Here is a 144,179-nt window from a genome sequence, read left to right as displayed (position 1 = left end):
CTTACTAAATATAATATATAATGCTTAAATATGTGCCCTAAAATAACAAATAAGCACCCTGTGTCTGTTTTTCTGAATATTCAGTTATTTTAGTACGATAGAATATCAGCCATATTGCTTGGAAGCATTAAGGCAGTTTCTACTGTACTTGCGTCTTGATATTCAATAATGGTCAGTACGACCATTTCCTAGAAAATTCTCAGACAAGATGAGAGTAAAAACAATCACATAATTAAGTGAGAAGATGGGTAAATTAAGTTTAAAGTCACTGACTCAAAACAGTGACTCAAAAAAAGAAAAAATCATTTTATCGGTGCATTGGAGTCTAAAATCGTTGAAGTATTTGATAATAACACCCGTATCATTTTTGACTTTACAATTAAAAACAATAAAATAAAAATACTGGTTTAGACCAAAGAGTTGCTGTTGCACTTGATAATTATGCGCTTCTGCAGCAAGGTGTACTGTAACGCTATCAAAATAATGAGGTGTCAGGATGTTTTTTGAAGCAATACTGTACTGATTTTAACTGCCACCAGCAGAAATGGATGTAATGTGGACTGTGTTAGATATGAGGTATGTCACAAAGGTTCCAGGACTAGTCTCGAAAAAGATATATTTCAAAATACAAACTACAAGTTTTCCCCTTCAAAGTAATCCCCCTAAAGCTGAATGCACTTCCACAGTATCCTCTGCCACACTTTCATGAACTTTTGGAAGCTCCGTCATCAAGGTCACCTTGACAATGTCTCCATTATACAGTATCTTCAAAACGGCTCCCCGTGATGACCCCCTTGAACTCAGGAAAAGAGGTAAAAAAATAAATAAATAAAAAATGTACAAAAAAAACATACAGAGCAAGGAGGTTACTCCAGCGTGACGATATTCTTCTCGGGCAGGAAGTGTCAGATGCTCTGGTAATTGTGAGCAGGGAAGCTGTCAGGATGTAGCAGCCGCAGGTTGTCCTGCCACAGCTCTCTCCTCTTCCCGCGCAATGAACAAAGTAAACTTGTAGTTTGGGTTTGAAATATATCTTTTGTCACACTAGTCCTGGGACTTCTCTGAAACACTTCATATGAAATACATCAACTCATATGAATACTATATAATATAAATGGTCATTTTGAATTGTTAAAAACTGAATACACTGTAAAAATGTGTTTTCTATTTTGTAAGAAAAAAATAAATGTAAAGAACCACTCTTTAAAGTGTTGAAATGTAGACCATCCCAGCCGTAATGCTTCAAACAACATGGAGGTGCCGAGTACAAGGTGACTACTCTTCTCTCACCATCAGCACCATACAGAATGTCATTAGATTTACTTTTAATATTAAAAGAAAATGCATAATGGAGCTTTAAAGTGGCTCTTGAAAGCGATTAAGTCATTCCATTAGAGGAGATTGTGACTCATCCTACAAGAGCTGAGTAAAAATATCTGCACTGTCATGGATAAGGCCATATGATTGGGACTGCCTCTGACAATTTGAAATCCAATTTAGCGGGCGGGCCAAATTGGCTGTTGTTCAAATACACAAATCAAGATGCAGCTAAATTCACTCTAAGATGTGAAGTGTTTGTGTATAAACATTTTTTTTTTTTTGCTAATGCTTGCTTTGTCCAAATTACTGCAGTATGTGCATATTTGCATGTAGGCAGATGAGCTCTGTAACCCACTATCTGTGAAATCCCAAGATTTATTCTGTGTGTTCATACGTTTGTGTGCATGTGGGCTTATACTGTTTGGTCTCACTAAGCCTGTCCGTGTTTTTGAGAATTCCTGGTAGGACATGGTGGTAACAGCACTCAAAAGAGCTTGTCAGAGTTCCAAACCAAACGGGACAACTTAAACAAGTGTATTTCAGGCAGAGTGAGAAAATGAAAAGCCAGGATGTTCAAGGCGAGTGTGAATAAGATATTTTACTTGAGGAGTCATGTGTGAATTTCTGATAAGAAAATTAGGAAGAAAGGAAAACAAATGAAGGGGAGGTCAAGATATCAGGCCAAAGGAGTAAGCTTCAAACATAACAATGACAAATGCAATTCCAACTTCTCATGCATGTGTCCAGTGCCACTAAAAACGAATGCCTAATTAAACCAGATGATTGAAAATATGAATGCTGGTTGGTTGTGTAGTGCACTATGTAGTGGAAAAAGGCAGCCACACCTCAAATGGGGAAAATATTTTGTTCAGGCACAAATGTAAATCTCCACGCTGTTGTGACTCCTCGTAGGACTTGGAATAGCATGTTCTCACAAAAAGTAATAAACTAAAAAGAAGTAATGAATTCAGTAGCACAGTAATGCATTTGTATTTATTTCTGTTTTATTGTGCCACATAATAAAGTGCTGAAGCTTCCGTTTTATTGCCGATTTAATTCTTGTGGAATTGCTGAATGTTGCTTAATGGGTCGTTGTTGTCTTGAGAACGTGACTTTCACCATTGTGACTCATTATGAAGCTCAGTTGTGACTTTTAAGGAACAATTAATAATGCAAAAATTATCAAAATCAGACCATGTATCCTTCTAAAATCACTGGAAAATACACTTCTAGAAAATGATGTCACCACTTTTTCCCAGGATGTCAACGGACAGTCCTTTGGATGGGGGTTTGAAGTTTATTCCAAGCCCCCCAAAAAAACAAAAAACATCACATGCTCCTATGTAGCTAGTCATCAAAGTGACATCTCACTTGGTCCAAGTGAGCAGAGCAAAGCTCGAGAGGAGAAAAAAGTCACTTTTGCCTTTTCCACTTTTTTTTACTTCTGTTGATGGTGCACATGAGGCAACAACAGTACTTTTCCCCAAAGAGGTTTCAGTCTGACACAGCCAGAACTTTTTGTTGTTATATATAGTGTGGCAGCGCTTCATTATACCTTGAACAAACTACATGTCAATTTATTTTGGCAGTGGTATTTAAAATTGTCAGTCACTGCATCATATTATACAGCAAACACAATCAGCAAATTGAGCTGTTGACATCTTCTGTTTTATATTTCATACAGAGCAGTGTTTTAATATTAACTATTAACTTTCATTAACTATTAATGACCCTGGTGGTGGTAAGGAAGATAAAGAAGACAAAAGCAGAGCAGAGAAACATGTAGTAGAAGCTAAGAAAGGAAGAGTGTAGGAGGAGCTTCCAGAAGATTGGACCACTAAAGCCAAGGTGAACAGAGAGACAGGCAGGAGAGTACTCGGTGTATCTTCTGGTCGGAAATGGGAGAAGGAGACTTGGTGTTGGAACCTTGAACTACAGGAAGGCATACAAGAAAAGAGGTTAGCGAAGAAGAAATGGGACACTGGGAGGACTGAGGAGAGGAGACAAGAATACAAGGAGATGCGACATCGGGCAAAGGTGGATGTGGCAAAGTACAAACAAGAGGCATATGACAACATGTATGCCAGGTCGGATGGTAAAGAAGGAGCGAAAGGTCTATCCAGGTTAGCTAGACAGAGAGAGAAATGAGAAGGATGTGCAGCAGGTAGAGGTATGAAAGCGTCTAGGAGCGGTGGCTGAAGAGAGAAATCGAGAGGGTGAGAAGATGCCTGAGGAATGGAGGAAAAGTGTAATAGAGCCTATTTGTAAGAACAAGGGCGATGTGCAAAGTTGTGGGAACTATTGATGACTAATGTGAATGAGCCACACAATGAAGTTATGGGAAAGAATAGTGGAGGCTAGACTCAGGAAAGAAGTGAGAATTTGTGAGTGTGCCACTTGTCAAGTGCCTAGTGGGTGTGCTGATTGAGCCCTATATGAATCCTGCCTGGCAAGTGGCAGCATATTTTGATGTCAGAGCAAAAAAGGTTTCCATCCAGCCAGCCATCTTTTCCTGTTCGAGGTTGTGGAGAGCTGGAGCGTGTCCCTGGGGACTTCACCCTGGACTAGTTGCCAATCAATCTCAAGTCCTCCTATAGAGAGACAGACCACCATTCACACTTCCACCATGAACCCGCACTGCCCGCACAGAAGTCAGGAGGTGAACCACAATACATCAGCGACCAAATGTTTTCAGTCTACAGCAAAACTAACTGAATGACCCTCTCTGTTCGAATACTTCTAGAAGGAAGTGTACATGTACAGTATATTATGTGTAAATGCAGAAGTGTCCTCCAACTGGCACTTCTTTTCATTTTCAATGCTTACCCTTTTGTTCCAGGGAGGTTTTAATAAGCTATGTCTCCTCTGATCCACATGAAGAGACAATTTCTTATTTTCACCTGACAGACTGGAGCCTCCCTAGGAGAATATGACGCATGCAGGAGCACTAACTATCCCAACAGTCCCTATCACATTCCCACAGGTGCCTCAGGCCGCCAGCTGAAGTTGTCACAACGCTGTGACAAGGTCGTGACCCCTTCAACAGTTTCCAAACTGTCAACTCCTCCAGTTGCGTTGTAATGCAAAGTGACTTAATGAGCCTTAAGAGACTGTGCTGAAGAGGTCATAGTTTCTTGGTTAGTTTTGGTCCACGCAAATAATAATAATAAATAAAACATTAATGAACTTGAATACACTAACAGCAACTGTAATAACTATTTTAAATTTCTTAATTACAATCTGGCAGACAAAAGCATGCACACGCAGTATGGTTTTGATGAACCTCTGGAAAGTAGCAGAATTTGCAGGACTTTTTTTATGCATTGTACAAATTTGAAGCAGTCTTGTATTTCTCCTCTCCTGCATATTTTTTCTTCTACACACCATACAGCCCACACCCGCAGGCTGGCAAGGAAAGATGTCAGAGCTGCTCAGGGGCACCTCAACAGTAGCCAGGGTGCAGACCCACCTCTCTCAAACAACTAGTTGCAACTTCTTTCTAGGACAACCACCGCATGTGAATATATGATATGTTGAAATTCCTGTGGAACCTTTAACGTTGGAAATCATACAACAAGAAATGTGTAAGAAAAGAAGAGAAAAATACACATAATTCACACGAAATATATATATCAGTATATCACCCAAAAACCTCATCAAATCTCCCAAGACCTTAGTTCTGTGAAACACAAAGGATTAACCCTGGGCATATGGTTTTTCTTTGACTTGCTGTAAATAGCAATAAGACTTCAGCTGCATTGTAGATTAATACTGTGAGACCTTCTCAAAAGTGTGTACTTATCATCTGGCTTCTGTGTGAAGAGAATGTTGGTATGTATGTCAAACTTTGAACAAAGAGATATATTGAGCCAATTTCGCATACTGTATTTGTTAGCTGAAAACAAAAATGTATTTTTAAGAAGAAGGAAAAAAATCCTGGGCATGCAGCAGTTTTATATAATTACACTGGATGTTGCATTAAAATGGAATCAGGAAAAATACAAAGTAGGAATTTGTTCAATGTCCCTCTGGCTAAAATAGATGTGAATAAAATAAAAGTCTGTAATTTCACGTTTTAAATATAAAAGAGAGCGACAGGGAAATTATGCTCCAGCCTGCCTTAGTGAATGTAAATACTTACTAAATTGATTGTTTCGGGCACAGGCGATATCGGCATGTAACGTTCCCATTGGCTTGTCTCGGCTTTTGGTCAAAATTCCCATTAGAGCCCGAGACAACCACTCATGCTTCCATTAAAACTATTCCAAGGAAGTAGATAACAGAAAAGGAAATAATATGAACTCTTGACACTTCCATTTCTGTGTAAGCTTATTGGCTCTCCATAGTTGGAATTCATGAAATGGTGGCAATAAAAAAAAAAGAAAATGTTTTTTGTTTGTTTGTCTTTCTTTAAGTCAGTAAGCATTCTGAGGAGTGAGGTTTCTCTAACATATACTTGCACAGCCAAACTAGCATCCGTTTCCACAGAGTTTGTGTAGTATTTTATATTAAACGGCACCCAACTACATCATAACTTTTTACACAACTGCACATAACACATCACTCGAAGTACAAAACACCGATGAATGTGACTACTGCATTTTTATTGTTGTTTTACGTACATTACCTATGGCGCAGTATTCCTCCTAGTGCATTATTTTTGCTAAGAATTATGCCAATTTTATTATTTATCGCAGCTGTTACTGGGCCCTCATTTAACTATTTTTATTCCAAGCTTGGACGTGTTTGTATTGGAATGACAAATAAACACATTTAATACTTGAAAGAGAAATCTGTTCAAGTCTTGCTCATCACAAAACGCATTGTATTACTTGTGTCTTGACAATTTTAAACAATAGTAATTTCACCTCAGTCCTCAATACTAAAATTAATAATAAAACAGATTTGATGATTTGTTCATAAGAGAAACCGAGGTAAAAACAATCATATGTTCTGGCATTCTTTTTGACAATTCAAGAAACTTCCTGTAGTTCTTTTAAAGGGAGAGTTTGCAATTTTAAAACCGCTAGCAAGATTTGAATGTGGCCTCACTGTAATAATCCCCCCACCTCCGAGTCAGATGTGCATAAGTATGATTCTCATATATGGCCATTAATAATGGCATGTGATTATGAAGGTGCATAGTCGTGATAAATCGTCACAGAGAACGCTTTTCACCTTCAAGAAAATATTAGTGCTAGCAGCGCTAAGCTAGCGTTAGCACTGTAAACAAGGTGACGTTAGCCAAGGCTGCCACATTGGTAGAATTACTTATTCGTAATAGTGTAAATATAACACGAAATGTCATTGGTTTGAAGTTTTATTTTTTGAAAGGTACAATGAATTACAAATAAAAAAGGTGATAAACTTACTTGTTTAGCAGAAATGATGCTTATCCTGCATCACTTCTGAATCCTCTCCGCTGTCTGAGGTCTCTTGCTCTGCTTCTTTTTGCTTGCTTTTAGCAAACTTGGGATGGGACATTTTTTTGTTTTCCAGAGGTAGATATTCCAACAGAGGTTAATTTTTTTTTTTTTTTATCCTGAAGCCCAAGCTAACAGATCACCGGGAGGGTGCCGAAGTGCGACTGTGAGCGCGCAGAAAATGATTGACACCTTGTTGGTGAAGCCTTCTGTCTCTAATTGGTTGTTCTTCCTCAAGCGGGTGTTTTAAAAAAAAAAAAATCAAATTAGAGGAACAAGATGGGGCCAGACAGGGATGATTTTTATTTTTATTTTTTTGACAAATCATTTTACTAATGTACGACTGTCAGGTTTATACTGACAGTTTTAACAAATATGACAGTGATTTTTTTTCCTGAAAACTGCAAACTCCCCTTTAAATTCTCTTTTTTAAAACATCTCCTGTTGAGGCTGCTTCTTCTAATGACGGTGAGATGTCAGCGTTGCTCAGCTCAAAATGACATTCCTAGAATCGAAAGAGTCATCACCTGCCTGTTTGGTTCTTGTGCTGACTGACTGACTACATTTCTGTCAGGCTGCACAGCAGTCATTCTATCAGCCTTTCAGCTATCTTATCTGCTCACTTAACTGCTTCACCTTGCGGGGTTGTGGGGGGGAGAGGGTTTGTCTGGCAGTGGGAGCTGACCGTTTTGTCTTTCGGGTTCTTCGGCTGGTGGCTTGCTAACGGACACTGATGTTACAGAATCAAAGCACGAACGCTGAGGCGGGATGATATACGAGCAGCTGTTAGTGCTGCCTTCTGCCTTCTAGGGCTGTTCATCAAAGATAGACTTTTTTATTTCCACACTTTAGACGCACATACTTCCACGTTTTTCCTTTTATGAGAGCTTTATGGTGTAATCATTAATGTTCAAGTAAGGGACCGCAAGAAAATGTGGCTTTCCCCCTCCACTCTTTGTTATAGCGTATGACATTTTGATCAAGAAGTGACATTTTTTGGTTAGCCTTTTAGCAATGGCTTAATAGCTTTTTTGAGGCGGAATGACACTCTGTATAGCAGTACTGGAGGGCGGGGACCAATCGTGCACAGATAAACTGATGACATTTGAGTTCCTTCCACAAATATTAGTCGGACAAAAAAATGCTGCTGAAAGGTGGGATTCAAGAGAAACACTGTTGCGAATCCAACCGCTAATTTCACATTCCATAGAATAGAAACAACTCCTCAATCCAAGTTTCAAGGTGATAACTTCACTGTTTCCACCGAGCAATACAGTTCAGTTCACTGCACAACCTTTTAACGAACACTGATCTGTACCACACCACTTTTTGCAACACTTTCATGAGGTACTAAACGCAAAGGTAGAGTACCAAAAGGGTGAAACTACACACAGGGGTCCATTTCCATCAAAAGGCTATCGTAAAGGGTGAAGAATATTTTGCTACTTTCAACCAATGAGCCTTTCTTTACAAATGTGTGTAAACTGTATCATTCCCTGATTGGTTCTATACTGAATCAGTGAAAGGCAAAGTTGCCAGTTTTCAGCAGCTACTGTTGCGTAAAAGTTAATTTCGAACACACTGGTAACACATTAGTATACTGTGTTTACTTACTGTGAGCATGCCTCAAAACATTCACTGGGAGACATCAAAACCATGTCCTACTTTAGTGACCAGAAAACACACACAGAGAGAAATGTGTGACATAAATCTACATAATATATTTGTGCTGACATACATTATGACATGCCTGACCACAAGCATATGATTAAAAGGACGGACACGCAAATTAAACCAAACCCAGCTGACTAACACACACACACACACACATTTCCATCCATCCACCCATCCATTTTATGAGCCGCTTCTCCTGACTAGGGTCGTGGGCGTGCTGGAGCCTATCCCAGCTATCATCGGGCAGGAGGCGGGGTACACCTTGAACTGGTTGCCAGCCAATCGCAGGGCACATACAAACAAACAGCCATTCGCCCTCACATTCACACCTACGGGCAATTTCGAGTCCCCAATTAATGCATGTTTTTGGGATGTGCCCGGAGAAAACCCACGCAGGCACGGGGAGAACATGCAAACTCCACACAGGCGGGGCCGGGGATTGAACCCGGGTCCTCAGAACTGTGAGGCTGACGCTCTAACCAATCGTCCACCGTGCCGCCCACACACACTTTGGAATATGCTAATTCAATATTTTGCATATTCCGGTGTGTCTGTGTAGGAACTACATTTCAAAAATATTTCATTTTGCAACTGATATTTCCAAAAATTGCGTGCTGACTAATTTCATTGAATTGTTCTGTCAAATTAGTAAAATAAAATTGGGTTGTGATCGATTGCGAGCAATTCATGGTGAGCACTGCAGGGATGATTCTTTCTAAGTCACTCGACTGTTAAAAAAACAGGGTACCAGGGTTATTTCATTCTTTGCTTTTTATTAATTTCAGAAAAAGTGACCTTATAAAACCCTTTACTGAGATCATTGTGATTGAGCTTCATTGATTTTCTGATCATTGCTTTCATTACTTTGTGCTCTGCTGAGATCTGCAGTGGTCTAATTGCTGCACTGCCATTTCCGTAATCAGCTGCGTCTTTTCCTGTGCACTATATAACACATTCACTGCCACTGACGTCTTCAGAAGTCAAATATCCATGTTAACCTTGAAGGCTGGCAATGAATGAGTTAAACAACCAAAAGAAGAATTGAGGACTATAAAGCTGGTTAATACATCACAGCATCTCATAACAATCCCTATATATGATGCAAACATGCCTCATAGACACTGTGAGCAGTATTGGGATGACGTCAAAGCAATATGTTTGGTGACTATTTGGGACTTTGAAACAGGCTTTATACTCTTTCGCGACCGATGTTTGGCAACATAGCAATATCAGCTAATGGAAGACAAAGATGGAGGCAAACAAAAGGTTCATCATCATACATCTGTTTTTTTCATTCTCAATTTTTTTCAAATATGTACTCACAGGAAGCTATGATTTATTCTGCTGTATGAATGGCGACTGGTGGAGACGCAGCTTTATTGTACCTTCTGCCATCTAATGGAAGATCATATAATTTTTCTGCCTATCACTATACATTACTGGCATTGATGAACAACAATATACAGTATTTGTATCTAATCAATAATACGTGTTATGAATAAATGCCACAGCACCCTGGTTGGGAATCATTGGTCTATAGGACCATAAATACAAGAGCAAGGTCACCGTTGACCACATTCTGCACACGGAGGTTTACCAGCTATGGCTGACCACGCCAGCTGACCCCATTACTGGATCCAGTGGCTCTATTATGCTCTCTTGTTACTTTAATGAGTCTGTGCAAACACAACATTATTTTGAATGATGAGCGGCATGTTTGGCAATGACCCTAATTTTCAGGTCACTAAATGGTTTGATGTAATATAAATCGACTGGGATCATGTTCACTGGTCTAATTGACAAATTGATACAATAAAATATAGCCTTTAAAAGACACAGACATTATGTCAACAAAAAAAAATCACAAATGTCTTTAAATAGTTTTCTTTTTTTTGTAACACATGCACATTTGCTTGCCTTGCATTCTGCACCTTAGCAAACAAAGCTGGGGGTCTAGGTTAAAACACTAACTAAACACTAACTACAACTAACCACATTAAAACTGTTTTATAGCTGCAGTGGTGCATAGTTTCTGTTGGCCTCTAGGCTGGAATTCGGCATTAGATCAACATAGCCATCACTTTGATATGACGTAGGCTATGCTTACTTAGCCCCTGCCTTCCCACCGTGTGATTCCACAACATTTTTATTCTATTTTAAAGGACAGCCAGCGGGCAATAAGATGGATTCTTCGGAAGAGGTACTTATTGTATGATTATTTTCTGCTGTTGGCTTTTTTTACAAAGGGGAGACAAGGGGTCGCGCTTTGACCATTGCGAGGCGTCATTTCCAGTCCGTAATTTCTGCTATGCCATTTTCGATGTGCCAGTAAGCGCAGAGTGCGGGAACATCTCCGGTAGGCACAAAATACAGCTGATAGGCTTAATTAGCGTTGTGCCATCTGCTCTAGTATTGGCTTGGGTGAAAATGACTTTTTTTTAAACAAAAGAAAGTTCTACATTGCAACTAAACGAAACAAATCTTACATCTTCCATTCCGCTTATCCTCACTAGGGTCGCGGGCGTGCTGGAGCCCAGCTATCTTCGGGCGAGAGGCAGGGTACACCCTGAACTGGTGCCCAGCCAATCGCAGGGTACATATAAACAAACAACCATTCACACCTACGGGCAATTTAGAGTCTTTAATTAACCTACCCTGCATGTTTTTGGGATGTGGGAGGAAACCGGAGTACTACCGTGCCGCTACGAAACAAATCACTAAAAAAAAACATATCACCATGATCCTACAGCCTTGCCGCAAGTGCGAACTCGAATAAACGTACCTTCACCAGCACACTTGCGCTTCGCTACCTTGTGTACATAAGTGACTATAATGTGTGATGTACAGAACCTGAAGCAGGGAGCACATTTTGCCAACTCTATCTGCACTGCTTTATTGATTGAAACCAGAAATTACATACATATACAGTTCACAGTTGTCAAAGATATTACTTTTCCTAACTCTCATCATTCTATTAGTAGTAGAGTAGTTTGAGATGAATGGTACAATTACATTTACAGGCAAAGGGCATGTGCCAAGGCAATGTGTTAATACACAACGTAACTTTGCCATTTAGAAATCAGTTTCAATATATCAAACTATATAAGTTGTGCTCACTACAATCTGTCATTTGTAACTCTCACTTGCTTTATTCTAACAGTCTTTGCGGCCTCCTCATAGAGAGGGGGGGGGGGGGGGGATGTTGTTTCAGCCCTTGTATTTAATTATCGTTGCCGTCACTTTGAAAGGGTCTACACAGTATTTTCATAAATCATGGAGAGAACCCAACGGGAGGAGTGTCGTTCGACTGAACCTGTCTGCGTGAGCGTACTTTTCAACAGCTAGCATGTTTCAGCGAGCGCACGTGGGCATTACCTTGCAGACTTGCGCCCGCTTGAGTGTGGCTCACTACTCTAAATGAGGGGTCATTAGATGCTTCTCTCAGTCAAACGGTCATCAGCTCGATCCCGAGCTAATCACATAATGGCTTGAAAGGCTGGCAGAGAGGGAGAGAGAGAGTGAGAGCACGGTGCGCTGCTCGGCCTGTAACCATCTGGATGATGAATAATGAACTCCCTGTTCCACCAGGAAAATTGTTAGTTTGCAATCACTGTAATTTGATTCTTGAAAGTGAGACACTTTAACAAATACAGCAAAAGTAGCTTTTGCTGATGCACACTGGACCAACACAGGCACCAGCCTGCCTTCAAAAATACCAAATAATAGATTTTCTTATTTGGGTCACCACTCTTGTGGGTTGTAGGTGATGTGGACTTTTGAGAACTGGGCATTTGAAGCTGTGACTTTGTATGTTTTATTATTTATACATGCTAATGTGTTTTTGGATAACCCTGAGAGATCTCACAATGGGTCACTGTTTCACAAACACGGTTATATACTGTATGTGATGTGCACAGATCCCTCCTTTCTGGTTCAAGGAGAATCAATTCTCTGTAAATCACTGATTTCAATTACCAACAATTTCCTTTATGAGGTTACTTTCTTTTTGCAAACTGTACACTTCATTTAGGTCAGTCAGCTACTTGTTTGTTTTTTCCCCCTCAGGCTTTCAATGTGAAAATGCCCTTCTTTTAATCACCAGTCTTTGTTCAGTTGCATTGTTTTCAATTGCTGTACATTATTGGCAAAAATTCTGTTTTTTAACTGTTCAAATATAACATACAAACCAATAAACATTTTAGTTTAGTTCTGTGATTTGGGATACTATTTTACATGCTGTATAAACAATATTTTCATTTTACCTGTCTCTCAAAAGCAATTGAAGACAAAATTGTTGATAGCTGTGAAAACAGGAGTGAATAGTTGTTTGTCTGTACATCCCACAGCAAAATCGGCTGGGATAGGTTCCAGCTTACCCTTGACCCTAATGAGGACATACGCTATAGAAAAAAAATGAATTGTCTTCCAATATTCTAAGACGATAAATGCAATGGAAACAAGCAAGACTGTTATTCATTGATGTATTTTCTACCACTTATCCTGCTCGGGGTCTGTATTGTCACTTTATTTCATATGTAAATCCAAATACTGCATTCTTAGCTCTGTTTCATGTCATGTACAAATATTTTTTTTTCCAAAACTAAACTTGATTTTACAAAAATAATAGTGCTGAGATTGAACTGACATCATCAGAGAAGTATATTCATTTTTGCAAGATTTTCAACTGTATTGGGAGTTGGTTAGAGGAGATTTTACATTTTCTCATACAGCTAAAAATAAAAGGTAACAAATTTTAAAGGCTATCAAATCTATATATTCAAAATAAAATTTGTAGTGATACAAGAACAAAGTTGTACGTATAGTTCAGATTTTGAAAAAAAAGTGTCTAAGAAAAAGTCCTCGTGTGGTATATTTTCGAGATTAAAGCCTTTATTTTCTGAGAATAAGGTGGTATATTTTCATCATTTTTTACCATGTGCATTCATGAGTTTCGTAGAAGCCCTAGAAGACTGGAGTAATTTCTTGGCTTTATTTGAACAAATTGTCTTCGGTCAATACCTTAAGATTGTAAGCATGCAGACATGCAAAAAAAAAAAAAGTCTCACTCTGTCTCACGATAATGGACACATTATACACACACATGCACGCACACACACACACATAAACACACAAATAATAAACAAAAGTAGTAGACTGTGAGTAATTGCCTCATGGGAGAAAAAAACCCTCAGCAATGGATTGACATTTGGACTGGGAAGCAGAGCATAAGGGGTTGATTTAAAGAGCATACAGACATGTATATGCATATATATGTATATGCAGACATGATATTTATACATACACAAACATGCACATGTACTGTACAGTTATGTTCTAGTTAAAGCAAAATGTTTAGTCATTTGTGCCAGAAAAGCAATTTTTATTTGGTTACATATTTTCAAAATAAATAACAATATTGCATGTAGTTATCAGAAAATCACTTTCCGAAATGCCTGAATTGCCTGGGCTACACAGCAAAAGCAATCTGAGTATAATTGCAGAGCTCCTGTTTAATTTTATTACTGATTTTTCCACAGTAATTCAGTCTGTCTTTATCCTCATGTTGTTGTTTTTGGCCTTACTTTGTGACATATTACCATCAAACTGAACAATTATCTAACAACATGAGAATGTGTCACTGTAGGGACTCCTTGGTTTACAATGGGTTTATGGCATTCGAGTATATGAATGGTATGCATTTAACTTCCAAAACGTCCTTGCTCGGCACAAAAAGAGATGCTCAGTTACTGCTGTACTTTACTATTTTTCATTTGATTATTTTATATTCATGGCCTTGTCACGTACGTGGTTAGGGCGAAGGCGAGGAACGCAAGGCAAGAACATGGTGGACCCAATTACAGGGAAGCAGGGAGGCAAGGCAGGAGTGCGGGAGTCTCAAAATAATATTTAATCACAATGATAAAGACAACTGGCGACTGTGACATGGCAAAGACATGTGACAACGACAATGAACTGACAAGAACTGAAAGAAACCAGGTAACTAAATACCAACAAATTGACGAGACAACGAGGAACACCTGGACAAGACACGAGTGGCTGGAGAGAGCTGATTGGTCGACACAAAGTAGATGAGAACAGGTGGACACGACAACCTAATGAGCACACGACATACATGGAACACAGGAAAACATGGAACAAAACTAAACCCAACCCAAACCAAAACACTGACCATGACAGGCCTGTGTTTGAGACTGATCCAAGCAGGAACGGGCAGATGCAAGAGTCAGGTGTGTTATGTCCCTGTTCAGATGAAGGGAAAGACAGTGTTGTAGCCAGCTGTGAAATATGGCTTAAAGACAGTGACCCTGAAGAGATGACTGGAGATAGAGATGGAGGTGATGGAGATGAAGATGTTGAGGTTCTCTTTAGGGGTGACTAGGTTGGATAGGATTACAACTAATCTCATCAGAGGGACAACCAAGGTTAGATGTTAAAGAGACAAAAAGAGAATATTTTATGACGAATGAGTAGCGCTTATTAAAAGTCTTAAATGTCACAAGTGTATATCACTATGTTAGCCATTCCCGCGGATAACCTGCTGTAGTCAGGACGGAAAAAGAACATTACACTGCAGCACAAAAGCACACACGCACACACACACAGACATGCACAAACACGCACACACACTATAAAACAACTCATACTGGAAAATGTATAATCAGTGAAGCAGTCCATGGTAACAAGTGACAATGTATTGCAGCAAGCCAGTTAAAGGCTAAGGTTAGTAGTTGGTGTATATTCTTGTTCGTCTCTTCTCACCCTCTTTTATGAACATCACGTTGTTTGTTCAAAAAGACCCCCACCCCCCACCCCACAACCTCCAAAATAAAAAAATGCAGAACAAGCACAGTTAATCGCTTGATACTTGCTGACCTAAACTCTCATCAGTTCTGCTAACATCTCAGGTGTTTTGGTTACGTAACATCCCACCTTTCGTGCGACTGGCAATTTGATTTTAATTCCCAAATTTAAGTGACATCACAGTCTATTTTGCTCTGAACTGCACTATGTCTAAAAGAGTGAAAACATCCCAGAAGGAGAACATGGAGAAGCATTGGCACATATAATTTGAATAGTACTGCATATCGGTTATGTTTAGTACTTTTCTTTTTCCAGCCTGCTTAGTGTAAATGTAAATGCCAATTACCTATGTTTAAATGTCATTTCTATCTAGACAACATTCTACCACAATATTAAAAATTCCACCAGACAAACCCACACACACACACGCATAAGAATGTCATTAATTTAAAGCACGCCATAGGGTCACTTGCATGCATTTTAACCCCTATCCTTCTGGATTTGCAAGGTTGGCCTCTGAGGATACTGCCCCGCCCCCTTCCTCCTCTTGGGTATGGTTGTGTCCGTGTTGCCCTTCTGGGGGATGCCAATCCTGGGGCTGCTCTCCGTTCCCGAGTGCCGGGGTGGTGCCCGTTGGCCCCACTCCGAGGGTCTCGTCCTGGTCTCCGGGTGGGGCTTGGGGGCCGTGCTGCTGCGTCCCAGGCCTGTGCCCTCCTCTTCCCTCTCCCCGGGGTGCGCCACTGTGGTCGTCGCCCTTCTCTTCCTCAGGCTGTGGGGTGTCCCTGCCTGACTTGGGGCTCATGGTGGGTGTCAGTGCCTCCCGCCTCGGTTGGGCCCGCCTTCTGGCCTTGTTCTGGTCACTGGGCTATGGTTAGTTTTGGGTGGGGGGGGGGGGGGGGGGGTCCCTCCCATTTCTCTGTGGGGGGAGGGCAGGGTCAGGCTGGGGAGGACACGTATTTTAATGCACTAGATACAATCGCACATCCTTGGGGTGCTCGTTGGCTTGGATGGGGGTGACTGTTGCGGGTCAGTATTGCCCTGTGACCGTCTCACCTCACCCCCACCAGTTTCTCAAATTTTAATGCACTACACCCCACCACACAATCACGGTTCAGGGATAATGGTTGCCAGTCGGGGACCTGATAACCATAGTAATATGGTGGGTGCTTCGTTTTCACATTTCTCTTGGCTTAACTCCTGGGGCCTGCGCCACCCATCCTCTAGTTGTTGGGCTGCGGAGGGGTGGGGGTCACCCCCACTTTGGGATTGGTCGGGGCGCTTCGCTCGGGCTCAGGACCTCCCTGGGTCCTGGAGGGTCGGTGGCGTCACCCTGGTTGGGTTCCCTGCTGGACGGGCTCACCCCCCCCCCCTCCCTTGTGGATGGGGGGGGGGGGGGGGGGATCTCACCCTTCCTCGATGTGCCGGCTCAGCAACTCCTTACACCAGTTGACTAATATTCATGTGATATGGTGTTTAGTCACTAATAAGTTTGATCGACACACTATAGGCTTTAATTACTTGTGCTGTGATCACAAACTACAACAGAGGTTATACTAACTTGGTTCTTACAGGTGTTTAGACACACACAAAAAAAGAATCCCACCGCACCACTCGTCAATAGCACTGTCTTGCTCATTTTCCGTCATCCTGTCCTGCCCTTTCTGTCCTCTCTTATCTTGTAGTCTTGGTTAGTTATTGCATGTCCTCCCCAATCTACAAATGACTGTTGTAATGTTACTTGTGTTCAAATATCTAGACGTTCTCCGTATTGTTCTGCTGTGGTTTTCACCCCTAGTCCCCTTGTCCACTCTCTCCCTCTGTCTGTCCCCTAAAACCCTTTGCTGTCCGGCTGCATTTGCAATAAACATCAGAATAATGAAAGAAAAATTAAAATAAGCAGAGGGAGTGTTTCAAACTCCCCTGTCGCACAGCAAAACTGTTACAGCAGAAAGGCATACAGATCCACAATTCTGCCAGGCCATGCAGTTGAACAGGGCAGACAAAAAATATATAAATAAATAAATACATTTAAAAAAAAATTAAGATTAGACCTGAATCATTGAAACAATTAGCTCGGCTGACATGAGCACATGTTGTGACACATTGTAATTGTAGGGACAGAAAAAGCAGTTGTAATATAAACAAGTCGGTAGAAATGTAATTACCGGTCATGAGTCATAAACAGCACTGCAGAAGCATACAAAGCATTTTGTAATATGTGTGTCTTGATGCGTATGCGAGGGGTACCAAGCCGCTCTGCTCAATATATGGTTTTCTGTTCCAGCATGACTTTGGCCCCGTACACGAGGATGCAAAAGGACGTGTTCTTTTTTTTCTTTCTATTAACATAGCAGAGTGGCACAGATAATCAAGCTAAGTATGTTTCCTCGTAAGATGAACTTCTTGTGATTACTTCAAGAGTCAATTGATCAGTGAGGTAATTGATGATAGTTAACCTTCTAAAGAAAGCACAATGAGCAAACATTCAGAGTTTAACTGCTTCATTTTTTAAATTAAATATTCATTAAATCAGGGGTGGGACTCACAGAGTAACTTGTTGCATTATTTTACAGACACCAATTATAGCACAGTATTGTGATTATGCAATAATACATTATATATAGGCTACAGTATAACATCGGAAGAAATGATACAGTACATGATATAGGTGTACATATGTGAAGAAGGGGAAATTTAGGGGAACCGTATTGAGCATGCAAAGATTTTAGATAACGTGTGCATATTTTTTTATTAAAATATATCTGTAAAAATTTAATTGTCCAAAGAAATTTATATTTTTAGGAGCAAGAAAAAAAATGTACATTAAGATACACAGTGTATATTAAAGGATACAGTGCATTTTTCTACACAATTTCAAAAAGTTCAGGAATCGCTTCTCCACCAAACAACTGAATGACACTTCATAGGCATACAATATTTGTGTGTGGGGCGCATGTAGGTTATGCATCGCCAAACACAATACCACCCACAACTTTACCAGGGCAGTGCCTTGCTCCACTTGTTAGAGTACATACATTATTTTCTACATACCACTTTTTTTTTTTAAACAAAGTAGGCTTCTCATTTTTGTGCCTCTGATTGCAGTACAGTACTTTGACATGTCAATTTGCCTTTGCACGTTGTCTCAAGCACAACAAATAGCTATGTGCTTTTTCTGAGTCAAACCAAAGAAGTCATAAATGCAAACTTTTATGTGAATTTTCAATAAATAGAAATTAGGTGTCATGAATGATAACTAAGGCGGATAGGCATACCTGATGCATACCAGTGTTTGTGCTACCAGTACGCTTCATGGATTGGATGCTTCTGACATCCAGTGGTCAATAGAGTATTTGGAATGTCAGTTGTTTTGCACTGACGTCAAATGACATTTCAGGAAAAAAGAAATGGCAGGTAATTGGGAAATGTAAATGTACTTAAGCAATGCGGAGGTATAAGACCATTTAAAACATGTTTATGCCACATTCTGTGAAGGTGGTTAGGGTTACCAAATTATTTAGAAACACCTCCCTCAGAAATCTAGAACCACAATATAAACATACTGTTAAATGAACACTTTGTCAATCACAAATAATAATGATAACATTTTTAAAGGGGAAATTGATTGCAAAAGAAGAAGAAGAGAAGGAGAAGGTGTACCCACTGTTGTCATAACTGTGCTTATAATTAGGGACAAAATGTCAGTGTCATAATACTTGCATACAAATGGATTCTGTTTTGCATACCTTGTTATGTTTGTGAGCGGCGCCCATTAAATCACATCATTTTCACGCCTCCAATGGCAGCAGCACAATTAAAGGTCAATGGTCTAAATCATAAAATTGTCAGTGAACTTTATGTCAGCCTCTTCACCGAATAGCTTCACTGGTAATGAACTCTCCGTACGACTAAATAACAAGCAGCAACAATAAAATAGCCTGGTGGGTGCTATCATTTTTTATGTGGGTCATAAATACGATTAATTCAGAAATTCTTCTAACCAGGTGGGGGAGCTAGTTGCACATGTTTCAACTGGACAGTTTCACTCGAGCGGCACTATTTCTTTTTTTTTCTTTTTCTTTTAAATTTACTGGATTAATAAGATGTTCCAAAACCTCTTCTGTCACCCTGTAATTAAGGAAATTAAGTAAAAAAGTCAACATTCTCATCATAAATCCTATAACCTTTCCAGGCCTTAAGAGCCCACTTGACACAAGTGACATGAGTCTTTTAAAATTATCAGTTTAATCTTGCCCAAGTCTCCATCCATCCATTTTATGAGCCTACCCCAGCTACCTTTGGGCAAAAGGTGGGGTACACCCTGAACTGGTCGCCAGCCAAATAGCAGGGCACATTGAGACAAGCAATTATTCACCTTCATATTCATACCTATGGACAATGAAGAGTTCATTGAATGTAACGTTCCTGTTTTAGAATGTGAGAGGAAAAGAGAAAACCCACGCACGCACAGGGAGAATTTGCAAATTCCACACAGGAAGGCTGGAGGCCAGACCCAAACTCCGGACATCAGAACTGTGATGCAGATGTTTTAACGAGTCCGCCACAGTGCTGCCCCTCAAGCAAACAGAGCATTTTTTTAGGTTCACAGGGTCCAAAATTCATTTCATCATAAAATACCCTCTTATGTCACCTTGAAACTCAAGTTAATATTTTCTTGGCCAATCTTCTAACCTCTCCAGCTCTTAAAATACCACTTGACACAAGTAACATGAGACTTTTACAATTATGAGTCCCACCCTTCCCCAAGTAAATTAATATAAATCACTGTACGTGTATTTTTAGCATCAAATAAAAGTGACTAAAATGTACACTGATATGACACATTCAGCTATGAATATAAAAGCATTACACTGTCATTAATCTCACAAGACCTCCACAATTAGTGTAATCTAATTAGTATATCCTGGTTAAAGGAGGCCAGTGGCTCAACTTTTGACAAGTGACATGGACAATGACGCGCCCTTTGTGCATATGTTTAATGGTTCCCTGTGCAGTATACAGTCTGCTGTGTATTGTACTGAATGTTGTCTGTTTGCTTATCACATTCCCATAGGATTTCTTTATGGTTCTTACTGTTTCCTCATTCGCTGGGTAGTGTATGTGCTGCAGTGCACTGCTGCATATTTCATGCACTCACTTAAATGTGCTGGATGATCAATGGTCTAATTTTACAAATGGTTTTGGGGTTTTCAAGCAAAGTCAGTTGAAATGAATTGTTTATTTTTGGGTTTCATCTGTCCCAGCATGGAAGGGTCCTTGTAATCCTAATTATTGAAATTTAATATACATTCTTAAATATAAGAAACATTTTGAGTCGCACGGTATTTTGCAGATCAAAGTTACACACTGCTAAAATTTGCAGTACCGTTGCTATACTCCCTTTACAGTGGTGAAAAATAAGAGGCAATTTTAATTGCAGAATTTGGAGCGTAGATCTAAGTTTTTGGGATATTTAAAAAAAAAAAAAAATCATAAATAATTTCAAAACTTTTCCCACCATATATTTTATATATATAACGACTTGAAATAATGTGCACACCTTCTTATAACTGGGATATAGTTGTTTAGTTAGCCAATCATATTCAAACTAATGATAAATGGGAGTTACCACCATTCCCAATGCCTCTGATTTACCCAAAAGAAATTCTAGTAGTTCTAGTAGACTTTTCCTAACATTTTTTTGTTTTGCTTTCCGGCAGAAGAAGGTTGTGTGCTAAAACTGACTGTTATATTTGAACTGCTTACAATTCTCCTCACCTTGACTTAGGCCCCAATTCCAAAAACAGCCCCAAAGCATGATACTGGTGCCACCACCAAACTTCACTTTAGTGTGCTTTTGGGGTGGAGATGAGCAGTGTTGTTTGTGGCAAACATAGTGTACCTTTTTGAATTGTGGCCAATCTCTCACAACCATGTGGGGAAAATGTGTTATGGACTGATAAAACCAAGGCTGAACTTTTTGTTCTTATTTCCAAAATTGTGTTATTATCAAGACAAGATCTTTATAGATCTTAAAGATGATACTTTATTTGTGCTTGCAAGCTGCACTTGCAAGTCAGACCTCACTGCTCACCTCTTTGTGTATCTGGGTAGCGCAATATTAGACCAGGTGAGCTCTGGAGGATACGTGGACCAGAAAGAAAATACTTTTCATAACTACCTATTAATATACTCTTCATTGGATGTGAGGTGTCCACATCTTTTCCTCTATCTTTCAATTCTGTTGGAGATAGCAGATAATTACGTCTTAGGTAATGGACAATGGAATTGGACACAGGGATTGCAAAGAATTGGAATTGAAGGGACACAGAATTCAGCCCTATGGGTATGAGGACATTAATAATGACAGCAGCATACATTTCTATTGTGTTTTTGTATCGTATTTATGCGTTCTATAAGAAGTGGATTAAAATGGGAAAGCAACCTACTGAAGGCCCAGGTACCAAATGCACTGCACGCTACAGGTCAAAGGACATACTCGTACTGTTTTTTTAGTGTTTACTGGTTGCAGCTTTCCACTGTGTCTCCTCACTACTGATTCATGCTGGCTTCATTATTTAAACACGAGGAAAAGTACTTCATAATCAAACATATTTACCAATTTGTGAACAAACAGTCTTATTGACAGGCTTCTTACTGACAAAGAACAAGCAACACTCAACAAATCTTTCTCGTTGAATAAGCATCTGTTACAGTGAACGGAACCGTTTAATGAACATGGATTGGTGTCCAGAAGCAATTAACATTTTCCCACAGAGACACAGAAGGCCTTCAAAAGGAAAGGAAAGGGAAAGTTCCAAGGCAATCGGCAAGCTCACATAAGGAGGACTCACCTGGGACCGAGAACAATGTGGAGGAAGTTCATGCTCGCTTCAGATGGGTGGAAATGTGGGAACAAGGCTCGAGGAAGAGGGGAAGAGGGGAGAGGAGATGAAATAAAAAGTGGGTAGGGAGAGGGGAAAAAAAGAATGAAACAAAGGAAGGAGAAAATATGCACAGATGGCAGGGCATACGGTGAAATGTGTCGATGGCGACGTTAGCAAATTTGGTGGGGACTGAAGGGGCAGTGTGTGTGTGTGTGTGTGTGTGTGTGTATTCATCACGTTTTGGAGACAGATCTGTTTTCTTTCATGGGTACCTCTTGCTGTCTGGGGATCGAAAATGAGGTCCCCTCTAGGGAAACAATTTTAGATTAATCTAGCAACTATTCCGGACATGTCTATGCAGTGTGGGCTCCGCCTGCCAGGAAAGAATCCTCACCCACACCACTCCTTCCAAATGTTAGTGGATACCAGTGTTGATCAGGACACCTGGGCCGGCCATTTCGAAGACGCTTTTCATCTGTGGTGCACTGTGTACAGTATGCTAGCTAAGGCTATGCAACCATTTTCGAGAGAGCAATCTATGATAGGCAATGTGCACTGTAACCACCCATCATTATAACATATATCAGAATCAGAATCAGAATCATCTTTATTTGCCAAGTATGTCCAAAACACACAAGGAATTTGTCTCCGGTAGTTGGAGCCGCTCTAGTACAACAAACAGTCAATTTACAGAACACTTTGGGGACATAAAGACATTGACAAAAAACAATTGTGCAAAAAGATGCAGAGTCCTCTAGCACTTAGAGCAGTTCGAACGACTAATATTGCAATAGTCCGGTGCAATGACCATTGTGCAAAGGGCGCTGAGACTTCAAGGAGTGTATGCGGTTTAAAGTGACGAGTAGTGCGATCATCTGGGACAATGTCGGTTGTGCAAATGTTACAGATACTCCTCAATCAGTGTGCAAATGGAGCAGATGCTACTCTGGCATGAGTGGCCAGTATATGCAAATAGTGCAGCATGGCGAGACAACTACAGTGAGTGCACAAGTAATAAATAATTGGCCCCACAGAAATGTGACAACGAACTCAAGTCAAAAAATTGCCAGCTTGTTGTAATGGAATTATAGGTTAGGTGTTTAAGAAGTTGATCGCAAGAGGGAAGAAGCTGTTGGAATGTCTACTAGTTCTAGTTTGCGTTGATCGGTAGCGCCTACCTGAGGGAAGGAGCTGGAAGAGCTGGTGACCGGGGTGCAGACGGTCCGAGAGGATTTTGCACGCCCTTGTCTTAGTTCTGGCAGCGTGCAAGTCCTCAATGGTGGGTAGGGGGGTACCGACAATCCTTTCAGCAGTTTTGATTGTCCGTTGCAGTCGGAGTTTGTCCTTTTTTGTAGCAGCACCAAACCAGACTGTGATGGAAGAACACAGGACCGATTCGATGACCGCTGTGTAGAACTGTCTCAGCAGCTCCGGTGGCAGGCCGTGCTTTCTCAGAAGCCGCAGGAAGTACATCCTCTGCTGGGCCTTTTTGAGGACGGAGTTGATGTTGTTCGCCCACTTCAGGTCCTGAGAGATTGTAATTCCCAGGAACTTGAAGGTCTCGACGGTTGACACAAGGCAGCTGGACAACGTGAGGGGCAGCTGTGGCGAAGGATGCCTCCTGAAGTCCACGATCATCTCTACCGTCTTGAGCGTGTTCAGCTCCAGGTTGTGTCGCCCGCACCACAGCTCCAGCCGCTCCGCTTCCTGTCGATATGCAGACTCGTCACCGTCCTTGATGAGGCCGATGACAGTGGTGTCATCTGCATACTTCAGGAGCTTATTCAAATATAGCACTAGTTTTCTAAGGTTAATTAGATTTTTTTTTTTCCATTTTAGATTAATGTAAAGCAAGTGACAGTATTGCTTGTTTTGGTCTAAGCTAAGATTTCTTAAAGCTGTCGGCTTCCCCAAACAGTCGCCGGATCTGAAAAAAAAGTCACGGTACGGCGATGGATCGCAGCAGCTACTCTGATGACCGATGACCGGATGATCAAGCTTCTTACCCCATCTCTAAGGGGGAGCCTGGACACCCTGTGCAGGAAACTCATTTCTTGTATCCGCGATCTTGTTCTTTCGGTCACGACCCACAGCTTGTGACCATAGGTGAGCGTGGGAACGTAGATTAGATAGACTCGTAAATCAAAATTCTTCACCACAAGACCAATGCAGCATCCGCATCACTGCCGATGCTGCATCAATACGCCTCTCGATTTCCCACTCCATTTTTCCCTCACTCTTAACAAGACCCAAGATACTTGAACTCCTCCACTTGGGGCAGGATCTCTTACTTATCCTTGAGATGGCACTCCACCCTTTTCCAACTGAGGATCATGGACTCAGATTTGGAGGTGGTGATTCTCATCCCAGCCGCTTCACACGCGACTGCAAAATTTTCCAGCAAATGTTGGAGATTGAGGCTTGATTAAACCATCTGAACTACATCTTCTGCAAAAAGCAGAGACAAAATATTGAGGCTACCAAACCGGACCCCCTCAATGCCTCAGTTGTGGATAGAAATTCTGACCATAAAATTCATGAACAGAATTGGTGACAAAGGACAGCCTTAGCGGAGTGTGTGTGTGTGTGTGTTTAAATTGTGTTGCCAACAGTGTCATATGTGTCTTGGCAGCCAAGCATCAACCATGAGACAAACAATACTGTACGAACAAAACCTAAAAAAATATTTCAACATGGACCGAGCTGCTGTTTCATCAATAATAGATAATGTTATTTCAGCTTTTCTGTTCTTGGCTGCTCTTCTTTGTCCACTCACAAACAATTCAATCTGAGTTAAGAATGGCATGCACTTACATCACCAGATCTACTTGCACTTTAGTGTCTCATAGGAGGACCTGTTCCCTTCACAACAAAACTTCAGGCAACTTGCACTTCATTGGGTACAAATTGATTTTTTTATTTATTTTTTATTTATGTATTTTTTTTATGTGAATGGCTTGTCAGGTAAAGCTGATATTTGATTGCTTGTCTGAGGTAAGGCAATTTATTGAGCATTTATATCCAACACTATTCGAAGTTTTGCAGAGCAAAATCTATTCTTTGACTCACAGGAAGATAGTGTCGGGATTTTAGGACCAGTGATGTGGTCCAGTTTCCTGGTGCCAGTAAGAACTCGAGCAGCAGCATTCTGAACCAGCAACGATCAACGATTTATTTAATTTTTTTTCAGACTAAAAATTGTGTGTGTGTCTTGTTCAGACAGATCTTTGATTCATGAGACGATAATAAGGAGACTTACTGACACCTTTAAGTGGGGTTAAAATACAGGTCTGAGCCCATGATCAGACCAACATTTCTGACTTTATTTCTGGCTGTCAATGACATTGAGTCAAGTCGAGCAATTTTAGGGTTAAAATTCATGACTTCTGTCGTCTATGCTTTGACGTAACACGGCTGATTTTGGTTCCGTATTTGTTGGTGTTTTAGAAAGAATGTGCAATAATTACTGAAACAATTGTTACAAAACTGCGCCTTGCCGGCAACCAGTCCAGGGTGTACCCTGCCACTCGCCCAAAGCAAGTTGGGATAGAAACTTGCGATACGGGCCAAGAAAGAACTTTTTAAATTTGCTACTGATCCGCATAAGGGTGCAGTAACAAGTCACTGTAAAAACCCTATGTGGAGTGTAACAGTGTAAGTTATCAAGGTGTTTTTCTTAAATATTGTTCCTTTCAATTCTTAAATGAGGCATCACCTCATCTAAAACATAAACATATTCGCCAAGTGTCTCAAATGTCATGTCGCTCCTTCTTTCAACTCTGTTCCGGTTGTCATGCTGGCATAAAAAAAAGATGTGAAAAGCTGTTCTCCAATCCTTGTGAGAGTCATTAGATTAAGTTGACAAGGACAGATGCACACGCACACACACACACACACACACACACACACACAATGACATACTCTCAAACCACACCTGCACTTTCCATCATGTAAAGTCATTCCCTGGCATGTTGTGTCTGGCTGATTACAGCTTTGAGCGCATTCATGCACGCAAGTCAGATGAAGATGACTATGTTGACAAACAATAACGAGATGATAGACCTTTCTAGATTCACTCTGAAGGGAAAGAGAAGTACAATAAATGTAGGAAGAAGAGGAGAAATATAACGGACAGAAGTTAATAAAGTTAAAGGGATGGACGAAGGTGGCAATGGAATATGGATGAGGGTTATGAAAAATAATGGGTGCGGGATAATTTATTCATCCAGTATGCAAATACACTCGTGTGACATATAATACTATTATCTGTAATTATATTAGGCAGCTATTTCAGGGTGGAATCTGCCCCCAGCTGCTATCACAGATGTTGAAGCAGAGATTGGAGATGAACCGGAGGTGGGGGTGAAACTTGTTTATTTTGTAATACTCAGGCAATAAAGTATATATTTGCACACATGTTCGACCTCCCCGTTGGGTAAGAGCATGTTTGATTAGGAAATGGTTGTATGCAAAAGTACAGCTTCCTATAAGAGCAGGCATGTACATTCAAGCACGTGTGTGTACCATCTCTAGCACCCCATCTTCTCTCCTTCTTCTCTTCCTGTGTTGAGGTATCCTTGCTCTGAGTATTGTGATGTTTTTATCTGTGTGTGATTGCTACAGTTCCCCTCAACCAAAACACACAGCTCTCTGAAGGCACACGCCGTGCCAGCTTTAGCCACCCTCCGAGGAGTGCGCGTCAATAAAATATGAGCATATGCATACACCCAACCAAACAGACACTCGCTGTGAGTCGCACATTAATACACGCACTGAGGCCTGCCCCGGCCTGTGTGTTTACACTGCTGTGAACACTAACACTAAGTGGAAGTTTGCACGCAAACATGGCGGCCGCAAGAGTTACCTCAGGCCAGCTGTCATCCAGAAAATCAACCCATCTCTTTCACGCCCATCATTAGTGCGGATATGTTTAATGAAAATTTTGTCCTTTTATAGCCTGTCTTGAACTTTAAGACCTTTATTATATATCCTAGAGTCCCAGAAAAATGAATGAGAGAGTAAATGTGTGATTTCCCACATGAGGTTTTGTGAGTGTTGAGTGGGAGTGGGAACTGCAAGCTTGTTTGTTGGTGCACCAAGTGATAGTGACAAATTTCAAACTCTACGGCTGGATTTACACTGCAGGTCCAAATGTCCACTTCTGATTTAATGTCTCTATGGGATTTAAAAATGTATTATTTTTATTATCCAATATGGCTGAGTTTATATTCATTTAACACGTGAAACAACCCGGATGTACCGACGCCAAAACTGCACGTAAATAACTCCACAACACCAGGGAGTGGCAAAATAGAAATAAGCAATAATGATTATCTATAATATATTTATTGCAGTATTTATATTATACAGTGTATTATCACTATTACACTATATATATTATAGTATTTGGTTTCCTCCAGTCTGGGGTGCATCCCGTCTCTCATCAAAAGTCAGCTGGGATAGCTTCCAGGCGACTGACTCCTGCACACCAACTGTACCATACTCGCTGCAACAAAACCCTGCAGCTGCTGACATTCATATTGGGAAATAATATTTTGAAACGTCACATATACTGTATCATTTAATTGAACCACAAACAACGTGGCGCGATGGTAACTGTAGTGATATTTCGCTGTTGCCGGACAATACAAAGAGAGCTGCAACGGGCAAGGTGACAGCAGCGACAGTTGGCGCCATTGGCCAAATGAATCACGCAATGTTGGACTGGCTTAAGATAATTCTTGATGCTTTTGAAGTAGTTTAGATTTACAGTGGGTCTTTTTTATTGTAAATATTTGTGTTGTTTTGGTAGACATGGGTGTGTATATGTTCCAAATGTACGTAAATGTAAATTAACATTACAAGGTTAATAAATTGGTGGTCATCATGCCTTTGAATCATACAGTTAAAGACAATGAGTGACCATTTATACAAGGCTTGTTGATGGCATTACCATTCATTTTAATGGGGAAAGATGCTTTGAGATACAAGTGATATGAGTGACAAGCATGGTCACAGAACGAAGTAAACTCGTATCTCTAGGCACCACTATATATACCTTTAGAAAAACTCCTCCTGGACTAATGAATAATATATAATCTTTATGCAGTACATTAAGTCATTAAGACTGAAGTGTCAGACCTCATTTCCATTTGTCATTTAGTTTAATAATGGCCTCAAACTCAAATGGCCAATTTACCGTTGATACACATTTAATTATTAATTTGAGAATCTTTATTAGTTATGTTGAACTCAAAAAAATCCATTTGTGGCTATTTGTGTCATTTGGTGTTTTGTGTTTAACAGTATTCTCAACACTGTCACAGACTGTATTGTGCAATATACATATTTATGTGTGTATATGAATTTACATTTTTTTCCAGACTTTTCTGACTCACAAAATTAGTACTATTTCTCATTCAAGTTTGAAGCTCTGCACCCTGTAACAGCAGTGTCAAACTTTACTAATTAGTCATGACAATGAGAATTGGACTTCTATTAATGCATGTGTTATCGTTTTAGATCCAGACTACTGAAGTATTTCATGGTCTGGCTGAGGAGACATCAAGCGTGGACTGACGTTTGCAGTCTTTTATGTAAGCGCTGTGTTCAGACAAAAAAGGAGCCAGAGCTGATGAATTTAGCGACAGTTTCATAACGCAATCTTATAACTTCGTCTGACAATGACAACTGCACAAAACCGGAATGTTTTCTTGTCACGAATGCAATGCGAGTAAAATATTAAATAAGATACACTGCCATGCATACATCACATATGAATTTCTGAACCTCCGCAACCAAGGTTGCATGTTGCCAATGCCACTGAGTTTTGGGGAGAGAAAACAGATTTCTTGCCAAACCACTACACTCCCATTAGGTGGTTAAAAATACAATTCAGATTTGCCTACAGGGCCCTTGTGTGGGAGGAAGCCAGAATACTTGGAGAAGCCCTCTAGGTTTGAACCTAGATTCACCTTTGCTGTGAGCAACATTGCTAAAAAGGCATCTCTATGCTTTTCTCATGCGAATTCAATTGGAAATTCCACATTAAGAACTATGTTACACAGCTAGATGTCTTTTCAGTAAATGGACCTACGTGAGCTCAGTGTGACTCTTAACAACCCCTGCAGAAATCAAATTGCACAAGCCAAAGCGCAAAAACGTCTGCGATCAATTAATCGTTATATCATGCCAATGGCTAGTCCTGCCATGGCCAACTGCCATGCATAAATGCTGTACCTTGCCAAAAATTCAAAGCACTTTTGTACATTATTTTTGCAGTTGCGTTCATCTAAGAAACACCCCCCCCTCCCCCCCTCCCCCAAACTGCAACATTTCAACGTTTCATGATTACACTAAGAAATTCTGCTAATGTATTTTAACAAAAGAGTGGCTTGTTATAAAAAAATATTCTTTAAACGTGTTCTTTCTTCTTGATGTTTGCGTGACGGCTTCCTTGCTGAACTGCTGCAGCTTGCTCGCCTGTAGCGTCCACAAGGACAGAAATGCTGCTGCAGCGAATGTCTGTCTTTTTACAGTGAGTCTGCCTTTGTTAAGTAAAAAATATGTTGCACCAACTCTTCAAAAACAGTACAGTCTGAACCAGGATATTCCTTTGAGAGTATGATATCATGGTGTGGCGTGTGGAACATTCAACTAATTTGTAAAATCTAATGAACTTTCAAATAAAGTATGTAAATTATCTTTGAGTTACAATGAATTAAGGTTACTTTTCACAACAGTAAGCTAGTAATAAAAGTAAAAAAAAATTCCCTTATGTTTTAAAAAGTTTCACATACGACTATCCATGTTCACAAACACCTGCAAAAACAACTGAAAACACATGCATTGTACCATGCAATGTGATTTTGTTAGGAAACACTACACGTAAGCACACTGACTGATTGTCATTGTGCGTCTTATTCAAACTCACCTTTGGAATATCCTTCAAGAAATTTAAAAGTAATGCAACTTTGCTGGTCGTAGGAGCAGAGTGTCACAGCAGCTCTGTGGTTTCTCATTGTTGTTTTAGCTGTGACGTAATCACGCATGCTTTCATTTTCAAAGGCAACCGTTTTCATAGTGTACACGAAAACGATAAGTGCTGCTCTAAAAAGGGCCTCAGTGCTTCTTCGTAATTCGTATCACATCCTCTTTCTCAAGTTGTCTTTCTTTCTTTTTCTACTGCAGTATGTCAAAACCTATGGCTACGTTCATTAAAGCCTTTCTTTATCATTTAATGAAGTCATTGGATTAGAGCTGATGCTTTGACCAGTCAAACAAAAGAGAAGTGTTGGTACAGAACTGTTTGACATCCCAAGCGAGAACTTCTGGTTTGCACTCGAGCTATTAATGAAATGTCATTAGTGAGACAACAGGCAAAACAACAACAACAGTACTTGTGTGTTAGTTCGTCTGGTTTCATTGTTGTCTTAAACTCTCATAAAGATATCAAAGACAGATCCCAAACAAGTGCCGGTGACATTCCATTTCCTAAAATATGTTAGTTCATGTTAATCCTATCCTATTTTATCATGACATATGAGTCTATCCATCTCTTTAACTGATCTCTCCTTGCACAAGCTAGTTGGTTATTTCTTATACATTCAAACCATCAACTTCACCGCAAAACATTTAAGACACACATACCGGTACCGATAATTGGGTTGAATTTGGAAATGCCAGATTATCAAATGCCTCTAAGAGATTATCTTGAGTGATTACCTATTTGTTAAGATTGAGGTTTCCTATTTGATCAATTTAGAAAAGAGTCAGCCTAACAATCATAATATTTACAATCGCAGATCCTTATGTAGGTGATCAACACAGCCAAGCCAAAGACTAAGTGACCTTACTGTGAAATGAAGCTCTTGCTATTGCCGGACATTGATTGAGTTGAGTGTTTGTGTACCGTGTCTTCCACGTCATTCACTATGATAAAAATGGCAAGGAGAAAGTTTTGCAACTGCAATGTAGCTACCAAGTGAGCAAACACTTAGCTTAGCCGCATCTACTTCCTCTTTTTCTGCTACTACTATTTCTTTTTCTTTGTATTTCCCTGGACTCTGGATGCCCTGTGGCACTATGCTGCATCTGATAGGTCAATCTTGGTACTACAACAGATACCTGGTTTGGAGGAGGATAGTCACAATTGTTGGTGGAGATATTAAACGTGTAGTGTGCTGTGTTGGGCATCATGACTATACTTCACACTATAAGATCAGTAAGCAATGCATGCACTAGATTTTTCTCACCTCATTATATGTGGGGTCTATATGATTTTTGACTACATGGATGTGAATATACTGTAGTTGAGTATCCTTTAAACGCTAGAGAAAATGGTACAGGAAGTCAGATCTAAGTAAGTGTATTTCAATGTTTTGCATCTAATCATATACAGGTTGCTCTCAAGGAAGGGATGTACTGGGAGGCAGAAGGGGATAGGGGCATTGTACAACTGTTTTTTAATCTTGTGTATGGATTTGAGTCATTGTTGAACTTCGATAGACCTCAGTATTATGAAGGAAACTGAATTATGTGTGCATGTGCATATTGTATCTTTTGACTGCAATACCAAATGCATTTGTCATACTGCAGAGGTCACAACTTAGTTAAGTGAAATGAATCTAATGCGGAGCATGAAGTCATACTCAATGAAGTGAAACTGTCAACAATCTGTCTTGCTCAGCCAAGCGTTTCTCTATGAGTTGAGGCAGAGCACCTGCTTGTGGACAAGCTACACAAAGGTTTAAAGCCCATTAACAATGTTTACTTAATTATATGCTGGTGAGTGATGGTCCTGGATAAAATCTATTTATAACCTATTGCAATGGAAGAAGTCCAGACAGGTAACAACTGAAAACAAAGTTAGGTGATTAAAACAAATGAGTGCATTCTATTCAAGAGAGAGAATGATAATGCTTTGAATGCAGCTGCATTTTATAAGGGAAAATGGTGGCGCACCAACCATTTAAAGTGAATTCAGAAATTTGTTTCGAAATACATAAATAATGTTTGAAAATAATTGTTGTAAACATGCAAAGACAAAGAAATGTGTGACACTCAATTGTGGATTCATAGAGTTAAACTGTTTTTCACCATTTCAATTTTCCAGATTTTTGGGGGGTGGCTAAAATGGCTCCCAGTGGTCCACTTGGGCGTCCAGCATTAGTCACCCCTCCTACATTACTGTATATAAGAACTGAGAACCTTCATTCCATCAGTTGCTATCCGGCACAATTGCGAGTAACTTTGTTATAATTAAGTGGCCCATTTCTACCTCTACAGCATACAGTTAGCTTGCTAGCTTCGCTCGCTATTTTAATTCCAAAGGGTTATGTATTTTGTGTTACTTAGGCCACGTAATACTTTGTTGTACGTAAAGCATTGTATGGTTTCTAACTAGCACTAACGTGTGCCTCTGTGGTCAATAAACGGCTAATTTTACCTGAAGTGTCATTGTTATGTAGTAATTCCACACCGACACAAAAGCCAAGCGAGGTGGTGATGAATCAGACGAGACCGCTGCCAGTTCACGGTGTCAGGAAGCCTGTTAGTCCTCAAGCTAGCTGGTGGCTATTGGCCCTTATCGCGGCATGGAAAAGCTCCACGATGAACCAGTGGGGTATATTTCAGCCACTAGAGGCTTTAAGTCGATATATTTTCGTGGCTCAAACATATAGGGATTTGTAGACATATGTTAAATGTATGAAAGTATTTGATTGACAGTTGAAAGTTTAGCAGGGCATGTTTTCAGCGGACACGCCCACAGCATCCGAGAGCTGAGAGAATGTTTTCCTCATTTTTAAGCCTGATTTCATCTAGAGGTACTCAAATTTGGCCAGCTTGTTAACAACACTCTTCTCTGTGGTGTGTCAAATTTATGACTCATGTTAACTTTACAGGCACTTTAAGGAAGGCTACATAACAGGAAAATGTGATTTTAGACCCTTTTTTAAAATGTGTATCTTCAAAGGGCAATGTGCAATACGACCTACAAGAATGTGGGATTTATTACAAAATTTCACAATAATGTAATGTAATGTCACCAGAGTCACCACTGTGTGTAAGTCAGCACTTCTAATAGCTTGCATGAGAAGTGCTAAAGTGCCACTTCTAAACAGAAATCATTCATTCATTCATTCATTCATTTTCTGTACCGCTTGTCCTCACTAGGGTCACGGGCGTTCTCGAGCCTATCCCAGCTGTCTTCGGGCGAGAGGAGGGGTAGGCCCTGAACTGGTCGTCGGCCAATCGCAGGGCACATATAAACAAACAACCATTCTCACTCACATTCATACCTACGGGCAATTTAGAGTCTTCAATTAACCTAGCATATGCATGTTTTTGGGATGTGGGAGGAAACCAGAGTACCCGGAGAAAACCCACGCAGGCACGGGGAGAAGACACACGAGGCCGGATTTCTACGTGGGTACTCAGAACTGTGAGGCAGGTGTGCTAACAAGTCGACCACCGTGCCGCCTAATCAGAAATCAGACTTTTTTTAAATCTTCAAAAATGTACTTTAATTAGTATTTAGCAGCCGGCACGGTGGACGACTGGTTAGCACGTCTGCCTCACAGGACTAGGGTTCAAATCCCGGCCAAACCTGTGTGGAGTTTGCATGTTCTAGCAACGCCTAGCAGCCCGTGACCCGAGTAAGGATAAGCAGTAAAAGACAATGGATGAATCGTAGCAAGCATTTTTTAAACTATTAATTTTATTTAAAAAAAATAATAATACCGTGGCTACACAAAAAAGAGTTGTTTTTTTTGGTTTTTCCCCCCCCCCAGTACAGGATTTTATCACATTGGTGCTGCAGGACTCCACACTGTTGCTGTAAAATAGACTGCTTTGTATATCAGTTTTTTTGGATTGCACAATTTGTGAGAAAAATCGTAAAAAACAATCATACATAACAACGTAATCAAGTGACCACCATTTATGTCTCAAATATTATTTTTCAGTTTGTAGTTGTTTCTTTTCTCCTTATGAGCTGAACCCTTTGCGCTTTTTTTTGTTTCCTCCAGACACTTGTCAAGCTTGCATTCTGTTCCCCTCCCACAGTCTCACGTCTCACAAAAGTCTTTCCATCCTCTCGCTCTTCTCCTTTCCTCTATTCACCCATCCTGTAGGGATAGAGGCGCAGTAGAATTACCGTCCTCTTGATCTATAATTACCACACAATTCACTACCACTGGCTCTTTCTCCTTCCTTCCTTGCCAGGACAATGTGGACGCAGCAGCACATGATGTTTCATTTTTCTTGTGTTCTTACAGCTTGACTACTTTGTTGAATAATTTGGTAATGTATCCATGAGGTCGACTCGATGAAAACCTTTTCCAAGCCAAGTTGTTGTATATTGCTGTCACCGTAGTTGGAACCTGAGCCTTGTGTCGTAACAATGATAATGTACTTTTCACACAGAATACTGCAATAAACACTTAATTTCACATCGGGTATCCACAGCTACAAATTTTGGATAATATTGAATGATCCACTCACATTAGTGCTGCATATTAATTTGCTTATTTTACATAAGGTAAATTGCCAACTGCAGTCAGACTTGCCAATACATTTGCATCTCAGCCACCAGGACTGACTTTAATCAACAGCCTCTATTCATCATTTAAATATTGTGCTGCCAAATAAAAAAAATATATATTGTTGCATGTCTACATTCAAATAAAAGATTCAAATTAAGAGTGGGCAGTACAGTGTGTAGTGGTTAGCCCATCTGCCTTATAGTCAAAAGTCTCTATGTTCGAAATGACTTGGGACCTCCTGTGTGGAGTTGTTGTCTCTTGTGCTTGTGTGGGTTTTCTCTTGATGCTCAGCTTCCTCTCTCATTCCAAAACCATGCTTATTATGTTAATTGAAGACTCTAATTGGAACATAAGTGTAAATGTGTTAATGGTTGTTTGTTTATATGTGCCCTGCGAGTGACTGATGACCAGTTGAGGATGTACTGTACTCCAAACCTAATTTCTGGTATTCACACCAAGCAGTTCAATCTTTGTCTCATCACACCAGACAGTTTTGTCTCTCAGAGGGTCCTTCAGGTGCTTTTAGGCAGACTCCAGGTGAACTGCCATGTGCCTTTTACTAAGGAATGGCTTCCATCTGGCCACTCTACAATACAGGCCTGATAGATGGATCGCTGCAATAATGGTTGTCCTTCTGGAACAGAGAAGCACCCTGGCACAATGAACATTGGGTTCTTGTTCACCTGCCTGACTAAGACCCTTCTCCACTAATCCCTCAGTTTAGACCGTCGGCCAGTTCTGAACATCTTGTCTCGGAGATCTACAAACAATTCGTTTGACTTTCATGGCGTGCTCCTATTGGTTGCGCAACCAATCTATCTGTCTGTCCATGACATGGACTGTAGTGGCACCAGACTCACTGTGAGATGATTTCTCAAGATGTCATTCTCTAAATTTCTGACACGTATGTTCTTATCTGTTTTTTCTCCTCATGGGTTGCACAGATTGTTACAACTTACATATTTGTGACAGTCTCACTGTGAGATGTACGACCTCTGTTTTTTGAGCTACAATAATAAATTTTTTCCCACAATTGCACAACTTTCACCTGAGATGGCCAAAATTGTTCAATATAGACCCGACTTGACTTTACACCACACAAAGAACCAGACCACACACATGCAGGAGAGAGTTGTCAGAGTGATGAGGTGCACATATGGCATTGCTCCCCTGAGATGAGTTTGGGGGTTAAGGTACATTGTAACAAATAATACAGACTAGAGAGTGTAACCGAAATGCATGACCGATGTGTTACATTACTGCATTACAGCAAAAAGAAATAAATAACCATAGTTGCAATACATTTATAGTGCTACATTTGCTGTTGTGTTGCTTATGAGATCGAGTTGCAGAGGATGGAGTTAAGAAAACTAATGTAAAAATAATATATTACAAATTTGTCCACAATCGGCTGGAATCATCTGTCAGTATTGTGCACGATCAGGTCAATGAAATACTGAGAAATAGTACATTCCAGTAGACCTCTCTATTGCTGATTCAGCCACCTGTTTTTATCAGAGTTGCGCTTGATAAAATGAAACAGCCAGATGTTTCGGTGAAATTGATAAGACAGTCGATAAGGCAGTGAGGGTAAACGCAGTTTGTAACCTACACTTCTATTCACCTCAGCATCTATTATTCACCGGCCGAGATGATTCTTTCATGGAGCAAGCTAGTTGCACATAATTCATAACGCAGGCTGTGGAAAGTAGGACAGAGTAAGATGCAGGCGGGGGTTGGTGGGGGTTTGCAGGGGGAGGAAAGATGAGAAGGCTGAGGGAGAATGAGGGTGACGAAAAGGATGTAGACCGAGAGAGAGAGAGAGAGAGAGAGAGAGAGAGAGAGAGAGAGAGACAGAGAGAGAGAGAGAGAGAGAGAGAGAGAGAGAGAGAGAGAGGTGATGGAATTACTGTTTGAACGAGGGAACCGATTCTGTTTACCGCAGAGAAATAAAACATGGGAAAATTGGAAAATTAGGAGATTAAAGGCAGGAGAAAGACAGATTGACAAGGGGGCACGGATAAGCACTGAACACCCAGAGACGCTTTTGACAAGGGCGAGCAGTAGCGAGAAGGATGAGGAGGGGGCGTCTCGCTGAGACATCTCTATCAAGCAGTGGGGGGTAGAGTCTGCGGCAACAAGAGAACTCTCTGATTGGTTATTTGTTTTACCAAAGCACATTTGTTCAAGTTTAACCATACCACAGGATGTGGAGACAAATGTCATCTCTACATTGCATATTATCCTCCGGCAATCTTCAACTGTAAGCAAGGGGGCTTCACCTTGCAATCATAATAGCAAATCACCTCTGAGCTCTTAGTTTTGTCACATTCCCGCCATGCATTTCCTATGCTGTTCAGGGTTACCAGTGTGTTGGAATCTATCTCGCCCAACATATTTGTTCGAGAGGCAGGGTACACATAGTTAGTCAATCCATTACATAGCAATTTGTGACTGATGCTACTTGGATCAAATAAAAGGAAAGAGATACTAAAAATGTAATGATGTGTGTGTGTCTCCTTTGGAGAAAGTAATTGTGGGCCAGTCAAATAGCACAGTTTGACCTCCAGCCATCCATCCATTTTCTGAGCCGCTTCTCCTCACTAGGGTCGCGGGCGTGCTGGAGCCTATCCCAGCTATCATCAGGCAGGAGGAGGGGTACATCCTGAACTGGTTGCCAGCCAATCGCAGGGCACATACAAACAAACAACCATTTGCACTCACATTCACACCTACGGGCAATTTAGAGTCTTCAATTAACCTACCATGCATGTTTTTGGGATGTGGGAGGAAACCGGAGTGCCCGGGGAAAACCCACGCAGGCACGGGGAGAACATGCAAAGTCCACACAGGGGGGGCCGGGGATTGAACCCAGGTCCTCAGAACTGTGAGGCAGACGCGCTAACCAGTCGTCCACCGTGCCGCCCAGTTTGACCTCAAAGTACTAAACATTGTTTGAATGCCAAAGACAGTAGCATACAGTATGTGTGACAGTGGACTGAGAAGAGGATAGGTCGTGCAGGACAGTATGCTGCATTTCTGCAGTTTCTCCTCAAATATTGGGTGCCACAAAGCTACATTTTCATTAAGTGGTAAAGGTCAGTTTAGCTCAGCTCATCACAGTGTGGTTACAGTTAATCCTGATCTGGCTTGTGTTTACAACCAGATGTGTGTAGGCAGGATAATGAGAGCTACAGAAATAGCAACTTGTTGAATATATATCTTCATCAGGACCTTCATCAACGTTACATTTACTGTATGAAAGGTTAGTCCTAAGCCCATGTGTCATTGCTCTACAAGGTGTGAAGTCGCAGGGCTAGTGGGTGCAAACAATTTTTGCAATCAACAAACAAACAGTGCAAACAACACTTTTTTGGGGGTTTTCTTTTCTCGGAGACAACAGTGGTGGATCTCAGAAATTGTGTGTTCCTACTTATTAGCATGTGGCTGTTCTTTACAAGAAGACAGGTCTGTTCTTTCAACTGCAGTTGTCGCCTATTCGTGCCAATCTGCCTTTTAGAAGATGATGAGGCTTAATTTTGATTGCCACAATTTGCAAAGGTATCACTATTATTATTGTTACTGTTGATGAATAAGTATCTAAAAATGTCATTTAAAACTGATGTTATAAATCGAGTTCAAATATTTTATCCCAATAAGTGGCGGATTTTTGGCAACACAGTTGGTACCGAAGACCCCTTTCCGCAATCATGAACTGTGCTTCGGATGCCAATTTGTGTTAGTTTATCCAACTTTATGGTGTTAAAAGGCTAATTCATCATTAATAAGACTCTTAGCAACCGTGCCAATACTGTTGACAACTGTTAAAACCTCACCTGAGACCGGCCAAAGGCTCTATTCTTTTAATCATCTATTTATCGAACATTTTTCCACTAAATCAACAATGTTCTTGATTCAAGACTTGATTGAAATATTTGACACTTAAATTTGTGCCAGAAGTTATATTTGTAGACCATATTAAATACTCCCCAAGAGCAAATAACAAGGGGCCTCGTGTTTTTTTTTTCATGGCTGAAAAAAAGAGGACAATTCTGCCACAGAGTGGATGTAAAGGCTCAATAATTTTCACGAGTTGCCGACCATCAGCAAATAGGGTGATAACACATAATCTATGTCGGAATAGCGTAGACTTTATGACCAATCAAAATGCCAGGTTATATCACATAATCTTTCACAACAAAAAATGTTTGTGGACATTTTGTGTTCATATTTCATTAAACATTGAGACTGGCAAATATAGTCACTTGCAGTATAACAGATGTAATGTTGATGTGCTTGCTGTTCTGTGTAAATTCTGTACATGAGTGGACCACTGTCAGTAAATATAAATTATCGCAATGCATTCTCGTCTGTGATTTATTTTTCTTTAATCACAGTACTGCAGCTACTAGCGATCCTACACTGTCTGTAGTTGTGTTATGTATGTGTTATGTGTATGTGTGGGTTAGAATTTTGAAAGTCTCAACTGTCTTAGAGCCTCTGAATGTAAACTGCTTACAAAAAAACAAATACTGATGCAAACAGAACCTCTATAGTAGAGGGGAAATGTCTGCGGGAACATACGTGTTCCATAACATCCTATCAACACCCTCTAAAGTCTCCAGTAATCTCATCACTCCCACTTTATGCCTGCAGCTATTTAATGACATCTGAAAGGTTGGACTTTTTACTTTCCTCACTACAGTCTTAGTTTCTCTCGCTTTATCTTCCTCCACACTCCCATCGCCTTTCACAAGGATCAGGAGCCTTGTGCAGAAGTCTACTGACACCCTGTCAGGGGAATCTTCATGTTGCATTTTAACAGATGACTAAGGCATCAAAAACACTTCTGCTGCGGTGACACAGACAGCATTATATGTGTGTGTGTTTATATATATATATATATAATCGTTACATTTGGAAAAGTGTTTCTGAGAAGTCCTAATCAATTGTAGCTGACTATAACATTAAGTAGGAGCTTTGTCAAGTTGCCTTGGGGTTACAGTGTGTGTGTGTGTTTGTGCGTGTGTGTGCGTGTGTGTGTGTGTGTGGGGGGGGGGGGTTGCCCTTTGTTTATATTTGGGTCAACAGACATCACACTTCCTGTGCACCACGAGTTCCTGTTGTGTGTGTGTGTGTGTTTTTCATTGCTATCCTATTTTCACAGCTTGACGAGTGCACAGGCAAAACCCTCATAAAGCTGTTTGTTTATAATATTTTTGTCCATAACTTCTCTTCCATCTTTCTCAAAGAATTCTCTATGTACTGATTTTTATGGTCTGTCTGACTGTCATCATTAAGGTCTGGCTCATTTCCTCTTTTTTCCACCTCTCCACCTTTTTTAATCTCTTTGACCCCCACAGCTATTTTCCCGTGTACCCATTCCCCTTCTATCATTTCCCCCCAATTATTTCCCTGAATGGGCATTTTCCTTGTCGGTCAAATATATTTTGTTGAAACCAGCAACATCACCTCATGGGCTTTCTCAGGCATGGGTTTGGCCCAATCACATACTGAAACCTCCACCTCTGGCTCAGTTCCAACAGTACATCTAAAAAAATCAAAGCACAAAAAAAACCTCCCCAAAAAACATGCTGATAAAGGTTTGCTGCAAAATCCTCCATCCAAAATCCTCTGGGGTCAAGATGTGGAAAAGGAGAGTTAAAAAGAAGTGAAAGTCGACAAATATTATATACAGTAAGTACTGAAATAAACTGATACCTCTAAGGCCCGAATACAGTTCATTCAGGTTCCTGGTTGACCTTTGAATTGTTTGTATTTTGAAAAAAAGGAGAAATAATGGGGCACACCGAGATGAGTGGTTAGCACGTCTGCCTCACAGCTGAGAGGTTTTGGGTTTGAATCTCTGCTCAGAACTTGAATGTTCTCCCCTGCTTATGTGGGTTTTCTCCAGGCACTCCGACTTCCTCCCACATTTCCAAAACATACTGACTCTACAACAACAAAAATGTCCATATACAGGTATGAATGTGAGTGTGGGTGATTGTTTCTCTATAAGGGGCCAGGGATTGACTCGCAAAAGTATCAAAGTATACCCTGGCTCTTGACGAAAGTCAGATGGGAGAGGCTGCAGCTCATCTGCGACGCTAATGAGGAGAAGTGGTATAAAAGTGGATTGATGGAAGAAATAATGGAAACAGAAAAAGTCTCACACAACGGCAGTTCAAATGCCAGTTTTTTGTGTGACTCTTGAGGGATATTTGTCACAAACTCTAAAATACTTCAAAGTGACCTCTGGGTTACACATTACAGGATAGAGGTCCCACTGAAGAGATTGTGTGTTTTAAGTGTTTGTAATTATCCAGATATGTCTAATTGACTTATCATTTACGGAGACACATTATGAAATTTTTTTGCGAAAATAAAATATTTAAAAAAGTCGGAGACATAATTTGGCCAAAATACCCAAAGGATGAGGGCAGTATTATTTCAATTAGCCTGACGACATTGAAGCAAAAGCTGAAAGTTTGGTTAAACAGACAGTTCTGTTGCTCATTAAAAAAATAATTGGTTTTGTAATTTTCACATTTGATGGGTTTGTGGGCAGCCACTCCACAGACTCAACTGTCTATACAAGCAATATGCTTACAATAATAATGTCTCCGTTAATTGAGTTTTTGGTGGTCACGCGCAGGTTCTGTGATGCTCATGTTGTTAGAAACTACAATAAATTTAAACCAAGTATATAGTTAATGATTCATTGTCATAAGTCAAATTGTCATGAGAGTATATTGGGGCAGTGAGTCACTGAGAAAGGGGTATCATAAACGTAGACGAAATGGTGACAACATTCAATATAGAAGCTCTCTTACAATTCTTACAATACTTGAATGCGTGTGAATGATCTTCATCGCGGAAGCCTCAATTGCTTCAAAATGTAAATGACAAAAGTAAATCACAGTGGTCTTTACAACATGGAGTTCTACAGGTTTTTATTAATTGTGTCCCAATTATAATGTACACGTTAAAGGTTGGAACAGTTTTAATATATAATCTGTTCCAAAGGATCACCGAGATGGATGGTGTACCTAATGGACTGCATTGGCCAAATTGTCCATAAAAACAAGTCCAAGACTTTTTCCTTTTGTCACACTTTGCTTCTCTTCACCTCCTAATTTCACTCGCACACTTTGTCTCATCCATCTCATGCTTCCTGCTCCTGTGCACCACGTTTCTCCGCATTTCCTGTGCTGCTCGTCTTCACCTCTGCATCCGCCGATACTCTTTACGGCTCTTCCTTCTCTCAATCTCTCCCACTTTTGCATTTCCCCCCCTCCTGTCTGACACACTCTTTCACTCTGCTCTCCTCTCTTTCGGAATGGCAGGATTATGGAGATGAGAATGCCATTGTTAACGACAGGGAGCCTTCTGTGAGCCTTTGGTGACATTTCTCAATGCACTTGGCAGGAGAGAGTAGCATCAATGGGATAGAAGCATGTGGCTGTCAAATTTAGGAACACACACACACACACACCTGAGAATAAGACACTATAACTCTAGATATAAAAGAGTACATACAGCGATGGAAGCACTCTACTTGTGTAGGCATAGGTAAATACTGACCTGTAGTACTGTAATACTGGAAAAAAAAGCACATACGATAAACACGATCAGACTGCGTTATACAAAGATATATGAAACCCAACACAATATAAACTTAACGAAGCTGTCAAAGGGGTGGAACTAACTTGATCTGGCCGCCACGGGGGATCATACTACAGAAGGGAGGTTTTCGTCTTTGTTTTTCTGTCGCTTCCTGAATTTACCCTTTTGAAGTTTTAATTTCCCGCTGCTCGTGTTTGCTGGTGCACTGTATTCGGGGGATGAGATGAGGGGAGCAGACTTCGGAGGTAATGTGATCCATTTGTTACAGTTACAGTCGGCCACTGAAGTAATTTCATCAAATACAGGTTGTGTCCTGGTATATATTATATCTGCCTGCATTATTAATGGGGTTGTACTGAGCATGAGTTCATTTCCTTTGCAATTAGCCCACGCTGCAGGCAATGAAACGGAATGCGATTATAGTAATATTATATACAATTGCAATATAAAGGATAAATGGCGGTAGCAAGCATATGTAAAAAAAAGAAAGCATCTGTCACTGTCCCATCTGGATTTTTGATTTACTTTGGCATTTTAATTGTTGTTTTTATGCTTCCCTTGGGTTTATGTTTTAGCTCAGTCCCTGTTGGCTCAGTCATTGGTTTCATCTGTTGTCATTAGCCTGCCTTGCTCCTTCTGTACCAACCTATTGATTCCTTTCCTGCCACAGTGTGCTATCCAGCAGTCTCATACTTGGAATTACTACTTCTGTACTTTTCTCAATGCAGTTGATGCTATTCATTGTTCTAAAATAGTCGTTAATCTCATTGTGTTGACTTGAGTTTTATCATCCTTTCAAGTGTATAAAACCTCTCTCTTCTTCCATCTCTCCAAGTAACCCCAAATTTTGCTCCAATTTGTGTTAGCACATGAAGTGTAGCAGTCGAGTCTTCCATCCAACCTCCTTTTTACTCTACCCGGTCTCACGTTCGGTCCAAACATAATTTCTATTCCACAGTTAAGTCTAACCATTCTCTTGTCCAGTTTTGTTATATAGCTGCATATTGTGGTATGTTGTGCTACCAATCTTTCATCTGTCCATCCCAACAACAACAAACAACAACAAATCTCCCTTCCAGCCTGTGTGTTTCCTTTCTAGTCCTCTAACCAGTTACCATTAGTCTTTTACTCCATCTCCATTTCAGCTTGGCCCGTCTCTTATTCCATCTGTGCAGATTTTTCTTCAGTCTTTCGATCCAAGACCAATCACGTGTTCAATCTGTCCCAGCTCAAGTATTGCCTCTCAATACCTTTTCCATTAGTGCAGATGCATCCACCTTTCACCTCCGTTTACATTAGATTATCCATCCATCCATCCATCCATTTTCTGAGCCGCTTCTCCTCGCTAGGGTCGCGGGCGTGCTGGAGCCTATCCCAGCTATCATCGGGCAGGAGGCGGGGTACACCCTGAACTGGTTGCCAGCCAATCGCAGGGCACATACAAACAAACAACCATTCACACTCACATTCACACCTACGGGCAATTTAGAGTCTCCAATTAATGCATGTTTTTGGGATGTGGGAGGAAACCGGAGTGCCCGGAGAAAACCCACGCAGGCACGGGGAGAACATGCAAACTCCACACAGGCGGGGCCGGGGATTGAACCCCGGTCCTCAGAACTGTGAGGCTGATGCTCTAACCAGTCGTCCATCGTGCCGCCTACATTAGATTAAAACACATTTATTTTTATTAACGTGGGTGTTACATCCACTGCATTAAATATAACTTCATTCACCCAACATAGTAGTGAAGTGACACACCAAATCAATTAGCAACTGTCAAACAGTTGGGGAGTTAGGGAATTAGATTTTAGATGAATTTGATTTTCAACAAGGGCAGTCGGTGGGATCAAACCGTGAGCCCGCCAAACAAAGAGCACATTCTTAATAGCACTGCAGTCGTGTCGATTAACCCACAACGGCTGTAGCATTCCATACGATTTTCCACCACAAAATCATCAAAATATTACACATATATATATATATATATATATATATATATATATATATATATATATATATATATGTGTAATATTTTGTGATTGAAATACATTGGTTATGATTGAATGTCACATGTCCAACATTTCAGGGAGGATTCAGTTTTTAAGCAACATGGAAGATTGGTTGCGGCATGCTTTTTGTTACATTGCAAAACAGAAGCTGCTATGCGAATTGTCAGTGTCATTTAATCCCTTTTCTTTTCCAATGACATTGTGACAAGTTAATACCAAATTATTTTCCACATTGTTTTACAAATAAGGGTTTTAATGGATGCATCACTGTCTTTGTCATCTGCACAATGTACTTTATGCAGAAATGCACTTCCCAACTACCATAAAGCAAGATTAAAATAAGCTGGTCCATTTTCTATTTACACACACGCACGCATGCATGCACGCACACACACAAAATAACAACAGCAAACACGCAAACATAAATCACCTTGTTAAAACCCTGCTTGTATCTGTGTGCATGTTCAGTTTTTATTTATTTATAAAGGGAAAGCTCGATGGTAAATTGGAATGTAACCTCTTTTACACAATAATTATTCACATAGAGACAACAAATCCCTGCAGAGGGAAGATTTAGGTTAGTTAATTCTAGTTTTTTGGGGGAAACTTTTGTAACTTGTCTTTTTTACAACTTGCATATGGTACATTTTGAGACCAAACAATTTATGCCATGTTTGAGAGATTAAAGTGTAAATCCTAGACATAAATCAGTAATTTGAGCATGTTGGGGCCACACTGTCTCCCTGCAAATGAGAGAAACCTCCAGCCATTAGGTCTTTTATGTCTCTTTTCATTGATGTCCTGTATGTCTGAGTGCAAGCTGTTCTTGCAGCACAACTGCAGCGTCACCAGCTGTGCTGCCACTCCCCCTGATAGGTAAATGATATGAACTGATCAGACTAGCCAGTGTTGTAACATCAGCTTTTTAAGTACAAAATGCTCCGCATCTCAAGTGGCTTCATTTAATATTAAGTATGGGAAAGATAATGTTTGTTGGGATATGGAAAAAGGGAAATGATTACCAAGTTGGCCTTCAGGCAACCTACTGTGACTCAATAAAAAGAATAGTAGTTCAGTGAAAATCTCCTAAGATTGAGAAATAAAACATTAACTCATTGAAGAGCCATATACATATCCAAAAGAGGGTTTTCTGTCCTGCACCGGTCAAAATAAACAACAAATATATTGATTTGATAACTCTGGGATGGGGGGCATCTGATTAGGATGGCTCCTGGACGGCTCCCTGCTGAGGTGTTCCGGGCACGTCCCACCGGGAGGAGACCCCGGGGACGACCCAGGACACACTGGAGAGACTATGTCTCCCGGCTGGCCTGGGAACACCTCAGGATCCCCCCGGAAGAGCTGGACGAAGTGGCCAGGTAGAGGGAAGTCTGGGGTTCCCTGCGAAAGGTACTGACCCCACGACCCGACCTCGGCTAAGCGGAAGAAAATGGATGGATGTATTTGGCAGAAAATACATTTAAATGAATGTTCTTTTTTGGTTGTTGTTGTTTTTAGAGCCTATTTTCTGGTTAATGGAGGATGAAGATAAGACAGGGTGTGCCAATATAATTCTGGGAATTGGAAGGTTCCCATGGTACCACACTGACCCACATGGTACAAGAAATAATGCACCCTTATCCTAATTATCACCAAAATGGATTGACATTTAATTGGTTTTTGAAATCTAATTGGTTCTTCCCTCATGCACCCTTCCTCTACAAAGTTTTGTGGACATTGTTTTTGTATTCACTTGTGTGAACCTGCTGTGTCCTATTTTTGAATGTTTTACAAGTCCTAAAGACTGCTGTGAAAAAGGATCATTATAAAAACAAAGCTACTGGTGAGCTAAGAATTTAGCACAGTACTGTATATTGTGGAGAACCGTAGTTTGTCCGCCGGTATTTTAGTTGGTAGGCTACTTTCATTCTTAAGAACAAAGGAATTAGACTCTACCATTTGTATAGTCTGGGCAAGGGTAATGGTTCCATTCTGCTTGTGATTATAAGAAAGAGAAAATAATAATTTTCTAAAAACTTTTATGGACATTGGTGCAGTTTTTCCAACATCCTGCAAACAAACCAAGAAATGCTAATCAAAACAATACATTGCTCCTTTGCACTTTCCAGCTTTGGTAAACAGAGGCTAAATGTATTTGCCAAGGAAAAACTGTTGCTATAAAATGCAAAGACAAAATTAAAAAGTATTAATCTTTTTATGCGATTCATGCATTGTGTGTATTGCAATTTTCCACAGAAATTTGCACATAGGCCTCCGCCAAGGCTAAAACACAGAGAATTATGTCAAATGTAAAAATAAAAAAGACTAAACTGGACCAGCGGCACGGTGGTTGACTGGTTAGAGTATCTGCCTCACAGTTCTGAGGTCCAGGGTTCAATCCGGAGTTTGCATGTTCTCCCCGTGCCTGCGTGCGTTTTCTCTGGGCACTCCAGTTTCCTCCCACATACCAAAGGTAGGTTAATTGATGACTCTAAATTCCCCGTGGTGCAAAGGGTTGTTTGTTTATATGTGCCCTGCGATTGGCTGGCAACCAGTTCAGGGTGTACCCTGGCTCCTGCCCGATGATAGCTGATATAGGCTCCAGCACTCCCGCGACCCTTGTGATGATAAGTGGCTCAGAAAATGGATGGATAGATAGAACCTGGACCATTTACATTGTGGGATGGCGGGAAACGTTCCATTGTTCCAAATAAATTCCCCTACTTGTATTTTAATTTGAATATGCAGTAAAATTTCATTGTTTTTTGCTTGGCACAAACACCACTCCATAAAGTTTCAGTAAAATCAGTTTTTGTGTAATCCTACACTTAAAACACATTTGGTCAAACAATGAAGATCATCCATGCATTTTCAACACCGCTTATCCTGGAGCCTATCCCAGCTGACTTCAGGCGAAAGGCGGACTACACCCTGAACTGGTCGCCAGACAGTCACAGGGCACATATAGACACGGACAACCATTCACACTCACATTCACACCGTCACGGAGTGGGAACTGAACCCACACTGCCTGCACCAGTCAGGCGAGTGTACCACACACACCATCAGTGACTCAATGAAGATCAATGCCAAGGAAAAACATAACAAAAGTAAAAACGAAAATAGGCTACAGTAGGCTACTGTAACAAAGATCATGCATGGATTATGCAAAACCTGCATTGAGTTAGCGCACAAACTTCTGCCATGGCTAAATTATAAACATAACCCATGCCCCACCTATTTTTTTCAATGCTTGATATTTTCATATCATCCTGCACATAAATAAATACATTCCAAACAACAAATCACTGCATACTCATGAAAACCTTGAAGATGAAGGTTTACATATCAGGCATTTGATGTTTAAAGGGTCTTATCCAAAAGGCTTGACAACATGTGAAATTCGTATACTAAAAAAAAACAGATTTCTTTGTTTGACCTATATACAAGCATCATTTCCCTGTAAAATATTAGCATGATTGATGACCTGCAGAGCACAACAGGTTTAATTTTTTATTGATTCAACTGTGAGCACCGGGCCGTTCCATATTGAAGCTGTTATTAGAGATCCTCAGCAGCATCCACCAGCTGTGCCAGCTCTCTCCTGGCAGACACACTACAGTCATGAAACCATCTGTGCAGGCAAGCAGAAGTATATATAAATGTCCTCCTTAGAACTGGAAGCGTACCACTACCTCCTCCACAGCTATGAGTAAATTCTATTTGGCACAATTCAGTCTTGCATGCATCTGTGTTTACCTGTTGCTATTTTCGCTCAAACCCAGATAAAATGCCTTCAAACATCTTTGCCGAGGTGTTTGATTTCTGTAGAAGTTCATCTTTACAACAGCAATTTAAGATGTTCAAATACTAAAACTGTTAGGTCAACTATATGTCACATATAAAACATTAAAGAGAGCATCTCAAATGCAAATGAAGAGAGGTGGCAATGTGCTGAATCTTATATTATGGCCAATTATTATAGGATATTATATTGCTATAGTGGCTGTAGTACCTATACAATGGCATGGTGAATCAGTTTATTTATTATGGGCTAATACGGGTCTCGTGAAAAAGGCAGACTGAGTACAGGACCAAAGTAAATCCCCAACTGTGGCAAATTGCAGTGTTTGGGACTCTGGAGGCTCTTGACATGACCTTACCCAGCATGTTTGCCTGTTAAAGAGTTTATATTATGTGCGTAAGTAGGAATGCACGTGGTGTAATGCCTATTGCTCGCTTTCCTGTTCAGATGTTTTCCTTGCCAAACAAGTCCAATTTATGCAACCCTATTATCACACCTTCCATGGCTACGCAGATTGAAAATGTTCCACTCTCTTTGGCTTCCCCTCATTCGAACTATACTGCAATCATTATGAAAATTGGCTGTTGTATGCACGCTGCATACAAAAAAAAGAGAAAAATATAGAAAAAAAAATCAAATAAAAGATAGCAATAGGAGGAAATGCAGGCAGTAGGTTCTTCCATGTGATAACAAACATTTTAGTTTAGAAGACAGACTTAAATTTCAGCGTTAGAACAACTCACATTTTCTGGAATAAAAAAATTTCTAACCATCATCATGCCTGACGAGACATCGGGAAATCCTGTGCGACTTCAGCTCAGTGAGCATCGAAATGATTACCTCCATGTGTACTTTGTGCTTTCTTATAAATGCCAACAGAAGGGTTCCAGTGATGACAAAGTGATTGTGATGATGACTATAGAACCCGAAATGGACTTGACATGACAGGAAAGGGTCTGAGTTTTCAGTGAAATAGGACAAATATAATGAATTAATGTCTCTATAAAGTGAAAATAACAAATGTCTTGTAAGTTTGACACACCAGAGAGAGGAGTGTCGTAGACAAGCCAGCTAAATTTGAATAAATAGAAAAATCGCTAAGTATATAAAATGAGGCTTCAAAATTGTGGAAAATCAAGCGATTCTCTGAGCTCTCAGAGAGTGGCGTGTCATCTGAATTTGCTGAAACCACGCCCTGCTCAACAGTCAGCTGCCAATAAAATACATTCATACATCTAGCATCCTTCCCATGCCTATACATGCTCATTATAATATTAATGTAAGCATTAGCATCACCATATTTCATGTATGTAGACGCAATCAAGGATGCAGTATGCGAATGGCCTATCTTCAATGGATAAACATAAACAAATTTAATTGAGTTGCACATGCAGAATTGTTTTAATGTCAGTGTGACAGCTGTTCGTCTGTTCAGAAACTCCTCACCTCAACACTTATTTTTTTTAATTATTTGTTTTTTCTCTCTCGCACACATAAAAGCCCGTGTACATTTGTGCATGATTGCTTCCCTTGGGTGGTGATTCAAAGGCAAATACGGTATGTGCTTACTCCCTGGGGAACTTCTAATGGTCCTTTTCCTTGCACACATCAACACACACTATCCAGTTCTTTATGGGCTCTTCTTATCAACAACATTCAAATCAACCCTGAGGGGAAGGAAAAACAGCTCATATAGAGATTAAATAAGGGTGCGTTAATGATGTTAATCCCTATCGGGTTTGAGCTGTTTAAGAAGAAAATATTCTACACTAACATTAGGTATGCTTGCACAATCTACTGATATCCAATACAAGTCTGTGTCTGCAAAAATAATAATGCCAAATTTTGTTTGGCATTATTATGTGACTGATATTGGCATGTGACTGACATGAGCTGTAAACAGGATATTGATGTACATTGCCTAATTAAAGTCATGAGTATGGATTATTGACTGTTGAATGTTCAATGTTTTGTCACATTTGAAAATTCGTTGAGGCAGTTTTTTTTTTTTTTTTTTCACTATTCAACACAGTATATTTAACATATCCTCTTGAGCGCTAGACTGCTATACTAAAACATGTTCACAATTTTTATGTTGTCCACTAAACACATTCGTGATAATATTAGAAAAAAAGTCATAGTCCACGAAAAGCAATCGGTGAGAAAAATCTGCTGAGTACGGGTACCGTAGAATTTATCACCTAAAACTCAATGCAGTTCTTGCTTTCACAGTTTTAGAAAAAAATTACTTTGTACTGATTGTAATCCCTCAAGGGGAAACTGAATTTACACTCTGCTGTATGTTTTTTTTGTGTGCGTGTTGCACACCACAAAAATACAGGCATGCAAGTAGAGATGTTAGAGTGAAAGGGGCATGCAAGCAGTGCTGCACCTCTCGTTAGTGGAATGTCTCCCGTACTTAAGGGCATTTTGTCCGTAATCAGGAAGTAGAATAGCATCTCTCCAAAAACTAGCTGCATTTTTTTTTTTTTTTTTTTTAGTATTATAATTTCAACTGTGACTCTCCAGTTCCAGTTGTTGTGCATATGATGTTGTCCACCTAACCACATAAACTCTGTGGAGTGAACATACTTTAGAATCTGTCCATCTATTTACTATAGAAAGGAAACACACACACACACACACACACACACACACACACAGGCACACACACGGTTCCTACTAACTACCGAGACACATACTCTGTTTATGGTATCAATATTAAATACATATTCCGTTCTAGTGTGAGGTGCCTAAACTTGTCTAGCTTCCAACATGTTGGGATTGCTCTTCCTGACAATCGACGGGCCAAGCCGAAAGTCATCCCTAATCTTTTATCCCCAAAATAATCCAAAGCGCTGCACTCCCGCCATCCACAGTACATGGATCTGTTCGGCATTACAGTCATTTAGAAGCTTGATATTCACAGACGAGATTTGCCAGCCCCCCCTCCACGTCTACCTCCTGGAAAACTTTACGTCTACAGACTTTGATGACAGTGACCGGTTGGATTCCAGGCGATGACGATAAACTTCCATGGCAGTGAATGAGTTACCCCAAGAACTATGGTTTTGGAATGTGGAAAAAAAAAACACATAGGAGAACATGCAAACTCCATATAAGGAAGCCCAAAGCCCGGATTCAACCCGCCAACCTCAGAACTGAAAGGCAAATCTCCCACTAAAAATCTTTTCATGCAATTGACTTCCATTCCAACAGCCCTGTTGGTGCAGCTTGTAAGCAAACAAAGTCAACGCAATGTATTTATATAGTAAGTTTAATTTATACAGACTTTTTTTGCTCACTAAATACAAATCAAATGGGCGTCTGTTTATGGTAGAGAGATGCCAACTTTTCATTAATGCCTCTAAGCTGGACAAACAATTGATTAGATTGCTCTGGATACCCTGTACATGTGTGCATGTGTGTGTGTATAATGAGAGCAATGTGGGAATTGTAGGTTAATGGGAGGAGAAAATCTGTGGTTTTAGAGCTGGCATGTGTGTGTGTATATGCAGTTTATTTGTTAGATACTTAAAGTTCTGAAGGTAGCAAGTTAAAAAAAATACAACAAAGGGTTACATAGGTTGAGATAAATGGCTAAACACACTCTTTTATAAGCCATTTTGTTTATTTTCTATCTTCACTAAACTGTCCACCTTCAAATAGCCCTAACTTCTGCATATACCCGATTGTTTTATTTTTCAAACACACACCCTCTTGTCTGAGAAAAGAAAATAGGTGAATCAAGCAATTTAATAAAATGGAAATAAAATGGATCTGCCCCTTTAACCAAATCCATCAAACACAAATGTAATTGGTCCTTCCTTGGTCCATTCCTGCCTCCTAAGTTTGGTGAAAATTGAAATTGTTTTTATGCATTCCTGCCAAGTAAAATCAAATCTCAATACAAGATTAGACCACAGCCAATTAACAACATTCACTTCATGACCATGCACTTATCTGTTATGATAAAACGATACATACATAAATAATATAAGTTTGTTAATAGCACACCACACCCATTATGTCTTGGGATTTGGTGGGGGAAAAAAACCTTGAAAAAAGCTTGGTGAGAGAAAATAGAGGCGACAAAAAGCATGGCAAAAAGATGCAGTAAATGAATGAGGAGAGGGCTGGTAAGTGAGGCGCTATATAGGGCCTAGTGGAAAAGGCAAAGGATCGGGGAGCAGTAAATGTCTTGAGGAAATGGATGTGATCAATTTAAAAAAAAAAAAAAAAAAGTCCAGCTCATAGGGAAAGACGGGATTGCAGGCTATGTAAATGCAACATGGCCGCCATGACATTTGGGCTAGTCAAAAATGTATCACCATCCTCTGCTGACTGTCTAATCACACCTCAAACACTGCCTTCTACAAATAGCGGTCGCACGAACACAAGGCGGCGTGCCAGCTTTGGCATTCCATAATGGTCCAAGAGCATAAGTCGCCATTTTGACTGCATTGTAAATATCAGGCAGCGATGGGGTCACAAGCATCTCTAATGGGATCAACTTGAGCCCATTTGACCATCAGCTATGTGGCTGGATTTAGTTTTTTATGATTATATTTTTTGCTGCTTTATTTTCAGTTGAGGCTCACTAGAAACTTGTTTGCTTTGTAAATGTTTTATTTTGTTCAACAAATAACAGTCACAATTATTTTCCCAATCCACACAAAAACTATGAATGCTCAAACATTAAGATAATGCATTCGTTGTAAATAATTATATAATAAAATCTGTAATTATAATTAGTATATATTTTTCCACAAATCGAATGGTCTAATGGTCAGTCCCCTCGTGGTCAGTTATTTATTTATTTACAATTGATTAACCATTAATTAACCAAGCTAACGTGGTAAAAATAGCAGAGGAAATCGATTGACTCTTTTGGACACTTCAAATGTCTGACAAATGTCATATACTCTTACTCTACTTATTGACTCTGTGGGAGCCTTGCGGCAGTGTGCCGCCTCAAGATTGAAAGTGTGCATGGTTTTTAAACATAAATGAATGAAAATAGATAGGTTAGATATATTTGAGTGGGGCTGTTTTGTTAAGCGATTAATATTATTATTATTTTTTTGCGACTTAAATTAGTGATTAATGATGATTATGGGGAGTTGTTGTTGTGCATGTTGGTGCTCAACAGTATACGATAGCAATATATGGCAAGATGCCTGGTTCTTAATTATAAAAAAGTAAGTTTTGGATATGCAAGGAATCTGCCCGACAACAATAATATACATAGATCAGGCTCTCTGAATTCTGCCAAACATTATTAAGAAAAAAAAATCTACATTAGCTATGAATATACTATGTATAAATTGTGAATCTTTGATCATTGCTTTGTGATGGGAAATTCGATTGAAAATAAAACACTGATTACAGAAGCCATACTGAATGTTGTTTGACTACATTTCAAATAGAATACTGTATTTCATTTACTGTAATAAAATCATCATAAGCTGCACTTAAGAGTCTAAATGAGAACACTTTGTCTCTGACGGTTTATGCAGAGGCTTGTCATGCATTCCCAGGCTTCTTTTTTTCCTTTCTTTCTGAGGATTGCACTTAGAATAAGTTATCCCTGTGGCCCTATACACAACCCTCCTCACATGAAGTATACGTACTGTAAGTCCTGACTTGGGAGATAAAATGCGTGAAAGGAGAGCAGCAGGATTTGGAGGAGCATGCAGAAGGGGAGCAGCCAAAATAGAACGAGAATATCAGCAGCGCTGCCTGCCAGACTCACTGAGCTGGTAAGCAGGGCTTAACGATACCCAAGGGTGTGTGTTATGTGCAAGTGTGTGTAGGTGTGTGTGTACGTGTGTGTCTGTGTGTGTATTTTCGGGAGCTTTCCTTCACTATAAGCCCAAAACATGAGTTCCAGGGTTTGGGTTCAACTAGAGGCCAGAGAGTCTGAATAGCACAACTTTGTTTGACAGCTGATAGCTTGCCAATTAGTATCAGTATGACTAGATTTTGCTCTAATTACATGGATGGAGGACAGTGATTTAGTGAGTCAGCGTCTTTTCACATATGCTTTAACTTAAAATATGGTAATTGGTAATGGTAGTTGTGGAAGTGTAATCCAAAGTAACACATTATTGCTGTTCATCATAGGTCACTTGCTGCTACACCAGACTAGAGCATTTAATGAGGTCGACACTAGTCAAGTCAACCAGTCTGAGATGCTTGTTCGTCTCACTGTGACCTTTGGGTACACTCTTTCCGGTCTCTGGGGAACCAGCATGAACAATATATTGGCTGTAGTACCCGGCTAGCTCAGTTGGTAGAGCATGGATACTCTTAATCTCAGGGTTGTGGTTTCGAGACCCATGTTGGGTGATGTGCTTTGACTGCTGAAAAAAACATCTAAATTTCTCACAGGAGGACCAGAGCCCAGATCAAACCCCAAACCTCAGAATTGTAAGGCAAACTTGCCCACCACGAGGTAATCATGCTGCCTGCTAATTTTAATATTTCATTTAAATATTCTGAATTGGGCAGGTTTGTTGTGCAGCTGCTCACGCAGTAGCCTATCATCATTATCAGGTAAGGTAATCGTGTGATTACAAATTCAATTGAGACAATCCATTCAAACTCAACCGAGGTACACATGATTTACATTTGATTTATGATTAACTTCAGCGAGTCACTGAAGTTTTCGCTGCTGATTCTGGAGCCCCCACGCGAAAGAACATCCTGTGATTACTGCAAGTTGTGCTGCAGCTCTTAGAGAAATGTGTAATCAGCATTTTCTACACAAGAGACCAGGTGGTCAAGCCTGTAAAGCTGCTTATAAAGAGTGTCATGTGGTAGCGTGCGTTAGTTTTACAGAACATGTGCATGGTCTTGTTGGAGGTATGTGTTTACTCTTTCTCGATCCAACCAAGATCATAAACCACCAACAATAGTTTAGGGAACCTAAAATACAGTTGAACTTTTACAGGTGAACTTAATTTGACCTTCTCTGAACTTTTGAATGCACATGTCCAACTGTTCAATCGTTTTGCAACTTGCAAGTCTCTAACAAGGAGCTGAATGGCAAAATTCACTTATGCTTGATCCACGGATCGACAATTGCATTTCCTAGTTCAATTAGAATTGATATTCTAAACAGCGCTCTTCATCATACTGTTGATATTTTGACATTATGAGACTAAGATGACAGCTAACAACCCCTTACATTTTTCACTCTTTGTTATATTGCAGCCATTTGTTAAAATAATTTAAGTTCATTTGTTTCCTCATTAATGTACACATATTGACAGAAAAAAACGTAATTGTTGAAATGTTTGCTGATTTATTAAAAAAGAAAAACTGAAATATCACACAGCCACAAGTATTCAGATCCTTTGCTGTGACACTCGTATATTAAACTCGGGTGCAGTCCATTTCTTCTGATCATCCTTAAGATGGTTCTACGCCGTCATTCGAGTCCAGCTGTGTTTGAGTATACGGATTGGACTTGATTAGGAAAGCCACACCCCTGTCTACAGCTCACAGTGCATTTCAGAGCAAATGAGAATCATGAGGTCGAAGGAACTGCCTGAAGAGCTCAGAGACAGAATTGTGGCAAGACACAGATCTGGCCAAGAATACAAAGAAATGTATGCTGCACTTAAGGTTCCTAAGAGCACAGTGGCCTATATAATCCTGAAATGGAAGACGTTTGGGATGATCAGAACCCTTCCTAGAGCTGGCTGTCTGGCCAAACTGCCCAATTGGGGGAGAAGAACCTTGGTGAGAGAGGTAAAGAAAAACCCAAAGATCAGTGTGGCTAAGCTCCAGAGATGGAGTCGGGAGATGGGAGAAAGTTCTAGAAAGTAGACCGTCACCACAGCCCTCCACCAGTCGGGGCTTTATTGAAGAGAAGCTCAACGGAAGCCTCTCCTCGGTGCAAGATACATGAAAGCCTGCATGGGGTTTGCTAAACCCCATGCTTTTTGGCCTTAATTCTCAGTGGTATGTGTGGAGAAAACCAGGCACTGTCCAATACAGTCCCAACAGTGAAGCATGGTGGTGGCAGCATCATGCTGTGGGGATGTTTTTCAGCTGCAGGGACAGGGAGACTGGTTGCAATCGAAGAAAATATGAAAGCGACCAAGTACAGGGATATCTTGGATGAAAACCTTCTCCAGAGTGCTCAGAAACTCAGACTGGACCGAAGGTTCACCTTAAAAAAAGACAATGACCCTAAGCACACAGCTACAATACCGAAGGAGTGGCTTCAGAACAACTCAGTGACTGTTTTTGAATGGCCCAGACAGAGCCCTGACTTAAACCCAATTGAGCATCTCTGGAAAGACCTAAAAATGGCTGCCCAGCAACGTTCACCATCCAACCTGACAGAACTGGAGAGGATCTGCAAGGAGGAATGGCAGATGATCCCCAAAATCCAGGTGTGAAAAACTTGTTGCATCATTCCCAAAAAGACTACTGGCTATATTAGCTCAAACTGGTGCTTCTACTAAATACTGAACAAAGGGTCTGAATACTTATGGCTGTGTGATATTTCAGTTTTTCTTTTTTTAATAAATCTGCAAAAATTTCAATAATTCAGTTTTTTTTCTGTCAATATGGGGTGCTGTAGGTACATTAATGTAGAAAAAAATGACTTAAATGATTTTAGCAAATGGCTGCAATATAAAAAAGAGTGAAAAATTTAAGGGAGTCTGAATACTTTTCGGACCCACTGTACCTCTTGTATTGGGTCTCGTTACATTTTGCACGTGGCCATAATGTTGTGGCCACTTGTCCGTTTAGTTTGTGTCCCAATTGACCTTCCTTCCTCATTCCCTCCCCTCAGTGTCCCACATGAGTGGTCTGGTACAAAACAACAGTAGACCGTTGCGCCCACAATGTACAATCACCTCTCACTGCACCCAATCACTGCATTTGGAAATAAAACACTGCTGCAACCTGGAATCAAGCCAGTTGCTGAACACCTCCCAAGAACTGTGAAAAATGGTTCACATGTTGAAGGGCATAGCCTTCTTTGCCATCACGTTGCTGTTTTGCCACTAAATAAAGGCTTAAAAAATTGTTTCCTCAGATGCTTGCATTGCAGCTCAGCCTAGGTTTTTGGTTCATTATTTTAATCATAAAAAAACATAGGCACACGTCTTGCATTTTGTACTTGCTTTTCAGTTTAGTGTTTTCCTTTGAGCATGTTCTCATGAGAATTCAGTACGATTTTGCACAATGAATGCGCTGTAATCAGTAGCACACAAACATATTTCAGGTTGCTTTAAAGGCTTTGTTTAGTAATCCCTAAACCTAATACCTCACCCCGGCTTTTTCTTGGGTTCTTGTATATGTGTGTTTTCGTTATAGCTGAGACATGTGATGACCATCATGGTGACCGTACATCTGGAAATAGATTTCATTAACACATAGCACAACATGGCTAAAGTGACCATATGTCAGTGAACATCAATAATGATGGAGGAGGAGTAGGAGGAGGAAAAAGAAGATATGATGAAGAATTCATTTTATATTAAGAAAAACTCATCATGAAAAGAAACGTAACTAAAATAGATTGCAAAAAATGACCAGGACAAGCAAACTCAGCTAAGAATGGTGCTGAACTTCAGCTCATTCTGTTGGGACGCATTGCATAAAAACTCACAAAAATATTCAAGTTCGGTGTGGTCTTGTGGAAGCAAAACTCCAGTTTCCACCTTGCCTTCACATTAAACTTCCAAAATTTAAGACCTTAAAATGTATTTGTCTTACTTCTTGTATTTGGCTCCATAAATAAAAATATGGCCAGAGAAAGTGGCACCAAAGAGGTTAAAAACATTCATAATCATAAGCATAGCAAAGACATATTTTAGTCACTCACACCTCAAAAACATGGAAAACATGTTCATGCAAATCACAAAATAGACAAAATCGCCGATAAAAAATGCCTTTGTTACAATAGCACTGTGCGAAATCCTCCATTGTAGTGTCTGTTTTTTTGGAGGCAGCTTACACAGTCCTCCACTAGGGTTTTCACTTGCAAGTCTGTCTGTCCAGACAATCATTTCTGTTGCACAGGTCACCTCAGGTAATAGTTTTCACACAGTGTACATGTTGCTTTTTTTCCACGCTTCATACTGTTAATGTCTGATTGTTCAGGAGGTTGCCACAACGATCTCTGAAATAAGACTTCGGGTAGAGATCAGGAAATTTTTGGGGTTGGGTTGAGTTGCTCAGGGAGTGTACTGCTGGAGGATGTTCATCTCTGCTGGTATCATATATTGAATATTTCCCATGTTCCCATGTGTTCTCTCAATTGTCTTGTGCTTACTTCTTCCAAATGTCATCTTGTGTAAGTGAGAAATTACCGCAACAGAATAATTTGACCAAAGGTCTCTTTAGCTACTGAGGTTGCGATAATAACAAAATGAATAATTAAATTAACTTCTTCCCCTTCTATGATTCTATTGACACACCACGCACCAAATGCCAAAAAGAAAAATACAGAGTGTGTTTTTGAGAGTTGAAGTTGTTTTTTCTGGCATTCTTCTTCACAAACATTGTGGAGAATTAAGCAGCAACACCTCCAGAAAACCACACTTTTTGGCATCCCACAACCTCCTCCACACCCGCTGTCACATGCGTGCACGCACACACGCACACCTACAGTACACAAATACACACACAAACATAGTCAACATCCTGGTAAGGCACCTACAATGCTCATCTTTTGCTGTGAGATGCAAGAAAAGTTTAAGGTTCTATTTCTTTCTCAGAAATGTTAGAATGTTCAGAATGCACAAGGAGTGTCATGGGTGGAATGTAGTATCTCACATTTTTTTACAGTAGGTGTACAGCCCTTTGCACTATTTTTGATAACAGGAATAAAATCTGAAAAAATAACCATAGTGACAGATGGAAAACTTGAATCGTGAAAAATGAGGGTTTAAACAAAACAAAAATAATCAGGAGATTGTTTTTATGATCTTACGGACAGGGATTTTACAGTTGTGTTCCACATCTGCGGTGGTCTCGACCAAGAATACTTATTTTGATTTCATTGCAGCTTTTTTGAGACTTGAGAGACAGTGAAAGCTGCAGTGTGAAGATGAGGTAGAGGCCAGTGTAAGAATATTCTTGGGGGTAAGTGTACAGAGAAAATAAAGTTTGGCATGCAAAAGATAATGAGACACCGAGAGACCATGGAAACTAGTAGAAAATAAGTCCTTTCTATTTAATTGGTTCTTTTGTGTGTAAATGTTGTGCCTATGACTGACTTTTTTTTTTTTAGAACTTGATTTATTGTCATTCAATAAACACACGGTCAATGCACATATTAAACCACATTTAGGGACCACAGTAGCAAATGATTTACTGTAATAGCTATATGGGGGAAATGTGCTTGCAAACCTGATAATGCTCCGTTTCGATTGACACATTTCTAAGAGGCTAATGCATTATTAGATATATTACATTCATTCAACATGTGTAAATTATTGTAGGATTAGTATTTTTTTGTTTTTGTTTGTTTTTTGCAGTGGTCGTACTGCACTGAACCATAATATAGCATTTACAACATGTGTAACAGCAAATCAATAAATTATATGACAGAGACTTGCAGAAAGGATCCTTGTAATAATATACTGTGTATATATATATATTTATTTCTTTATTGGGCTGAGACTGGGAACCAGAAGGGCAAAAATTAAGTAATGTGCTGTACAGTAGACTAGAAGACAATAGAAAACGCCTACTTACATTAATTTACAAAGAATTTAAAAAACATACATTATTCTTGCAATATTCAGATTTTCTTGTGCCGGTTAGAGTTTTCTGATAAGATGTTTATTCACTCATATGTACTGTATCTCTGTCACACTATCGATGAAGGGCATAAAAGATATTTAAAAAAGGAATACTTTGTAGTTAACAACAGACATCAGTGTAGGAGTGCAGTAACACTTGTCAGTAAGTCACGATTCCTGAAGCTTACACCGCAGATTCGCACCTCAATTAGCTGTCGTCTGAGGGTGTCTGGAAAAAAACGACAACAATGACACAATGGAAAATGCAACAAAATGCAGTAAAAGTGCTAAAATAAAGGGGGCAAAAGAGAAAGTGGTGTGTTTCTTCATGACACTTTCTACTATCACTCTCTAACTATCAAGGTAATATATATTTGCCTGTCTAGCTATGGAGGCAAACAGGCAGTGAGATTGATTTGACAACACTCTCATTACAGCCTCAGTTTAAGGTAAGAGCTGAAGTATTTAAAGAGTGTTTAACTGTTTTAATGTATTAATACCAGTAAAAGCCAGTTAAGAATGTCAAAATGTTTCTTAAAACATTGCCTATGGATAGTTGTTGTTATTTGTTTATCCGCCACATTGGTGGTCCAAATTGGGAGGATAAGATAGGTTTGAACGGAAAGATTAGTAGACCGACTTATATTTGTTTGCGTGTGTGTTTTTTCTGTATTACCCTAATCAGTTAATATCGGCTATGTTCTATAATTTTCCAGCCTCCTTAGTTGTCTCAAGATGAGGTCTATGAAGTTGAGAGTACAGAGAAACGTTGGACGCAGTGGAAAAAATACAACCAAATGACAAAGTGGCTGTCATGAACAACTTTAAACATCTCTAACTCTATGCTTCCGAATCGCCATTTTTTACTTGACACATGTTCAGTCTTCAAAACTGGTGCCGGTGAACAGTGAAATACTCCCCAATACGTGTATTGTTGCAGCCAAACACCGCACAATTATTCACAATTTTTTTTATGTTGGCTAAGTTTATCTATTCAGTTGGGGTGCTTCGGTTGGGCTGGGGGGACCGCCCTGGGTCCTGAGGAGTGGGTGGCATCCCCTGGCTGGGACCCCGGCGGGATGGGCTAACGGGCTTGGCCCCCACTTGCGGGTGGAGGGGGCTAGGCCCATCCTTCCCCAGTGTGCCGGCACAGCAACTCTGTACACCAGTTGAATAACATGCATGTGATATGGTGTTCATTCGCTAATAAGTCCCAGAGACACACTATAGCCTTTAATTGCTTGTGCTGGGACGACTAATAATAAGATATCAATTCACAGGTTCTTACAGGTTTAGACACAATAAAAGCATCCTACTGCACCACCTATGAGTAGCACTGCCTTGCACATTTCCCACATTCTGTCCTGCCCTCCCCTTTTCTGTCCTCTCTCATTTTGTCCTATTGGTTAGTTGTTGCATGTCCTCACTGTCTGTCTGTCTGTCTGTCTATCTATCTATCTATCTATCTATCTATCTATCTATCTATCTATCTATCTATCTATCTATCTATCTATCTATCGCTATTTGTCCACCTGTGTGTCTTTTATAGTCAATACATGTTTTATGATGACAGTCTGGCTGTGGAACAAAATTATTCAATTGTTTCCTTATTTAGATTAATTAGTGCATAACGATACACAATATTCACACAATATTAAACACACAGCTCAATATGATGTAGTGCAGTTCTACACGACAACCACAATAATAAATATTTTGTTAAATAGATAATTGTCTGACTTGGTCAAGTGAAACAGATCACAATATCTTTGTAGAGGCAGATTTTTATTTGTATTTTAGTACAATATGCCTAATGGTATCACGCATCCATATTACATCGAATGATCTAACAGGAAACTGCACAACCAGCCAATTTGTGTGCGTCACGTCCATTCGAATGTCCTCGCTTGTGCAAGTAATGTCATGATAGGGAGTAATTTCGTGTCATTTGCACAAAAGAGGTTTCCTGCAGTGGGGTTTACCTGCGGACGCTCCGTGATTGGAGAGGTTTGGATCTTAACCCCGCCCCCCTCCGGCGGGCCGCCCGTCTCTCCGGCTGGTGAGCGCACAGTTGGCTTTCAGCTCCGCGCCGCAGAACATGAGCTCTAACCCACGCATGCTTCCACCACGCCAATGCTGAGAGAACCTGCCGCTCTTTAGGCACCAACTCACATTCAGATCCGCTGTTTTGTTTTCTTTGCCTTCTTCTGTTTTTTTTTTTTTTTTTTTTTTTTTGGATGCGCCATGAAAGCGCGCTGGAGGAGTTGTGGCGCGGGGCTGCTGGCGTGGACGTGGGTTTGGAGTGTGGCGTGGTGCATCCCCGCAAATGAAGGTAAGCCCACTCGCGGCTCACGTCACTGCTGTGTTCCTCAGCATCACCTTTTGGACTTGACTTAGACTGACAAGTAGTGAGGGGACCACCGCGCACGTCTCTCCGCCTCATTCTGACATTCATTTTTATCGAATATATGACTTAAAAAAATATTTTTTTTAATAATAAAAAATATATATAATTTAATATCTCGGTTTTCTCTTTTTCATCGTAGTAGACATTGTTTTTGTGATTTATGTCATAGTAAAAATTCGAATCGTCAGCAATATTTCTTATCTTGTTCCATAAAGAAAATCCAATAAATTGTTACTGTCATTTCATCAGCTTGTGCAAACATGATGACATAAGTCTTAACACGTCACATTCACCTGTAACATTGGACAGCTAAAGGGGTGATGTCAATACAGCATGGAACAGAGTGTCAGGTTTTGTTCCCACGCTATTGTCTGCACACTGTGCAGAATTCTAATAGTATGAGATGAAGGCTATAGTCGAGGGCTATTAGTTGACATTATCCCGGGAAAGAGAGAACACATTCTTCAGCCTGCTTATTCTTCACATGATTTATTTGGACAAAGTTTGGGTGCACTGAAGTGTTTGTCCATTGTGTGGCTGCGGAATGGATTGCGCCTGGTGTTTTTCTTTTTTTTTTGGACACAGCATCCTTCATTTATAATGTTAGAATACACCTACTACATCATTAGTAGGCACAATAGTCTGGGTTTATATCCTGTCATAGATACTGCCAAAGCCTGAAACAGCCACTATATGAGTGTAAGGGGAACAAGTCAAGAATAGTATGGCTTGAACTCATAAAGTTAGGTATATACTTTTTTTCCCTCCGTTAAACTAGAGGTAAAATTATTTGGGGGAATTTTGCCAGGTTTAAGATTCAAGAAATCTGTAAAGCAGCAAACTTTCTCTCCCAAGTGCCATGTGCAGAAAAATGAAAGGTTGCAAGGACCACACTGACATTCTTCACCTTTAGTTTATTTACTTTAACACTTCACCAGTATAGCTAAAGATATGCAAAGCAATTGTCTTGTTTTTATATACAGTGAATATAAAAAAGTCTCCACACTACTGTTCAAATGCCACATTTTGTGATATACAAAATGAGACCAAGATTAATCATTTCAAAACTATTTCCACCAACAATACAAACTGTAGACTGCACAACTCAACTAAAAAAATAAAAAATCTGATTGAGAAGGGAAGTAAAAATAAACAATAGAGATCAAGTTGCACAAGTGTACACACCATCTTATACAGTGAATGGGGATGTATGGAATTTATAATACCTCCCACCATAACTCAGACCCCAGTGCCAGAAACTTTGGTTTCATCGGACTGTAAGAAAATCTCCCAAGCACCTGTGGGAAAATGTGTACTGTGAGGATACAGGTCACATTAATGGTGGAAAAAATTAGGGAAATTATTTAACTTGGTCTATTTTTTTCTTTATATCACAAACATCTGGCATTTGAACAGGGGTGTGTCGACTTTTTATATCCACAGTTTATTAAATATGTTTAAAAAAAAACAGCTAAGCGTTGAAGCAAATAGTAAAGGATTTTTCAGAATTTTTGAACCTGTATCCCACTAGAATAATCCCACCCCTATACTGAACAGCAACAGAATTCCATTTGTGTACCAACCCAAACAAGAGCAATCTGTACTAAGATGACCTTGACACAGAGCAGAAAGTGGAGCAACAATCAAGATTTTGAGGCAGTGATGTGTGATTGGTGGAAAACAAGGAAGTAAGAGATGAGAACAATTTCTTCTTCTTTCTTCTTTGCCTTGCTACCCTGTGTAGAAAGTAGATAGTACAATGCAGCCAAACGACATGGGTAGTGTCAATTGTTGATGCTCGTGTATGCCGCGGGCCACTAGAAATTGGATGTTGAGCCGCAAATTGCCCCTGAGCCGTAGGTTGGACTCCATCTCTGTAAAGCATTCCGAATTGAGAGCAGCAGTTGTGTCTTCACCTTTTCCATCCATGCACTTTTTTTTAATTTGAAGATGTCAGTCTTTGAATTTGTCAAATGCATACATTTGATTAGGAAAGTGGTGATGAGTCTATTGTAAGGGACCATGACTGACAGAGGCCACTATTAAATAGTAGAACATCGATTTTAAATGCTGAGGCCCAAAGTGCCCCAAATCTGCAGCGCCATGTCTGACCACAAGACTCACTTGTTGCTACAGAACATTATTAACTTTGTGTTTTGATTTTTTTCTACGGCCTGTTTATGCAACAAACTCGTTGAGTCTAAATTACTGTACATGCGACCACTACTGGGTGCTGCCAAATAGTGAAATCCCTGAAATGCATTATTAATTGTTAAGTTGGCAGCTGCGGAATATATCTTTATTTCTATGAATGTTAGATGATTTCAATTTCATACAATTAACCACAAATATTATGATAATGAACAACAGGATTATTCCTAATCCCAGATTAGACAACTGTTTGTATTATTTTCATACAATTTTGAAGATTTCATTTTACATCATATCGAGCTCTGCAGTATAATTTATTGCCATCAACCTAATAGCTGTAGACAAATGCAATTTTCTCTCGTTTGTGAGACTTGTGATTAATTGGAGGAACAAACTATGAATACCAACAACCGTAATGGATCTTTTAATATTTAAATACTTGCTCCAGGAGTGAGGAAACTTCTCGTTGAGTTTAATAACATCACTGATGAGCCTCATTGGAGGGAAGACTATTATTATTATCATTACTACTACTGCTGCTACTACTACTACTACTACTACTACTACTACTAATAATAATAATAATAATAATAATATCTGACTAATGAGGTTGGTTTCGGTATGCAAGGGTGCACATTAGTGAGGGCCAAACCCATCATACTTAATGGTGTTGACATGAAGAGAAGAATAGTTTTGCTATATTTTATCAAATGAGTTGAATAAAGTGGCTGTGTGTGTAAAGCACTAGAGAAGACAAGCCATTAAGATCATACCGGAGCGATCCAAGTTAACAGGACCGTGCACGAACGCAAATTTGGAGAGAAAAGGGACACCGAGACCATGTCGAAAACGAGTGAGGTCACAGAAGTGCTACACACCTGTTAGTGCAACTGCTCTTGCCTTTTTAGAAGAGTCAAAAGGACTCCCCAAACTGAAAATCCACGCACTCCTCAGAGTATGAAAAATATCCTACAGATAACATCACTGGAAAACTTGAAGGCCCCTCTGTCACTGAGAAGTGACGACTCTTTATAATGCATCGAGTACATCCTTGTCATGTTAGATGGTTGAAGGTAGAGTGAAAGCAGGCAGACACATATCCCATATGATCTAGTTCAGCATCACTTATCTCTTCTTTATGGCCTAATTAGTTGTCTAATCGCCGCCAAAGGACATCTTTTATTATTCTCAGCAGAGCAGTAGAGATGGTAAGACTCGTGCACTGTGTAGGGGAAGGGTTGGAGGGAGAAAGCGTTTCAGGAACAGAAGAAGTTTGCCTCAGACTGACACTGCCCACATACAAAGACTTTTTCAAAGATTTTGATTAAAGTTATCTCATTACAACTTCTTTCTTTTGCATGTCTAAAATGCCATGTTTTTTTAAATAAATCTTTTTGGGTTGGTAAAAATGTTATTGTTTTTGTTTGGAGCAGCACAGTGAGCTGTTGTGGCCTTTTTATGTGGTGTTGGCATGTTCTCCTGGTGGTTGTGCGGGTTTCGTCCAGGCACTCCAAATTCCTTCATCATTCCAAAAACATGCATGTTAGGTTTTTTAAACACCAAATTGTCCACTTGTGTGAATGATTTTTCATCTAGTTTATACTGTATGCAGACTGCCATTGGCAACCAGTCTTGAGTGTACCCCTCTTCTTCCACTAATTCAGATGTGATATCACGAGATAGACAGATAGTTGGATAGATAGTTGGATAGAGATTATACATACATAAATAAATACAAAATAGTCCAATCTCCAGCCCCCATGCAGACCTTTTTCCTTGCCAATTAGTTCCTGTACAAATAAAATAAGTGATTACCTTTTTTTTCTCATTTACCATGAAAACAGGTTATGTTTCTATTATGGATATTTTGTGTTGCACATAAAGACGTAGCCTTCACTTTAAGTGGATAGACTGTAAAAATACCAAAACCCCCAAGTAATTAAACGAATATGAGAAGCAGATACCTTCTGCACGGAAACTGCAGTCACGAACAAACATGAACAGAAAAACAAAAGATCCCTCAAATTAGACTTTCACTTTTATTGTTTGAGTGTACACTGTGTACCATGGAACAAGTTCAACATTATCACTGATGAGATAAAGTCAGGTGAACCATGCCCACATGACTCAAGCTCCTTTTATAGTGCGTGATATGTGAGCACATCCTGTTTTCAATCATGTTAATAGATGTTATCAGTATGGTATCCGATGTGAATATTACCTTTGTGCAGTCTAACCATTTCTCACTTGCCAAGTCGTGAATTTTGCACCTGCTCTAAGGAAAAATATTTCACAAGAATTCAACAGAAAATCCCACAAAATGTAAACCTTTTTTTGTTCAAAACTGACTATTTTTCAGTGATGTGTCGTCGACAATGACAATGCCAGGTCTAACATTTGTGAGGAAGAAGCAAAAGCTATTCCTGCTGCAACACAATCCCCATACACAGTGAACCGCAGTAAAAGTGTAGTATGTTGCCTGAAAAAAATAAATTAAAAAATTAAAAAAAAAAAGAAAATATATATATATATATATATATATATATATATATATATATACACACACTTTAAATCGACTTCCAAAGTCAATATTAGCATTTGATCTCATTTTCACGGAAATAAAATGTGACTACTGTGTACCATTATTTATTACTATTTCAATATTTACTGTAGAGTGTAGACAGAAAACACCAGTCGATCATCACACCTAAAGGCTGAATCATTATGGTTCCTGTTTGCCTACATGAACTGCAAAACATTCACAACAGAGAAAGCTTTAAGAGTTACTGTGTGGAGTTTAACCCTTTTGGCACCATAGTAATAGATATATTTATTAGTTTCACAGCCTTCAGGGGCAGGTTGAATGATCAAAATTGCACAAAGTAGCAAGGAGTTACGGTAATTTGAAATACACATGCGCCGCAGTGCCACCGGTCGTCGTTTAAAAGGGTTGAACATAATTTCATTTAAAACATACCTTGAGCATGTGCATGTTACACTTCGATGCGGCCAATCAAAACATTTATAACTTAGGGCACTGGTTAGCAGCCTCTTGTCTTCTCAATGCAACTGGGAGTGGAGTTGCACTTTTATTATTAAATTTTATGTTTCAGATTGGCATTGTGTTTGCGCAAAGTGTCGTGTTTTAAATGAGTAGTGCCAGTAATAAACACACATTTCGTGTTCCCAGCATGCCGTGGATGTCGTCAGCAGAATATGCAGTTCATCGAATTAGTTTTTTGGTCAAACCAGTTCATTTGTGCATTATCGCCAACAAAAGACTGAAGTGTGCTGCAGAGGTTTTTCAGCAGCCAAAAAGATTTCATAATATTTTTTAAAACATCTGACAATTTACTGGTTGCACCTGCGCAAGTGAATGAAAAATTTACTCGCACTGTCTCACATTTTAGGGGCAAAATGCAACCATTTAGGGGCACTCTGGAGCACTGCACTGTATGTTTATGCCTTATCACAAGAGTGTTAAAAACGTCACATAGTGATGTCATGCATTCCGACAATTTCAACTCTCGGGTTGGTGTGCAAACTTAGTAGACCTTTGTTCCAGAAAATGTTGGTCAAAATTGTAATTCTACCACTTCGGGATTTTTTTCTTTTTTCTTCTGGTTTATCGCAATACTTATTTGTTATAAAACATATTCAAAGATGACCACTCAAAGCAAGATTCACGATGTGAAAGCAATATGCATCTTACCATATTCTAACCTTCACATTTTCTGTACATAAGCAAAAGATGGACACCACATCAAGTAAACGTGCTTCGAGATGTGCTCACAATGCCTGTTGATCCATTGATATTCATTTTAGACGAGAGCATTCGTCCAGTATTTATCGCCGGAGAAATGTATCGTAGTTCTGAGGCAGAACTTGCTATATGGACCGTCCTAGATGAGGGGGAGGAGACGGGTTTGGAGGAGTGCAACGGTCTGCTACTTGTGCTTGACAGCTTTGAAAAAAAGAGGTTGACAGAGGGAGATTTAGACTTGATCTGTGTGAGCTGAGTCTTCTCTAGCCGCCTTCATGTATGTAAATTGTTGGTCATGTTAACGTCATCACATTGGCATTTCTAACACCATTTGATGCGTGCAATGCTGCTTTGCATTCTGTCAGCAAATGACAGTCACACAAAACCGATGCTATACCTGGAGACATGTATAGAGTAGTTAGATCACCTATATTTTATACCTTTCTTTGTGTCTTTTATTTTGACTCACTGCTATTTTAATTTTACAGTTAACCTGCTGGATTCTCGCTCTGTGATGGGAGACCTTGGATGGGTGGCATACCCGAAAAATGGGGTGAGTGTTTATTCATTCACTATAAATAAACACAGTTACCGTGAAGACTGACTGCTACAACATATAATAAAATAGCTGGATTTGTTTTAGAAATGTTAAAGGTCATGCAAGTTTCCAAGAACTACTAGTTCATTATAAGGGTCGATAGAAGTCATGAATAAACCACCGAAAGTCACCATGTAATAATTAATTCTCAGGCCAAGAATTGGATTTCCATCTCCGTAGTATTCCCAGTAGAAGGGCTCATTAAAGAATGTCTTAGGAAAGTTGGAAAATAGTCATAAAATAATAAATGAAAAATAAATGGTGTTTAAAATGTGTTCAGGATTTTTAAGAACTCCTCAACATGATGATAAACTGGTTGTACTACAAACCACAATAATAGGCATATTGTTGAAATGTTATCTTGCAGTCAATTGTGTTATGCTTCCTGGGGAAACTATAATCTCCAATATCAGAAACTTCATTTAATCCCCATCGATTGTATCACATAGGGTAAAGACTTCTGGTTGTAAATATTCAGGTGTACACGTTGAATCAGTCGTGCTGACCTTAGCGATTTCTCACCTCTTTTTTTTTATTCTTATCACAACTCTTCTAAGGCTGTTTTGTATGTAGATGCAGGAGATGTGCTGAAAATGCAGACATATCCACAGTCATATTGATGAGTGTGATTATGCTACATGATTTTATCCAACTGCATTCATAGGAGATGGTGGTAAAAAAAAAAAAAAAAAGACTCCCTAATAACATTCTCACATAGTAACTGTTTTTTCTTTTTTTTTAAAAAAAAAAACCATTCATGGCAATCTGGTATTTGTTTTGCATGTAACATATTGTCTCGTGTTAAAATGATTTGCGGCAGGAGCAGGAATTACTGTTGTTTGCTATTACAATTCTTATTGTGGAAGCTGTTTACAATGGAGCTCAATCTGGAGCACCCTCTATTAGTTTACACACACACATGCACTGACTTGGCAGCAGCAGTCTTCTATGGCTAAATAAGATGTTAAGGAGGGGGCTTTTTTGGGCTCATATTCCAGATGGTTTGTTTCATTTTCCTCCTCCTCCATCCACTCTGGTATCTTTTACATTGGCTTCTTCTGTCTATCGTTTGCCTTCAGTTTCTCCTCATGTCCTTGTTGCCATCTGCTTGTCTTTTTATCTCACCATCCTTCCTATTCTCCTTTCTGTGCTCCCCACCAAATGCTTCAGTTTGCTTTGAACAAAAAGCATATTGAAGGTGCGTTTAAGGACAGGCCTACCCAGTCCAAATATCTTTTATATTATTTGCCGTCCAAAGTCAACCACATGACAATTTTTTATTTTATTTTCAGCGAAATTTCATAAAAGCAAATCAGTTATACAAATTTGACACCCAAAACATAAATCTTTTCACAGCTATCACTAAATGTTGTATGTGTATATTTAGTAATCAAGTTGATGACACTTAGTTTATTAAAACAAAAGTAACAGCGGCCAGCAAACCTCTTTACCGCAGTGTGTTATCTATTGTCTCCAAAACAAAGTGAATAGAGGAGCTACTGTACATGTTTTTAAGGACAGTTCTGGCAACAAATGCACACTCTCCATAAAACATGATGTTATAAAATCTGCTTCCATGTACAGTATCATAAATACTGTACATTTAGGCACATGCAAACTCGCTGACGACACACACAATTCTCCCAGTCCCCGTTTCTTTAAGATATACAGTATGCATATATGCAAACACTACATGTACGGTATTTTCTATTTTATGCTTCCTTTTTAGTTTTTTTGTTTTGTGTTCAAATACATTTACAATGTGTTTAAAACTGTGTTTTATTAAGTTTAAGTATGTTTAAAGGAACGGGACGGTGGATGACTGGTTAGAGCGTCTGCCTCACAGTTCTGAGGAGCGGGGTTCAATCCCCGGTCCCCCTGTGTGGAGTTTGCAGGTTCTCCCCGTGCCTGCGTGGGTTTTTCTCCGGGCACTCCGGTTTCCTCCCACATCCCAAAAACACGCATGGTAGGTTGATTGACAACTCTAAATTGCCCGTAGGTGTGAATGTGAGTGCGAATGGTTTGTTTGTATGTGCCCTGCGATCCATCCATTTTCTGAGCCGCTTCTCCTCAATAGGGTCGCGGGCGTGCTGGAGCCTATCCCAGCTATCATCGGGCAGGAGGCGGGGTACACCCTGGACTGTTGCTAGCCAATCGCAGGGCACATACAAACAAACAACCATTTGCACTCACATGCACACCTACGGGCAATTTAGAGTCTCCAATTAATGCATGTTTTTGGGATGTGGGAGGAAACCGGAGTGCCCGGAGAAAACCCACGCAGGCACGGGGAGAACATGCAAACTCCACACAGGCGGGGCCGGGGATTGAACCCGGGTCCTCAGAACTGTGAGGCTGACGCTCTAACCAGTCGGCCACCGTGCCGCCTGGTAAAACTATAACAAAATAAATATTTTCTATCTCGGACGCTCACATATTGCGGATGGGTCTGGATTCGGAACATGTGGAACAATTTTAAGAATCTGTATTTCTATTTACTTTGTAATTAAACGTTTCATGTGGTCACCAACAGACTGATAGACCAGCATTTCCCCTACCATTGTAAAGGGAAGACAAAATGAACACAAAGTGGATATTTGGGGGTTTTGGATGGAAGTCAAGCCTGACAGATTTGCCAGTTACAGCCAGACCGCAAAGCAAGTCCTGGCAAGAACACTTAACTTTGTTCTTTCTTCCATTGGGACCATCCCTCCTCCATTTCGTCTCCCATATTGTGTCCGATAGTGATGGCAGATTAACTGAGCTGCTGCTCGCATGCCATTTCGTAAAGGCTTTTATCTCCGGCATCTTCATGCAAAAAAAAATAAAAATAAAAAAGAGGGCACTATAAAAGGAATGGTTGTCACAATAAGGATTATGTTCCATCAGCTCCATCCATGTCACCTGTCTCAATTTTTTGTTGTTATTCTAGCAAATTCCAGACCCATTTTGATCTGTCATCTGGACCATATGTACTGGACTCATCAAGAGTGTTGACAAAGGCTGACTGATGAAAACATTAAAAAGTGAAGCTGAATACACACATGACAACTGATTGCCATCTGACAGCTGGCATGAGATTGGAGGGGAACCAAACAACTCTCAAACCAGACTACTGTAGCTTCTCACTATTTTCACACTTCAAGATCTGATGGGGCTTGGTGCGTGCTTAGAATATGAACAACCTTTCTGTGTATCCGACACGGATGGATGATTTCGATTTCAAATTCCTGCAAAAATGACTGAAAATGTTATACAGTGGTTTATCACCAGAGATATGTTCCAGACCTGCCCGCAATAGGTGATCATCTGCAATATAGGGAGACAGTATCAAAACATTTTGTTTTAAATAGTTTTACCCCTTCCACATGCATTAAGCACATTTAGACATATCAGAACACACATAAACATATTAGAACACGCTTTTTAAACACATTGGAAACTGGGTCTGTGTACATGCATTTGCCTTTAAAAGGTGGGTCCTGGTGGGCTGGTGTTTGATGTTTGTGAGTTTGGGCAGCTGAATCAGCCGAAAAATGCATTGGCGACTGTGGCACTCCTTTTCCACATCCGAGGTCATTACAGGAGTAAAAACCAAAATTGCTTTAAAAAATGTGATATGGCAGGAGTACAAATGATGAACTACAAGCATATATCAGGGAAACAATATAATATATGCATGCCAGGCCAGTACTTGGCAATGTCATCCTATATAAGAACCACTGTGAGGTTGCGTGCAAATTGTTTGTTCTACCAGGTCTTATCCTTAATCTTTATGACTGCACTTTTAGTAGAACAAACACAGACTTTTACCACTTGCTGTTCAGAAGAGACATTGCCACTCATGCAAGTTTATATGAACTGTTCAGGGATAGGTTTTCATCCTGGACAAAGAACATATCTGGCAGGCTGAGAGAGTGTTCAACTTCAATTTTTCAATCTTTTGATTCAAACCATTTTTTACCTAAGTTTGCGTGATTACTCTTGATCACTCTTGAGCTCAAGTTGAAGATTTGGCCAATGTTCACCTATGCTACCCGTCCTCCACACTCAAAATCTGCCCTACAAGCCTTTCTAGGAAAAACACAATGACTGACTGATTCACTCGCCTAAATAAAAAAATTCAGGCATGCTGTCTTGATGATTCAGCATAAAAAGCCTGAGATAAGGGCAGACGACTGACAAAAGTGCTGAACACACACATACACATTCACAAAAATGGCTGATGGTTAGGCATCAATACTCAATGGCAGCCTACCAGCTTGGATCTAAAGCTGAACAATGAGGACAACGGAGGAGTTTTAAATGGGAAAGCTGAAATGTGTTGTAGATTAATGACCCTATTTTACATATCTGTTTTTGGAGTTCTTCCTTTTTAATGAGTCCATTTTGCATGTTCACATGGACAAAAATGTTGGTGCACTTTTGCTGAAGAAAGAAATACGTTTGTAAAAATTGAGGGTGAATGAATTCCTATTTCAGGCTGATTGAAAAGAAAACTTGCAGAAATTGGTGAGAAGAAGGCTGAGTCTGTGGTCCAACAGCATTTTTGTGTGTTAGACTGTGAGTAAAGCCATAATAGGGGACACGTATTGGTGGTGTTTCTTTCATGGATAAAGAGCAGGGAGGACTGTTCTATTACAGTGTCACGGCGGTCAGCAGTAATAGGCGGTAATAATAAGTTGGAGACAGCTTCACAGTGCCAGGAGGGCACTCAGCACAGCCGCGGGGGTCCGCTGACTGATGTGACAAACACAGACACAAACACGCATGCACATAATACTCAGCAAAACAAACACACAAAACATACTAATGAGGAGCTGGAGGGATGCCTACAGGGACGTTTGAGCGTATGCACGCAAGTGATAAGGACGGCAAGTGGAGAAGGATGTAGAGGTGACATAGAGGCTGAACGGATGAACCTCCAGTGATCAAACCTTGTCATTATTTGCCCACCGCTTTGGGGCAGCACTGTGATGTACGTGGATTATTTTGCAGCATATTTCTGAAACTGAAAATAAAGCTTTTGTTCTGATGCTGGCCCTTTAAGAGGGGTTCATTTAAGTGCATCAAAAGGAAAGCTGATACAGTTTATTTTATTTATTTATTTACTTTTTATTATACTCATCATCCGTTAAGGGAAAATTAAACTCACACCTGGCTGTATATTTTTTTTGTCGCACACCACAAAGAGAAACAGATCACAGACATGTTGACAAGAATGGAGAGACGTGAGTGTGAAGGGGCTCACAAACAGCGCTACACGAAGTGTAGGTAGTGCCGTTTTTTAATTTCTTTTTGAGGGGGAGGGTAGGTGTAGTAGTAGTCAGAAGGTAAACTAGCACCTCTCAAACAACTTTTTGTTTGAGTCTTACAGATCATCCATCCATCCATTTTCTGAGCCGTTTATCCTCACTAGGGTCGCGGGCGTGCTGGAGCCTATCCCAGCTGTCATCGGGCAGGAGGCGGGGTACACCCTGAACTGGTTGCCAGCCAATCGCAGTCTTACAGATCAGATCAGTTTATTATTTGCCATGTATTTAGTTTAGTAACCTATAAAAATTGCTTTAAACAAATGTGATATAGCGGGAGTACAAATGATGAACTACAAGCATATAGCAGGGAAACAATATAATCTATGCATGGCAGGCCAGGACTTGGCAATGTCATCCTATGTAAGAACCACTGTGAGGTTGCGTGCAAATTGCTTGTTCTACCAGGTCTTATCCTCATCCTGGACAAAGAACAAATCTGGCAGTCTGAGAAAGTGTTTTACTTCAATTTTCTGAGCTTTTGATTCAAGCCATTTTTTTACCTAAGTTTGCATGTGATCACTCTTAAGCTCAAGTTGAACATTTGGCCACTGTTCACCCGCTGCCCGTAATGTAAAATTGTAATGCTTTATTTAACTAACACGTACCATTTGGACCATAAGATTTACATATTATGAATAGAAAATGACTTTTTTGATTAAAATGGACACTCACTATTAGGTACGCCTTCACAACCTAATGATATTCCCTATAAGCTCTGTATCACATTAAGGTAAACGAAATAGTGAAAACATTATTCATTATGATGCAGTATAGTTCCATACCACAGGAACCTACAACCACTATAATGAACATATTGATAAATTAACACCTCTCTGTGTTAATCAAAATGGAACAGCTGGGCTCTTGTGTCACATTGTGAAAGTGTACCTAATGACATGTCTGTTCAGGTTTTATTTACATTTTAAATAATATTGTTGTATTGTTTTATTTAATCACCAATGTGACAATAATAAGTCATTTATTAAGACTCCCTGTGTGCATGTATACTTCAGTCCATGCTCACTGGTCACCTCATGCTTCAATGCATAATACTAATTCACTAATTACACTCTTAATTTAGGCTTTCATGGCAGTATCGTCTTTCTTCGGTTATTTCTTGTAGTGCTGTTGAGGGAAATTGGTCTGCAATGACTTATTAACTTAGGTCATCAAAGTAGATCTATCACATTAGCAATATATGAATATTGTGGAGCTGCTGAGTTGTAGGAGTTATGTCAATGTCTGTGTATGTGTGCTAAGCTGTGAGAAGCTCAGTGAAGGGCTGCAGGATCTGTGTGATCTAACCATTAAGAAGCTTAATGGCTGCACAGGGACCGACTACGCTCCACTCTGAGAAACATAACTGTAGCGATAACACACAATCAGTCAATACATACACATACACGTATGTTTGTGAATTGTGACGGCACGCTTTGGCGAAAATATTTAAAGTGAAGTCTGCATGGAAACATAATGTTTGGAAATATCCCCACTTAATAATTGCATTCCCATTGAACACATTTATTCCCAGGTAGATGCACACATGCATATCAACACAAAGGGAAGAAAATAAAACAATACAGTGTACAATGCAGAAATGGTTCAAAAAAGTTATTGACCATGATTTAAACAAAAGACAGGATGATGGGGAGGAATGAAAAGTAATCAGGTGGAAGAAGAAGAGACATGCAGGGGAGGGAGAAAAAGACAAAGGCACAAGGTTGTGTACAGCAGCCGCAGAAAGGATGATTAATATGAGCTATTAAGCTATAACACCAGATCATAGTCTGGTCCCCCTGGCCATATTACAGTGACATGATAAAGCGCCTGTATTAGCCATGGGAGAGTGCTAGCGATGCAGATAATAGTCACATCCCAGGAGACCTGCAGAAGGAATTAATCCCACTGTCTGACAAACGCATGCACACACCGGGAATAATTTGCATACAAACTCTATGAATGCGCACACACACTCAAGGATGGCTAGACTCGAACTTTTCGGCAGAAGATTCACAGATGAGCTCATCTACAAGTTCACACTAATTCCTTTTTTGCTGACAAGACCAACGCCCCCCGTTTATGGTAAAAATATACACTCATAACTCACTCGACTCTTTTGCACTGAGGGGAAATGAGGTGGAAGGGATGAGGATTATTTTGATATCCTAGACTTTCCTCTTCCTATGTAAGCCTCACACCTGATTTTGCCGTGACTCATTTCAACTACATTTTCATGGTTCTTACTCTTGTCACCTGTATATTATGTGAACTCATTTAACTACCTAACCAAATATCTTCAAGCACAGATGAATGCTTGAATGGTTAAATATAATTATTTATTATTTAAAATAATAAAATATAAATATAATTATTTAATTATTTACCTAACCAAAATAACCGATAAAGGTATGGAGCCTTTGTGCAGCTATTCTTGATTAACTGGAATATGAGGAGAGAAGGCTATCTCAGACTTCTTGGATTGGATATGATTTAAAATCAATAAAGTTCTTGGTGTGACACAGTCATTTTGAAGAAGACTGATTGATAATGTTGACTAGTAGAGAAAAGGTCCCTATGGAAGTGGATGTGGTAGGCTTTGTAGACCTGTTACATAGTGGGGACTTCAGTTATACTGTTTTCATGAAGTACAATTTAATATATATATATATACACATAATTATTATTACTACTACTATTTTCAGAACCAAACTTAGAAGGGAACATCGACACTGTTGATTTGAACACATCTCAGGGGTTTTGTGATTAGACAAACCTCTTTTTAGGACTTTTGTCAGATTTGATGAGTCACATACAGCACTATGATATCTAAGGAAAACATGTTTGTCCCCTTTCAAAGCTATCGAAAACTAAAGTATTTCCAGTACAGAATGTGAGAATACATTTTGGCTATGGTTGTGTAGTGTGTTGGTCGTACTTTTAGAATGATTTTCCTCTTAGTCAGAAACATTCGTCCGGAATTAGTCCGCCAAGTTTTAGTGAAGTTTAACATTGCACGCTTCTGATCGCTAAGTTAAGATCGTGTTTTCACTGCAGTGTATGTAAGCAGGATGACTAAAATTGTGACAGCTATGAAAATAGTAACGTGCCATGTAATGAAGCACAGAAGGTAAATGTGACATATTTATTGGAGTTCGTCACGTTAAAAGACAATCCTCTGTGTCCACTCAACAGACAGCAGCATGTCTAGCCTGTACTACTGAGACCAGTATCCCAGTGAAATGACTGGAAGAATACAGTTCAGATATTTGTCACCCTGTACAATCTTAATTAGGGCTGTCAAATCTTTTTAGAATCGATTCTCCTATTGATTATTAGTCGTATAATAATCGCCCCCCGCCCCCAAACTCTTACTTTCAATTTTTTTAATTTAATTTTAGTTTTTTACCACTAACATGCATTGTATTCTCATTAATGAGGGTTGGACTTCAATCCTTAAACTGCATATGTTGGTACTGAGTGTATGAATAATATGTATAATAATATACTGTATATGTATAAATTGGGTGTACAGAATTTGAGACGGCAAAATGCTAAATGCTAAACAGTTAGCAATCGTGATTAGCATTAGCGGGCTATCGATTACCATTTTAGCCACCCCCCAAAAAAACGCTAACTACCATTCAGCTCACTCATAAATCATGTTATATGTACATTACACATCTAACAGTGTCTTAAAAGTCACTTACAGACGTTCATTTTTGGCAGTTTATCAATGGCCCAACATTGTGTCCATCTGCAACAAATGTCTGTGTGAAACATTGGTTCCGGCGGTGCAAACATTGGTTCCAGGCAGAACTTTTATGTGGTCCCGGCATAGCTTTGAGGCATAAATTTTGCGTCTACCTATATTTGAAGTCTACTTAGCAGAGTTATTAGTTTTTTTTTTCCCCGACCTAATCTTAATGCTAAAAAAAATTGCCTTCCGTACCACACTGAATGAAACCATACTGTTTTTTTTTTAATGTGGGCGCTGTGCGATGGATTTATAGGGTAGCGAAATAAGTATATTTTCTCTATTTTCTTCACCTTTTGATGACATATTGGCCGCAGAAATAGGTAAGGTAAAGCTTGACAATTGTCCGTTCATTGTTTGACAGTTGTCACTTCCATTTCAATGTCGAATAAACATCTGATTAAAAAAATACTTTGTTGATTGATAAAGACATGTTTTGTTTACAGATAATGGTGTACAGTTCCAAATTGCACTGTGGTGAACCAAACTACAGTATAGCTTGGTGAAAATGGTCTTGTGCTAGTACCATTAACTGTGTCCATGGATTTGAACCTTTGTTTTTTACTCATTTGTTATCTTCTTTTCCTGCAACAGTGGGAAGAAATCGGGGAAGTAGATGAAGACTATGCCCCCATCCACACCTACCAAGTGTGTCGGGTCATGGAGCAGAACCAAAACAACTGGCTTCACACCAACTGGATACTGACTGAAGGAGCTCAGCGGGTCTACATAGAGCTCAAGTTCACCCTGAGAGACTGCAATAGCCTCCCTGGTGGCGTCGGAACTTGCAAGGAGACGTTTAACATGTATTACTATGAAACGGATGGGGGCGAACTGGAGGATGGCGATATGGGGGATGGGGAGGGGATAACAGAGGAGGAAGACAGGGCATTGAAGGAGAGCCAGTACATCAAAATTGACACCATAGCAGCTGACGAGAGCTTCACTGAGCTTGACCTCGGGGATAGGGTTATGAAGCTCAACACTGAAGTCCGCGATTTAGGCCCTTTGACTCGGAAGGGCTTCTTCTTGGCCTTTCAGGATTTGGGAGCCTGCATCGCTCTCGTTTCGGTCCGAGTTTTCTACAAACGCTGCCCATTTCTTGTGAAGAGCCTGGCCGAGTTCTCTGATACCATCCCCGCATCAGAGGCCTCACAGCTGGTGGAGGTTGTGGGTCGCTGCATCAACAACTCTCTGCCTTTATACGAGCCTCCCAGGATGCATTGCAGCACTGAGGGAGAATGGCTGGTTCCCATTGGGAAGTGCGTGTGCCAGCCAGGATTTGAAGAAATCCTTGGATCCTGTCAAGGTGAGCACAAAAACTTTGCTTAAGTTGTGATCGAATTGCCTGCTTTTGTTCATCTGGTGTCTTTTATTTATCGGAGTGTATTTTTTTTTTTACTGAGTGCATTTGTGTTTCCCCCTGAGCCTCGAAGCACTTTGCTGCTCTTATACAATCGCCTTTCCACTAAGCCTAGAGCCCAAACATTCCTACCTCCGACGTCAACTGACATTCCCATGTGCACCCTGTCCTCTCTTATTTTCTCTGATGCTCTTTTTGGCCGTGCTTTCACAGCGCATGTGTGATTATCATTGTTATTCTCTAGATCTTCAGCAAAAGTAGGCACTCCAATGTCCCTCAAATCTATAAGGACAAGCAGCACCTCTGACACTATTTGTAGATCCCCTGGAAGAGTCTTTACTTATTTTTTTTAAACAACTGTCATGAACGGAACAAAGGACAGGACCCAAAATGCACGACTCCAATTCAAATGGACAGTTTCAAAAAGAGAGGTTTAATAAACAGGCAGAGGTCAGTACACAGGCAGGCAATCCGAAAAGGCAACAGTATCGAAAAAACGTGAGGCAAAAAGGCAGGGTCAATAATCAGAAAAGGGTCTAGTTTTGCTATGAGTCGTTGACGTGGAAACAAGGAATGCTGGAACGTGACAATAAAGTACAACGAACTGGCAACCAGAAAGAATGAGACACGAGGTTAAATGCATGGGGTAATTAGGGTAAACGAGGCACAGGTGGGGAAGCAGGTTTGTACGAGACGGGGAAGACAACAAGCAGAACACACACCCATGACAACAACACATCACATTTAAACCTTAGCTGATGCTTGAAACCTACAATGTCTTTGTTTTCAAAATACATGGGAACCTCCAAAGTGGAAATGAATCAGGAAATTCAGGCCTGAAAATGATATTTAATAAATTGTATTGCTTACATTGCACTGACTTTTGAAGTGTATTTTTTACAAACAATTGTGGTCTGAAGTGTACAAGTTAAGTGCGTTTAACTTCCAGAAGTACCACAGTATTTCAGCTGCCCGAAGGTTAAGGATATGGATAAGGCGGCTTGAGTCGCAGGAATAAGTATCATAATAAAAAGAAAAATCCATCCTGCAAAGCTTCAAGCTATGATTGATTGTGGTAGATCAAAAAATACATATATGCTGGCCAAATCAGCAACAACGGCGTTTGGCCAATTTTAAATAATTCCAGCAAATGAGTCAGTTTGTATCAGACTCAAATAGAACTACAGTAGTTTTCAGTAACCCTTCATTAGGGTGTCAGTTGCAGTAGATCACATTGAAACTCTTGTTGTGGGTGGAGCTAAGCACACAGCTGTCTGTTAATTGGTAGACAGCGATTGGTTCACCTTCTTTCATGTTTACAATAAAATGAATTGAATGGGAACAAAAGAAAAAATGCCATTAAAGAAGGACAGTGGACAACAGAAGGATTCAGAGCAACATTTCTTTACACCTGTACAGTTCTGTATTGTGTTTATTTTATTGTATATAATTTATTTAGACACCGTCTCACTGGTGTGCCCAAGTGTGGCTATTTATATAGCCGGTGCTGACCTGAAATATACCACTTAAAACTATATATATATATATATATATATATATATATATGAAATATACCACTTGGTTTGGTGGAAAGGTGAAATCATATTGTACTTTTAAGTGAAATGCAACATCAAATTTGTAAACAGTGTCACCTATAAATTAACTGAGGATATTGCTCTGGCTGCAGTTTTATCAGAATGAGACACCATTTCACGAATAACTAAATAAATAAATAAAAAAGAGAAAATAATGACACTGACAACTTTTGATTCAAAGGATGTTTTCACTCATCTCCTTATTGGAATTGGATTTGTCAAGCTCAAGCTCGGTGGTTCATCTCTTTTTTTCTTATCTGACTGATCTGGAATGCAGGCAGAATGTTCATCCTATCAGTTTTCAAGTAGTACCGGCCCTTTTCCAAACTGGTACTGGTACTGTTTGACACAAAGTAAAGTGTCATTAGTCAGAATGGCACCTTACCCTGTTCCCTGACTCCCTACCAAAATAGGTTTCACTCATTAACACGTTTTGGCTGTCTAACAATTCTAGACTGTTTTCAGTATTTCCCTATCCACACACAAGTTCTTGCTTGTGCACTTTAGTAGTAGTGCTTGTGCACCTTAGTAGTGAATCATTTGCGGTTCAGTTCGAGGACACACAATATGAGCTGTGGAGCTCTGCTAGCCTAGTGGCCTTCTGATTACAAGACAGCCAATCTACCCTTCTGTGCCGTGCCGGGCCCACTTTGTTGTTTCATTGTCCCCAAGCTACGATGGGGGTTAGCAGTGCACAAGGCGGCTTTATCGAGGACCATTTAGCATGTCTAGTTTTTCATTGCACAATGCCTCCAGAAAGGCGCAAAAAAATTATCTCACATTTCCAGCTTTCCTTCAACTCATGATTTATTGCTACAACCTAACATGTAGTATAACTACCTTAAAACCACATCATGGGACCAAAGCAGTTACTTGAGGAGACTTATAAATTTAACATCTCATAAAGCTGGTGTGAATATTAGTGTTTTATAACTAGCAGCAAGTGTAGGCCACGTTTTCTCTGAGCCTCAAGGAAAATCTCTCCGTCTGGCATGAATACCACAAAATGAATTGACTGTCAAAGTAAAACACAATGTGACTATGTCTTTAAAAGTGTATTCCTGTGGGTGTGCTGTCTTTTTGGGGGGGACATTTGAAGGTTACAGAACATTAAGTGCTATTCATTTGAAAGCGTATTAGTGTTTTCTGCTCCAAGAAGACAACGTTGTGTTAATGCTAATTATTACCGCTTGTTCAACATTCATTTCTGGATAAAAGACGTCTCACTGCTCACCAGTAAACATGGTTTGCATCGCCAATGGAGCAAAATAAAGAAATGTGACTCCTCTAGTAATTAACGAAGCTACAGTAGTTTTTCCACTTATGCATGCAAATGAGACTGTCACTCTGCCAGAAAAAAAGAAATATTTTCTCTATTTCAGCTTGATATCTGTTTACTGTTTTTGTAAACAAACTTGGGAGGACTTCTAGAGAGTTTTGAGATGATGAAAACCTAAATTTTCTTTTTTCATTGTTGCTGATTTTAAATAAAATACTATATTTAATTTATATATATTACGCTGCTGTGTTTAGGAACCTTTGTATGGTTCTGTATTCACATCATTTAGTCCTTTTTTTGCTGTTTAAAAAGTGAGGCGCTGCTCTGAAAATAATACAATTGCACATTATTGCCACGTTCAGCCTATTCAGCACCTGTTAGAAGCATGCATGCCTCGCTGAGTGGGAATTGTTGCAGGTCAGAGTGCAACACAATCTGAGAAAATATTGCCCGCTGCCTAGCCGAGCATGATTTAATGCAGTCTTTGTAAATGTGGGACAGAACTGGTCGTGGGCAGCTCGTTCTCACCTCTTTTGTCTTCCTCTCTTTTTAGTACCATACCTCATTCACACACCGCTATTTCACTTTCCTTTTTATCTTGACTTGTCTTCCTCCAATCTCCCTCATGCTGGCATGTCTTTTCTTTTCCATTTGCCTTTCTCTCAGTTTATCTCCATGTCACTGTCAATCATTTATTGTCTCCCAATTCTTCACTCCCTCCCCTCTGCCTTTTCTTTAATACAACCACATACAATTACACTTCTACAGCTTAAGCAGCAGGACCCTGTTCCCTCTTTGTATCACTACATTATGTCTCTGTTTGTGTAAAACAATCACTTGAATTACAGTATACCCGCTCAACGTAAGTCGTTTCCACAGGGAACATCACTACACAGTACGTACATATTTGCATAGAAGTACATTATTGGAAAGATATGAATTTGCTTCATTTGTCCTCCCTTAAATTGAGATTATTATGGTTTGTGTAGCATAGGATAGATTGGTCACTTGAATATGTCTAAGCAAAGTATTATGTTGTCAAATATATTATCATCCATCATCGACTCATGACAGCCACAAATGACCGTCATTGGACAGATTAGTGCCAAAATGATCTTTTTCCAGTTGTCACTCTCTGTTCATTTGAACGTTTTGTTTTGAAATAAGCCACGGCAGTGACTTTCAATGAAGAAAGTGTTACATTATGAGGGCTGAGTCTCCTGTTCTCAAGTTACAATAATGAGAATGACAAAGCTGTAAGATGTCCTCAATTGGTTAATGTGACCAATTTGATCTTGGTCCATCAATATTTCCGCTTAAAGGGCACCTTTTGTCAGTCATCAACTCCACAAGTTACTGTATGTTCAATATCCAAAGGTGTTGGCATCTGATTATTCAAGTCCCTGTAAAGTGAAAATCAATGTTTTGTAAATTTGACACCACAGTGAAGAGTGTTGTTAACAATCTTGCACAGTTTGAATGATTAATTCCAAAAACAAATGCAAAAAAGGATAATAGAGGCAGAAAATGAAAAATTAACAGAGTCCAAAAAGCAAGGTTCCACGTAACAAAGAAACGAAAGATAAACTCATCAAAACATAACATGACTTGGGAAACATGGCTTACAGCAACAGACAATATACAACAGACAACAATGCAGCAGCACAGACTGAAAGAAAACAGGAAACTAAATACAAACAAATTGAAGAGACAACAAGGAACACCTAGACAAGACACGAGTGGCTGGAGGGAGCTGATTGGTTGACATAAGGCAGAGGGTTGACGAGAACAGGTGAACACAGTAACTAAATGAGTACACAAGACATGAACAACATGGGACACAGGAAAACATCAAACAAAACTAAACATAATTTAAACTAAGACACAGGCCATGACTCTTTGATCTGCCAAAAACAAGGTGAATGGGGTCATTGCTGAATGTAATAAAATGTTTTAGTTCATCAAGTAATGATATGCAGTGAAGACAATGGAATCTTATTGGTTGAATACAAAGCCGTTACGTCCCCCCAAAGAAAATAACTGAAATTGAAGTCCATCAAATTTCCAAGTTCCAGAAAAAGTCATTTCCAGCTGTTGCCGTCCTACAAACTTTATTAACTGTATGTTTTACGTAACATTTGACATTGTTAATGGCAATACAATTTGGTTAACCGCTAATACAGAAAAAAAAGAAAATTTCATTTAAAGACAAAAAGTGTTGAATAAATGTTGTCATTTTTCAACAAAAAGTGTCATCCAACTGGCAAATTTAATTTACCACTGCAAAACAAAATAACATATTTAATTGAACACTGAAAACAAGTCTTCAGCCAGGCACTGAAATTTTTAAATTAAAGCAGGAGTCGTCTTCTTTACATTACTGCACAGGAAAAGAGGACGAGGAAGTAAACGTGTTTGCATATTAAGCATGTTTTGATACTTCCTTGTTGTTACGCTACAGTTGTGTGAGGTGACAGCTAAAGATACTGCATGTGCTTTTGTGAGATGTGTAGATGTTAGCACACCTTTAGCTGGGATAATTGGTAAGAGCCGGCGGCTCTGTCAGCACAGCGAGCTTGCAGAGCAAGACAAGAACAGTTTGGGGTGGGGGGATTACACTGCATATGGGGGCGGGGGTGGATAGATGGATGGACAGATAAAAAGGATGAGAGAAGTGATGGGAAAACCTAGTGGATGGGAGAGAAATGGAAGATTTCTCACCACAGGGTGTGAGGCCAAATAGACAAAGAGATGGATGAGTGTTGTTTCTGGGGCGACGGCCAGTGAGGACAGATAACTAAAGACAGAAGTAGGCAGATGGATGAAGAGATAGATGAAGATGATAGTATGGAGACATGGGTAGAACTCTGACATTGAGTTCTCTCTCCCAAACTCAAGCAATGCATTATGGATACAATATGAGAGTAAAAACATGATTAGATTGAACTTGGGGAGCTCATGGAGAGAGGGCAGAAACCTCAGTAGGCTTTGGATAGTATTTGGGAGAAACTTATTGTACTTACTCCAGAGAAACTCATTCTCATCTGGCCCCTTTACACTGCATGTTACCTATTCAGCTGGCCTCCACTCACTACTGAGACGTTTCCTTTGGAAAACCAGGTACTATTTTAGTACCTGGTCAGCCTGGGTACCAAGCGTACAAAGCTGATACTACAGTATGTGGGTATCAGTTGAGAATGCATGGCTAGAAACCCTGCGATTGACTGTTGACCATTCCAGGGTGTAGACTGCCTCTCACCCAAAGCCAGTTGGATTAGGCTTCAGTTCAGCTGCGACCAGGAGCCTAATGACGACCAGCGTATTACAAAATGGCTGGACGGATGACCAGAAAGGACAAAAACAAACAGTTCACATTAGCTCACTCTGTTGCTGTGACTTAACTTCCTGCAGTATCATACTCCAGTCTCCATTTTGTGCAACCTATTTTCTTGATGCCGTCTGTTTCTTCTTCTTTCTGTCCCAGCTAATTTAAGTGAGCGACTTGGCACGCCAATGGCAGTCCTCTTGAATGGAAGGCATCATAGTTGTTGGCTAACCAACAAAAGCAGAGCTTACTGAGTCACATCCTGTTATACTATTATCTGTTTCTACTTCTTTCTCTGTTTGTTTGCTGTTGAGGCGTGTCAAAATACTACTAGTCACAGAGGCTAAATATAAGAATGATGCAGTGATGAAAATTGCACATTACAACTGTAATACTGTCAGTGTTGAAGTTTGAAATTTCCCGTCAAAGTATCTAAGCCATAACAAAGAAGTGGATAGCGGGAAGCTGGTGCCAGAGCGGGACGTTAAACACTGGAAACTCATTGCACAAGCCCCTTTGTGTTGAAAACTATTGTCGCTGGTGCTGGGATTGCCACACATCAAATTTTCTGAATGCACAGAGCAGCAAGAACGTTGGTCTGTCAGAAAGGCACAGACGAATAAAGGCAGACACCTCTGAAGAGCAAATAACAGGTTAGATTAAAACTAATAATAGCACTTGTCACTTCGCTACGGATCAAATGTAATCAGTTTGTCAATGTTAATATCAGCATTTGATATTTGGCAGCACTTCTGCTTGCAATGATTGATAAGTAGACTTTGAGGGGGCTACACACTATCGTCAACAACAAAGTCTATAGTTAAAGGATGTCAAACTTAAATTCCAATACATTATGAATTGGTATTTTATGCGAATTGGTTGAGAGAATCATTTGACTTAAGGGTTTTAGAGATACAAGAATGATTAAAGTTTATATGGTACTGCATATAAAAACAGATTAATTTCATCATTAGTGGAAGAAAAGCTCCATTTACATTGAATGCATATAAGCTAAGAGCAATGTTGCTGCAATGGTCTTAAAAGGAGCGCTGTGCTTAAGAAATACGGAATGTTCCATTGGAAATTGAAGGACTAATTTGAATATGGAAATAATGGTTTGAGAGCTGTATGCCATGTTGGAAATGAAGGTGGAATCCAGTGATAGACAGCTTCATGGTGTTCAGATTCAGCTTCTGACAAAAGATGAAAGATGAAATGCTCGAAGATATAAGATGGCCAGTGAAATTGAGTAACATGTCGGGGAGTGCGATAGTATTAAGCAACAAAGATGAAATGCGATGACAGTGGATAAGAAATACAAATGAAAATGACTGTTGGTATCATCATACATCCATCCATTTTCCGTACCGGCTTTCCTCACTAGGGTCGCGGGCGTGCTGGAGCCTATCGCAGTTATCTTCGGGCGAGAGGCGGGGTATACCCTGAACTGGTCGCCAGACAATCGCAGGGCACAATAACCATTCGCACTCACATTCACACCTACAGACAATTTAGAGTAGTCAGTCGACCTACCATGCATGTTTTTGGCATGTGGGAGGAAATTGGAGTGCCCTGAGAAAATTCATGCAGGCACGGGGAGAACATGCAAACTCCACACAGGTCTTCAGAACTGTGAAGTAGCTGTGCTAACCCGTCATCCACCGTGCCGCCTTGGTATCATCAATGAAAAGAATTTCCTGGAATGCTGAAGTGCCGCAGAGAATGTTCCTTCTATTTATATCGCCTAAGTGTGTCATGGGTAAGGCTGGATGTCCCTTTGCGCTACTTTACTCAAGAGGCGGGTCTCCCTTGATGCTCTTCTCTGTTTTCCTGACTGTCAAATGCCACGGCAGCATATGTCAAACTCCATGTTGTCAAACAGTAGTGCTGCCATCAAAATCCGTGTATTTGGCATCGTAACTCGAGGAAGCCTTGTTCAGACTCCCTCTTGGGAACCACAGGATTGACAGCAAGGAATTGGAAGGACGTCGCAGTGATGAGGGTATTACAGTCACAAGCATAACACAGAGATAAAATTATTCTAATATGATGAGCTATATGGGCTAAAGGGCTTTGGGATAAACCATCTTGCTTTCGGTTGCGTGATGTATCCCTTCATTACCTCTAAAAATACTAAGGCGAGAGAGGTATTGTGTGTCTGTTGCTTGATTTGTTAGTTTGCATGATTACAAAAAAACTTCTCAGATTTCCATCAGACTTCATGGAAAAAGGAACACCTTTTTAGAAAGAATCCATAGCATTTTGGTGTTATTCCAGATACAAATTTGAATGGAGAAATTTGTTGTCGATTTATTTTCTCCGTTTGAGTCACGATGGGTTCAATGGTGGCGTAAATTTACTCAAACCATAAAGTAATCAACAAATGAACAGACAAACAAACACAAATACAGCGCACTGCGGTTGTTCTCACTTTTTACAATTCACCCCCAGTGCAAAACTACTGCACATTAAAATTAAATGGGTTGAAATGCTTCATTTACATAATTTTAACCACCAATTATGGGCATAATAATCTATTAGTTGATTAATTTAATTGCTAAGAATTCTGTTGTTTGATTCGAATCAACTGGTAATTAATCGATCTGGAGTCAGGAGGGTTTGTGTTGCATGTACTGCATGCATGGATCCGCTGTAATAATAAAAAAGTATAAATAAAGTGTTTTTCGGTGGTTTGGTCATGAAGTGAAGTGAAACATTTTAGGGCATCTTCCGGTAATGTCTTTTTGGAGTAAATACAGTATGTCTATGTGGAAAAACACTTGTCTGCCATCTAAATTGAATGTAAACACAATAAAACAAGTAATGATTGTTTTCCCATAGACTATAAAGGAAATTTATTTTATAATGCTGAGTTCTTATTAACCATATGAAAGGGTGTACATTCTAAAAGGTAAATTAAAGTAGAAATGAAAAATGACTTTCTACATAATTACTTGTTCTATATGGAAGCTGCAATTGGTAGGGTAGTCTATATATGTGTACCACTTTCTAGTTCAGTAAAGAAAATATGTATTTTGGTACTGGAACACTGAACAGATGATGTTCTTAGTATAGTTATATTAATTACATTAATATAACTATAAATGAGAGAGAGATAAGACCTCAGCTAAGGCTAATAACCCTCAATTTTATGCAAATCGTCCTTAAAATGTCACCTACAGTGTATCTTATTTTGTATGATTGGGAAAAGCTTTTTCTGGATGTTTCTGCTGCGTTTATTTGTGAACATCCATCCATAATTTGTCCTCAAAATTGAAAATGGTTTAAAGTTTTCCAAAATTTCCAACCACCTTTTGTTTTAAAGAAACAAACAAACAGGAAATATCTTAGTTTTACACATAGTTTTATTTTTATTCCCATTGCACTGTCCTCAATACCTAACCATTTGTTTGTATTCTTTTTCATATCTTCCTTTGATTAATATTTTGTGTGGTTTATTAAAATGCCTGGATCCCACACAATGTTGCGTGCAGCTTCAGCCCTTTTCCTAATGTCCCTTTTGAGTAAAACACTTAAAACTGAGCTTGAACAAAAATGAGCGAGCCATCATGCGGCACTAACAGGCGCGCGGTGAATGATAGCATAGAAATCTGCAAGGGGCGGATGGAAGCCTTTTCCATCATGTCCTCAAGTATGAATTGAGTCAATTTGCTGCAAAAATGGGCTGCCATTCATCATTTTAGATCCTGCTCCATTGGAAACCGACTGGCTGCTTTCATTGCATGCTCCCATTTTGTCCTCTCCCCCCTCCCTCACTCTCTTCCTCCTCCATCTTTCACCCCTCATCCCCTCCACCACCCCATCATCTAAACATGGTGATGCTGTCATGACAACTAAAGTGCTTCTGAGTGCTTGTTGGGTAAACCAACTTCCCCACTAGGGTGTCCTCTTTTTTTACTCACCCCACTGCTAGCATTCACACACATGTTCATGTTTTACCACACATGTTCGACCCTCATTGAGACCAGTCCCATCTGGGTCCGGCACCAACTGACAATTGGGTCCAATCTTAAATTAAATATGAACTGGTTTTGAAACAATTAGAATAATTTTCCAACGATGTCCGCAAGGTGCACTTGTCAAACTGGTTCTCACTGAGATAGAGTAATACATACACGCATGCTTACGTGCATTCCTTCAGTTAGTGAAATATTGATAAAATGCCTGATTCAGTGGCGCTAGCTTCTCTCCATGAAAGCCTTTTGTCTCCGGTGGCCCAGCAAGTGGTGGCTTGTACAAGTCTTTTTGTGTCTCCTTTCTTCGGATGCATTAAGGTCAGCCTCCCAAAGTAAACCGTTTACACAACCATTCTCAGGTTGGTTGTGTGTTTTGACACAGTAAAAATGCCACTGTATTTTTGTGGTACAGCAAACAAGGATCCTGACATACATAAAATGCAAATACAGGACAGATAACATGAATGAACATACTGTATATGCAAAAAGAAATATAGACATAACTTACTTCTGCAAATTAGTGTAGACCACAACTTATGTACATAATCACTCACCTGACTTCTGTGCAGGCAGCGTGTGTTCAATAACCCCTCAGTGGTGTCAATGTGATTGCGTCTATATGTGCTTTATGCCTATACTGTATGTCCTGTGTGGAGTTTGCGTGTTCTCCCCACGCTTACGTGGGTTTTCTCCCAGTACTCCGGCTTCCTCCCACATTCCAAAAACATACATGGTAGGTTGACTGAAGACTCTAAATTGTACGAAGGTGTTAGTGTGAATGATTGTTTATCCTGTCTGTGCCCTGTGATTATCTGTCAACCAGTCCAGGGTCTACTCCACCTCCTATTTGATATTTCACAGAAATAAAAATAACGAAGTCCAGATTAATGAAAATTCTAGTAAAATAATGAAGTACTCTGTTACATTATAAGACTGCTAATTTTTATACAGCTCTCCTTACCTTGCGTAAATCCATCACTGGATAATTTATTAATAGCTCTTAAATCATTGGCTCAGAAGCTCAGTGCGGAGTTTGTTCCCAATGTACAGTAAATGAACTCCACTGTGAACTCACTCACATACAATGGACCGCCGCTATTCGCAGGGGCTAGGGACAAGGCCTGACTGTGATATATGACTGTGATAGTGAAAATCAGCAGATAAGTGACACCCGTATAACTGATTTGAAAAAAATATTATTTTTTTTTAAACTACAAAAAATATTGAATAATTGGGAATAAACCACCAACAAGCACTTTAGGGGTTGTGCCCCCCCCCCCCCCAAAAGAAATAATGCAAGTCTATTGTATTTCCCTCACCCCAAACAAATAATAATAATTAATGAAAACAATAGTTGGTTTTCAGGTTTTTAGTTGGTTGTTTAAGTTTGCAGTTGATTCGTGGGCAGGTTTGTACATTTTCCATGATATATCCCCTTAAAATATGATTTTTCCCTTATTTGGGTGGGGGTGGGGGGGGCGGACAAGAGCATGGGCCAACAATCACCCATTCAATTTGTGTGTGTCTCAAAATAAAGTGGTAGATCCAGTATGTTTTTTTTTTTCTTTTTCAATTTTGTTAACATTACAAGAGGGGATTGTTTGCTTAATTTCTCTGGGACTCATACACTCATGTTAATGACAACATTTAGGCAGATGCAGCAAGTGTGTAGCTATGAAAGTTGGAAATTTGGTGCTGATCCAAATTATGATTGTTCAGCCTTGGCCAACGTCTGTGCTCTACTGAGTGCCATTCTCGTTTGCTAATGCATTCATAATGCACTAAAAAAAAAATTAACTACTCATCAATACAATACTCTGCTTATAACGCATTTGCTTTGGGGGGAAAAATACGTCTATAACAGCTTCCTCATTATCTCATTGTGTCCTGAGTCGCAGTGCGTAATATATCAGCGTGCATCTAGTTAATGAGTTCCAGCTGTACGTGCAGCTGCACACACACAGTGGACACTGACACATGCATGCTTTGTATGCAGATTGTTTATTGGAAACAACCCACATATAAGGTGCTGAGGTGACAATGTTCACATGTTGTTTTTCTCTGTGATATGATTTCTCTAGAGTACTGTGATACCATTGAGGCCCTGACCCTAGTTCACCTCATTTCTGCTTTGCAGTTGGTGGTCCTTATTGAGCAATTGTTTTCCTCCTAGCTAAATACTAGTATGCATTATATAAATATTTAATCTGATTTATATCTACATTTTGTAGATTAGTTTTGTAGTTGTATTTGGTCAGCCAGTAGCTAGACTTATTTATGGTCATGTATTGCTAATGTCCGCTTCATTGGTCCACTAAATTGGTTTATATTCAGAAGCTATTGCGACCTTTTTGCTTGGCCTTTTTAGTTTTGTGGTTGTGGACTGATTGTTGGATGACAGAGAGGACCATTGTTCAGCATGACAGGAAAGCCCCATTGACTCTATTGTTTATTACTGCATTATCATCTGGTATTGTTTGTGTTCACACACTGTTATACACAAATATGAACGCACATTGGCATATAGACACGCAATGTACATAAACAATGAATGAACAATAATACACAAAGTTATGGAATCCCAATACATGCCCATACACACACACAAAGATCCAAATATGTTCATGGATTCTTTGTTTGTGTTTCTTAGGCCAGTATCTCGCTGTGGGACAAATACAGGAAGAGGATATTTACTGTGTTTCCTAATGTGGTTTATTGGTCCACAATACTATCTTGTAACACAGAAGCATTGTATTGGGGTTTAACATAACCAATTTTGTGTCCAAGTTTACTATGGCGTTAATTTGTCCACAGCATTTTGTCTACCTGTGGAATTTTATGAGTTCCAATACAATTTCTCTATGAAAAAAAAAATCTGTCTCATATGCCAAATAATGTCATCAAATTATTAGAAATGATGATGCAGTGCAGTTCGAGAGCACTGCAAAACACAATGATAAACATACTGATAATTGAATTGCTCTGTTTTGTTCTGTTTTTAATACAACTCTTGCAGTGGATCTCATTGGATTGTGCACGTGTACCAAATAAAGGGACCGGTGTGCTGCCATTTTATTTATACTGTTCTACCTTTGACGCGTTCCTTGTAGTCCCACCTAAAACACAGCTTGCCGTATGAATCAACGTATTTAAAGTGACGTCTTCAAGTAAAGAGGATGCTCATTAAGAGCCATCATAGAACACCATCAGATCCTTAATTGCCTGGGATCTCAGTTTGTGTGATGCATATTCATTGCGTATTAATCACACACATATACACACAAAAGGCGCTTTAGCGTGTATTGCATATTAATTACCTATTACCCTTTGTTCTGTGCATTAAGAGCTGTGTGGCATCAAAAAGACAGCTTGGCCAAGGGCAATGCACACCCTCGCAGGCATGTGGATTCCAACACACACACAAACACGCACATGTGTGCACACACGCACATGTGTGCGCACACGCACACACACACGCACACACACACACACACACACACGCTAGATGCTTTCACAATGAGGAATGATGCGTTTCAGTCACCCAACCATAACCATACAGTAAAAAGTCTCACCACAATAAACAGTGTGCGTGTGTGTGTGTGTCTGTTGGTATGAAAGTTTATGCAAGAGTGTTTTTCCCTTTATGACGAGAAGCAACTAGATTCCAATGATCGGAATGCCATGATCATGATTTCATGATTTTGTATACTTAATCCATTAAGTATACAAAATCATGAAATCATGATAATTTGGTATGTCACAGTAGTCCAAAATCCTGCATGACAGTGGCACACAGGCGTCAGCATAGTTCCTCCCACATTTGACAAATGCTGCTTTTCCATTCATGATGTGGTTCGCTTTTCAGGGCACACGTATGATGATATACGTTTTCAATGTAATCCCTTCGTAATTAATTTAGTCTAGTTTTTTTTTTTATATATATCTTGACATGTACATGGAACGAGAACATGTTTAAGTAATTTAATCACACCTGGTAAAACTTCACTCATCACTGTTTTGTTTATCGTTGTTTGTGTTTACAGTGAATCCTAGACTATCTTGATATGTTCTTCACACTAAGATGGTGGTAATGTTTAATGTTCTCTGGAGAATATTGTATGAGTTTGTACAAAAAGCACTGAAATTTGTTGAAAAAGTATGCATATTATTTAACGCATTGCTACCCTAAACCCGTTAACTTTTGTGGCAAACCTTCAGAGTGTTGCATGGCCGCTATGTTTAGGGCATGTGTAAAGACAAATTTTATATTGTGTAGTTAACCTTTTGTCCAATAACCTACTAAATTATTGTTGGATTACATTTTGAGGCAAAGATCCTTGTCCTTGTTGGCGCTGTACTAGAAATGAACAGTTACTCTATTCTTTCTAATCTGTCTGAGGGGGAATTGGAGGTTGAAGTCAAGGGGAGCTACCGGAGATGATAGTGGTGATAAATCTGCCGTGTGTGTGTGTGTCGGATGGGGGGATGGTTTGGTGTGTGGGTGTGTATAAAGAGCAGATCAGGTATCCAATAGTCTCTCCCACATCCTGGCTTAAGCACACGGAATGGAACAGAACTTTATTGAGGTATTTATAAAGTCTCAAAAAACAGTTTAGCAGCTCAGTGGTTTGGACCGAAACTCCCGGTCCTCAGTAGAGCGTAGACCATCGCCAAGGTTGTTAACTGTTAACAAAAAGTTTTGTAAAGAATGCCACTTCCTTCTTCAAAGAGGATGCCATAAGATGACTGGAATGCATTGATACATTTTAGGGCAGGGGATCTTATTGGGGGTGTGAGGGCGGGTTGGGGGGGAACTGCCCATTTTCTCTTAAATAGAAAAAAAAGGAAAATATTCCAAACAAAACAAGTGAAAATAGCACCACGATGCTTTTCTATCCATTCGTCAGTTAGTAGGCTACTCTCTAGTTCATGGAGAATGATGTAAGACATCATAGTAGCTTGAAACAAATGTATTCACACCAATATCACTTGTTTTCAATCAGATTTCTTACTTGAAATAAGTCGAAAAAATTGCTCGTGGAGTAAGTTTTTTTTCCTCACCCCATTGACAATTTTCTATTGATATTCATAAACCAACTGACTATGTGTGGCATCTTTAGATATGCTAAATGTGTGTGTGTGTGTGTGTATGTGTGTTGGTGTGGCGGGGGTCGCCTGTCAGACAGCAAGGTCAGAGAGAGAATTTTTCAGGCCTAACGTTCCATGACAACTGGCAAGGTGACTCACTGCTGCCTGAGACACACACAGATCTTCCACATCTCCTTTGTCCTGCTCTTCCCTCTTTTCTATCCTCCCTTCCCCTATTTACCTCTCTGATTTTATCTACGCTTAATGTAGTTATTAATCACAGTTGTGGTCTGAATGGTCTACAGAAGCGCTTCAATAAAAAACAGAGGAGCAATCAAGCACATAGCCTTAAGAGGACAAGGCTCTGCTGTGGAAGCTCCATTATCACACGTGTCTATTTGTATCTGTCTGGGAGCAACAGCAACACAAGGGAGAGGATGTTGCAGTGATAAGTCAGTGACTGGATCGCTGCGAGGACAGAAGTTGTTGACGCATTCTTGTGTGTTAACATTCTCTGTGTGTCAACCCACCCTTACACCCGAATGCATGTTTGTGTTTGGTAGATTACATCTGTTCCTTGCTTTCTGTCGTGCGATGTGTCGCCCATCTGAAATGCTGTTGTGTATAGCAGACGTAAGTGCAAATTCTTAATCAGCCGTTGATGACAAATCAGGGAACTGGAGACTGCCAGGCTGAGCAGCAGCGGCAGCCGTTTGAATCCTCCATCAGTGCCTATACATAATGCATTAAAGTTTGACTGCCACATTCTGACAGCTCACAGCTTCATGTACAATCAATAACACGGAAGACAATTGACTTGCTAAAAGTATGCTTGAATGTCAACAGCTGAAGGGCCTTCTGTGTCTACTGCTCAAAAGAAAGAAAGTCCCCAAATTGCACTTAAAATGAAACATTAGGAGATCGCAGTAATCCCTTGAGGGATGCAGACACAGAAATAGAACAAAAACAAATGTTTGGATGTCTCTTTTATTGCTGCAACTAGTATCTCAAATAACATCAGAACTCCCTGGGAAAGTGTGATTGCCACTCTGACCTCCTTTTCTGTCAAAGTAACTAACTGTACTGTCCTGTTTTTTCTTCTCCTCACACTTAATTTGAACCTCGCTCCCCCCTACGACTCCCTTTTCAATCTGTACATCTGCTGCTATCTCATCTCTTTACCCCACTTTAAACACCCCTGTGGCATCCGTTCCCGCTCCCTTCCTGTCTTTCAGCTTGCAAAGTGGGGTTTTACCGCTCGCTGCTGGAGTCTCTTCTCTGCAGTAAATGTCCGCCCCACAGTGTGGCCCGGCACACAGGAGCAACTTTATGCAGCTGTGAAGAAGGATATTACAAGATTGACTCTGATCCTCCCAATATGGCCTGCACACGTGAGAATAAACTTCTGTATTTCCACATCTTTGGCACAGATTGACCTTTTATTCTGATTTATAAGACCATTTTGCTTGATGAAAAAAACTAAAACCGGTATTTACAGTCCTGTAAATTTAGGGAACATGTTTTAACTGGCATGCCGGTGTAAAAATAAGCGAACTGTTGGTTTTAGTAAAACCTAAAAACAGTAAATTATATGCTCACTTTTAACTTTGATGATGAGAGACAAAGGCATTTGGATAAGTGTTCATTCAGACTTCATGCAACTCGCTTTCCAGTGTGCATTCCGTTCTCCTTTTACTATTATTGTCGTCTAATTGTCTTTGTCATATTGTATTGAGCAGCCAGGACAGAGATGTAACAATAAGTTCCATTTCTGGTTCTGTGGTCATCATCGCATTTTTCCATCTATGTTTGCCATCGCGTGTATCCTTCTCTGGTGATGCAAGACACGTGCAGAGTTAACCCTTTATTTGCATAAACAACTTAGATCTCGCAAGAGGGATGGATAGTAGCAAGTCATACTTAGTGATGTTTCTTTTTACTTTACCATTGTATCATCATCCAAATTCCGAATTAAAAAAGGTTCAAAAGTTTCCACTGTGCACTCAATGGCCCCAAGATTAACAACACCCACACAGCCTGAGATCCTTAACAATCGCTCAGCTTTAGTGGATATAAAAAGTCTACACATACAGTACCGCTTCAAATGCCAGGTTTTTGTGATGTAACAAATTGAGACCAAGAGAAATAATTTCTAATCGTTTTCCACTATTAAAGTGGTGAAATAATGTGGTTACAGAAGTGCGCACACTCTCTTATAACTGGGATGTGACTGTGTTTGCAATGAACCAATCACATTCAAACTTTGGTTAAATGGGAGTCGACAATGGCATACACCTGCCATCAGGTTTTTCCTAGCGTGCTTTTCCTGACTTCTTTTTTTGTTGTTTTTTTTGCTTTCTAGCAGAAGCCTTAAGGTTTTCTCTTAACACTAACTGCTATTTTGTACTTTTATAATTCCATCCACCTTGTCGAAGTCCCCAGTTCCAGCTAAAGAAAATCAGCCCCAAAGCGTGATTCTGCCACCACCATGCATGGTGTTGTTTAGATTAGTGTTCCCCAACCTTCTTTTCACCGCAGACCGGTTAGGAGTGGTGGATATAGGTGGATATATATATATATATATATAAAACACACACACGCTTGCCTCGCTTCTGCTTCCTCTTTCGCTGTTCGTGGCGCGTCCACTGTGGGCGTGATTTAAGAGTGGGGGTCGGAGTTGTTGTAGGCAGCCAGACCAGACTGCAGTTCCGTAGCTCCTCAATGATAGTAGACTTTTAACTCCGTAAAAGTAATTCTGCCTGTGTTGAGCAGAAACCTACGACTGTATCTGTATCAGAGCGGACTTGGAGCGTGAGAGTTAACGGTTGCGATAAACCCGTATTTGAAGTAGGACTCCTGATATAGTGTTGTTTTCTTCGCGAACGTTTTGTTCAAAAGAACAAATCTTTTCAGTTTACATAATGAGCTGAATTAGTTAATGAAAAGATTTTGTTCTTTGAGCTCTGCCGCTGTTAGCCAGCCCGCTCGGACCGGAAACATAAGCGTTCGAGCCGGGTGGGACCGGAAACGGAAGCGGTCTGTGCAGTCTTGACGTGTCAATTGCGGCGAAGACGATTCGGTCAATTTTCAAAATGAAACACATGTGAATTGTAATACAACAGAAATTATATAAATTGGTCATTCTTTCTCTGCGGCCCGGTAACAAATGCCTCACGGCCCAGTACCGGTCCGTGGACCGGTGGTTGGGGACCTCTGCTTTATATGATGACCAGTGTTGTTTTTGTGCCAAACATACTGTACATTTTGGAATTATGCCAAAAATTCAACCTTTGATTTATTAGACCATGACATATTTTAACACGTATTTGGGAGATTTTTTTTTATGGTTGGAAAAGCAAAAAATAAAAAATAAAATAAATCAATAAATAATGTCAGGAAAAGCCTATTAGAACATCTGAACTTTATTTGGGTCACTGAGATCCACTTTAAAAGGTAGCAGGCGTGTACTAATTCCCAATTAGCTTAAGTTTTAATGTGAATTGTTAATTCTGAACACAGCCACATCACAGTTATAAGAGGATGTGCACATTGTGCAAACACATTATTTCAATTGTTTATTTTTAATTACCCTTCTTGAAAATATTGAAAACTATTTTATACTGAGTTGTACAGGTTATAGGTAACATTAATAGTGGAAAAGGTTTTGAAATTATTTGTCTTGGTGTTGTTTTTCATATCATAATACGCTGGTATTTGAACATGGGTGTGTAGACTTTTTATATCCACGGTTTAGTGTATATGATTTTTAAAAATAAATAAATTGCTTCAATCCTTCTGTTATGCTGCAAATCAAGCTGACCTGTTTAAAAATCTAGAAGAAAATTAAATGTTGGTATTAAACTTATTCTGCCTGACTTATTTTTTTCCAGTTTCTCGCGGAAATGTTCATTTTTCTGTATATATTTACATTTTACACATATTTGCCAGTAATTTAAGTGGACAAGATCTCTGCCTCAAAACTGCTGTTAACGAAAGTAAATACTGGCGAGGTTACTGTCCTGTGAATGAGCATTTTCAAGAAGAAGAAACAGGGTACATATTCATTTATTCTTATTTATATTTGAATTTAATTAGTCTATAAATACAACACATCACACTTATTTATAATGTATTGCGACTATAATTAAGGTAAGCAAAATATTAGAAACAAAATCCATTATAATTGAGTGCAGTGCTTCACTGCACACAAGAACTGCAAGAATAAATTAAGATTGTCATTTATAACAGTAGAACGTTGTTTTCTTTCCAAATAAATCTTTTTTTTACACAACGCTTGGGAGTTGAAATCTCATTACATGTTGTGGGTGTACCCAATGAAGTGGCCTTAAAGCGTTTCCCAGTGAGGTAACCTTTTCGTATTACTCACTGTCAGGACCACCGTCTGCTCCACGCAACGCCATCTCCAATGTCAATGAGACCAGCGTCTTCCTAGAGTGGTCTGTTCCCATGGAGTCCGGTGGCAGGAAGGATATCCGTTATAACGTCCTATGCAGACAAGTCTTGCCCGATGGGAGAGGCTTGGAGGAATGCGGTCCCAACGTTCGCTTTCTGCCACGTCAGGTGGGCTTGTCCAACACCTCGGTGATGGTGGCCGACCTTCAGTCACACACAAACTACAGCTTCCTGCTGGAGGCCATCAATGGCGTGTCAGAGCTGGCTAAAGATCGTACGAAGCAGTATGTGTCACTCAATGTGACCACCAATCAGGCTGGTATGTACTCCTTTTTATTGCATCGTTTCCACAGTGCAATTGAATCTCCATGCATCCACTGGGATGATTTTGAACTCCTAGTACTAATATGTAGCAAACAACAGATGATCATAATATCACAATAAACTAAACCATTCTGTCACTGTATTTACTGTTACCCATGCCTGACTCTCAGTGAACAGTTTTTCATTTTTACATTTGAGGAAAAACACAACAATTATTGGAAAGCCCCTGGAACCTGAAACTCATAGAAGCTCCATATTTATAATTGTTTGTGTATAGATGGTCGTGTGTGGGCGCAGCAAAGTCATTGAGACCAATTATTCTGATTATATGCGTGTTTACATCCTGGCAGTTTTGCTATATTTTGCATAAAATCTTCGACAAAATCTTATTGTTTGCAACAACAATGCCACACTTGACCATAAAAGATAATACATTGAGACAATAGACCTCACCACAGTTGTCGATATGAGGAGCTTTCCAAGAGTGCCTTCAAATGGAGATTAAAATTCCGACAGCATCTGCTGTGGAAGCCCATATTTTGTGTTAACAAGTAAATTGTGCAGTTTATTTTCATTTGTTTGTAATGAAATGGCAAGCACACGGGATGATGGAATGAGCGGAATAGAATGTCTGCAATCTTCTCTGAACTGCTTCCATTTAAGGGGATAAATTGAAAAATAAGAAGCTACATGTTCCAATTTATTGACAGATGGTTTGCATGCTATCGAGGAATAGGAGGAAGTTGTAATAGTAGTGCACTATGGGGAGAGATATGTCATACGCGTTTTTCAAATCCACAAATTATTTGCACGTTTTTCAAATCCGCAAATATAGCCGTGATTCACACGTGTATTTTTCAAATACACAAATACATCCATGATTTACACGTGTTCTTTAACGTTGCTCGTGCATCTATCATGACTCATCATTTGTAAAAAATAAAATTTTGCTTGTGAATTGTTGAAAGCGTGTTATTTTTTAGACAATCGTAACGCAGATTAGAATCACACGTGTAGGAAGGCCCTCCCTCCATCCTCTCGGCGCAGTGTTGCTGTCTCCATTGATGACTTGACTGCAAGTCATTTTTGCTGATATATTTGTGAATTTGAAAAACACGTGCAAATAATTTGTCGATTTAAAAAACGTGTAAATCACAGATATATTTGTGGATTTAAAAAACACGTGTAAATCGCGGCTATATTTGTGGATTTGAAAAACACAAGTGCAAATAATTTTGAGACATATCTCTCCCCATCGTGCACAGGTGTGGACGACAGAGATGGTCACTCGGTCAGGGACAGATGGTTGTCTGACAGTCAAGAGAACCGACAGACCTCTAACCCCGCTGTCACTGTGAGTGTCAGCAGTCTGAGTGGATTCCCCCAGACTGCAGAGCTCACTTTGAGTTCATCTGAGTTGTAGTGGGATTAGAGTTAACCAATTGGAGATTACGGATTACGTTAGATTACATATGACAGGCAAAGTCTCTTCTCATTGGCAATGGGTGCAATTACCCTAGTTAAATAACACTTGTTCATTTACTTCCAGTGTTGAAGGCAAGTACATTTTAGCAACCAGTGAGTAAAATCTGTCATTGGTCATGGCCTATAGTATATGCAGACTGGCCCTTGGATTTCAGTTTTTCTCTTCTTTTGTGTGTCAGATATAATTATTTAATCCATTTGTGGGTGAAGTAACCCTTCGTTTCCCCATGAAGTTTATTGCTTCATTTTTACCAAGACATTTTGTAGCATTCGACGTAGGGTTTGGGCGTAATTATTGATTAATGGATAATTCCAAATTTGCTCAATTTTGTCAAATTTATAGGTGATTAATTGTGTCTTGAGGTAAAATGGAGTGCACCTCTTTGGCTGCACCAGTAGTGCTGCAGTCGGTTCAGTCTCAACTAGTTGCGATATAAAGAACAGCAGCACGATTTCAGCGATGGGAAGTTGAGTTCCATTCATGGAGACCCCCACCATGACACAGCTTTTCCGGGCAGCATTATTCTAATAGAAGTTCAAAAGATTAAAAGAACAAGTTTTCCATCCCAATAAATAACTAAATGCATGATCGATAATTTTATCCATAGCCCAGCTAGGAAATTTTGTCAAATATTCATCCAGAATTTTTTTTTTCCTTTTTTTCGCATCCTTCCGGGACTATGGCCGAGTTGTTAATTGAGGCCAAAAAACAAAAATAGAGAATAGCATAGTGCTATTGAATACAGCAGGTGGACGGTAAGATTACTCAAAACATATGACGGCATACTCCATACAGTCAATGAGAGAAGATACTATATTTGCATGCCCCCAAAAGAGCAGTTTAGTACAGTACAAGGCGTGTTCATTCACTGACAGTTGTGCTCGATGACTTGATTAAGGCTGACAGCTTTGTTATTTACCAGCGCTGCAAATCAGTTGCCACCTTCACCAGATGTTGCCTCATAACAGCCATCATTCCACATGGGCTTTCTCTACCGTGACAAATGTTTCCTCCACCGAGCTGAGTAGCATCGTTTCAAACCTATTTTCTGCTGCACCTTCAACAATCCTGAGTCCATTTTGTTCATAGCCACAAGAATCCCCTGTATGTAATTACTCAGTGATGACTGTTATCAGCCCTGCAAGTAATTGTGTCGCACGTATGTGTATTTTGAGCCAGCAAGAGGAGGCTGAGCGAAGGCCAACAGGAGAGATGACATGCAGAAGAAGAATAGATTTGCAGTATGAAGTGTGGGAAGTGTCATACTTGATAAGGGGTCAGTTAACTAAATAAGTGGTTTCACAGTGTCTTCTGTAAAGCCCTGCTGAATAATAAAGTTTCGGTACTAGTGCAGAAGAGCCTGCTGGTGGTGAAGAGCAGGTGGGACTCACTGTGGGAGTATTTACAGCCAACTTTAGTCACCACTAATTAAAGCAGCTCTTCTCATTCCCTTTAAATGTGGCACACTCACAGTCACGCTTGGAGACATCTCTCTGCGGAAGAGAACCATGCGTTATCGGAGCAATTTGTGGATGGGTGGAGCATTTTCACTGTTCTAGCCATTGTGCGGCTAGAACAATGGGCTTCATTCACTAACTGTGCATACACACAGATTTGTGCTTAAATCATTCACATGCACATTTGACACACAAATCTTTGATTCATCAGTATTTTCGTACTTGTTTTTATTCGTACTCTCTGAAAAAGGTTTGAACACCGTCAGACCATGCGTACACACAACTAATGCAGGATCAGCTTTCAAACAATATCAAACAAAAATCTTTTACCCGGGATGCGCAATTTATTCCAACTACAGTCATTTATAAACATAAATAATAATAATAACTTCAACGATAGTAACTGAAACCAGAAATTTGCTGAGTTGACAAATATCCTAAATAACCGTGAAAATGACTTGAACGGAACGAGGGTAAAAGTCCAATTATGGGAACTTCCACAACAGAGTTGGAAAGAACTTACTGAAGAAGAATATTTGATTACCATTTCAGAGATAATGCCAAGAGTGTGTTCAGCTGTTATATCTGCCTGAGGTGGCTACTTAAAACAGTCAAAGGTTTAGACTACATTTTTGTTTGTAGATTGATTGCATGATACCTTTTGGAACTTCGTTTATTTGTTATGTGCTTTCATTTCAGAGTAAAATGAGAAATTGAACTACATAAATTTCAAGCTGGAAAAATTGGGGTGCTCTAAAACCTTTGACCGATAGTGTAACTCCCATCCATCCATGCAACTGCTATACCACTTGCCCAACCATTTACGCCTATGGACAATTTAAAGTCTTCAATTGATGGATGTTTTTGGATTGTGGGAGGAAGTCATTTACGTAAATGTTCACAATTTCCAACTAAATTCATTCTGTTTTCCTTTAGGTCATTTACAGTTAGTTACAGTCACTGACTTCCAGACAGTTTTGGTTAAATTCCCACTGCGTGACAGTGTGAATGTGTAAATGTTTTTCTGTCTATACATGTACCTTGTGATTGACCAGTCAAAGGTGTAGTCCGCCTTTAGCCCCAGGCCAGCTGGGATAGGCTCAAGCTCACCGCACGATCCTGAACAGGATAACCAATATAGAAAATAAAGGCATAGATAGTTAGTTACAGATGCAAGTGGTTGCATGCTACGTGCTGAAGCAGAATTAGTTGGACAAGGAGAATAGAAAATATGAGACATTATACAGAACAGACACAATCCTGGGATACTTCATGGAGCAAGTTAGCGAATGCAAGTTGCCGTTCATTTCATTTGACATCTTGATGGAATTCTCGAATGAAAATGAAGCTTTGTGTAGTGTGTCGCTTTGTAAATTTCTTGCTGGCCTTCTTCATTGCTTTTATGTATGCCTTAGTGAATATAGGTGTTCTGGTATCTTGTGTGTCTGGCAGGGTTGGATTACAAATGTTACAACACAAAAGATTGGTATGAAATAAAGCAAGTTGCAAGAAAACAAAATGAAATCAGATTCGCTGAAAGGTTATTTCTTTTTCTAACACTTTAGTTCTACTGATGATGATATTTCTCAAGAGTACTTATAAACCATAGTTGGATGTTTGAGGGTCTGAATTGATTTTTTTTTTTTTAAAAAGCTCCAGAGTGAAAGTGGTTCTGTGTTTTATTTTCAACACTGTGGTAATGCTGTAAAACAGAGGTACTTCAACTTGACAAGTAGACAGCTGTCTTTAAGCATTGAGTAAAAAGTGCCTTGCAGATCTCCCACACTTGTATCAAAGCACTCACATGTTCCTTTGCAACCCCAACTCTTACCCTTGTCTCGCACTTCCATCTCCGATCATTGTTCTCAGATCTGCTGCTTTAAAACAATTGTTTGATTGGGCCCTAAAATCTGTTGTCCTACAACTGTGCCACTGGAATATATCTTAGTCTGTATTCTGTTTCCATAGTTGATATAATGAAAAGAGAATAATAGAAATCTAATTGATCTGGCACAAATTTAAATTGTATTTAACCATCCATCCATCCATTTTCAACACGGCTTATCCTGGTTAGGGTCGCAGGGTGCTGGAGCCTATCCCAGCTGACTTTGGGCAAAAGGCGGACTACACCCTGAACTGGTCGCCAGTCAGTCGCAGGGCACATATAGACATAGACAACCATTCACATTCACATCGTCACTGAGTGGGAACTGATCCCACGCTGCCCGCACCTAAGTCAGGCGAGTGCACCACTACACCGTCAGTGACTACAACTGTATTTATTAAGATTATATTTTTATATTTACTACTATTTAGATTACAGTATGAAAGCCTACTAAATTCTAATTAGAAAAAGTTCTACAATTAGGTGTGGGTTGGTATTTGGTCAGTACACAATTCTTAATGTTGTCTTTGTACCTGAAGGCTTTGCAGTCAGCTTGCTTTCATATGGAACCCCATTAGTAATGTATGAATAATATCCGTAAATCATGAATCCATTGTTTCAGTATTTAAATGTACTTTTGGTGAATTATTACCAGTTAATCTGCAGTAAAAATAAAGCGACTCTGTCTTCATGACAGTCAAGCCTTTACCGTATTTAAAAACAGAGTGTGTGCATGTGTGTCGGTTTTTGGTTTCAGGCTTTTAAGATGTTGCAGATAGGACATTTGTGCAATGGTCGACTCAGGATGCAGTTACTGTGTTTGTAGCGATGATTTATTCCCTGTAGAGTTCTACTGAGACTATTGAAACCTAAACGTTGTTTGGTCTCACACACACACGCACACACACCTACACACACACACACACAATGTAGATGTTGCCAGAGGGAGCATTTTGCTTGGTTAAAAGCCTCTTGTGTCGTAGATTCTCCAACTGTCCCTTTGAGAGATGGGCCAACATCTCAGGTTACAACAGGATGGCTCAGTGACGGATGCAGACTCACGCAAGCCAGCTCAGTTAACTCGAGAGTTTCTAGAATAAATTACACAACTTTAGGCTGGACCATTCTGTGAAATGTTAAAGTATTTTCACAGAGAGTGCATGATGTTTCTTTATCATAAGTTTGAATTGCCTCCACTGAACACAGAAGGCAAAAAACGAGAGGTAATGTTTTGATTGTTGTTTGTTGGTTAGATAGATAGATAGCAAAAACTTTATACATTGGAATCTCTTTGGTCAAACATTGGTATTCTTTGATTCTCAATAAATGGAGATCTTGACATTATTCACGACAGAGGTTCAGCTTCCAGTTTTGTGCAACTTTAAAGGAATACATTTCACCATTTTTTTTCTTTTTTAAATTCTTAATGGCACGACTTTTACAGATTTTCACCCTACATGAACCAAGAAGTAGCCTCCCAGTAATGCTCATAATATTTTGCTGTGTTGCGGCTCACTCAGCACTGCGACAGATTGACAGAGTCGTGGTTCAACTCGCCTTCTCCTCTGCCAGCATTGATTGAATTGCTGAAGATTTAACTGCATAGTTTAATTAGGCGCTCGCGCATCTCAATGCCAAAATTGTAGCTGAGCTGCCTTGGCCGATAAATCCTCTCATTGGCTGGAACAGCTCAGCGGAAACAATCGAGCATCCTCAAAGGAGCCTCAATACGAAATGTGGGTGGACACATCATGGATGAAATGAGTCAAATGGATGCATACTCACAGTAATGGAGTACAATTGGTTGGAAACATCCTCACACAAAAAAATTATTTAAATCATCTCAACACATCAATGTTGTCCCTTTGTGGTCTTTTGTATCCTTACAATTAACTAAGTTTCAAATGCCAAGGAACATCATTTTCAGATGTCAAGCTCTCTTCTTGGTGGGTTTTAAGTACTGAATGTACGTGCGTGTATGTGTGCCTATGTGCAGCACCTTCGCCGGTGAGTGTGGTAAGAAAAGGTCATGCCGGAAAGAGCAGCATCGCACTTTCCTGGGCAGAACCGGACCGACCAAATGGCATCATCCTGGAATATGAGATCAAGTATTTTGAGAAGGTAATTCTATCAAACTAATGCTCTTCTTTTGTACGGATGTTGTCCAAAGGCAAAAGTCTACATTTATCTAGCAAATGGATGCCAATCTTTTTGCATTTATGATCCTCATGCAGCATGCACTCACTGGCCACTTCTTTATGTACAGCTGCACAATCTACTGAGATCCAGTTCAAGAGCTGCTTCAAACATTTTGCCTTTCCAATGAATGTTGGTGTTTAGTGTTTATTTACAGCATATTTATTATTGTAGTTATAGTTTACAGTGTTGCAATACTTTTCTACCCTTGTTTTGCTAAGTCACATGACCAAAAAACTATTAGAAGCACTTAAGGCATTCAGCTCTAAACCTCTGCAAACAACAAACACAACAATAAACATACTGTTAAATGAGTACAACTCAAAACTGAAAATATTTTATCCTGTATTATGTTGATTGAAGACTCTAAATTGCCAGTAGATATGAATGTGATTGAAAATGGTTGTTTGTTTATATGTGCCCCGCGACTAGCTGGTGACCAGTGCAGAGTGTACCCGCCTCTTGCTCAAAAAGAGCTGGGATAGGCTCCAGCACACCCGCGACCCAAGTGAGGATTATGATGATGGATGGATTATTATCATTATTGTCAAATGATCATTTGTGCCACAACTCTTGAATCTCAATTTGTGCTCATGTACCTAATGTTGTGGCCTGTTAAAATCCTTGAATGCAGTATCAAATACTTCAATGCAATTTGTACTAAATGATTAGAATTTGTGTGGCATATACAAATAAGGACATACAATTAAGTCCAGAAGTATTATGAAACAATGGATTTGATTTTTTTCTTCTGATGATTTATTCTACAGGTATCTGCTGCCATTTGTACAGTAAATAATCTGGTTTGCAAACGCAACCCCATAACTTCTGACTTCCTTGGCTTTGCCCCAGCTGCTTGCTTTTCGAGTGTGTGGAGTAGCATCCTTTTGCTGATGTTTTCACACTTAAATGGCATCTTGTGAAAGTAACGTTCACTTTCGCAAAGCTGTTTTTAAGGCGGACATTGTTAAAAGAGAGCAATTTGATGCTTCAGCTCAGTTCAGTGAGCATGTGCCCTTTCTATTCTCTCCCTTTCTTCCTTGTAAGCATTCTTTTCCGGGAAGGTCATAATAAAGGTATACTAGACAGAGAGAGCGAGAGGGGGGGAAAAAGCTTTGTGGTCAGTGGTTAGCTAATGGTTTCTGGCTAATGGAGTGGGCATTTAGCCTTGTTTAAACCTGATGAGGTTACAGTTGGGAAACTGATCCTTCCACACAGGCGTAACACACACTCAAATAAAGCTCATGGAGTACAGTAAAAACAAAAACAAAAATGCAAGTATTACAATATATATGTCTGAAACTCACACACGCACACTCACTCTTTGTCTTCCAACAGGAGCAGGACTCCAGCTACACTATAATAAAATCCAGGGAGACTGAGATGGTGGTGGAAAGCTTAAAACCCTCTTCAGTCTACATCTTCCAGGTCAGACACAGACTTAGAAAATCCATAGAGACATTGATTAATGAAAATGAGATGACACGAAAAAGAAACATCAAGGGCTATATGGAAGTTGAACAAGCACTTGCAAAGATTTAGCTTGTTTGAAGTGATGTATAACTCAAATGGTCCCTCAGAACGTATTATGCTGGACCAATAAAGTAAGGCAAGATATTTGGAAATGGTCATAGTCAGCGTGTTCTCTGTAGAATTCAATATAGGAAGCTGACAGTGGACAATCTGTTCCAGGAGGCTGATCAATTTCTTCACACTTCATAATAATTTTCCCCATGAGATATAATAGAAATAAAAGTAATAAAAAATAAACCTTCTCAGGCAAGGAGCTAAAATCAGGAAATGTTGAGTTGCTTTTAAGATACCTTTCAACCAAGCAGTCCAGCTCAGTTCAGAAGTCATGTCAAACTGGTAGCCCTTAGCACTAATCAGTACACAAGAAGGTTGGTGACCCCTGCTCTAAATTGACCATAGGTGTGACCAGGGGGACGCGATGGCTTAATAGTGGTCTTCCTCATCCACCGCAATTTTTTGTGCATAGAACACAGGTAACGGTTTTATTTGGATCATGTTCAGACTCTCTGTGTAGTGTACAACTTCTCTGCATTATAATAAAGGATGTTTCTTGTTTCGTTACCTTAGTTAGCTGCTTGATTGGGTCAGAATCTTAGAAACCATTCTCAGTAAGCTCCAGTGCAGTTCTTCACCACTGCAAATAAAATAAAATCAATTTTGATGAAAAACCTGTATGCTACTTTATTGGTGCAGTTTTTCAATGGCGGAGGCTGACTGCCTCTCACCAATAATGGAAACATATATTTTGATTGTGAAAGCTAACGTGATATGTCGAGGAATTTATGATTGGCCGTTAGCCTAGTTCGGAGACGTTGCGACGGCGTTTACTGCCCATCCATTTTTTTTTTTAACGGGGCACTCATGAAAATTAGTTGCCGAATCCCGCACACTGTTCCGCGGGCCTTAGTTTCTTCCCAAGTTTGGCAGTTTTTGATAATTGAAAATGATTGCAACTTAACTGGATGTTGGCTAAAAATTAAGGCGTACTGGACAGTGAGAGTGGTTTTAGAAAGTTTGATATATTAAGTAGTTGTGTCATTTATATGTATATAGACTATAAGACTGTATAGTGCATGAGAGAATTTTGTGTTGTTTATATCTGTACCTTGTGTTTTACAGGTGCGAGCCAGGACATCTGCAGGATATGGCACTTTTAGCCGCCGTTTTGAATTCCAGACGAGCCCTTACTGTGAGTTCACAGAGAAATGTTGAATGCAGTGTGAGATTAATCGCAAGTGGGAAAGCGTGGCAATACAAAAACCTCACACCTGAACTTGACTGTATACTGTTTTTGAAGTATCAGTGTCATAGTCCAAGTGGATGTGTTTGTATATCTAGTTCTGTTTTTATCTCTTTCCATTGGCAGTAACAGCTACCAGTGAACGTGCCCAAGCTTCCATTGTAGCAGTGGCCATCACTTTGGCGCTGGTCCTCCTGGCAGTAGTGGCTGGATTTCTACTCAGTGGAAGGTAAGGCAACCAAAATATACCTGTAGTTGTATATGAATGCACATTGCGTGGACTTTTTGTGTCTCCTATTGCATAAAAAAGAATAATGGGACAGCAGTCTGATATTATTTTTGCTTAGCGACCCATTCTGAGGGAAATAATCCATGGGAAAAAAAATCAATGATCACTATATAGATTGTCATTTTTTACATAAAGGAGCTTTCACCTGTGTAGTGCAACCTTCAAAGCACTCAAAACACTTTAACGTTCATTTCACTCATTCATTTACTGATGAACATCAAAGCATCAGGAACAACTGGGGGTGCATTATCTTTCTTGATCAAGGAAGATTCCACATGGTCACCTTCAGGTTGGGAGACGTCCACTGTACCACCTGAATCATGCTGCAAAATCAATTTACATAACTCCTTAATAATCAATACAAAATTTTATATTTTCAAAATCAACAAGTTTTTTTTTTCTTTTTTAAATATGAGCCTCTACCACACTTGATGGTAAAAAAAAGAGAGAAAAAGAGAGCATAATAATGAAAAAAGAAACACAGCTGGCATGTTTGGGGGCTCCCATTTGTGGCCTGAAGTTGTTATGACAGCCTTTGTTTGTTGCTCTTTGACAAGTGTGACAGCAGTCATGGGTTGAATATGTTCAGTGCACAGATCATGAGGCATTCCTCAACTCATTTGATCTGAGTCAGAGGTTCACATCAGGAGTGTTAAACTTAGGTTGTTTATATAAAGGGTCAGTAAAGAGCGTACGCAGTGCAGCCGACACATCCATCAATATCACAGCTACAACCTGTAGCCCTCAGTCGCATGCACTGTGGAGGTCAAGTAGAGCAGCTGCTGTGGTCATAATGCTTTACTGTCAGAGCTTGGACTCATGAATATCATTGATCCTTGTTCTACAATATGCTGAGCCTTACTGTTTTCGGCCTGTGTATTGTGCCTATCTGGGAGAGTACCCAACATACCTAGGGATGGGCATTGCAAATTAAAAAAATAAATCATGTATTTCTGGTCAGTTCATGCGATTTTTTTTTTGAAGCTGTTGACGTCTTGAAGCAGTAGCAGCATAATGGATGTAATATGTTGACAGGGAGATGGCACAATTAATTCATCCCAAACATATTCCCTGCATAATGGGCTACCATAGAAATCAGACGGGATAGGTGAGGGGCCATTTTGAACAAATATCATGGTACAGTAAATATTAGCCGTTACACCTATAATGTGGTCTATTTGAAAGTGGATGGAGTGGGATTTCCTGGCTAATGACGTTAACACATCCATGTTTTTGAGAGCATTTTGTTTTTTTTTCTGTCGTGCAAAACGTACATCGTACCACTCAAAGGTATCTTGAAAAGTTTTATTTTCAATCTGATCTAGCAGAGCTTGCATTATTTTAACAAATTATATGTGAACTATGCAGGCAGTGATGATCTGTAAGAAATAGAATGAAAAGTGTTCAAGAATGGTGCATGCATGCAAAGGGGGGAAAATATGGAAGCAGGACAAAATTCTCACTGTTGAATTTGGGCCACACAATCCCCCCAATCTACGATATGCCCCAAGCCACCCCTCCCCATCTTAACTGTCCAGACTGCTAACACACATCCGTTGACATAGAAACGGTGCACACATGTGTAGACACGTTTATACGCAGTGATGCATGTCCACATGAGTTAACATGCATACACATACACACAGAAATCCCCATACAGGAAGTCTGACGGCCAAGTGGCCACTGGGCAGTGGGCACGCTCAAATCCCTTGACTCAACAGATCCGGAAAACTAGACACCCCCAGGCAGACACAAAACACACACACACGCCCACTGGATATTCACTGTACATACACAGTGTGTACAGTGAATATCCAGCTGCCAATGCAAAGCCTCTTGTCTTCTCTGTCCTACACAGAGAGAGCTGCATGTGTGACTATTTAAATTTAAAAAAAAAAAAAACAATATCAGTGATTATAATAGGTTAAAATCATAATTTCAAAATATCGTATGTACAATCTGTGCATTGAACTGCATGAATGCTTAATGGGGTATAGGGATAGTTCAACTAAAAAAATCTATTTCCAAATATTTAATTTTGTCTTCCATACAAAAGCAAAAACATCATTCATTGTCCATATCTATAGTACAAAAGTGCGGTTGTAGACAAACACAATGTCGCCCATCAGCTATGGCCTGCATTTCTTGAAGTATTCCCATATACCAAATTACGTTGCCGTTCCTCTACCTAGTCTGCAAATACCAGTAAGTAAATTTCAAGTTTCATCAACTCTGAAATTAAGAAGCTCCCACTTCTGGCCTATGTTGAACATTTTTGGCAGGCATGAGAAATTTCCTGATTGGCTCCAATTACAGCTGGTTAGTTTGCATTATAATAATTTGCATGTCTGCTCTCTCTGTGCCGTACCGTATGCGTCTGTGTGTGTATGTGCGCCCATGGCATTAAGTACAAAATCAATCTTCTTTTTTTAATCTAGGTTATCTGATTGTATCCGATGGCTCTCGTGTAAATATTGACATAGAGAAATTGTTTGGCATGGCACAAACGCAGACGCGTGGGAGGATTTTTCGCCCCAACAGAAAAAAAATGAAGATGATAATAACTTCCTTTTACATATCATTTGAAAAGAAAACCTATGGCCACAAAATTCTAAAAGAAAAAACATCTTGTCAAAAAAGTATTTTATTCTATTGATAAGCTGACTTGGGAAAAATCAGTCTCTTGCTTATGTGTAAACCTTGAAAAATCTTTAAAATACAAGATGATACACCGAAATAGTCCACCGGCTGTCCAACCATCCATTTTCTATTGCACTTGTCAACACAAGCACCAGGAGATCCTACAAACTCCACTTTGGGAGGCAGAGATTTGAAACCCAAATTAAACTGCAAAGCAGACGTGTTAACCAATATTGTACTTTGCTGCCTTTCCACTGACTGTCTGAAGTACAATATAATGCACACTTTTCTGTCCAGTTTCCTGTTTCATTCTGTATGAAATATGTATTAAATGACACTTAGGGTTCTATTTTCTTAGACGGTGCACCCGCAGCGGAGCGCAAAAACTGGCGTATATTGATTTTGCTTCCCAGCGCAAGGCTCGTTGTGTGTGTTTGCCAATTTGGCAGACCCGTCTGCAACAAGCTGGGCGTAGCCGCGCAATAAAGGTGTGTCCTTTGGCATGCGTCTGGTCGAGTGACAATTTGGGTGACAGAAAGTAGGTCTAAACTTAGGACTGCGGAGACGACGTCTAAGTCTGGCGCAGTAGGTAGAGTCCCAGTCTTACGCGATTTTGGTCATTTTAATCGGGGCACTGGCAGACAGATTCTTAGCTCTGCGGACAGTTGTGGTAGTTGTCAGATGAAATCCATTCATAAATATGTGAACAGCGGGCATCCAACCGTCGGAATCATTGTAGAAATACATTTATTAAATCCATTATTAAGATTATGATCATCATTATTTTATATATTTTTTAATCATCCTACTGACCGGCATGGGAGGGTACAGACACCATCGGGGGTTGGGGGCGGTCTCCAAGTGCCCACTTCACATTGCAGATATTTGTGATCTTCTTTACATCAACCACCCATGAAAGTCTTCTTCCAGTCCCATATAAACGTACTTCAACCTGTGCACTTCAACCTCCAGCAAATCTTCTTCCACCATGTCAAAGGCTGTCAATGCGTTTCTAAGATGTCGCATTTAAAGGGAATGAGAGGAGCCGCCTTGATTGGACAGAATTGAAGTCGGCTCTGATCACGTCCCTCTTGTAGATGTAGTGGGGTGCGCTGGTTCATGAAATTACCAACAGCGGGTCTATCCCACTCCTGCGCAGTTACACCACGCATCGCGCCAGAATTATGCCAGTCAGGGAACGAGACCCTTAGTTTCAAACTATAATAACAAGTAAAGCAATGCTACAATAATAATGTCTTCTCTTTCATAGGAGGTGTGGCTACAGCAAAGCAAAGCAAGATCCTGAGGAGGAGAAAATGCACTTCCATAATGGTCACAGTAAGTCCACAATGTGTTTTGTTACTGACCAGAGAAAAATGTGTACAGTATCTCCACAATTGAGATTTTTTAATTTCATTGATTCAAATTATTGTTATGGTACTGTGCGTTTTAATTTTGGGGTGAGAGGCTAGGTCATCAGCAGTTTATAGTTGAGGATTCAAATAGTGGCCATGTCGGTATGGGTTAGTTTACCCCTGAAGGCCTGACCATGTGTGTCTGCGTGACAGTACAGTCAAAGATCCTGAGGGCTTTTCATTGTTGGCATACTGGCTGAGTACAAATGGAGCGATGATCATTTATCCATCTTGACAGCTTCATATATTTGGCAACATTTTGCAATTCCGTTCTACACCCCATCTGTTGCAATTAGGGATGATCGAGACTGCTATGTCGGATCATAAGAAGTACCATTGTGCCAGTGTGTGTTACTGTCATACTGAAAGATAATTGTTTCATTATAGACAGACAGCATATGGGACCAAAACCCACGTGAAGAGCAAAACCTTGCCCACAGTAGTCCTCCTTACTTTTTTTTTTTACACCATAAATATACCTCAAAGTATGATCCAAAAACGCTAATATCATTTAAAATTTTACAACATTACCCTTAGAAATAAATGGCTTCCAAACCTGTATTTGTGTCATGTGGGGAATGCAAAGGAGCATTAAGGGGCAGGCCGTTTCAACTAATAGTTTTATGTTCTACAGAAAGCTTTGCTACTAGGTGAGACTACAGCTAGTGTTTGGTGATTAGCAAATCGGCGAGGGTATAGTGTATTACTAATTTTGTTGTGCATCTAAATTCTAATGATGCTATGCACATGTGTGCCTGCAGTAAAGTTCCCTGGAGTGCGTACCTACGTTGACCCCCTCACCTACGAAGACCCTAACCAGGCTGTGCATGAATTTGCCCAAGAGATTGACGTGTCATTCATCTCCATTGAAAGAATCATTGGAGCTGGTGGGTTGTATATTTTTGCTACATTATCCCAATGCAGTATGTCCAGACACAATTTTCTTATGTACAATATTCTATTCAGGAGTATCTCAGTTTACTTATTTACTTTACTTTATTATATTATAAATATTTACCACCATTTCACATCACATCCACATGTACCAGTGTTATTTTAGGAATCACTTTCTGCTTCTGATTGGCTAAAACTGACAAACGTTTAAGGGTACCAGCAATTTCTGCTTTTGTCAGCCTGCAAATATTCTCTCATGTTAACTGCTTCTTTTAACACCATTGGTGTGGACAGTCCGGAACAGGGACAAATATGATTGAAAAAATATATATAAATACAGGTATAGCAAAATCATTGTATCTACAGTATATATAGCTATCCACTGTATATGTATGTAGACTAGACTATAAAAAAGGGGAGCTCAGAAACAGTCTGAGCTGTTTACAAATACGTCAACAAAATCAATAGATAGCATTCAAAACAGATGTACTTAAAATGGTAGCGATCAAAGTATTTTACAACAAACTCAAATATCAGGTAATATTACGCTACAGTTATTCCCAAAATTTCCGTGTCATTAAAAAAACAATTGTGTAGTCATTTCTAAATGCTACAAACATTAATGCAAATAAGCTGCATTTAAACCCATGATGATTTTGCAAAAGTGAAGCTATTATCTATTGTAACGGTGGACATTGAATGTGGAGTTGAGGGTTGAACCATTCCATGGCAACACAGTCAATGAGATTGATGCCAAATGTTCTTACAGGTTGCAGAAAAAACAGTCTGCTTATTTGAATAAATATAACAAAATAAAAAAAAGGCAACATTTTCGAGGTTGTTGTAATGTACCATTGAATAAGATGTTTACAGGTCAATGTGGGCTGCAATGTAAAGACACTCTGTCTGTTTGCCACAGGGGAGTTTGGTGAGGTGTGCAGCGGACCACTAAGGTTGCCGGGAAAAAGGGAGATGCAGGTCGCCATCAAGACGTTGAAAGCAGGATACACAGAGCATCAGAGACGTGACTTTCTGTGGGAGGCATCAATCATGGGACAGTTTAACCATCCCAACATCATTCGCCTGGAGGGCGTGGTCACCAAGAGTGAGTGTCTTCACATAACAGAAACTTATTCCTGCCATTGGGGATGGAAATAAAAATTTATGAATTCAGAATTTGACAAATTGTCTGCCTCATAGTTCTGAGGACCGGGGTTCAATCCCCAGCCCCACCTATGTGGAGCTTGCATGTGCTCCCTGTGCCTGCGTGGGTTTTCTCCGGGCACTCCGGTTTCCTCCCACATCCGAAAAACATGCATGGTAGGTTAATTGGAGTCTCTAAATTGCCCCTAGGTGTGAGTGTGAGTGCGAATGGTTGTTTGTTTGTATGAGCCGCTTCTCCTCACTAGGGTCGCGGGCGTGCTGGAGCCTATCCCAGCTATCATCGGGCAGGAGGCGGGGTAGACCCTCAACTGATTGCCAGCCAATCGCAGGGCACATACAAACAAACAACCATTCACACTCACATTCACACCTACGGGCAATTTAGAGTCTCCAATTAATGCATGTTTTTGGGATGTGGGAGGAAACCGGAATGCCCGGAGAAAACCCACGCAGGCACGGGGAGAACATGCAAACTCCACACAGGCGGGGCCGGGGATTGAACCCAGGGATTGAACCCGGGTCCTCAGAACTGTGAGGCTGACGCTCTAACCAGTCGGCCACCGTGCCGCCTTGCCCATATCCAATCAAGGAAATTTTGTTAAATGTCCTTCCCTACTTGACAGTTCATCAACTTATTTTGTATAGTTTGCCTAGCACCAAAGCAAAAATATCAAAACAGCTCTCAGTTGCAAATTGCACCCAAAATAATAAATACAGAGCAGTGTAAATCAGAGCAATAAAATAATGATTGTTATCTTTATAATGAAAGATGAATATGAATAATAATAATAATAACTAAATTAAGTTTGTCAAATTTTGTTTTTTGTTTTTTTTATTTTCCTTCTCAGGCAAACCAGTGATGATCATCACTGAATACATGGAGAATGGATCACTGGACACGTTCCTCAAGGTAGGAATAATATGTTTGTGAAATAACAGAAGAGAATATGTAAGATGAACATGATGGACAAGTAAATCATAATAAACAAATTACGCAGTGGTAAAGATGATGCGAAATAAATACAGGCAAAAGGGACGAATAATAATAAGCGAGCCACTAAGATTGCAACAACTGACTGAAAGTGTGTTAAGTAATAAGTAAATAGATAATTGTTGCCGAAGTGTGAAAGTGTTTACTCCTCTAGATATGTACAAAAAAAACAACTTAAATTTTTGGGAGTAGTTTGAATGCTGCACCACAGTTGTTGCTAAAGAGGATCCACAGGGAATGACAAGCTGCACAATTAGCTTTTATTAGCCCAGCTCATTACCTCATTAACTTCAAACATTTAAACTGAAATGTACCTACTTGGTGCAAACATACTTTATGTGATTGGCACAACTGTTTAGTGGAACCATGTTCACGCTGTTTCAGCACTCAGATGTGAATGATCTCTTTGCACAGTACTTCAAGCTTTTAATAGGTTCTAATTGAACCATGTTCAATCAAGGCAGGTCAGCTTCGATCCTTAAAAAAATAAATCTATCGACACTGTATGTAAAATAATCCTGTGATTCAGCACATCAGAGTGAAAATGTAAGTACAAATTCCTCAGGGTGTCGTGAGACGCAAGAGTGCGGTCAGTGGAAAGTGCTTTCGGGACGGGACGGTCCTGAGTGGCAAAGGGAGGAGGAGCAGCAGGCAGAGTAGCTCAGTAAAGCCTGTCAAGTAATTACATGGATGGCTGCTGTACTGAGGACAGTATAAATCCAGTGTGTGGATGGGCTTCTGGATTAGTTGTTGCACCATTTTGACAATGCAGTCACCAATGCTCATACTCGTAGATCAGGCCTAACATGTAAATTAATTTGTACGACTAAGTGGGATGTTATACTGTAGATTTTTGGAAGGAAAGTAGCCATAAAAGTGATAGAAGCTCAGAGTAAAACCACACTGGATCTGCATTGGAAGTAGGCTGATTTTAACGAGAATAAGTTTTTCAGAAAAGCATGCAACGTTTGTTGTGTATAATGTTCCCACCTCTTATTGGAAGGGATGTTTGGTAGGGAAGGAAGAGTAGCAGAGGAAACACATTATGCAATTTGGTCATAAATTAAAATTAGAATAGATCCCAGGTGTCTTGATAAAATGTCAGTGATTGACCACCGACAAGCAAATGGTTCTGCCTTGTCTCTTGTAAATGAGCCACTGCTCACCTTTCCCCCTTCTACTGTAGGGTGTAACGACAAGAGTACTGCTTAGTGTTAACATGATCACAAGGGGCGGTTTTAAAGATCCGAATTGGATTTTTACTTTCAACTGGCCATGGAAACAGTAAAAGCAACAATGCTATTTTCACTCATAACGGCTGCACTTCATTACCATGCTGTACCGCCGAATTACGTTTCAACTTGTGGGGGTATCCATGCATGTGGTGCATGCAGCAGACACATTGATGTGCCAAACACAAATAATCCTTTTTCCTAAATCGTAACTTTAACTAACCACACAATGGCTTAAATTTGTTGAAAAGAACCGCTATTCCTACCAATGAGGAGAAATATGTTTTACTCTCCTTTAAATCACATCCTTCCTTTTAGAAAAGTTAAATGTTGGAGATATTTGGTGTTCTCAGAGTTTGAATTAAACTGACCTTTTCTGTTTTAATAATTTTTGGGTATAACTCAACGATTAGAGCGTAAAGTTGATTTCATTTCACTGGATTTAGTGGGTGTCGGCTAAGGTTGGTCAATAGGACAGAGAATGTACTGACAAGAACAAATACTTAAAACAACATTTTATCACTTTATACCCATAAGACTAAAAGTCTGTATAATGATATGCAGTCATACATATTATATACTCACAGCCTGTTATTATGAGAATCAAGTGGGGATTTTCTTCGAAATAGTATGCCTTGGTATGAGTTGAAAAACGTTACATGAAACTCATTCTATAATTAATCATTAATACTCTACTCCTAAATGCTCAGGGAAAGGGTTGATTGACATTTTTTCTGTGTCTTAAAGGTTTTGAAGTGTTTTATTTTGTTTTAAATATTTTTTTTATTTCCATACTAACATTCATTTCCCTGTATTCATTCCAGAAAAATGATGGCCAGTTCACTGTTATCCAGCTGGTTGGTATGCTGCGTGGCATTGCATCTGGCATGAGGTACAAACACCATGCAGACACACGTGTCTAATGGCATCAAATCACCATCGCTTGGTTTTTAAACTTAGTCTTCTCCTTCTCAATAATGAATGCAGGTACTTGTCTGACATGGGCTACGTCCACCGCGATCTGGCAGCTCGCAACATCCTGGTCAACAGTAACCTTGTGTGCAAAGTGTCTGATTTTGGCCTGTCCCGAGTTCTGGAGGACGACCCTGAGGCTGCTTACACCACACGGGTAAGGCTATGCATTTTTATTTGGGACACGGGCTTCCATCTGGCAGTTTGTTTTTATTTTCACATAAAATAAATTGCTTGTTCCAGAGCCCAAGGTGACATTTTAAAACTTGACCAACTACTCCATTTACAATAAATAACAAAAAAAAAACATAAATCATAGCAATGAAATTCTGAAAGACAGACGTTGTCTGCAGTTGAATGAGGAAGCAAAAACTAGGAACATCTAGATGATACAGTGAAACCTCTAAACTTGAAATCTGCAATTATTTGAGGGAAAAACATGCCACAAACCCCAGGAGTTCGATCCTCTGTCATCACACGCTAACCTTAACCCTCAAGAACTCAGTTCGGCAAAGAGCAAATATTTAAACCTGCTCTTTTGTATGACACTATAGCCGGGTTGACATGCAGCCTTTTTTGTCATTCCGATTGAAATCATTCCAATTGAAGATCTCTACTCAACTGTTTCTTTTCACCCTATTTCTTGTCTTGCAGAAACTAGCCCGTTTTTAGGGGCCGGTTCCATAGATAAGAAGACTAGATACGACAGCGCACTTAAAAAGCCCGGCTAAACGACGTGCCTCCGTGGCAATGCATGGACATTCAAATTAAGTCACAACTTGCTAATTTCTCAACAGATTTTCATGATGTTAATTTTTTTGTCAACACTGAAGCGTGTACTATCAATACATAACATTTGAACAAAAAGTCAAAACAAATATATACAGGGTATATCTCCATCCATCCATTTTCTGAACCGCTTATCCTCACTAGGGTCCCAGGTGTGCTGGCGCCGAGCTCAGCTGACTTTGAGCGAGAGGTGGGGTACACCCTGAACTGGTCACCAGCCAATCGCAGGGCAATATATATATCTGTGAAAGGATACTCCCGGTTCCCTTGTCATAATTGTGGGACGTAGTACGAAACCGTATGCATCACAATGTACCAGCATCCTTGGTCTTTCGGTTTTCTTGCCGTCCACAATGGACTACCAGAACAGATTGTGTTTCACCTTAGAGGTAGTGTGTTAGGGGTATAATGACTGTGTGATGTCAGACAGTCAAATGCACACGTTGAATGTCCGCACAGCATTGTAGGTCTTTATTAGTAGCTCTGTGTTACAGTCTGAGTGACATCCTTTCAGAGGAATCTCCAGCTTCCTGCAAACAGAGGGCTAATTAGTACTCCAGTCGGCCTCTCCAACACTCAATTAGCACTGAGCTTTTCTGCCTTAGCCCCAAATATCCCGTCACTCACCTCTCTCCGGCAGGCTGCACATCTTGCTCTCCACTCGCTCTCACTCACTCACGCATCCTCGGCTAGAGTAACATCATCCCCACCCTTCAGATAATCAGATCCGGAGATATCCTGCTGCTGTGTTCATCAATGCTGCATCAAGCTAATTTCACTTCTCATTGACTGAAAGCACATTTGCCTCAGCAGTCATCCCGGGAAATGTTCTATCTTAGCGATGAAAGCGCGATAATGAAGTCACGCGCGCACACTCACAACTTTTGGCTACATCACTTGTAAAAGAATATCAACCTTGTTATCCATGTTCCTAAATAAGTATTCATTAGTACAACAATGGGTTGTCAAGTCCGGTCTGGATAGAGGGTCCCTCGGTTTATGACGATCCTGACATACAAGGTTTTGAGGTTAAGAACAGCAATGAACTAGTTTGCACAGGTGTTGGAGAGTGAGGGCACAGGGAGAAAAGATAGTGAGGGTGGAGGACTATAGGGCTCTATTTTGTGACTAGCGCAAATCCAGTGCTGCGCTTGGTGTAACCGCAAGAAGGCAGACTCGACCCGGTTTTGATCATTTCGTGGACCAGCGTAGCCCCAGCTGATTTAAAAGTGGGACACAGCACTGGTTTGGGCGTGTTCACAGCCGACTTCAATCCTGTCCAATCAAAGCGGGTTCTTTCATCCCCTTTTAAAGCGGCGTAAATAGTCATTGCAGGGGACGTCTCTATATGCAGAAGAGGAGTCAGCGATCCATGCGTGACTTGAGAATTAAACGTTAGTGGTATACCCTTATTAAATACAGAATGAGCTGATGAGAAACTGCTGGTGACTTAAATGTCAGCGGACCTCATCGATCTACAGTACTGCATATCCCATCCAACAATCATTCTTTTCCACCCCTGACCCCCATAGCTGCGCGCCAGCCAGTACATGGGATGATTTGAAAGTGAAGGCACTCGCACGTGATATACTGATGTCATGATCATACAAAGACTTATTTTTTGTACTGTTATGTTGTGTAACCTAACCTCAGTATTAAAATGTTCTGATAATCACGTAACTGTGAAAACTACATGTCAGCCGCAGAACAGGATGTTTTGTGCCAAGAAGAGATATTGCTGTGACCTTGGACCACCCTGCTCAAGCTTTAAACACAGCCCTGAACACTGTATAAAATCTTGCACTGAACGCTGAGAAAGCGCACATTTTAGCACATTTGTGCACATTTGTGCAGCTGCAGCCTTTGTCTATAGAACATTTGTGCCCAGAATATTCTGCAATAAAGATCTTAAAGAAGTTCATTTCCAGTCTCTGATTCTGACCCCAACATTCTCATCATCCGAAATTCAACGAACACGCGAAGGACTGGCGGAGAAAATCATCCTTCAACAAAAGCTATAATAATGATGATAATGATAATAATAATAATAATAATAATGCGTTCAATTAATTGATTTCTACAATGATTCAGAGAGTTGAGTAAATTAATGTGACTCATGTCCCCAGAGCTCATGTAAATGTCTGCCTGCACCTCGATCGTTGTGCCAAAAGTTAGACTTGGTCTGAGCAGACATAAGTCATCAAAGTCATGTGCGGATGTCAAAGGATACACCCTTGATACGTCGATACACCCATCTTGGCGCAGGCCAGTCTGCCAAATGGGCAAACACACCAGCGAGATCTTGCACTGAAGATACGCCAACATTTGCACAGTCTACGAAAATAGAGCCTGGTGAGTATATTGTTAGAAGGATGTTGAGTATGGAGATGCCAGACAAGAGTGCTCGAGGAAAGCCTAAGAGAAGGTTAATAGATATAGTGAGGGAAGACTTGAGGGCAGTCGGGTTGAACCGGTTAGTCGATTATTCGACACGTCGACTTTACCACCCCGCATTGACTATTAGAGTGTGATATTGATGGAACGTGACATTGTAGACGTCGTAAGGTCTAATAGATTTATAAAACAAATATAATTACTTGTTGTTTATAAAACAAGCACATGACTTTGAATGCTCTTGCTCCAAGCTTACACACAATGCAAAACACCATAAACTGGCTAACGAAACCAGCGTCTATGAGGTGGGGGTTATAACGCTTCAAGCATCGGATATGCATCGGTACCATGCAACCAAAGTTGGTATCCAACCAGAATGATAGAAAAATGTGGTACAGAATGGATCTGTTTTGGTTTGTTTTTAAGTACGCTTTCAAACTTTTGATATTTGAGATAAAAGGGGAAAAAATGTGTATCAAATTGGACCACTTGATGGGTATATATTTTAGCCATAAGAATCCAACTAATACATTGTATTTCTATGCCTCCTTTATATTCTTGCATGCTGTCACAGGGCGGGAAGATTCCGATTCGCTGGACAGCTCCCGAGGCAATCGCATACAGGAAGTTCACCTCAGCCAGCGATGTGTGGAGTTATGGCATAGTCATGTGGGAAGTGATGTCATACGGAGAACGGCCCTACTGGGAGATGTCCAATCAAGATGTAAGTCTTATCATGTTTGTGTTTTACATTGATGGTGGAAGCCAATTAGCAAGCCTTACAGTGGCCCTTTTATCAAACCGCGTTGCTCCATAAGCTGTATTAGGCTATCCAATAAAACGGTACTACTAAACTACATTTATTTTCAATATTTCTGTGTGTACATCTAATGACATGAGCAGTAGTGAATCTGGTACGCAAACATATTTATGGTAAAATATTGTATGCCATTTTGTGACGCACAACTGGCAGCCATTAATAGAATTAAAAAGGTTGTTCAAATGACTAAAGAGGTGGACATGCACTTCCAGAATTTTTTCCTGACAAATATTTAATGTCCATAAGTGTGACCCAAGTTGACATGTCGTGCGATTAATACAATATTTTTCCTTTATAAGTTTCATTTATAAAATAATAAAGGTGGTTCAAGTGGGAATTTATGCCATAAATCATTTAGTTTGTCCTCAAAAACATTATAGATTGTCACGCTTTAAAAACAGCATAATGTGTGTTGTTTTTTATTTTATGTTGAAATTATTGTATCCATTTTGTAAAAAAAAAAAAAAAGTTGAATGATTGTATGATAGAAAGTGTTTTTATTAAACAGACATGCCCCGGATGAATTTTTTATTATTATTATTACAATTGTTTTAATCTTATTTTAGTAATCCATATTAAAATCATAAAAGTTTTTCAAGTAATGTTAAAAAGTTTAAATCAACCTATGCGAAAACCTGTAATATACTGAGAGCATGATTGTGCATTAGGTGCTTATTCTATGCTTTTCAGATCAAGTATGAAATATTACCTTAAAGATTTGTCTGCATTAGTAGTTTGCATCAGATATTTGCTGACAACTCAGGTAGACAATAGGACACGGTTGACTGCATTGTTCCTATGTGCAAATTCTGCACAACAAAGAAAGAAGTTGAGGGAGAGTGAGACGTGTAGGTGAAATGTGTGAATTTCCTTTCTGGAAGCTGAATGAGTGTTCCTCTATGGAAGGGCTGTGGCAGAAGCAATTGCTGTCAATCTATTACTGCAAAGTGTCGACAATGAGAATGGATAGCTTTAATGGGAACACAAGGCGAGATATTGTAGCGTGTGTGGGGAAAAAAGGGAAGTGTGTGAATGAACACAGAGTTGCAGAGCTAAGCAGAACCTCGTGCGAGGGAATATCACACACTTTTTACACTTACTTGCTCCGTGGAGCATCTATTTTATTTTAGCCGTGAACACCATGTAGGAGCAAATGACATGACATTTTTAAGTGGCTGTGGAGCGGTAGCGACCTAAATCACTTGCGAGTGAGGAGAGGAGCTAAAGCATGTCAGAGGAGCTGGATCTTAAAAGTATTGTACGACCCAGAAGTCACCTTAATGGGAAAAACTTCAATGGCGTGGCGTGGTGATGAGTTAGTGCGAAGCAGACACCCTACACATGCACTCCACTACACACAGACACATGCACACGTGCACACGCAGCCCTGCTGTGACCTCCTCATCTCCCTGCTTCAGGCCCCTCCCACCTCTTTTTGCTTATGAGGCTGTCTGTCTCAGAGAAGTGGAGAGAGGGGGACTAAGGGAGGATGAGAGGAGTGAAGTAGAGGAGAAGACGTTTGATGTTTAATTGAAAGCGTTATGCTGGATTTTCTCAGATCTGCACAAGAAATTGCAGCTTCTTCCACCCTCTTTCTGTAAGCCCTCTCCTTCTGTTTCTTATTTCTCAGCCTGCATCTCTCTCTCTCTCTCTCTCTCTCTCTCTCTCTCGATCACTTTTCCTCTCATCCTGTCTTTTGTCTCTCAAAACCACCATGTCCTTCTGCATCCTTACACGCTTCCCTATTGCGTTTTTTCTTTTTTCTTTTTTGTCTTTCTTTCTTTCTTCCTCTGCCTCTCTGATCTCTCGCTGCCTGCCAGTCAGCTTTGTGTAGTGCTTCTGCCTCTTGGCATGCTGGCCTTCTCTCTGCACACTCCCACGCATGTGTGTTTGAGTGCAATCTTTTTTTTTTTTTTTTTTTTGGGAGGTGGCAGGTTGGGAGGGAATTTGACACAAAGTAGGAGCTGTCATGAACTCAACAGCCCAATTTCCTCCAGTGTCTGCGCACTAGCAGAAGTAGGCTGAGACCTCCTGCCTGCCTACATTCCACTGCAGCGTCAAACTTGGCGAGCCAAGATTTATTCCTTTGATTCACTGCTACATCTTGCACAAATAATTAACTGGTCTTTGTAGTGTAGCCAATCTGATGATGATGCGTTTATGAGGTGTTACTCTGTTGAACACTTAGTTTTGTTATTTTTTTAGGAGTCTGTATTTAGTTGTATTTTATACAGACTGGATTGTGATGATTGGTCGAAAACTGATATCTTTTCCTTTTCACTTCATTGTGTCAGACAGGTTCTATTTCAGTGATTTCTTGAATGAACAGATCTGGAGGTGATCGGGCTTAGGTGTAGTCAGTGAAAATGAATTCAGCTTTCCCAAAAATGTGATTAGTTTGATGATCTCAAATTTACTATGAAAAAAGGTAATTTGAGAAGAGGTCAAATACCTTTTCATGGCACTGTATATGGAATTGTCCTCAGGTGTTGGTCATCCTATATTTCTGAACAGCTAACATCCCCCATCTCAATTGCTTTTCTGCAGGTCATAAAGGCAGTAGAAGAGAGCTATAGGTTACCAGGTCCGATGGATTGCCCCGAGGCTCTGTACCACCTCATGATGGACTGCTGGCAGCGAGAACGCAGCAACCGACCCAAGTTTGATGAGATCGTATGTCTACTAGACAAACTCATTCGCAACCCCTGCTCACTGAAAAATCTGGTCAACTCCTCACACAGGTAAGAACTCCCCATGTAACATACATACATACATGCATACAAGTGCCGCTTAATAGAATCTAGCACTTTTATGACACTCAATGTACAACCCCAATTCCAATGAAGTTGGGACGTTGTGTTAACCATAAATAAAAACAGAATACAATGATTTGCAAATCATGTTCAACCTATATTTAATTGAATACACTACAAAGACAAGATATTTAATGTTAAAACTGATAAACTTGATTGTTTTTAGCAAATAATCATTAACGTAGAATTAGATTGCTGCAACATGTTCCAAAAAAGCTGGGACAGGTGGCAAAAAAGACTGAGAAAGTTGAGGCATGCTCATAAAACACCTGTTTGGAATATCCCACAGGTGAATAGGCTAATTGGGAAGAGGTGGGTGCCATGATTGGGTATAAAAGGAGCTTCCCTGAATTGCTCAGTCATTCACAAGAAAAGATGGGGCGAGGTTCACCTCTTTGTGAACAAGTGCGTGAGAAAATAGTCGAACAGTTTAAGGACAATGCTCCTCAACATACAATTGCAAGGAATTTAGGGATTTCATCATCTATGGTCCATAATATCAACAAAAGGTTCAGAGAATCTCGAGAAATCACTGCATGTAAGCAGCAAGGCCGAAAACCAACATTGAATGCCTGTGACCTTCGATCCCTCAGGCACTGCATCAAAAACCGACATCAATGTGGAAAGGATATCACCACATGGGCTCAGGAACACTTCATAAAACTATATCAGTAAATACAGTTCGGCGCTACATCCGTAAGTGCGACTTAAAACTCTCCTATGCAAAGCAAAAGCCATTTATCAACAACACCCAGAAACGCCCGAGCTCATCTAAGATGGACTGATGCAAAGTGAAAAAGTGTTCTGTGGTCCGACGAGTCCACATTTCAAATTGTTTTTGGAAATTGGGGACGTCGTGTCCTCCAGGCCAAAGAGGAAAAGAATCATTCGGACTGTTATGGACGCAAAGTTCAAAAGCCAGCATCTTTGATGGCATGGGGCTGTGTTAGTGCCAATGGCATGGGTAACTTACACATCTGGGAAGGCACCATTAATGCTGAAAGGTACATACAGGTTTTGGAGAAACATATGCTTCCATCCAAGCAATGTCTTTTTCATGGACGCCCCTGCTTATTTCAGCAAGACAATGCCAAACCACATTCTGCACGTGTTAGAACAGCGTGGCTTTGTAGTAAAAGAGTGCGGGTACTAGACTGGCCGGCCTGCAGTCCAGACCTCCCATTAAAAATGTGTGGCACATTATGAAGCATAAAATATGACAACGGAGACCCCGGACTGTTGAACAGTTGAAGCTGTACATCAAGCTAGAATGGGAAAGAATTTCACCTACAAAGCTTCAACAATTAGTGACCTCAGTTCCCAAACGTTTTTTGAATGTTGTTGAAAGAAAAGGTGATGGAACACAGTGGGAAACATGACCGTGTCCCATCTTTTTTGGAACATGTTGCAGCCATAAAATTCTAAGTTAATGATTATTTGCTAAAAACAATGAAGTTTATCAGTTTGAACATTAAATATCTTGTCTTAGTAGTGTATTCAATTAAATGTCAGTTTAACATGATTTGCAAATCATTGTATTCTGTTTTTATTTAACACAAAGTCCAAACTTCATTGGAATTGGGGTTGTAGTTCTCCCCACCTTGCACGAAGACACCACTAGCTAATTTAACCTTATTCCCTCCTCTCCCCCCCAACACACACACACACTTAAAATGAATGCCCATCGAGACCCAATTGTATTGTCATGAAAGAAGCAGCATTTCATCATTAAGTCACCGAAATACACTCTGCAATTAATGCAGTGACACATGATATCACCAAACACAAATACCCCTCACGCCCACATCGACAACTTAGCCGAACATGATTACAGTATATGGATTTCATTATGAACAGAAGCTAATGCTGGTAAGACTGTTAGTTAACACCGCAGCTCTGTTTACCAGCCTTCGAGAAGTGCTTGTAGGAGTAGTAGAAACCACTTCAAAGTTTGTTTGTTTTTTGTTTTTTTTCCCGCTATGCAACATTGGCCAGCCTCTTTACCAAGTGATTGGGGGTGAAACGTGATTTGGGTGTGGTTATGTTATTTTTCCCCACTGGTTTGTAACAGTATGGCAGAAAAGCAGAATATTTTCAGAAATAGGCTGATAATTTAATTTCACTTGATGGGTTTGCAGGCACTCCTGACACACAACTATTTGTCTACCAACTATTTAAAAAATAAATTGTCCATAATATGTTCCCTTTAAATCTGATAATGGGTATTCAAATACATTTTTCTGATCAAGAAAGTAATCATCACATCCAGTGAGAATGACACATTTAAAAGATTTAAACATGCCGATGACCATTTGACACATTTTTTTTTTTAAATATTGGCCTCCCACTTTCTTCGGCTTCAAGAAAAGGGATGTGAAGTGAAACACTGCTAAATTGCACTTTCTTCATCTTCCTCCGATTGCTTTACATATTCCTTCTCTAGTGAATTAAACTCTGAGCTAAACTCATCATCATTCAGATTAAATGTAAATAGTCTCTTGAATTCTTGTGTGGCTGCATAATTAAATGACTTTGGGCAAAGACCGCAATATAGCTGCATGCTGGTGGGAAAAAAAAAGCAAAGGCATCAATGAAATTGATTATCTTAAGAATAAGCAATAGTTTCAATTGTTTTCTGTGGGGTGTCTTGGTTTTCAAAGCATTCTAACATCCAATTAGTTAGTTTTACATTAGTGTGTAATGACATTAAAGTGTTGTAATGAAGATATTTAGTCCTCATTTTCTTTGTAGAGGCAATAAAATAATGGCTGATTATCGGCCCTTTCTCCAAAGAGAAACACTGATAATAAGTAAATTACCAATGTAAGAACCAATGCAATAGTGGTTGACAGTTCAAAGGAGCTCAAGCAAGGCCAGACTTTCTGCATAATGATGCTCCTATTAGGTAGCTGCAGCGTGCAAAATGCTGTTTGCAAGCTTTAACGTTTGTATTTCAAAGCTTGGCGCCCAGTCTTTGTCGACATGAATAATGTAATGTATTCTTTGCAATGAGCAGAGACAATTTTCAGCTTTGCATCACAGTAGATGGTTGAAGGCTATATTATGTGTGCTTACTTTTATGTTTCTATAATGGTTAATACACCGGTTTGTTGAATTAATTAACCAAAACTACATATTCCATTCTAAAATATAATGAGGTTGTAATACACTATATGATCATATATACAGTTGGAAAAAAGAGAAAAACAGGCTCCTGATCAAAAACAATAGTTGTATTGGTTCAAAAGCCCAGTTAATAATATTATAAACATGTTTTTTTATGTTATAAAATCTCATTTTTAACATTCATGGGCAAAACTTTAACAATTGCGTTACTAAATAGAAATTTTGGGTGAAGGGCTAGGGACCCACTTTCATCTGGATCTTATTTTATTTTTCAATTTAACGTTAAAATGGAAATCCCATTTAAAGCTCTTGTCTAATCAGAAATGTTTGCAAAGTTATTTGTGCTTTTGTAAGATCTTAGTGCATGATTTACTTCACGTTTGTGTGTGTAAAAACTGGAATAGATGAATTTGTCACGCCCAGTATAATTTATCAAACTGAGACCAATTGCAATAGCTGATTTTCTGGTGCTGGCCTCTCCCAGTGTAATGGTTAGGGTGTGCTGGCCCCAGTTTTAAACACATTGTTACGCAGGTTGGCCACTCTGCATAAGTTCAATCAAACAAAAAATTGCTTTTCGTCACTTGCTGGCTCCACCAAAATTATCAGAGCGATAGATTTCTTACCTATAACGCAGTAGTATTATGTTTGTTTGTCTTCCACTAACGCTTTCAATTTCATGAATTCAAACTTCATTCTGTAATTGCGGTGCTCTCCCAAATGTGTCATGGTAAAAACCATCAGCAGTACCAAAAGCGCAAAACCCTCTTTTAAATGTGGTGTTCTCCATGGCTTTTACACCAGTTGTCAGCAGCACATGCAATCTGTTAGAGTGCATGAACACACACAGCATTCCATGGTCCCGCCTCCTCAACACATACAGTACACAAAGAATGGGAAAGTCGACGGTGCGCTGTAAGTGCGGTGTAAAAAGGTCTTTAAGTGCATAGGCAATTTAGCACCCGCTATTTGTGATTTTACTAAATCAGGCACTTAATGTCTATGAGGTGGATAAGTTTCATCTAGATCCAGAATTCCTTCTAGATCCAAGAAAGGAAACTGTCAATACTATTACCTCACAGACTCCAAATTTGTAATCCTTGACAAGGGTTTGTATTTCCTGAGTGCACTTTTGATAACGTAAATGGGACTGGTGTCTGAATCTTTGAATGCATCAGTGCAACTCAATTAATTACTGCCTTTGTTGTGATTGACGTCATCAGGGTGTCCAACCTGTTAGTGGAGCATACCAGTGTAGACGGGGACTGCAACATCTGGAGTAGAACAGTCAGCGAGTGGCTGGATTCTATCAAAATGGGCCGGTATACGGAACTCTTCATGGAAGGAGGATATGCGTCACTGGACACCATCGCCCAGATGACGTCAGAGTAAGGCTACTTGTAACAGTATCATTTGGGTTTTATGATACCCTTAGGTTATGTTTTCAGGAAACCCTACCTGGCAGATTGTGAAAAACAAAACACCCCTATCACAGGAAAAATGTCAACCCTTAATAGACAAGCAACGAGACAGGCACTTTGAGAGAAATGAGAGATACAGTTTAATAAAAACTTGCATGCAAGGAGACAGTTTGACTGCAATTAGGATGACGGCAGCTAAGAAGTGACTGGATCTGTGCATGTTCCGGCTGGCATTTTGGCTGAGTGTGCTGCGGCCAGCTGCAGAGCTCAAAGTGTGGGAATAAAAAGGAAGTGCTCGTAAAGGCAATAAACACATTTTAACTCATGGAGGCAGCACTACATAAACTATAATGTGTGTATGAGGCACATGGACACATTACCGAATAGGAACACTTTAAAACACTACCTTTGTCTTTCTTGTCATTTCTACAAATATTTGACTTTACATGGTGAACTAAGGTGCACTGATGCATAACAATCTTCTTATTTCTGTGCTCTTTTTAGGGACTTGCGGAGAGTTGGGGTGAACCTTGCTGGACATCAGAAGAAAATCATCACTAGCATTCAGGAGATGAGAGTACTTATGAACAACTCCACTACCAGTGTCAACATCTGATGCATACTGTATGTGCAGGCGCGCACACACACGCACAATATATGTGGACCTAGTATGGTGAAGACTGCAGTTGGACCTAGAGCGGCTTAGCACTTTCTAATGATAAGGAACACACTTTTTATGGATCATTGAGTGGATTTTTTGTGGTGTTACAGACCAAGCTGAAGAGAATTGAGTGGTTTTATAACAAAGGGAACACGGTGGGCCTGCCAACATTTTGTTCAAGTGAAGACTTTCCATCTAGATCAATTTCAGTGAATCTTGGGGATTCCTAACATCCCATCATGGCTTGGACTCTCGCAGTCAAACATGAACATGGACTTCGAGAGCAACCAGCACTTTTCAGCTATATCACAAATATGTCTGTTTCCACTTTCAGCCTGTCTCAGGTTATCTGAGTCCAGCGGATCTGTATACTTTGCTTATTGTCTTCTGGAAACGCTCTGCATTGCGCACTGTTCTCCGGTGGGGTATTAGTGCACCAACAGTTGCACAACATGTGGATGTGCTCCTGTTTTTGTTTGGCGGTCATAATCGGGCTGTCAAACTCATTTGAGATCCTCAGTCATGTTCAACTACATTTCCATCATTATCCAAAAATGAAAGGCAAGCATGTAAAATGACTGAACCCTGAAATGTTATGACCCCACCTTTCTGGGTGTTTCTATTGTAGAATGAATGTAAAGTTCTTCAAATGCGCAACTGAATGACTGCATTATGTTCTGATAAGTGAATGGAGATTTAACATGGGGAAAACCACTCCTACACTCTTCTAAAGTTTGCTTGCAGATTGCATGAAAAGACCCGCTCGCTTTATGTTGTCTTTTCTCTGAGAAAAAAAATGGAACCTGATCAACTGATGTACCATGTTGCAAAGAAAACAGTCAACACTCCCACAACCACACACGGTTCCAAATGTTGGAGTCTTCACAAGGACTATGACGATTCTTCAAGTTCATCTCATCGGTTCAGTGGATCTTCAAATTGAAGGAATACGTTGGTGAAAGCGGAAATGTCACAAAATCCTCCAAGATTATTACAGATGGACACATGTCAAGACCTCAGAAGCGTGATCATGCTTGATTAAGCAGTTGTTCATGCATTATTACAACTCCAATGAAGATGCTAGAGGAAGGGATTGCCCAGATTTGAGGGAAATGTTTGACCTTCTAATTGATCCTTCTCTCAAATTCAAATGGTATCAACCAAGATTCCAATGGAGCCTTCACATCCACTTTCAGGTACTGCAGAAAACTCAAATCAATCTCTTCTGCGGCAGAATCTTTCTCCACTCCATGTCTGCCACACCACAGTGCACCTCATTCAAACTGAACCACTGGTATAGAGAGGCAATATTGAATAAATCGATAATCACTTATTTATTATTTCTTCGTATTTATAGAAAATGCAAAAAAAAAAAATGTTAGTGTTTGCGTTTCATCTGTGAAACTCTTCCTACATTTATTTCTTGTATATAATGTATTATATATATTTTAAAGCAGGAAGCATTGTTCTTCTGTCTACCGTCATGTGGACAAGTTCGAGCATCTCAGAGTAGAATATAGTACTTAATAAAGGCAACATTTCTAAATCAGCATTCTTAAAAGTTAGACCTAGAAAACTGCAAATTAGGGACAGCTAGCACACCTGATCTTATCGCAAGGTTATTTGCTCACCAATTCTATTTAATATTTTGCAGGTTGGATGTCATTTCACATTTTTTATTCAAAATCTAGTAATATTTCCAGCACCCTATATACAGAAGTAGTAAATGTTTTTACTACAATATTTAATATCTTCATGTTAAAAAGAAATGTGCACATAACTCGCCATATGAACCTCTTTTGTACGCTAAGTTGATGATGATGTCAATGCTCATGCAATCATCTTTGCTGATGACCTTTTTTTTCTTGCTTATTATGAAGGAATATTAGGGCAACACTGATAAAAATGTAAAAGTCCTGTATTTTTAGAAGAAAATGAATGCAATAACAAATTAATTTCTGAATTCCTACACAAACATCAAAGGTCTGAGACAACAGTCCTAGTATATTTATGCTCATAATACCAGAACTTCATTCTCGTAAAATAACTTTTTATGTTTAATATTAGAACTTTAAGTCTTAAAAAATAATAATAATAAATATTAAAAAATCAATATTTTGGAAAATATTACCAACTTACTATGATGAAATTACTTTACTCTTCTCAATAACTTACAACTTTATTGTCAAAATTACATTCCTTACTTTGTATTTTTTTTTCTCTCTCTTTCTCTTCGCTGTGGCCCTAACACTCCTTCATAGCTTGTGCCGTCGTGTACAGGAGGTGGAATTGAAATGAGATTGTGAAAGGAGTTTTATAGGAGATGGTTTAGAGGGCACACTCAATGGACTGTTTGAAAAGCACAGAAGAAGAATGTAAGATTTCAAAAGGCTGTTTCACTTTTTTTAAATACATTTTTTGGGACTTTTAAACAAGAATCAGATCAAAGGCTTCTTTGGTGGTTGGAAGCAGATATGGTATTAAAGCTCATCTAACATTTTTAACATGAACAATGTGACAAGGGAATGAGCCTACTTTACATCCTTGTATTATATAGCTAAAATGAAAGGGGGAGGGGGGATGTGAAGAGAGGAAAACAAATGTCACATCAGTCTACATTTACATTTTTAAATTTAATAATATTCTATGTTGACATATCTGCTAACATAGTAGTAAAGTCATAATTACAATAAATATTTGTATGACAAAACTTCTAGGCCATAAATATAAAACAATCAAATGAAAAACAATAAATAGAGCAGTGAATGAGCGTGCCTTCTTGTGCCATAGTTTGTAAGCGCAAAACCCTGTATGTCAGGACCCACATAAACCGAGGGCCCCTGGTATCTACAAGAAAAGGATTTTTCTCCATTTGATGTTTAGGATGATAGGGGGGGAAGAGACATGCTTCATGAAGAACAGAAACTCACTCTCTTTGCCTCATGAAGTAGAACTTTTGTTCATGAACGAGTGTGTTCATGGAGAAATGGCTTTACGGACAAACGGTGCCAGCATATACACGGAACACACAGTTGAGCTTTCTTTCATACAGTGTGAACTTGCGTCTTGTGTCACGGACCCCGCCAAAAATTTCAGTGTGCAAACAGAGACTCCGATTAAGTTAAGTTCGTAAACCGAGGTTCCATTGTATTTGTAAATGAAAGTATAAATGTAGACTATTGTGACTATTTCAAGGGATGAGCCCGTTATGGGGCAAATTACCAATTGATTGACAAATTGTTATTAAAATTTTATTTTTAATGAGATAGGAGACTCTGGCAAGAGTTATATTAATCAGAATAATGCTTCCCAGAGGAGTTGCTCGGGCGTGCATTAGCTCAGCTTCCCGTAACTGGCTGTTGCCATTTTGCACCCCTGCAGGATGCGGCCAAAACAGTGAACTCAATTTGGCCTCACTTGCTTTAAAACACAATTAATCAATAATCAACTCCATACAACTGACCGAATCATTAACATCATTTATGGTTGACAATATATAGCGGCAGTGAAAGTAATTACGCTGGACGCATCTGATTTACTGCCTACAAAGTCTTACATTATTTTCATTATTCACACCATAATTTCTAAATAATGTGTCAGAAGTTTTGGATTATGCACAAATGTAATGTTATTGACTTTTGCAACCACCAACCTAATATAAACTAAAAACCTATGCCTGGGGCATGGATAGTTGGAAAATTGTACACCCTTCTAAGTGCCTCGTATCTTTTTAGCACCGTCATTTCCTCCCCTGCCAAAATGCTTCGCCCCAATTGTGCCCCATGTTTTACAGGATTTACTTTTGCCACTGTTATCTGCAGGCAATAAGAAGAATGTCAGACAATGTGTATGTTGGAACTCATTTAATTTGCACTTTATGATGAATCTGTTGCCCTTCTTTTTAATTACCAACTGGAAAGTTATTTTGAGTATCTGGATTCCTGACTTTTATTACGCTAGTTTATATTCTCCTTCCCATTGTGTAAATCATTACACGTGAGCACAAAGATTTGATTGGAAACAGACCCAATGATGTAGAGCACCATTTTCTTGTGTTTGGCACAATTGTCTAATTTTTAAGTGTGATCATGGCTTAAAGAAATGTATGACGGTGACTTGATGTTAGCCCAATGATATGTTGTTAATAGTGTCAACAAAGTGAAGATAGACATTATCATAACTGGGTTTTTTTCCACTTCAATTCCACTTTTAAGTGGCCTTGTGTTGAAAGCGATTTGCTTTGCTTTTAAAATCAACAATAAAAACACAGTCTCATTGGTAGTTGTCGCATAAAATATAATATCGAGAGTTATGTAATGGGCATCCATGTTGGCGTTTCTAAATCAATTGCAATGTAATCTTGAAGGTCACACTCAATCAATTACAATTGTTCACATTTTGAAACCATTTTTAAATAGGAACTTATAGGAATTAAAATATTCCATTCTTTCCAAACCTTTATTAACTGTCCATGTTTCAAGAAGTAGTCAACAATATTAACTGCCATACACATGTAAAAATAAGTTTATAATAACAGTATATAAAACTAGATAATAAAACTATTAATTAAATTTAACTGCACAATTAATAAAAAAGTGCATAGGGAGATTACTAGATGTACCTGGGAGGTCTCTTCACAATACTAAAACGCAGTTACCTTTGTGGTATATATTGCGTTCTTCGATTATTATTCACGTTGACTTATTGACGCTGTAGCCATATTGTTCTGAGCATGTAGGACAGTGATGTGTATATCGCAATAAGTTCCATTGTTACGGTCATCATCATCATTTCTCCTCTATCTACCACCGATGCACCTTTTGTGGTGTCTTGAAAAAAAAACACTAAAACGACAGAAGAAAAAGCTAAACATGCTCATGGAGTCATTCTTTTAAATGCTCACTGAGCTGAAGTCTTAAGAGATTGACACCTGATGGTTTGACCTCCACATTTATGTCTGACGTTTGCGGCATACTCTGATTCCAAATCACGACTTTTCCACTGTGTCCGTATTGAGATTAGTTAGATTTGGCTACATAGCATATTTATTGATGAAAAGGGGTTTTGATTGATCTTTACAAAATATGCAAAGGCAATACCTGATACGAATGGCAAAAATGACAACAATACAGTATTCCTTGGCAGGCAATGTTTGTAGATTTTTTTTAATAGTTGAATGAGTTATTCAGTTGAATCTATAACTCATAATGCAAGCAATGTGCTGTTAAACATTTTGAAAAATTTTCCAGCTTTGTCCTGAGTATGTTGCTTGGGACTGAGGTAGATACATGTAGCGATGACACTACTTGTCTTCAAACCTTAAAATCCATATACCCATCCTGAGACTCACCCGCACAGTTAGTGGTGCTTCCCTAAAAACTCAATTACATTTTCTTGATTGTTTGCACCATTTTTCATACAGAGGCCATGAATCCAAAGTTGTACCATCTATTTTGTGTTTTTTCCTACTTGCAAAGATGGAGCGTTAGTGTGAGACCTGGCTTATGGGTCTATCTGAATTCTTTTTGATGATGAAATGTGTCCAACTATTTACACACATGGCGATCAGGTTTTTCCCATACTGAAAACAATAATTGTATTGGTAATGAGCACACATGACAGTTTTGGATTCATTGAAAGCACAGTGAAACATACTTAGTAACTGTTGTGCTCTTAGTTTGTCTTTGGGACTGTCATGTATTATGTGTTGCTGTTTTTGTAGTGTGTTCTCAAATTCTCTATTTTTTCAATAAAACTGTACAAAAGTACGTGTTTGTGTGGGTTTTCTCCGGTTACTCTGACTTCCTCCCAGATTCCAAAACATATTAGGTTCTTTGACGAGTCTTAATTGTCCTTAGATGTGAACGTGAGTGTGAATAGTTGTCAATATGTGTCTTGTGATTGGCTGGTGGCCAGTCCAAATACTTTTCTTCCAAAGTCAGAGTCACACAAAGAGCCCAATTGTCCCTTTTGGTTTTAAGTCATTTTTTAAGTGCCAGAACTTAAACGCTCTTCATTTAGATGGATTTTAATACATCCGCCGGTGAAAATGAAAACAGCCTTACCGAATAAGGCTTGATGGAAACAGACTTTGCCATGATCTCATTTAGTTCGACTGTCTGGAAACTGTGGAACATGGTGTGAATGTTGTTGAAATCTATCAAAAAGATAAAGCATACTTTAAATTTGAAAAAGGCCTTACACTTCGAAAGTAGGATGTTTTTATATTCTTAACATTTGTGTCCTCCGGGATGCTCCATATATGCGCGGCCGTGCTTTACGTCTCTCCCATTCACGCGGAACCGCAGTCAGGTAGAATATGGGCTTTCTGGTTGTTAATTTGCAGTAAAACAAATATCGTTTTATACTCATCTGAATGAATGTTTCCAGGTGTCTCTAGTTGAAGTGAGCCGATAACTGGCTGAGAGATAGTCATCATTAAACCATTTGTGTTCATTTCAGATGAATGAATGGTGCATAAAATATTGGCAAACAAATAAGGCTGCAAACTGCTGAAAATTGAACAAGCTCTTTAGTAGCCAATTAAAAAGAGAGAAAAATAGAAACTTTCTGACTGCGGCATTTTAGGGTTGGAATGGAATAAAGGTGTCTTTAATGACAGACTCAATTTGATGGGTGAATCCAGAAAAGAAGCCAGAAAAGCTGCACGCCCTTTCCTTCTTATACAGGCCATAGGCTCCAGCTCACCTGTGACCCTAATAAGGACGAGCACAAATCAAAATTGAAGAATGAATGTTTCTTGATAACGCAACTTGACTTCAAAGATTCAGGAATTGTCATCACTTGTATCAGCAGCTCGACAAGGAAAAGCAGTTCTTGTTTGTTCGACTGCATGTTCGCAATAAACTCCAGTCAATCAATAAGCTGCATCCATTTCCAACTGCATCTCTAGATTTTACAAAGAGTAATGTAATGAATATGATAACGCTTTCAGTAGCTGTGTTACAACTGCACCTTCTCTTGTAGGTGAAGAAAATTTGTGCAGAAAATGGCTTGCTCACAGGCTGCATAATGAAGGTGATGACCAGGAAGAGAATCCACGGAAGCCCCTGGGCTTGTTGAGGAAATCAGAGAAAGAATTGGGTATATGAAGTATCATACGCAATAACATTGTAGTTTTATGGCACTTGATGAAGGATTTATAGAAATGCAGTGAAGACAATTGTTGAATCATTTTCACAATTCGCTGCAGGGTCAAGGATGAAATTTGTCAAGGGTCGACTGCAATGCAGTGAAAATTACACCTTTGTGCATATGTGCTTCTAGTTTTTCCAAAAATGAACACCCCCAAATACAATTAGTAACACGACCAACATTTTCAAGAAAAATGTGAGGAGAAAGAAAAATACGAATAGGATTGAAGTCTGAGGACTCCAGCGTGTACCGATACATTTGATGAAAGAGACGCACCAGGGATTGCGATTGTTGTCAAATGTGAATACTTCAGAGCCACGCCAGACAGAGATGACGCAATGTCGAGCCGCATAGAAAGGGCAAAGTGAAGGTGCGGGGATTAAAGAGGATTTCCTATAAATCCAAGTAACAGTCGTGGGAAGTAATGAAGTGCAAATGTTTTGTTGCTGCACTTGTTTCGTATCTGTATTAAACCTGAGTACTTATATATATATATATATATATATATATATATATATATAAAATGGATGGATGGATGGATAGTTTTTTTTTTCTGGAAAAAAAACTGTTTCTGGAAACTGTGTTTTTTTTTACCTTTTTCAACCTCCGTGGATGATGACATGAAGAGAGTAGATGTAAACAGAGAGAGTTAGTCAACGACCGTTGAGATTCTGATCAATTAAGAACTTGAGGTATTAATACAAAAAAAAAAAAAACACTCAGCAAAAGCATGGATATGGAGGAATGGAAACTGTGGACGAATGACGACGACAACTGATCCAGAGAAGCGAGATATTCCACATCCACACCCTTATTTAAGAGAATTGCAGGCCAAGAATGAGCCACAGCAAATGCATTGTCTTGTGCCAGCCTAAAAACCACCAGTTTCTGTTGTTCAAGAATTCTGCGTCTTTTCTGGAAAATAACATACAAGTAAGTTGTATTTTTCAGTTGTTATCATTTGTTAATTTACCATTTTTTGTTACTTAATTTTAAATATTACAAAGCTACAGGAATGCAATGTTTTGATAGCATTAAAGTCAAGCCAACTATGACTACATCTTAAACAACATGTAACGTTATTTTTAAATTTTTTTGGGTTGTTTTTTTCTCATATTCTCACTACGATCACTCGGTGGTGGCTGGTCTTGGGAGATTACAAAGGCACCACCCCACTACTTTTGTACTTTTACTTAAGAACAAGAGATAAATCAGTACCTCTACTGATTCCAGGCTTAGGATTCCCACATATTTTCCAGGCAGGACACGCACCACTGCAACATGATTGGCGCCTGCATTGCAGGAAGGGCAGGCGACGCAGATGTAATGAGATGACCATCCCATGTATCACATTTGTACGAAATGAAAACAAAGACGTTTGTTATGGTTAGGTTTAGGGCTAGTGTTGTGGCTTAAGGCGGTTTAGGATGGGTTTAGGTTAGGATTAGGGTGGGTTACGGTTAGGGGGAAACATTAATGCAGCCACACTTAAGCCACATACTTCTTTGCCCGTCTGGAATAAGCCATAGGGCTTGTTCTACCAGCGTCACGTGTCCTGGAGCCAGTAATATTGCAGCTCGGTGTGTCCTGCCTAGAACATCGTGGGAATCCTAATAACACGTCGAGGGTGTACCCCGCCTCTTGCCCTACCTGGGATAGGCTCTAGCTCACCCGTGACCCTGGTGAGAATAAACAGTACAGAAAATTGATTGATGGGTTCATTTTATCTGTACTTCTACTTAAGTATAGAATAATTTTACCACCTTACCTTAGTGCTTTAGAGGCTAAGAGTAATACTTTGTTGTAAACATAAGAGGTTTTTCTGTTGTCATTCTAAAGCTGATGATGCAACCCCATGTAATGTTCGAAATACAGTTGATGTCTGCTACTCCTGTTTACTGCTCATATATGTAAAAGCCTTGCAAACCGCAACATTTTTTGTGCGTGGGATTTATTTAGGTGAGTTTCTGCATGTATCCATTACACTTTCCTCAAGACCCTCCCTGTTACTACTACAAATACTGTAGTGCAGTCATACAGGATGATTTACATTAACAAAACAGTTAAGCCTAAAGGTAGTAAGCGATATTAATGCCCTTTCTTCAGAATTCTGATTTTACCCCAAATCATATGTGAAGGTCAGACTGTTTTCACAGCACTTGTTTACATATTGTAGAAATTGAGATGGTGTGTGTGTGTGTGTGTGTGTGTTTGTGTGTGGTATGATGTCAAATCCAACCTGGGTGAGCTGATCTCTGGGGGAATCTCCTGCTTTCATAGCTCAAGGTGATTATAAAAGCCACACGCACAAAAAGTGTATGAAGGTGAAATTGGCCATCACACCATCAGTGCCGCTACGACTAAAACCTCTGTATCAGCGCCTTGAAGAAAACAGCGTGTGTGTGTGTGTGTGTGTGTGTGTGTGTTCTGGGATTGCACTGGGGCTGTATTCCCACTAGTGCTGAGTTGAGATTGTTCTTGGATGAACCAAATTCTGGCTTTGGGCAAGCACGCTGTCTCTATATGCATGCAGCCTGCTGATGTGCTTCCATGTGATCATCCTCGTCTTCCTGACAGCTTCATACTGCTTTATTTCCATGTTTGACTTATTTCCGTGTGGCTTATTGTTTGCCATCTTTATTCCTACCCGCATCACTCCTAATTGTCCCGCTGTCTACACGACGGCCACTGCGTCAGTCTAAAATCAGGTGTCCCAGGGCACAATAAAGTAATTTTCTCTTGAAGACATGTCACTGGTCCAGACATCCCTAGGGTCATTTTAAAATCATAGCAGAGTCCTCTTTAATCATGATGAATGACCTTCAGCAGAACCTTAGCTGTCACTTCAGATGCACTTGTGAAGTTATGGAGGAATTTATGATAGCATTTCTATTGTCGTATTCATTGTCATGTACACACGTCTACTGTATACTTGCATCTGAACCTGGAAATGTGATTATGCTATTGCTAGTTCTAATTGACTTGTAAAACAAAAAAGTGCATTTTCCTACATGAAATGATGGAGTGGAGTTGACAAAGATTTAAGAGTGGGAAGGAGCTTAAAATGTGTATGATGGAAAGTGAACGCCTTTTTCAAACACTCATGAGAGTTTAGTCATTTTTTTTATAATTATTATTATTAATGAATAATTAATGCACTCCAGAGAGCTTACAGAAAACGGGCATTTTTTGAGAGGGCTTGGTTACTTATGTTTAGGCTCAGTTTTTGTATTCAAGACTGTCCAGAAAAAGATGTGCCCTACCCATTTCCTCATGTATCTAATGTATTTGAAAGTATATTTCTGTTATTTTTTAATTTATTTTTGTAAAAATGTAGAAAGTCCATACATTTTCTATAATCAATGTCCTCATTAGGGTCAGGAGTGCGCTAGCGCCTACCCCAGCTGACCTTGGACGAGAGGTGGGCTATACCGTGGTCCCTGGACTTTACACTAACATGCACACTCAATTTAAGAGTATTCAATTAAACTACGGGTGGCACAGTGGGCTGTGTTTGCATAATCTACCTGTGCTTGTGGGGGTTTTCTTTGGGTGCTATGACTCTGTTGCTCTGCTCTCATGATTCACCAAATGCAATTTGTGTAGATGTTAGCTCAAGGTTGGCATGATCAGGTAAAGATGATCTCAGTGTATTAGCAGTTCTTCGACATGAAACTGCTACAGAAGGTCTGACCCCCCACCAAATAAGCCGCTGGCGAATAGCCTTATCCATTCTGCTACTGATCCGACAAGCCTGCCATGAGAGGGCCGTGTGATGTCAAGTAGCTGGCTGGCAAGGACAGACACAGACACACAAACGTGCGAGCGCAAACATACACACATCACTGGCAGGTCTTTGTGTAACAAGGGAGATAATTCAACGCACACACAGACACACACCACCCCCTCCACTCTCTCTCTTACCCATGGTGCCTGTCGCCCTCATAAAAAGGTAGCCAGAGGGAGGTATTTGCCACTCGCCCAGATGTTTTTCCAAGGTCCTTTATTCCAAGCAGTCAATCATACATGCACTGAATCGTCCCTAATGTGATGTCCTTTTGGACCAATGGCACGCTGTCTGTGTGTGACCATGTTTGAGATACGAGCAATTGCACGCCTGTGTGCGTGTTGAAAGTCAGTCAAGGTGAGATGGAAAACATTTTTATCGGGAGACATAGGGAGGATATAAAAATATATTAATAACCACGATATGGCACTCGCATGCACACACAGCACCATCGCTCTTGGGTAATGCGGTCTGATGCACGCGAGCACACACATGTGCAGTTTTTCACCGGCTGGACGGTCTTTGTTCTTCTCCACGCTGCATCCTAATTAGGTTTATTGTGGAATCTAAACCATTGTCACATCAGGTGATGAAATCTTGTGTAATGGCTTCATAATAATGTATGTGCTGGCACGCTAGCAGCTTGACACAATTGATACTGAATAGATTTCAGGATAGTTATTTTATTCTAGTTTGAATTTGTGTGTGCCTACTCCTCTTATAATGTATGCTGTATTCAGGATGACCAACACAGTACACTACGCACATACTGTACATTATTGATGTTTATCATAGTACCGAGACTGGTTACATTTACGAACGTCAGTAACTGTGACTGCTTTCCAAGTAAATTGAGGATGAAAAAAAAAATATCTCTTTACTCACTATGCCACAAAATAATTGTTTAAGAATATCTTTGAGAGACATCCGAGAATGGGACCTTTGCTGACCTTGATCGTAAAGGAGGGAAAATGCTCATATTGGGCCCAAGAAATGTGAATTGTGCATTTGGATGTGAAGAGCTTTAGTTCAGTTTCAACCAATTCAGCTGCCTTAAGTTTCACTGCTCCATGGTTTCTCTTTTGATCATCGCTATCCTGTTTTCCCACTTTAAATCATCCTTCCAAGAAGAAATTATAATGCAATGAGCTTATTTTAGTCTTGTCTGGCATCTAAAATGAATCTCAAAACTATTATTATGCTAAGAGCTTCTGTATAACTGTTTACCTCCATCCCTATCTGCGTCTACTTTCATGTCTTCTTATCTCAAATTGCAAGCTGTTTTCCAGCATTTTTTACCCTTACCGCTGTTTTATAATGCTGTAAGCACACACATGCTGAATAATATTTGTGAGACGTTGGGTTTAAAGGCCTTTATTAAATGATACCCCAAAGACATAAATAAGCCAAGAGACAAAAGAACCATGACATTACTTGTGCTCACGAAACGAGCAAAAGCTACGCATGAAGGTGTTTTGCAGACTTTCATGACAGTTCTCAATTGTAGATGGTGCATTGCATGTTTGGAGGTTGGCAGACCCTTCGGCCGCGTACTTTAATGAAGACTTGCTGCCTGTGCACTGATCTGTCTCTCTTAATAATTGTTTTTGTGTTCTCTACAGTGAGCTGTAACCTCTGCAATGTGTACAAGGGGAATTGCAAGATGTGTGGGTAAAGGTATATGAACTTGTAGTGTTGGAGATAAAACCTTCATAATAGTAGGTAAATCATAAAGGTACTCATAAAGATTTTATAAAGGGCTATACACTTTTGGGCTTGTAGAAGAAGAAGAACCATCTTTTATTGTCATGAACATGCATGCATGCACACGAAATTTGTTCTCTGCATTTAACCCATCACAGTGAAGACATACACATGTTAGTGGAACACACTGGAGCAGGGGGCAGCTGAAGCGCCCGGGGAGCATTTCGGGGTATCAGTGTCTTGCTCAAGGACACCACAGCCATGAGTCCGGGGGATGTTGGCGGATGGTCCAGTCGGGATCTTGAACCTAGGACTTATGGGGCGTCTTTAATCCCTTCCCTATTTTTTGTGACTGTGGTCTTCCTCTGGCTCTTGATGCATAATTGTGTGATAAATGGTGTTATTGTTTAATCTGATTTGATTTCAGGTCAGTTTTTACGATGTGATTATCTGTTGTGAATGTGATTAACTTCCCATCATTGGTAGTGGTGTAGTTCACACAGATGACTGCATTTGACGTTGACTCGATTCCCACTCAATGCACTATTAACGATCACCTTGTGATTGAGTTGTGAGCAGCCTAGGTTGTAGTCCACCTATTGCCCGAAGTCAGCTGAGAAAGGGTCCAACTCCCCAGTCAAGCTGAACAGGAGCCAAATAAGTGGGCTATAAAATGGATGGGTGGATGGATAGATTTTTACTACCTCCACTTATCTGGGTCCATCCATTGTAAAAGCGACAACCCCCTCAACTATCTTCTCAATAAGTAAAGATAAAGAAACTCTCAGATAATACACACTTTTCTGACTGAGGACTAGATTTAGACTTGCCGATTGTTTGTGATTGTCAGCTTCACAATCAGCTGTATGCGC

General features: G+C 39.7%; 1 protein-coding gene across 3 annotated transcripts; it reads left to right on the top strand.

Annotated features, from left to right (window-relative positions):
- The first annotated feature begins 42,452 nt into the window (after positions 1 to 42,452).
- Positions 42,453 to 136,429, top strand: LOC133413298 (ephrin type-A receptor 5). Of its 3 annotated transcripts, none has more exons than XM_061697453.1 (19): positions 42,453 to 42,542; positions 68,701 to 68,765; positions 78,474 to 79,188; positions 95,742 to 95,897; positions 98,900 to 99,238; positions 106,068 to 106,192; positions 107,606 to 107,695; positions 108,920 to 108,989; positions 109,167 to 109,269; positions 113,240 to 113,307; positions 114,146 to 114,271; positions 115,198 to 115,383; positions 116,291 to 116,352; positions 118,490 to 118,557; positions 118,653 to 118,794; positions 122,395 to 122,544; positions 125,188 to 125,381; positions 129,803 to 129,967; positions 130,505 to 136,429. In XM_061697453.1, the coding sequence occupies exons 1-19, from the start codon at positions 42,521 to 42,523 to the stop codon at positions 130,614 to 130,616; spliced, it is 2,958 nt and encodes a 985-aa protein (XP_061553437.1). In that variant the 5' UTR covers positions 42,453 to 42,520; the 3' UTR covers positions 130,617 to 136,429. The 3 variants fall into 3 exon arrangements, with proteins under 3 accessions (XP_061553437.1, XP_061553436.1, XP_061553438.1); XM_061697452.1 differs by lacking the exon at positions 42,453 to 42,542 and adding an exon at positions 61,989 to 62,223; XM_061697454.1 differs by lacking the exons at positions 42,453 to 42,542; positions 129,803 to 129,967 and adding an exon at positions 61,989 to 62,223.
- The last annotated feature ends 7,750 nt before the right edge of the window (positions 136,430 to 144,179 follow it).

This window comes from Phycodurus eques, chromosome 15 (genome assembly GCF_024500275.1).
Source record: "Phycodurus eques isolate BA_2022a chromosome 15, UOR_Pequ_1.1, whole genome shotgun sequence".
In the NCBI taxonomy this organism is placed as follows: Eukaryota; Metazoa; Chordata; class Actinopteri; order Syngnathiformes; family Syngnathidae; genus Phycodurus; species Phycodurus eques.
The sequence above is the reverse complement of the archived record's forward strand: the minus strand, read 5'-3'. Positions and strand labels throughout refer to the sequence as shown.

Bases quoted from the DNA above. Each gene is read 5' to 3' on its own strand.
- LOC133413298 (XM_061697452.1), top strand. From the start codon at position 62,136: ATGAAAGCGCGCTGGAGGAGTTGTGGCGCGGGGCTGCTGGCGTGGACG. The intron at 115,384-116,290 runs GTGAGTGTCTTC...TTTCCTTCTCAG, and splicing joins GGAGGGCGTGGTCACCAAGA to GCAAACCAGTGATGATCATC. The intron at 125,382-129,802 runs GTAAGAACTCCC...TGACGTCATCAG, and splicing joins CTGGTCAACTCCTCACACAG to GGTGTCCAACCTGTTAGTGG.